This window comes from Lineus longissimus, chromosome 5, assembly GCF_910592395.1.
Source record: "Lineus longissimus chromosome 5, tnLinLong1.2, whole genome shotgun sequence".
Classification (NCBI taxonomy): domain Eukaryota; kingdom Metazoa; phylum Nemertea; class Pilidiophora; order Heteronemertea; family Lineidae; genus Lineus; species Lineus longissimus.
This window is the reverse complement of record NC_088312.1, coordinates 13,286,779-13,430,957: the sequence shown is the minus strand read 5'-3', so window position 1 is coordinate 13,430,957 and position 144,179 is coordinate 13,286,779. Positions and strand designations below refer to the sequence as shown.

Below are 144,179 nucleotides of genomic sequence, written 5' to 3'. Positions count from 1 at the left end.
AACTTGAAAATGAGATCAAACCAAAAACCTGGGTGTGCTGATACATCCTCAGCAGATACACATACCATGTGAATTTTATCAAATTCGGTCAAGTTGAATAGTCAGTTATTGCCAATTTTGTGTTTTCAGCTAAGGCCCGCTAGGGGTGAAACGGTGAATCGGATGAAGACGATTTTAGATAGCGACCTGCTCCATCTGATAAGCTTTACATCACAAGTCATGCAAGTACCACATATGAAATGAAAATCTTGAAGCAGTCTCAAGTTAGAGCGTTTGTAAACGTCGTTGGTCCAGGGACTTTTGACCTTTGACCTCTGTGACCTTGCAAAATATTATACATCCTCAGCAGATTCACATACCATGTGAATTTTATCAAATTCGGTCAAGTTGAAATAATAGGACTAGGAGTTATGGCCAATTTTGTGTTTTGAGCTGATGCCCCCTAGGGGTGAAACGGTGAATCGGATCGAGGCGGTTTTAAATAGCGACCTGCTCCTAGTCCTACTGATAAGTTTTACATGTACACTCATGGTCATTAGTTTATGGACACCAATTTTTGCACATTTTTCTCAAAAACGGCAAATCCTCTTGAAACCCAATATCATATAGTTTATTCAGACCAATTGCATAACAAAGTTATTACATAATTTTGAGAGGCATCTTTTTTTCACTTTTTTGTTGATGGATTTTTCCAAACCAAATTTACCCTACATTACCTTACACAAAGCTAAGATTTTCTGTGGAAAAAATTCGAAAAATCTCATTTTGGTTTTGAGATATATCAAATCAAAATTTTGATATTTTGATATTTTTGGTTTTTTTGCAATTGAAACATTGAGAACACATTCCCAAATAATGATTGGCACCAATTTAGCACAGCTAGTAACTAATATTGCTGAGAAAAAGGTCGATACTTGGAAGTATGAACATTTTCATATTATAATTTTGAGATGTTCCTTTAGTTGAAAACAAGAAAAAATTCACCATTCAATCAGGGGACATGATTGTGTACTACCAGGATATATAAAAAAATCAGAAAAAATTCAAAATTTTCAGAATCTCAAAATTTTGATATTTTGATATCATGAAAAGTAAATGATACTTTCAAAAAATTTCTTCACAGAAAGTCTTAACATCGTTACATTGTATAATCTCTGTGATGCAAGATTACTTCGATTTTTTAAAATCCATCAACGTCGTCTCGATGGACGGACAGACGGATGCCCCAGATGACGACAATACCCCTCGGCAATGCCACACTGGGCTACCACACTGATACAGAATTTATCCCAGATGACTTACTTACATAAGAATCCTCCAGATGCCTCCGTCTCAACTTTGCCTTTGGTTCACCTGCACCTCCTTCATCGCCATCCCCGTCGGCCAATCTTTTTGCTCTGGTACAAACTTCATGCATGTCATGACCTTCAGCCATTTCGGCCCTAGTAAAAGGAAAGGACAGCAAAAAATATTTTTTTTAAGAGCAACTTTCCGAGATAATAAGATTGGTTGTGGAGCTGACCAACCTAGTCGACTGAGTAGGATAGCTAGGACCTTTTGGCTTTTGTTTGTGGGGTACATGAAATGCTAAAATGAAAAAAAATACTTTCATCAGGTCCCTCTGTTAAGACTCAGTCATTGCAATTGAGAGATTCACTACAGGCAATCTGAATTGTTGACCCCCCTGGATTTGGCTGAAATTTGGAGAAGTTGTTGGCTATACCTCCCAGACTTTATTTCGACCAAGTCGTTTCTCAGTCAGACAAACTCGACCCGAGTCACCCCCCCCAAAAAAAATTCTGGCCCTTTTTGGGCAATTGTGGATGGTAACAACTTTGAAGCCCACAATTTTCTTACTTCAAAAGTGTCCCAAATGGAAACTTTTTTATAGTGGACGTGGTAGATGAGAATGTGTCACAACTGCGTTTTATTTAGGACACTCATAAGTGGTCAAATAGGTGGCGCTAAAGTAGCTCTGGAGAGCAATTTTCCTGAAATTGTTATGGCAGATACTGGAAACTGAAAGAGTACTCCAAATGTTCCTTTTCAGTAATTAGTTTCCTGGGAGTATCTAGATGAGATACCAATGGCAGTTATTTGGGGTACTTTCTAATTGAATATCTACAGTGATCTAGCAATAGCATATTGTCTGTAACATGTACCAATCAGTTTTCAAGTTGACTATTGAAGTAACCGGATAAGTGTCCGAACATACTGCAGTTTTGCGAAAACAGCCATTTATGAGCTCCTGTTTCTCCTTACCTAGAAAGTACCCCAAATAACTGCCTTTGGCATTGTTTGGTATCTCATCTAGTCTAGATACTCCCAGGCAACCAATTACTGAAAAGGAACATTTGGGGTACTCTTTTAGTTTTCATATTTTTGCCATACATGTAACAATTTCAAGAAAATTTCTCTCTGGAGCTACTTTATCGCCACCTATTTGACTACCTGAGTGTCCCAAATAAAAAGCAGTTGTGACACATTCTCATCCACCCATAGGTCCACTATGACTATCACAAAGCTTTTATTTGGGACACTCTTTAAGTAAGGACATTTTGGGCTTCAAACTTGTTACCATGCACAGTTGCCCAAAAAGGGCCAAAGGTGGCATAACTCCGGAACCGTCGGTCTGATTGTGGAACAATTTCAGTTTTGAGGAATGGGGGTTATAGTCAACCAACACTAAAAATTACAGCCTGATCCAGGGGTTCAACAATTCAAAGCGCCAGATATTGCCCGATTCTCTCGAGTGTCAGTCACGTTCGCAAACGGAAATCCGCGGATTTGTACTGAAGTCAGAAATGGCTTGATGTTCGGTACAAGGCAGACATGGAAATAAACACAACCTGTTTACGTGTTGGAAAATGGCTGCCACTGTTTTCTCAATGTACAGGAACTCGGAATGCCCGGATTACGGGCAAGGGTTTGTTTACAAATAGAGGGGTACAAATGCTGTACTAAATAGTCACTGATGCACACAAAACTCACTTATTCGAAAGAATAAAATAACCTAACTTTCCTTGAGCATGGCAACATACAGGGTCCCTCCACCAGGTACTGCAAAAAATTCAAGGATATCTCAAGGATATCTCAAGGTCAGAAAAAGCGAAATTCAAGTATCCCAAATTATTTTTAAACAATTCACATAAATTACGAAGAAATAACTACAAGAAAAACATAAATGAGTAATTTTGAGGATGGTGACAGTCATGGAGTTGGCAATGTGTGTGTACAGTAATCAGCTCTTCACATGTACTCGAGCCTGACCGGCAGGGAACAATCAGGATCGTAAATTAGGTTTGATGCAAAAACACACCGCCAGGGCCCAAACAAACAAGCTCAGAAAATGAATGTAAGCCATAACAGTTAATTCAAGGATAATCCCAGAATTTAGGCCTGAATGTACTGTAATTCAAGGAAATCAAGGTTTTCAAGGACAAAAGGCATAATTCAAGGATTTCAAGAAATTCAAGGATGTGGAGGGACCCTGAACATAAAGTCCCCCCCTAAACAATTCATCATAACTTCTAAAGTATCAATGAGAATGCAATGAAAATTGCAGGACATTATGATACCATACTTTGACACAATGGGTAAAAGTTACAGCGCAATACTTAATACGCATGAATGAGCCTCAATTGAATGAAAAGAGTGCCATTTCAAAAATAACAAGATTGGCCCAACAAGTTGTCCGCACTGAGTTGTTGACCAGTTCTTAACCAGAGGAACATTTTAAGAGGATGGTTTGGCCAGCAAATTCCCCGGATTTAAATCCGATTGAACACCTTTGGGACTAACTCAAGAGGTGAGTTTATCGCAGGATCACAGAACAATCCAACTTGAACGATTTGGCAGCATACCTGCAACGGGACTGGTGTGGATTTACATCCGACAGCAGGATACGGCACTTGATCCACAGAATGCGCAATAGGTACCTTCAAGTCATAAGAATACAGCAACAGTGGATACACCAGCTACTGAAAATGTTTAACAGTAGCCGAAATCGATCTGTAATTCGAAAAGAATACATTTTGAAAGATATACAAGGTTTTGTTATTTTTGAAATGGCACTCTTTTCATTCAATTGAGGCTCATTCATGCGTAACAATATGTATTGCGCTGTAACTTTTACCGATTGTGTCAAAGTATCTTATCATGATGTCCTGCAATTTTCATTGCATTCTCATTAATACTATAAAAGTTATGATCAATTGTTTAGGGGGGGGGACTTACTTTTGTTGATGTGTATATATTTGAAACATAATCCCATTAACAGTTTTGATTAAAGTATTTTTGACTTCATCTAAAAAGGAAAATAATGACAAAAAGTTGAGAATATTTGGTCACATGATGTGCCATGTGACCAAATATTCTCAGCTTTTTGTGAATGTTTTCCTCTTTATTCAGAGTCTGAAACAGATTAATGAGCTAAAGTTATTAGGAATATGATTCATTATATCATTTCATCACTCAAATGAAGTAAAGTTACTGAATTCCTCAAAATAAGTGAGTTTTGTGTGCATCAGTGACCTTTTAGTACAGCACTTGTATACCTCTGTTGGTAAACAAACCCTTGCCCGTAATCCGGGCATTGGTTCCCTGATTCAGAAGGTTTACTTAGTCAAAATTACTTCGTGGACGTGTTTATTGTGGAGTTTAGACTCTTGTGAACATAATGGATATCAAAATGTGACGGTGGGTTCTTTGTGGGAATGTCAAATGTGCGCCCCAAAAAGGTTTAATCTCACCACTGCTGCCTTCCCCTGCGAGAACATGTACTCGGCAGGATAGGAAAGGTCTCAAACGATTATCCGCCGAGTTTCATGGCATAGCCTACATGTATGTACTAATGATTATCAAGTATCTGACATGTCTGAAAAGTGCCAAGGTTGTGTTGGGAGAGGTTTTGTTTTGGTAAAATTTGATGACTTTCCAAGTTGTTACATGGCGATTGTATTATAGTCGGATTCATAAGTCAATGTCACTGCCCTTTTGGGTCGCTGTGCAAAAACTACTGGGCCAATTTCCTCAAAGTTTGGTTTTTCTTGAATCAAATTTTGGGAACCAAGAGGATTTTCATATTTCAGTAACCATGGTTACGAAATAAAATGTTTGTATGTATTCGTGTACATTGACGTAGTGCATTGATTTTGACAATTTCTCCTCTGTACTGCTTATTTCTGGATGCATTTTGCTGAAACGTTCAGGTTAATTTTTTTTCGTGTGTATCTCCAAAGGTGCTAAGTTTCATTTAAAACGATCCACAAAAAAAATCGGGGCCTGTCTGGATTACCCCAAAATGGCCGAAGGGCTCCAAAGTTGACAAATTTTTTCTTCATAATTTGCAAATCTCTAACTTGGAAATCCTCTTGGGTCCCGAAATTAGATTCAAGAAAAACCAAACTTTGAAGAAATCGGCCCAGTAGTTTTTGTACAGCGACCCAAAAGGGCAGTGACATTTACTTATGAATCCGACTATCATGACTATAGCTCTGTACTCCGGTAGACGTACATTGGACAGCGCTTGGACTTGGAGGAATGCCCGGATTACGGCAAGGGTTTGTTTACAAACAGAGGTATACAAATGCTGTACTAAAAGGTCACTGATGCACACAAAACTCACTTATTTTGAGGAATTCAGTAACTACTTCATTTGAGTGATGAAATGATATAATGAATCATATTCCTAATAACTTTAGCTCATTTTATCTGTTTCAGACTCTGAATAAAGAGGAAAACATTCACAAAAAGTTGAGAATATTTGCGCTTATTATAAACCGTGAGATGCGAAATCGCGATATCTCGAGATGGGTAATCATTTTTTTTCTACTTCACTAGACCATCACAATAACCATCATTTCCGATACCTAGGCCTACATTTATATATGTGAACTTCTTCTTTCAATGAGAGTGGGGCTAACGTCAAAACAAAGACTACGTGCAACTGTATCTTCAAACACAGGACAAGTTGAGAACTTATTCGCATCAAATATTTCTGCAATACGCATATAGCGTCATACATGTTAGTCACCACCATACAGACAGCGATTGACCGACACAGGGCATTGCACGCGGTGACCGTCTCGTCATGCCTAAAATAGCACTAGGTCATAAAGTCTGACCCGGCCACACTCCAAACAGCTATTCATCAGATCGATGTATAGTACAGAGCGAGGCATTGCATATCGGAGTATATTCAAATGGGATCATCAAAATAAGGATACCTCCCCAACGTGGCCTCGGTCTCATGAATGTTCGCCTTTTCAGGTTCCTATTTGCAATACTTCATGTGAGCGGGTGGTACTCTCACCGAGGTTGGCATCTCGCGATTTCGCACTACGCATCTCGCGGTTTATAATAAGCCGAATATTTGGTCACATGGCACATCATGTGACCAAATATTCTCAACTTTTTGTCATTATTTTCCTTTTTAGATGAAGTAAAAAATACTTAAATCAAAACTGTTAATGGAATTATGTTTCAAATATATGTTGGTGTGGTGATCTGGTAGCTCTTGGTGTGTTGGCCTTCGGCCAGATGGCGCCACCAGTCTCTTCGGAGGCTGCCGGGTGACGGGACCATGATGAGACACCGTAGGAGTGGGGAGGGTGAAGACGGCATGGTTTTAGATGAGATGTGAGGATTCTGTGTCGAAGGAATAAAGGAGTTTTATAGACATGAAGGTATGTTAGCGTGAGTTAATGCCGAGCAAGGAGAAGTACCCCCGACGAAACTTCACACTGGTGACAGCTGTACAGGAATTCTGGACCCGATCGCAGTTAATTTCCCAACTTTGCCGGCCCTATCTGACACTCGCGCTTGCGTGCGGGCTTGTTGTATATACTGCGGCAGTGTATTACGGCCTCTTGTTTTTACGCCGTTCGTTTGTGTGCTACTGTGCTATATTTAATTGAGTTTTGTGTCGGGTGAGCACTGCAGGCATTGCCTAGACACAAGCATTAGTGAGTTGTAGCGCCGTGGTTGGCTTTCATGAACTTTCTGCCTGGATTTTTAGTATAATTATATTGCCAGTCTCGCGCACTGCATGGCTGGTACTGGGCTAGTCCACAAGTGCGAATGTATGGTGGCCTGTTAGGTGTGCTAACGCTCTGTTCTGCATTACCAGTGGTACACGCTCTGTAGTGCCAATCACTATAGTATTGTTCATTAGTTAATGATATTGTGTTTCTATTGCGGTAATTCTGGTCGGCTATTTGTTGTGGTGGGAGAGTATACTTGTTTATTGCATATTCATTAAGGATTATCGAAACTCATAAATATGGCTGAATTCTTTGATGTGGTGACGGATCAGAATTGTAGAACTCCGATAGTGCAGGGGGGTGTGGTCCCGGCCATGGACACCCCACGAGGACCACCGAGGGCTGCTGGTATATGTGCACCACCAGGTCACAACCCTTACCGAAGAGTGGGATTTGAGGACTTCCAGCGTAGTGGTCCCCGTACATTGAACCTGTCCCCGGCATCACCTGGTACACCCGCTTTGAGAGCCAGTAGTACCCCGCTTCCACCAGTGACCCCTGCTGGACAGAGGACACGGGAAGATTTGGATGCTGGTGCAGACAAGGGAGAATTGATGTCATCATTTCTGGACTCGTTTACATCCTTAGTCAAGAGCAGATTGAAACAGGAGGGGACGGCCCGACATTCCTCGGCAAAAGTGCAGGCCCCCAAACCATTTATGGTTAATCAGAGCTTTCGGATATGGCTTGAGCGCTTTAACACATATGCTGACCTGACAAAAATACCTGTGTCGGAGAGGAGGCAGCAAATTCTATCGCGTCTTGACCATCAAGCATACATGGCTGTAGCAAATTTGCACTTGGCCCCTTCCTTGACGTATGAGGAGTTCTCTAGTGCACTTGAGCATAGATTCCACAATGTGACCCGTGAGGACTATAAACTACAATTAAGGGCACGCACACAAGGAAGCTCTGAATCTTACGAAACATTTGCTGACGTTTTATTGGAATTGGCCCTAAATGCTTATCCAGAAAGTGGGTTTTCCCTACAACAAGAGATGGCAAAGGACCAGTTTCTGTTGGGAGTGACTGCCACAGAACCTGTTAAGCAACAACTTCTCATGAGTTCCCCAAAATCCGTGGGAGAAGCCATAAGGAAAGTGCGTCAGCTAGAGGCTGCACAGCTCCTTCTCAAACAGGGGACCAGGCAGCGTGAGGATAGGAATGATGGTAGTGCATCATCCGGGAAAGGCAGGGTGGCAAGTGCTACCTCTGGGACCACTGCACCGAAAGCAGATTCGGACATAAGCAAGGTTCTGGACCTGCTGCAGAAGATGGAATCCAGGATAAGCAAGTTGGAATCCACCGGCACAACAAATTCTGAGAGGACGTCTGAGGACATGCGCTGTTGGCGTTGTAAGGAGTGGGGTCACCAGGCCCGTCAGTGCCCAACCATAGAGTGCTATAACTGTCATGGCACTGGACATGTGGCCAGGTCTTGCCCCCAGAATGATCAGGAAAACTCCAAGTCGGGGTCGTCACGGGGCGGACGGACCCTCAGACATCAGTAGAAGCTCCAGCTGGCATTTGGTGTGGGAATGAGTCACTGGTTCTCCGAGGTAACGTTCTGGCTACCTCCGAGAATGGCACTGCTCTAGATTTGCCACCTTCTGGCTACATTTCCCCAAATGCTGAGCATGTACGGGTATCTGTCCCTATGGATCACCTGATGACCACCAAAGAGACCATCCATAGAGTCCCAGATGACAACACCATTTCTGGAGGGCGGCATACTGGAGACACCGCTCTGGGTATCTCTAGCACAGAGTCAGTCACCGCTCTGGGTAAGACTGAAACACCATTACCATCGACAGGGACCCTAAACCCAGATGCAGTAGAATTTCAGCCATTGGGCGGTACCAACCAAAGGAGACCGCTCTCTATTGGTCAGATTACATTTAAAGACACCAGCTTGTATGTAAATGGAGAAATTGAAGGTACACCAACCACAATGCTCCTTGACACAGGTGCAGCTCTTACTCTAGTGAGTGGCGACCTCTGGAGAAGATGTCCAAGTTCTTCAGGCCGACCACTCCAGGAGGTAGATGCAAGCCTACAGTCTGCAACAGGAGAAGAATTGAAGATTCTTGGGATGGCTGATGTACCATTAGGCCTTGGATCCTCGCAGTTTAGCCACCCAGTTGTGGTCGTTGAGAACCTAGCCCACGAGTGTCTACTGGGAAGTGACTTTCTTCAAGCTCAGGGTTGCAGTATTGACTACAGAACTGCCACCCTTGAGGTGGCTGGGAATGAGGTGCCCCTACGCAACCAACAGGGTGTCCTCAAGGTATGCAGGGTGATCATGGGGAGGAATACAAGAATACCTGCAGGAACGGAGATGATCCTGGCCGGGAAACTGTCTAGGAGCAGGAAGGAAAGCCATCTCACCCCAGGTCTGATAGAAGCTCAAAAGGGCACTATAGGCTTTACAACAGGGAGGTCCCTGGTGTCATCCGACTATGGGAAAATGCCGGTGAGAGTGGCGAATTTCACTGACAAGCCAATTTTTATCAGGGCCTGCAGGACAATCGGTTGGTTCCATCCAGTGGCAGAGGTTGGGTCAGCCGAGAGGATTCTGTCCCCTGGGATGGATGGATCCCCACCGGTAGATAAGGAAGGGGTGCAAAATCTGAATATTTGTTCTGCTGGTAAAACCAAGGTTGAGACTACACCGGAACAGCCAAGTACGCTGGAAGATGAGGCCAGGTTAGGAGCCTTGCTAGAGAAGTTAGAGGTGACTGAGTTGGGCCTTTCAGGACAACAGACAGAGGCAGTGATAGATCTTGTCAGAAGGCATCAAAATGTATTCTCAATGGGTGACTTTGATCTGGGACAGACACACATAGCCGAACACACGATCGACACTGAAGGAGCACAACCCATCAAACAGCGCCCGAGGCGAGTGCCACCTCATCAGCAAGAATTTGTAGACAAGACCATCAAGGAGCTCCTGGACCGGAACTTAATTCAAGAGTCACAGAGTCCTTGGAGTGCCCCAATTGTTCTCGCTCGGAAACATGATGGGTCATTTCGCCTTTGTATAGACTACCGCCGATTGAATGCCACCTCAGTAAAGTCTGCGCAACCACTGCCAAGGATAGATGAAACTCTAAACAAGCTATCAGGCTCTCAGTTCTTCTCTTGCCTCGATTGTGCAAGCGGGTACTGGCAAGTGGGCATGGCGCCAGAAGACCGGGCCAAGACCTCGTTTGTTTCGGGGGTTAAACAGTATGAATGGCGTGTTATGCCATTTGGTCTCACTGGAGCCCCGGCCACCTTCACTAGGCTGATGAACATCGTCCTGGGGGGCTTGGAGTATTGTCTAGTATACCTTGATGACATAATCGTCCACTCTGAGACATTCGAGCAGCACCTGTCCCGTCTTGAAGAGGTTTTCACTCGTTTGGAATCGGCTAACCTCAAACTGAAGCCATCCAGGTGCAAGCTATTCCGACCACTTGTTAAGTTTCTCGGCCACAAAGTGACGAAGGATGGAATCTGCACCGAGGAAGACAAGATTGCCAAAGTAGCTGAATGGCCTACCCCAGCGAATGTGTCGGAGGTTCGTTCGTTCATGGGACTTGCCACTTATTACCAACAGTTTGTGCCAGAGTTTGCCCACATAGCGGCGCCTCTTCACAACCTGACAAGGAAGGAGGTGCCATTCGTGTGGTCCGAGAAATGTGAGATTGCTTTCAGGACGTTAAAGGAAAAGTTGATCTCTTCCCCGGTATTAGCTTACCCAGACTTCAGTCCAGAGGCAGGGGAGTTTGTCTTAGACACAGACGCCAGCGACCAGGCAATGGGTGGAGTCTTGTCACAGAAACAGCAAGACGGATCAGAGAAGGCGATTGCTTACGGAAGCAAGGTGTTTCAAGGTGGGGAAACCAATTATTGCACCACGCGTAGAGAAATGCTGGCACTAGTAACATTTGCGGAGCACTTCAGGTACTATTTGCTGGGGAAACGCTTTCGAGTGAGGACTGACAATATGGCTGTCAAATGGCTGTCAAATTTCAAGGAGCCGTCCGGTCAGGTTGCTCGCTGGTTAGAGAGGTTGGCCGAATTTGATTATGAAATAGAACACCGCTCTGGTACAAGGCATGGGAACGCAGACGCTCTGTCAAGGCGACCCAAAAGGATGCGTCGACATGGGGACTGCCCTACGTGTGGTCCCACGGAGGCCAAATCTCCAACCTTACAGGTGAGTGCAATCCAGTCGCCAAGGAAAGCCACCGGACTGAAGACACCCGAATTCATGTGGAACCGGGAAGAAATCCAGCAAGCGCAAAAGGATGACCCTGATTTGAGGTCAGTGTACCTCCACGTGTCGGAAACAACTGACAAGCCACTGGAAGAAGTAATAATGGGATGCAGTAGGACGGAGAGGGCTGTATGGGCCCAGCACCCCAATCTGGTGATCCAGGATGGCATTTTGTACTGCAGGGCTCCAGAAAATGACAGGCTTCGCCTAGTACTGCCCTCATCTTTTGTTAACCCAGTGCTGGAGGAGATCCATAGTGGTTTTGCTGGTGCCCATCTAGGAGTGGCCAAGACCCTTGGGAAGGCAAAACAGCGTTGCTGGCGCCCTGGCTTAAAAAGGAATGTGGTCGACTTTGTCAGAACTTGTGAAATCTGCCAAAAATGCAAGGGAGGTAAGCGTAACAAGGCACCCCTTAAGAGCATCCCTGCAGGCCGCCGCAACCAGCGGTTGCATATAGACATCGTTGGGCCGATCAATCCACCTTCCAGGAGAGGCCATCGCTACATCTTGGTGGCACAGGATGCATTTTCAAAATGGCCAGAAGCCTGGGCTCTGAGAAATCAGAAGGCCACCACCTGTGCTAAGGTTCTGGTGAACGACTATGTTTGTCGATTCGGCACACCAGAGAACCTCCACAGTGATCAAGGGAGGAACTTTGAGTCCACTGTGTTTGCTGAAATGTGCCAGCTGCTGAATGTCCACAAGAGCCGTACCACAGCATACCACCCCCAGTGCAACGGGCAGGTGGAAAACTTCAATGGCACACTAAAGGATATGCTGATGACCATGGTTGACCAAGAGGGATTGGACTGGGATGAACACCTTCCAGCATCGCTTATGGCTTTCCGAAGCAGCATCCAAGCATCCACTCAAGAGACTCCATACTGCATGACATTTGGGGAGGAGATGACAGTTCCGTTGGATCTGGTAATTGGTGCTCCAGAGACACCCTCCATCGAGACAACGGCTCATGTCGCGAAACTCCGTGACCGAATTGACTCTGCCCACAGGAGAGCTCGAGAGAATTTGAAGTTGGCCCAGAGAAGGCAAAGGACACACTATGACTTGAAGACTAAGATGACATCTTTTGGTGCGGGTGATATGGTGTTGCTACGTAACCATCATGTGAAGCCAGAGGAAGTGTCAAAGTTCCACAGACGCTGGGAGGGACCTTTTGAGGTACTGAAAAAAATATCTGAGGTGAATTACAGGATAAGACGAGTGAATGGACGTAACCGGCGTCCTAAGGTAGTACACCTCAATAACCTCAAGGTTTTTCACTCTCGTGCTGAGGACCCACAGGCTGAACAAGATAGCAACACCGGGACTAGCCCAAAAGCAGGGCAAACTAGAGAAACTCTTCTGCAACCAGTTTTTGACTCAGTACCAACTTCTCCTGTATCTGGTGCCTCTGGTGCAGCGCTCTGCACACCAGAGGTGGTCACTGCTCTAGGTAACCATGACAGCCATTCCGACTCCGAGAATGCCTCCGGTGCAGCGCTCTGCACACCAGAGGTGGTCACTGTTCTAGGTAACCTTGAGAGTAGCTCTGATTCTGCGCCAAGCGTGACAACTGATCCACCACCCAGCCGCAAGTTTCGTCCTAGGGACGATCTAAGAAAACCAGCTCGCTACAGATTGTCCATTGGTTGTTGCGTCAACCATCTGGCCCAGCAGGATCGCATTGCCAGAAGGAAGGCCCTGTGGTTGAAGAAAGGGCGGGAACTCCGTGGAAGTCGACCTACATAATCAAACTTTCTGCTCATTACTTTAAGATAATTTCAGGGCAGGATCTGTAGGAATCTGACTCTTTTCCTGCAGCTGTAGCTGTAAGGCACTCACCCTTGTTTCTTGATTGTATAATTACAGGCAGAGGATATTGTGAAGCTTGATGGAATGCCGGAGCCTATGAAAGCAGCAAAGAAGGAACTGACCAATGAAGTATATGCTGGTATGGTAAGGAGGCTCAGGGAGAAGGTGCACGCCAGGTTTAATCTCCGTCTGGGAACCGCTGTGGTAACCGCTTGCCAGGAGGCGATGTTTGACCCCACCATAGCATTGACGACGTCCGTCATTCAGGCGGTTAAGCGGTTTGACAACAACATGAGAACCAGTTGGGGTGTCCGAGGGGAGGAATTAATGGCCACCATCGAGGAGCTTTCGACCTTCCTCCGACTTTGGGGGACGTCCCGGAAGCAACGATCGGATGTCGAGAGGTTTACTTGTAAGCTTGTAGCCAAGGTGCGGGACTTCGAGGGGAGGCGGAGATGTCCAATACTCCTCTTGGCGGATTCAATGTTCACCTCGTTGAAACCCACCTCAAATTTGTTTCCCATCGCTTACTCTGGTCAGCGTGCTGAAGATCTACGTTGGATGCTGGAGGTCGTGCAGACCCGGGCCAGGGTAAGTGATGTGGTGTTAAACCATGGCCTAAACCATACTCGATTCTATGGGGAGCCGGAGGAAGACATGGTAGCAGTTTTCAAATGGCTAAAACATCAATACCCCACGGCTCGGCTGTACCATCTGGAGCCGCCCATGTCCCCAAAGCTGAGGCCGGATCAAAGGGAGAATTTAACAGAATTCTGTGCGATGATGAGGAGGGTGGGATTTAGGTCCATCCCTCATCCTGTTTTGACGGCCCATCCTGCCTTTGACAAGGATGGTTTACACTACAGCTGGGAGGGGATGAGGGAGGTTGGACTCTTTTTGATCGAGTACATCCGCCGGCAGGATTAAAGTGGGGACCCCTTTCCTAGCGCTCTGCAAAGGATTGGTGGTGGGATCGCTTTGACCCATATGGACCCCTGCCCAAGTGTTGTTTTATATTCTTCCTGGTGCAATTACCGTGTTTAGAAGGACGTTCTCTACTCGGATTTATTTTTGATATTTGTGTATTTATCATGTTTTGCTTATTCTGAAGTGTCACACTAGAGACATAGCTAATGGACACGTGAAAGACTTGTACAGTGAAATATTATGAGACTGGAGTTTACTGTAAAGGACTGCTGATTTTGGTAGTTTTCATACTCAGTTCTTGATTCTGACTGCTGAGGGCGTGCCGGAAGTGCATTTAATCATTTATTATTTTTGTATCGAAATTTGATAACCATGTATTTTGTTTTGTATGACAATCGTGTATTTCGTTTTGTAACTGCCTGTGTACCGTGCTATGTAGTGTTCGATCCTGAGGCTCGACCAATTTTGGTGGGGATGGTGTGGTGATCTGGTAGCTCTTGGTGTGTTGGCCTTCGGCCAGATGGCGCCACCAGTCTCTTCGGAGGCTGCCGGGTGACGGGACCATGATGAGACACCGTAGGAGTGGGGAGGGTGAAGACGGCATGGTTTTAGATGAGATGTGAGGATTCTGTGTCGAAGGAATAAAGGAGTTTTATAGACATGAAGGTATGTTAGCGTGAGTTAATGCCGAGCAAGGAGAAGTACCCCCGACGAAACTTCACATTGCCATGCTCAAGGAAAGTTAGGTTATTTTATTCTTTTGAATAAGCGAGTTTTGTGTGCATCAGTGACCTTTTAGTACAGCATTTGTACCCCTCTATTTGTAAACAAACCCTTGCCCGTAATCCGGGCATTATACTTGACGGTCGGAGTGTGATTTCATATATTTCACAATCCAGACCAAAAAATCAAAACGGTGGTTGTCTTTCCACTGTTCCTTATCATATAGGGCCTATCTATTGGCCCTTTTTCGATCAATATCCTCTATGCCAAAGGGGGCGATGAGAAAGAAATTGTCCGAAAATGGATTCCCAGCGGCCAGTACACTGTACTACAGTGCCAATCAGTGAACAGGCTTAGCATGCTCTGATGCTAGAAACAATCAGTTGCCGGATGCAATAATGGCCCAAGGAAAGCTTAGGCTCACAAATTACACAGCAAATGAATTGCTAAGTAACTTTGTTTCAATAACATTCAAATAATTGATCACAGGCCTAAAACATGAACACAATAATGTTCTTACCTTTTCACGTTGTCTCCAACAAGCTCAGAAACCAGGCATGCAGCAGGCCAAGCGCGGGATTGGACGGACCGTAGGCGTAGGTCTCACTCAAGGGTTCGGAGGGTGGTTATGGTTTACATAAAAGTAGATCGTACTTAGGTCTCACTCCACAGTTTCAAATCGGCCCAAGTTCGTATTAAAATGGTGTGTTCCATTGAATCAGCCGTGCCTTGGCTACCAATCGAGCCTGTTTATTATGGAAAACATCTTTAGTGAGCTAGAGCAACAGAGATTTGGCCTCTGTCAACCAAAATGTGTTGGTCACGATGATTTCGTGTTTAGGCTAGGGTGCGAAGTGACAAAAAGCTTGGCACTGGGTGAGATGTCCCTTCAAAACGTGACGTCATTTTGGGGTATTCCTGCTTCAACGGACGAATAGACCACTTTGCGCCGTTTTGACACCGGATTTTCTTTCTAAAATATGAAAGTACATTAAATAGCCTATCTCATGGTGGTAAGCGCATGCTCCAGATAATTCTTCTTTCTGAGTATATGCGGCATGGACTCTGCAGACCTCAAATTTTTTTTCCTCATTCTGGACCACCGAGCAGGATACGGGTGGTATCAAGTGTGGCGCCACCTGCTGTTAACGAAACGAATTAAGTACTAAAATGCCCTAAAAAGCTTCCTTAAGACTCTGCCTCCATAAACATGTGCAGGTTTGGGTATCTAGTGCCAGCAGTCTGTTCCCAGCATCCATTAGGTGATGTCTTGTGTGTCACACTAGGCACTGGCTTGACGTCGGCTTGACACACGCGTTTTGGGGTGTTCCCGGTTCAAGGGCAGAATAGACCGCTTTGCGCCGTTTTGACCCATGCCTTTCTTTCTAAAATTTAAAACTACATTAAATGGCCTATCTCCTGGTCGGCTTATGTGCCAGTAAATTTCTCCCTCCGAGTATATTAATTCAGCGTAAACTTGGCCAACTTTTCCACATTTTTTTGCTCAATTTTGACCGCTTGCTGGAACTGAGTGGTATCAAATGTGGCGCAACCTACAGGCATCGAAACTAATCAAATGCACTAAAAGTGCCCTAGCAGTTTCCTAAGGACTCTGGCTCATTAAAAATGTGCATGTTTGGGTATCCAGTGCCAGTAGTCAGTTCACAGTATCCATTTAGGGGTTGCCTTGTGTGTCCCATGAGGCGCTGTTTTGACGTCACTTCTGATGGATTTCATGAAACTGTGGAGTGAGGCCTTAAGCCTGCATATGGCATATTCTAGATATCAAAATATCTCAAATCATCCTCTCCAGATGCACTCAGGGTCCAATGCAGAGCTCAAAACCATGAGAATTATACTCCTAGGGCTAATAGAGACCTCTGAGGAGCCACCGGAACATGATAGGCACTGAACTTGAATTGGCTAGAAATCGCGCATCTGTAAGTGAAATCTCTGTCTCATGTTTTCGGAGGAGCCCCAGTGCCATCCTATACATCTGAGACCCATGTGTAGCATATCAAAAGACTCGCAGACGGCATGACCACTACTGTACTTGGCGCCTTATATAGACCACTACGGCAGTGCTCGCGATCAGTCGTGAGCAGACGGCATGAGCACTACAGTACTTGATACCTTTAGACCATCACGGCGGTGACCGAGATCAATCGTGAGTAGACGGCATGATCACTACTGTACTTGACACCTTAAAGAGTCCATCACGGGGATGATCGAGATCAATTGTGAGCAGACGGCATGACCACTACTGTACTGTACTTGACACTTTATATAGACCGCTACGGCAGTGACCGAGATCAATCGTGAGCAGACAGCATGACCACTACTGTACGTGGCCCTTTTTATAGACCACTACGGCAGTGACCGAGATCAATCGTGAGCAGACAACATGACCACTACTGTACTTGACACCTTATATATATCACTACGGCAGTGACCGAGATCAATCGTGAGCAGACAGCATGACCACTACTGTATTTGTCACCTTATATAGACCATCACGGCAGTGACCGAGATCAATCGTGAGCAGACAACATGACCACTACTGTACTTGACACCTTATATATATCACTACGGCAGTGACCGAGATCAATCGTGAGCAGACAGCATGACCACTACTGTACGTGGCACTTTATAAAGACCACTACGGCAGTGACCGAGATCAATCGTGAGCAGACGGCATGACCACTACTGTACTTGTCACCTTATATAGACCATCACGGCGGTGACCGAGATCAATCGTGAGCAGACAACATAACCACTACTGTACTGTAATTGACACTTTATATAGACCACTACCGCAGGGACCGAGATCAATCGTGAGCAGACGGCATGACCACTACTGTACGTGGCACTTTATATAGACCACTACGGCAGTGACCGAGATCAATCGTGAGCAGACAACATGACCACTACTGTACTTGACACCTTATATATATCACTACGGCAGTGACCGAGATCAATCGTGAGCAGCCCGTATGACCACAACTGTACTTGTCACCTTATATAGACCATCACGGCGGTGACCGAGATCAATCGTGAGCAGACAACATAACCACTACTGTACTGTAATTGACACTTTATATAGACCACTACCGCAGGGACCGAGATCAATCGTGAGCAGACGGCATGACCACTACTGTACGTGGCGCCTTATATAGATCACTACGGCAGTAACCGAGATCAATCGTGAGCAGACAACATGACCACTACTGTACTGTACTTGACACTTTATATAGACCACTACCGCAGGGACCGAGATCAATCGTGAGCAGACGGCATGACCACTACTGTATGTGGCGCCTTATATAGACCACTATGGCAGTGACCGAGATCAATCGTGAGCAAACGGCTAAACCACTATTGCACTTGACGCCTTATATCGACCACTACGACAGTGACCAACATCAATCATGAGCAGACTGCATGACCACCACTGTACTTGTCGCCTTATATAGACCATCACGGCGGTGGCTGAGATCAATCATGAGCAGACAACATCACCACTACTGTACTTTACACCCTATAAAGATCACTACGGCAGTGACTGAGATCAATCGTGAGCAGCCGGCATGACCACTACTGTACTTGACACTTCATATAGACCACTTCGGCAGTGACCGAGATCAATTGCGAGCAGACGGCATGACCACTACTGTACTTGTCACCTTATGGACCATCAAGGAGTTGACCGAGATAAATCGTGAGCAGACGGCATGACCACTACTGTACCTGACAATTTATATAGACCACTACGGCAGTGACCGAGATCAATTGTAAGCAGACGGCATGACCACTACTGTACTTGTCACCTTATATAGACCTTCTCGGCGGTGGCTGAGATCAATCATGAGCAGACAACATCGCCACTACTGTACTTTACACCCTATAAAGATCACTACGGCAGTGACCCAGAAGTATTAAGGTAGCAGGAAGGGTTGGGCGTTTGTGGTTTCTGAGTCTGAGGGGGTTGGTGTCTGTTGACTGTGCTTTAAGAGAGACTAGGCATGGCGCCAGTCTCTCTTAAAGCACAGTCAACAGGCATTTGGTCTCAGTATTTGGGTTTTGATTGCCATGACTGTACCCCTGTAAAAGTCCGAGGAGGAGAAGTTTGGAATGATGAAAGCATTGAAGAAGAAGAAATGTTATTATTGAGGAAAGCAAAATTTATTATGAGACTAGAAGGCAGTGTCCTGACTTGATTATTTTGAAAATGGCGGTCTGAACACATTTAAAGGTGGAACATGGCATTTTATCGACTTTGAAGTGTTCCGCAGTTAAAGGGAGACTATAGGCAGCAGCTAGGTAGGCAAGATAAAGTCATACAAATTTGCCAATAGGGGTCAGTCATATCTCTAGGCATGGCGCCAGTCTCTCTCAAAGCACAGTCAACAGGCGTTTGGTCTTAGTATTTGGGTAAGTACAGAATCAAGGCAGCTCAGAGAGCAATGATTGAACGATGCTGTGGACAAGTCCAAGGATACTGCATCAGTCACGACCAACTTCTCATCAGAAAGCGTCACCACCAGCATATTCAATGTTCAATTCCAACCAGTACCAGTCCAATGCACGCCTGTCATGGTCAGCAGTGGTCAGCTTAGCGCGATATGGAACATTCTTTCGAAACTCAAGCGAGGGAAGTCTGCTCATTAGCCTATCTCGCGCACTGCTCCTTCTTGTCAAACATCGGAGTGAAATCGTGGTACAGTGGGGCGTCCTCGAGGATTGCAGCTGGTCGGACAGACGTGAGGTGGAATGTGGGCGGCTGCACTTCTTCGTTGATGTGCGATGGCAGATAGCACAGTTGTTGCGTTGCATGACAGCTGAAAGTGAATGTGATATCATAGAACTGAGGCGTTTGCCATGAGACTATAGGTGAAGTAGAAGGAAGGAGTGAAATGGGCCATCTTCCAGTGACTAATATACAGAGTAAGGGCACTGGGTGTTGTTAGATTCAGCATTGAATGTATTCCTCGTACAAGCGTGAATAGTGTGGACATACAGTGAGAGGTGAGAGACCCCTATTGACTACTTCTTGTAACTTTATCTTGGATAGTGCCCCTTTATCAAGACTGAAACCCACTGTGCGGGGCTAAGAAATTACCTTTATAATCCTAGTTGGATAACCACTGTGTAGATGATTTGAAGAGTGCTCTGTGGATGTGTGCCTGTAATGTCAATGAAAGTATGATGAGGTGATGACGATAGTGGAATGACGAAATATTGGAAAGAGATCTATTCCTAGAAGAACATATGTCCTGTTTTGACTAGGTGGCGCATTTTAGAATCAGCAGTGAGCACTGTGTGTAACATGGTGGAGGCAGCGGAGATAATAACTGTGTCGAAAGTATTGTTATAGGGCCTTCCCTAGGCCCATGGGGTTAAATTTACAATCCACGATTGAAAAGACGTAGTTTGATCGCATTCAACTATAAATACATTGAACAGTTGTGTTCCTTTAGTCAACCGATGACCTTTTGTTGGGCCATGATCGGGGATTGTAAACTGTAAATGTATTATGGACTGGGAGACGGGGGAAACACAAGTGAAACTGAAATAGACCAAAACAAGTGATTTTGGGGCTTTGGTTTAGACGCATGCCCCACATGCGCCATGCAGGATTATACGGTTCATGTGAACTTGTTGACATCTACATGATCTAGTGCTGTTATTGGTCATGGTACATGGTAGGCCTAATCATCATGGCTATATGTTTCAGGAAAAGCTCGGAGTAAAATGAACTGCCGATGAATAATGATGTTGTTCATGTTTACCATGTTTGCTAGTACATAGCCATAGGGTATGCACTGGCCAGTGCACTTTCTGCACGTCGTCATGGTCATGTACGTGATACCTTGCATATTTTGTTTTTTGAATGCGCATGCTTTTTGGGCAAAATCACTTGTACCAACACTAATGAATAATGTCTTCTTATCCCTATGACTCCATACACAGTGAGGGCATTGTCCCATTCCCATCAAATGGTAACTTATTGTACCGTATTAGGGTGGAAGTTGGGGAGCAGATACCTACCGTTGCACGCCTGTCATAATCAGTAGTGATGAGCTTCGCGCGATATGGAACATTCTTCAGAAACTCAAGCGAGGGAAGTCTGCTCATTAGCATATCTCGCGCACTGCTCCTTCTTGTCAAACATCGTAGTGAAATCGTAATGGAAAACGTCTGGCTTTGCGCCAGACGTTGAGACTAATAAGTGAAGAACTAACAGGTAAAGAACTTCTACTTGCGCGAGACTGCTCTGATAAAATTATCATTGCAGAGACTACGGTGACGTACACATATATTTTTTACAATCAAAAATGCCCTCAAAAGACGAAATGGAATGATTATTTTATTGATATTTCCTACTATATACCTTCCAATTATCACTTTATACAAATAGATCGGCGTTAGGTCGCATGCTTTTCTTTCCTGGTGACACTATAAAGCAAAATAGTTGCAACCCCGTAAATGCGCTATAAGTCCAATAATAAGTGACGGTGACCCGTTATAAATGTTTCGCCAGCTTCGCTTTTTTGCCGCTACGCGGCGCGTTGGGCCCTTGCGTCGAGATCAATCGTTAGCAGACGGCATGACCACTTCTGTACCTGACACCTTATATACACCACTACAGCAGTGACCGAGATCAATTGTGAGCAGACGGCATGACCACCACTGTACTTGTCACCTTATATAGACCTTCACGGCGGTGGCTGAGATCAATCATGAGCAGACAACATCGCCACTACTGTACTTTACACCCTATAAAGATCACAACGGCAGTGACCGAGATCAATCGTTAGCAGAAGGCATGACCACTACTGTACTTGACACTTTATATAGACCACTACGGCAGTGACCAAGAACAATCATGAGCAGACAACATCGCCACTACTGTACTTTACACCCTATAAAGATCACAACGGCAGTGACCGAGATCAACCGTAAGCAGACGGCATGACCACTACTGTACTTGACACTTTATATAGACCACTACGGCAGTGACCAAGAACAATCATGAGCAGACAACATCGCCACTACTGTACTTTACACCCTATAAAGATCACTACGGCAGTGACCGAGATCAATCGTTAGCAGACGGCATGACCACTACTGTACTTGACACCTGATATAGACCACTACGGCAGTGAACGAGATCAATCGTTAGCAGACGGCATGACCACTACTGTACTTGACACCTAATATAGACCACTACGGCAGTGACTGAGATCAATCGTGAGCAGACGGCATGACCACTACTGCACTTGACACTTTATATAGACCACTACGGCAGTGACCGAGATCAATCTTGAGGAGACGGCATTACCACTACTGTACCTGACACCTTATATAGACCACTACGGCAGTGACCGAGATCAATTGTGAGCAGACGGCATGACCGCCACTGTACTTGTCACCTTATATAGACCATCACGGCGGTGGCTGAGATCAATCATGAGCAGACAACAAGACCACTACTGTATTTTACACCCTATAAAGATCACTACGGCAGTGACCGAGATCAATCGTTAGCAGACAGCATGACCACTACTGTACCTGAAACCTCATATACACCACTACGGCAGTGACCGAGATCAATCGTTAGCAGATGGTATGACCACTACTGTACTTGTCACCTGATGTAGACCTTCACGGCGGTGGCTGAGATCAATCATGAGCAGACAACAAGACCACTACTGTACTTTACACCCTATAAAGATCACTACGGCAGTGACCGAGATCAATCGTTAGCAGACGGCATGACCACTACTGTACTTGACACTTCATATAGACCACTTCGGCAGTGAACGAGATCAATCGTGAGCAGACGGCATGACCACTACTGTACTTGACACCTAATATAGACCACTACGGCAGTGACCGAGATCAATCGTGAGCAGACGGCATGACCACTATTGTACCTGACACCTTATATAGACCACTACGGCAGTGACCGAGATCAAACGTGAGCAGACGGCGTGACCACTACTGTACCTGACACCTTATATAGGCCACTACGGCAGTGACCGAGATCAATTGTGAGGAGACGGCATGACCACTATTGTACCTGACACCTTATATAGACCACTACGGCAGTGACCGAGATCAATCGTGAGCATTCGGCATGACCGCCACTGTACTTGACACCTTATATAGACCACTACGGCAGTGACCGAGATCAATCGTGAGCAGACTGCATGACAACTATTGTACCTGACACCTTATATAGACCACTACAGCAGTGACCGAGATCAAACGTGAGCAGACGGCATGACCACTACTGTACCTGACACCTTATATAGACCACTACGGCAGTGACCGATATCAATTGTGAGCAGACGGCATAACCGCCACTGTACTTGTCACCTTATATAGACCACTACGGCAGTGACCGAGATCAACCGTAAGCAGACGGCATGACCACTACTGTACTTGACACTTTATATAGACCACTACGGCAGTGACCAAGAACAGTCATGAGCAGACAACATCGCCACTACTGTACTTTACACCCTATAAAGATCACTACGGCAGTGACCGAGATCAATTGTGAGCAGACGGCATGACCGCCACTGTACTTGTCACCTTATATAGACCATCACGGCGGTGGCTGAGATCAATCATGAGCAGACAACATGACCACTATCGTACTTGACACCCTATAAAGATCACTACGGCAGTGACCGAGATCAATCGTTAGCAGATGGTATGACCACTACTGTACTTGTCACCTTATGTAGACCTTCACGGCGGTGGCTGAGATCAATCATGAGCAGACAACATCGCCACTACTGTACTTTACACCCTATAAAGATCACTACGGCAGTGACCGAGATCAATCGTTAGCAGACGGCATGACCACTTCTGTACTTGACACCGTATATAGACCACTACGGCAGTGACCGAGATCAATCGTGAGCAGACGGCATGACCACTCTTGTACCTGACACCTTATATAGACCACTACGGCAGTGACCGAGATCAAACGTGAGCAGACGGCATGACCACTACTGTACCTGACACCTTATATAGACCACTACGGCAGTGACCGAGATCAATTGTGAGGAGACGGCATGACACTATTGTACCTGACCACTACGGCAGTGACCGAGATCAATCATGAGCAGACGGCATGACCGCCACTGTACTTGACACCTTATATAGACCACTACGGCAGTGACCGAGATCAATCGTGAGCAGACTGCATGACCACTACTGTACTTGACACCTTATATAGACCACTACGGTAGTGACCGAGATCAATTGTGAGCAGACGGCATGACCGCCACTGTACTTGTCACCTTATATAGACCATCACGGCGGTGGCTGAGATCAATCATGAGCAGACAACAAGACCACTACTGTACTTTACACCCTATAAAGATCACTACGGCAGTGACCGAGATCAATCGTTAGCAGACAGCATGACCACTACTGTACCTGAAACCTTATATAGACCACTACGGCAGTGACCGAGATCAATTGTGAGCAGACGGCATGACCACTACTGTACTTGACACCTAATATAGACCACTACGGCAGTGACCGAGATCAACCGTAAGCAGACGGCATGACCACTACTGTACTTGACACTTTATATAGACCGCTACGGCAGTGACCGAGATCAACCGTAAGCAGACGGCATGACCACTACTGTACTTGACACTCTATATAGACCACTACGGCAGTGACCGAGATCAATTGTGAGCAGACGGCATGACCACTACTGTACTTGACACCTAATATAGACCACTACGGCAGTGACCGAGATCAACCGTAAGCAGACGGCATGACCACTACTGTACTTGACACTTTATATAGACCACTACGGCAGTGACCAAGAACAATCATGAGCAGACAACATCGCCACTACTGTACTTTACACCCTATAAAGATCACTACGGCAGTGACCGAGATCAATCGTTAGCAGACGGCATGACCACTACTGTACTTGACACCTGATATAGACCACTACGGCAGTGACTGAGATCAATCGTGAGCAGACGGCATGACCACTACTGCACTTGACACTTTATATAGACCACTACGGCAGTGACCGAGTTCAATCTTGAGGAGACGGCATTACCACTACTGTACCTGACACCTTATATAGACCACTACGGCAGTGACCGAGATCAATTGTGAGCAGACGGCATGACCGCCACTGTACTTGTCACCTTATATAGACCATCACGGCGGTGGCTGAGATCAATCATGAGCAGACAACAAGACCGCTACTGTATTTTACACCCTATAAAGATCACTACGGCAGTGACCGAGATCAATCGTTAGCAGACAGCATGACCACTACTGTACCTGAAACCTTATATAGACCACTACGGCAGTGACCGAGATCAATCGTGAGCAGACGGCATGACCGCCACTGTACTTGACACCTTATATAGACCACTACGGCAGTGACCGAGATCAATCGTGAGCAGACTGCATGACCACTATTGTACCTGACACCTTATATAGACCACTACAGCAGTGACCGAGATCAAACGTGAGCAGACGGCATGACCACTACTGTACCTGACACCTTATATAGACCACTACGGCAGTGACCGATATCAATTGTGAGCAGACGGCATAACCGCCACTGTACTTGTCACCTTATATAGACCACTACGGCAGTGACCGAGATCAACCGTAAGCAGACGGCATGACCACTACTGTACTTGACACTTTATATAGACCACTACGGCAGTGACCAAGAACAATCATGAGCAGACAACATCGCCACTACTGTACTTTACACCCTATAAAGATCACTACGGCAGTGACCGAGATCAATCGTTAGCAGACGGCATGACCACTACTGTACTTGACACCCTATAAAGATCACTACGGCAGTGACCGAGATCAATCGTTAGCAGACGGCATGACCACTACTGTACTTGACACCTTATATAGACCAATACGGCAGTGACCAAGATCAATCGTGAGCAGACGGCATGACCACTACTGTACCTGACACCTTATATAGACCACTACGGCAGTGACCGATATCAATTGTGAGCAGACGGCATGACCGCCACTGTACTTGTCACCTTATATAGACCATCACGGCGGTGGCTGAGATCAATCATGAGCAGACAACAAGACCACTATCGTACTTGACACCCTATAAAGATCACTACGGCAGTGACCGAGATCAATCGTTAGCAGATGGTATGACCACTACTGTACTTGTCACCTTATGTAGACCTTCACGGCGGTGGCTGAGATCAATCATGAGCAGACAACATCGCCACTACTGTACTTTACACCCTATAAAGATCACTACGGCAGTGACGGAGATCAATTGTTAGCAGACGGCATGACCACTTCTGTACTTGACACCTTATATAGACCACTACGGCAGTGACCGAGATCAATCGTGAGCAGACGGCATGACCACTCTTGTACCTGACACCTTATATAGACCACTACGGCAGTGACCGAGATCAAACGTGAGCAGACGGCATGACCACTACTGTACCTGACACCTTATATAGACCACTACGGCAGTGACCGAAATCAATTGTGAGGAGACGGCATGACACTATTGTACCTGACACCTTATATAGACCACTACGGCAGTGACCGAGATCAATCGTGAGCAGACGGCATGACCGCCACTGTACATGACACCTTATATAGACCACTACGGCAGTGACCGAGATCAATCGTGAGCAGACTGCATGACCACTACTGTACTTGACACCTGATATAGACCACTACGGTAGTGACCGAGATCAATTGTGAGCAGACGGCATGACTGCCACTGTACTTGTCACCTTATATAGACCATCACGGCGGTGGCTGAGATCAATCATGTGCAGACAACAAGACCACTACTGTACTTTACACCCTATAAAGATCACTACGGCAGTGACCGAGATCAATCGTTAGCAGACAGCATGACCACTACTGTACCTGAAACCTTATATAGACCACTACGGCAGTGACCGAGATCAATTGTGAGGAGACGGCATGACCACTACTGTACATGACACCTAATATAGACCACTACGGCAGTGACCGAGATCAATTGTGAGCAGACGGCATGACCACCACTGTACTTGTCACCTTATATAGACCTTCTCGGCGGTGGCTGAGATCAATCATGAGCAGACAACATCGCCACTACTGTACTTTACACCCTATAAAGATCACTACGGCAGTGACCGAGATCAATCGTTAGTAGAAGGCATGACCACTACTGTACCTGACACCTTATATAGACCACTACAGCAGTGACCGAGATCAATTGTGAGCAGACGGCATGACCACTATTGTACCTGACACCTTATATAGACCACTACGGCAGTGACCGAGATCAATCGTGAGCAGACGGCATGACCGCCACTGTACTTGACACCTTATATAGACCACTACGGCAGTGACCGAGATCAATCGTGAGCAGACTGCATGACAACTATTGTACCTGACACCTTATATAGACCACTACAGCAGTGACCGAGATCAAACGTGAGCAGACGGCATGACCACTACTGTACCTGACACCTTATATAGACCACTACGGCAGTGACTGATATCAATTGTGAGCAGACGGCATAACCGCCACTGTGCTTGTCACCTTATATAGACCACTACGGCAGTGACCGAGATCAACCGTAAGCAGACGGCATGACCACTACTGTACTTGACACTTTATATAGACCACTACGGCAGTGACCAAGAACAATCATGAGCAGACAACATCGCCACTACTGTACTTTACACCCTATAAAGATCACTACGGCAGTGACCGAGATCAATCGTTAGCAGACGGCATGACCACTACTGTACTTGACACCCTATAAAGATCACTACGGCAGTGACCGAGATCAATCGTTAGCAGACGGCATGACCACTACTGTACTTGACACCTTATATAGACCACTACGGCAGTGACCAAGATCAATCGTGAGCAGACGGCATGACCACTACTGTATCTGACACCTTATATAGACCACTACGGCAGTGACCGATATCAATTGTGAGCAGACGGCATGACCGCCACTGTACTTGTCACCTTATATAGACCATCACGGCGGTGGCTGAGATCAATCATGAGCAGACAACATGACCACTATCATACTTGACACCCTATAAAGATCACTACGGCAGTGTCCGAGATCAATCGTTAGCAGACAGCATGACCACTATTGTACCTGACACCTTTTATAGACCACTACGGCAGTGACCGAGATCAATCGTGAGTAGACGGCGTGACCGCCACTGTACTTGACACCTTATATAGACCACTACGGCAGTGACCGAGATCAATCGTGAGGAGACTGCATGACCACTACTGTACTTGATACCTTATATAGACCACTACGGTAGTGACCGAGATCAATTGTGAGCAGACGGCATGACCGCCACTGTACTTGTCACCTTATATAGACCATCACGGCGGTGGCTGAGATCAATCATGAGCAGACAACAAGACCACTACTGTACTTTACACCCTATAAAGATCACTACGGCAGTGACCGAGATCAATCGTTAGCAGACAGCATGACCACTACTGTACCTGAAACCTTATATAGACCACTACGGCAGTGACCGAGATCAATTGTGAGCAGACGGCATGACCACCACTGTACTTGTCACCTTATATAGACCTTCACGGCGGTGGCTGAGATCAATCATGAGCAGACAACATCGCCACTACTGTACTTTACACCCTATAAAGATCACTACGGCAGTGACCGAGATCAATCGTTAGCAGACGGCATGACCACTACTGTACTTGACACCTTATATAGACCACTACGGTAGTGACCGAGATCAATCGTGAGCAGACGGCATGACCACTACTGTACTTGACACTTCATATAGACCACTTCGGCAGTGAACGAGATCAATCGTGAGCAGACGGCATGACCACTACTGTACTTGACACCTAATATAGACCACTACGGCAGTGACCGAGATCAATCGTGAGCAGACGGCATGACCATTACTGTACCTGACACCTTATATAGACCACTACGGCAGTGACCGAGATCAAACGTGAGCAGACGGCATGACCACTACTGTACCTGACACCTTATATAGACCACTACGGCAGTGACCGATATCAATTGTGAGCAGACGGCATGACCGCCACTGTACTTGTCACCTTATATAGACCATCACGGCGGTGGCTGAGATCAATCATGAGCAGGGCCTCTTTGGAATTGAATATTGTCAATTATTTTCTGTATATGGTACAAAATTGCTGTCCAATGACATTTGAGACAAAATTGGCACATGCAGCAAGGATAACTTTTTTTACACATAACTTTTCATACACAGACAGCATGACCACTATCGTACTTGACACCCTATAAAGATCACTTCGGCAGTGACCGAGATCAATTGCGAGCAGACGGCATGACCACTACTGTACTTGTCACCTTATGGACCATCAAAGAGGTGACCGAGATAATCGTGAGCAGACGGCATGACCACTACTGTACCTGACACCTTATATAGACCACTACGGCAGTGACCGAGATCAATCGTGAGTAGACCATGACGACAAATGTACTTGACACTTCATATAGACCACTTCGGCAGTGACCGAGATCAATTGCAAGCAGACGGCATGACCACTACTGTACTTGTCACCTTATGGACCATCAAGGAGGTGACCGAGATAAATTTGAGCAGACGGCATGACCACTACTGTACCTGACACCTTATATAGACCACTACGGCAGTGACCGAGATCAATTTTGAGGAGACGGCTTGACACTATTGTACCTGACACCTTATATAGACCACTACGGCAGTGACCGAGATCAATCGTGAGCAGACGGCATGACCGCCACTGTACTTGACACCTTATATAGACCACTACGGTAGTGACCGAGATCAATCGTGAGCAGACTGCATGACCACTACTGTACTTGACACCTTATATAGACCACTACGGTAGTGACCGAGATCAATTGTGAGCAGACGGCATGACCGCCACTGTACTTGTCACCTTATATAGACCATCACGGCGGTGGCTGAGATCAATCATGAGCAGACAACAAGACCACTACTGTACTTTACACCCTATAAAGATCACTACGGCAGTGACCGAGATCAATCGTTAGCAGACAGCATGACCACTACTGTACCTGAAACCTTATATAGACCACTACGGCAGTGACCGAGATCAATTGTGAGCAGACGGCATGACCACTACTGTACTTGACACTTATATAGACCACTACGGCAGTGACCGAGATCAACCGTAAGCAGACGGCATGACCACTACTGTTCTTGACACTTTATATAGACCACTACGGCAGTGACCAAGAACAATCATGAGCAGACAACATCGCCACTACTGTACTTTACACCCTATAAAGATCACTACGGCAGTGACCGAGATCAATCGTTAGCAGACGGCATGACCACTACTGTACTTGACACCTGATATAGACCACTACGGCAGTGAACGAGATCAATCGTTAGCAGACGACATGACCACTACTGTACTTGACACCTAATATAGACCACTACGGCAGTGACTGAGATCAATCGTGAGCAGACGGCATGACCACTACTGCACTTGACACTTTATATAGACCACTACGGCTGTGACCGAGATCAATCTTGAGGAGACGGCATTACCACTACTTTACCTGACACCTTATATAGACCACTACGGCAGTGACCGAGATCAATTGTGAGCAGACGGCACGACCGCCACTGTACTTGTCACCTTATATAGACCATCACGGCGGTGGCTGAGATCAATCATGAGCAGACAACAAGACCACTACTGTATTTTACCCCTATAAAGATCACTACGGCAGTGACCGAGATCAATCGTTAGCAGACAGCATGACCACTACTGTACCTGAAACCTTATATAGACCACTACGGCAGTGACCGAGATCAATCGTTAGCAGATGGTATGACCACTACTGTACTTGTCACCTTATGTAGACCTTCACGGCCGTGGCTGAGATCAATCATGAGCAGACAACATCGCCACTACTGTACTTTACACCCTATAAAGATCACTACGGCAGTGACTGAGATCAATCGTTAGCAGACGGCATGACCACTACTGTACTTGACACCTTATATAGACCATTACGGCAGTGACCGAGATCAATCGTGAGCAGACGGCATGACCACTACTGTACTTGACACTTCATATAGACCACTTCGGCAGTGAACGAGATCAATCGTGAGCAGACGGCATGACCACTACTGTACTTGACACCTAATATAGACCACTACAGCAGTGACCGAGATCAATCGTGAGCAGACGGCATGACCACTATTGTACCTGACACCTGATATAGACCACTACGGCAGTGACCGAGATCAAACGTGAGCAGAAGGCGTGACCACTACTGTACCTGACACCTTATATAGGCCACTACGGCAGTGACCGAGATCAATTGTGAGGAGACGGCATGACCACTATTGTACCTGACACCTTATATAGACCACTACGGCAGTGACCGAGATCAATCGTGAGCAGACGGCATGACCGCCACTGTACTTGACACCTTATATAGACCACTACGGCAGTGACCGAGATCAATTGTGAGCAGACTGCATGACCACTATTGTACCTGACACCTTATATAGACCACTACAGCAGTGACCGAGATCAAACGTGAGCAGACGGCATGACCACTACTGTACCTGACACCTTATATAGACCACTACGGCAGTGACCGATATCAATTGTGAGCAGACGGCATAACCGCCACTGTACTTGTCACCTTATATAGACCACTACGGCAGTGACCGAGATCAACCGTAAGCAGACGGCATGACCACTACTGTACTTGACACTTTATATAGACCACTACGGCAGTGACCAAGATCAATCGTGAGCAGACGGCATGACCACTACTGTACCTGACACCTTATATAGACCACTACGGCAGTGACCGAGATCAATTGTGAGGAGACGGCATGACACTATTGTACCTGACACCTTATATAGACCACTACGGCAGTGACCGAGATCAATCGTGAGCAGACGGCATGACCGCCACTGTACTTGTCACCTTATATAGACCTTCACAGGGGTGGCTGAGATCAATCATGAGCAGACAACATCGCCACTACTGTACTTTACACCCTATAAAGATCACTACGGCAGTGACCGAGATCAATCGTTAGCAGACGGCATGACCACTACTGTATTTGACAACTTATATAGACCACTACGGGAGTGACCGAGATCAATCGTGAGCAGACGGCATGACCACTACTGTACTTGACACTTCATATAGACCACTTCGGCATAGAACAAGATCAATCGTTAGCAGACGGCATGACCACTACTGTACTCGACACCTAATATAGACCACTACGGCAGTGACCGAGATCAATCGTGAGCAGACGGCATGACCACTACTGTACTTGACACCTTATATAGACCACTACGGCAGTGACCGAGATCAATCGTGAGCAGACGGCATGACCACTACTGTACCTGACACCTTATATAGACCACTACAGCAGTGACCGAGATCAATTGTGAGCAGACGACATCACAAACACTGTACTTGTCACTTTATATAGACCTTCACGGCGGTGGCTGAGATCAATCATGAGCAGACAACATCGCCACTACTGTACTTTACACCCTATAAAGATCACATCGGCAGTGACCGAGATCAATCGTTAGCAGACGGCATGACCACTACTGTACTTGACACCTAATATAGACCACTACGGCAGTGACCGAGATCAATCGTGAGCAGACGGCATGACCACTACTGTACTTGACACCTTATATAGACCACTACGTCAGTGACCGAGATCAATCGTGAGCAGACGGCATGACCGCCACTGTACTTGACACCTTATATAGACCACTACGGCAGTGACCGAGATCAATCGTGAGCAGACGGCATGACCACTATTGTACCTGACACCTTATATAGACCACTACGGCAGTGACCGAGATCAAACGTGAGCAGACGGCATAACCACTACTGTACCTGACACCTCATATAGACCACTACGGCAGTGACCGAGATCAAACGTGAGGAGACGGCATGACCACTATTGTACCTGACACCTTATATAGACCACTACGGCAGTGACCGAGATCAATCGTGAGCAGACGGCATGACCGCCACTGTACTTGACACCTTATATAGACCACTACGGCAGTGACCGAGATCAATCGTGAGCAGACTGCATGACCACTATTGTACCTGACACCTTATATAGACCACTACGGTAGTGACCGAGATCAAACGTGAGCAGACGGCATGACCACTACTGTACCTGACACCTTATATAGACCACTACGGCAGTGACCGATATCAATTGTGAGCAGACGTCATGACCGCCACTGTACTTGTCACCTTATATAGACCATCAGGGCGGTGGCTGAGATCAATCATGAGCAGACAACATGACCACTATCGTACTTGACACCCTATAAAGATCACTTCGTCAGTGACCGAGATCAATTGCGAGCAGACGGCATGACCACTACTGTACTTGTCACCTTATGGACCATCAAAGAGGTGACCGAGATAAATCGTGAGCAGACGGCATGACCACTACTGTACTTGACACCTTATATAGACCATCACGGCGGTGGCTGAGATCAATCATGAGCAGACAACATCGCCACTACTGTACTTTACACCCTTTAAAGATCACTACGGCAGTGACCGAGATCAATCGTGAGCAGACGGCATGACCACTACTGTACTTGACACCTAATATAGACCACTACGGCAGTGACCGAGATCAATTGTGAGCAGACGGCATGACCACCACTGTACTTGTCACCTTATGGACCATCACGGCGGTGGCTGAGATCAATCATGAGCAGACAACATCGCCACTACTGTACTTTACACCCTATAAAGATCACTACGGCAGTGACCGAGATCAATCGTGAGCAGATGGCATGACCACTACTGTACTTGTCACCTTATGGACAATCACGGCGGTGGCTGAGATCAATCATGAGCAGACAACATGTTCACTATCGTACCTGACACCCTATAAAGATCACTTCGTCAGTGACCGAGATCAATTGCGAGCAGACGGCATGACCACTACTGTACTTGTCACCTTATGGACCATCAAAGAGGTAACCGAGATAAATCGTGAGGAGACGGCATGACCACTACTGTACTTGACACCTAATATAGACCACTACGGCAGTGACCGAGATCAATTGTGAGCAGACGGCATGACCACCACTGTACTTGTCACCTTAAATAGACCATCACGGCGGTGGCTGAGATCAATCATGAGCAGACAACATCGCCACTACTGTACTTTACACCCTTTAAAGATCACTACGGCAGTGACCGAGATCAATCGTGAGCAGATGGCATGACCACTACTGTACTTGTCACCTTATGGACCATCACGGCGGTGGCTGAGATCAATCATGAGCAGACAACATGTTCACTATCGTACCTGACACCCTATAAAGATCACTTCGTCAGTGACCGTGATCAATTGCGAGCAGACGGCATGACCACTACTGTACTTGTCACCTTATGGACCATCAAAGAGGTAACCGAGATAAATCGTGAGGAGACGGCATGACCACTACTGTACTTGACACCTAATATAGACCACTACGGCAGTGACCGAGATCAATTGTGAGCAGACGGCATGACCACCACTGTACTTTTCACCTTAAATAGACCATCACGGCGGTGGCTGAGATCAATCATGAGCAGACAACATCGCCACTACTGTACTTTACACCCTTTAAAGATCACTACGGCAGTGACCGAGATCAATCGTGAGCAGATGGCATGACCACTACTGTACTTGTCACCTTATGGACCATCACGGCGGTGGCTGAGATCAATCGTGAGCAGACAACATTGCCACTACTGTACTTTACACCCTATAAAGATCACTACGGCAGTGATCGAGATCAATCGTTAGCAGACGGCATGACCACTACTGCACTTGACACCTAATATAGACCACTACGGCAGTGACCAAGATCAATCGTGAGCAGACGGCATGACCACTACTGTACTTGACACCTTATATAGACCACTACGGCAGTGACCGAGATCAATCGTGAGCAGACGGCATGACCACTACTGTACTTGAGACCTTATATAGACCACTACGGCAGTGACCTAGATCAATCGTGAGCAGACGGCATGACCACTACTGTACTTGAGACCTTATATAGACCACTACGGCAGTGACCGAGATCAATCGTGAGCAGATGGCATGACCACTACTGTACTTGTCGCCTTATGGACCATCACGGCGTTGGCTGAGATCAATCATGAGCAGACAACATCGCCACTACTGTACTTTACACCCTATAAAGATCACTACGGCAGTGACCGAGATCAATCGTGAGCAGATGGCATGACCACTACTGTACTTGTCACCTTATGGACCATCACGGCGGTGGCTGAGATCAATCATGAGCAGACAACATGACCACTATCGTACTTGACACCCTATAAAGATCACTTCGTCAGTGACCGAGATCAATTGCGAGCAGACGGCATGACCACTACTGTACTTGTCACCTTATTGACCATCAAAGAGGTGACCGAGATAAATCGTGAGCAGACGGCATGACCACTACTGTACTTGACACCTAATATAGACCACTACGGCAGTGACCGAGATCAATTGTGAGCAGACGGCATGACCACCACTGTACTTGTCACCTTAAATAGACCATCACGGCGGTGGCTGAGATCAATCATGAGCAGACAACATCGCCACTACTGTACTTTACACCCTATAAAGATCACTACGGCAGTGACCGAGATCAATCGTGAGCAGATGGCATGACCACTACTGTACTTGTCACCTTATGGACCATCACGGCGGTGGCTGAGATCAATCATGAGCAGACAACATTGCCACTACTGTACTTTACACCCTATAAAGATCACTACGGCAGTGATCGAGATCAATCGTTAGCAGACGGCATGACCACTACTGTACTTGACACCTAATATAGACCACTACAGCAGTGACCAAGATCAATCGTGAGCAGACAGCATGACGACCACTGTACTTGACACCTTATATAGACCACTACGGCAGTGACCGAGATCAATCGTGAGCAGACGGCATGACCACTACTGTACTTAAGACCTTATATAGACCACTACGGCAGTGACCGAGATCAATCGTGAGCAGATGGCATGACCACTACTGTACTTGTCGCCTTATGGACCATCATGGCGTTGGCTGAGATCAATCATGAGCAGACAACATCGCCACTACTGTACTTTACACCCTATAAAGATCACTACGGCAGTGACCGAGATTAATCGTGAGCAGATGGCATGACCACTACTGTACTTGTCACCTTATGGACCATCACGGCGGTGGCTGAGATCAATCATGAGCAGACAACATCGCCACTACTGTACTTTACACCCTATAAAGATCACTACGGCAGTGATCGAGATCAATCGTTAGCAGATGGCATGACCACTACTGTACTTGACACCTAATATAGACCACTACGGCAGTGACCGAGATCAATCGTGAGCAGACGGTATGTCCACTACTGCACTTGACACTTTATATAGACCACTTCGGCAGTGACAGAGATCAATTGTGAGCAGACGGCATGACCACTACTGTACTTGTCACCTTATATAGACCATCACGGAGGTGACCAAGATGAATCGTGAGCAGACGGCATGACCACTACTGTACCTGACACCTTATATAGACCATCAAGGAGGTGACGGAGATGAATCGTGAGCAGACGGCATGACTACTACTGTACCTGACACCTTATATAGACCGCTACGGCAGTGACCGAGATCAATTGTGAGCAGACGGCATGACCACCACTGTACTTGACACCTTATATAGACCACTACGGCGGTGACCGAGATCAATCGTGAGCAGACAGCATGACCACTACTGTACTTGACACCTTATAAAGATCACTACGGCAGTGACCGAGATCAATCGTGAGTAGACGGCATGACCACTACTGTACTTGACACCTAATATAGACCACTACGGCAGTGACTGAGATCAATCGTGAGTAGACGGCATGACCACTACTGTACTTGACACCTGATATAGACCACTTTGGCAGTGACCGAGATCAATTGTGTGCAGACGGCATGACCACTACTGTACTTGACACCTGATATAGACCACTACGGCAGTGACCGAGATCAATCACGAGCAGACGGCATAACCACTACTGTACTTTACGCCTGATATAGATCACTACGGTAGTGACCGAGATCAATCGTGTGCTGAAGGCATGACCACTCCTACACTTGTCGCCTCATTATTGCCCCGGAACTTTGATTACCCGTCTTTTAAAACACCCTGTAGTTTCCCATATTTGTTGTCGAATGAATAGAGGCATTTTTTATCCATTTATCATACCGGTGTAGAGGTTAATGTCGTAGTCAGAATTCATTTTGTACAATAAGTCTAGATACTTTTTCCGGGGGGACACTTTTTACTTTTACATCGGCACATCGACCCCAATGTTTCGAGCCATGGCTTTAGAATTCTCGTCGGTCCAATGCCTAGGGTAAAAAGAGTTAATTTTCTTATCATTGCGATTTTAGTGTATACGCCTGGAGCAGCATTCCGATCTGAAAAAAGAATGGATGTTGACCCATTTAATGAAAAAAACCTCGAGTATTGCTTACAACGCGACAGGCCTACATATCTGCTGATGCATGGTGATGGTAGTAAAATGTTGGTGAGATCATGGCGGTATACATCCATGGTGAGAAAAGAAGGAGTAGGTAGGCCTAGAAGATGGGGAGGGGGGGGGGGGGGGGTGATTTTGTCACAGTTGTGGCAAGATTTGCTCTTGCGCCGTTGTTCCTTCAGATTGGTACGGGTAAGTTATATTCAGCTATAAAGCACCACCATGTTGTCTATAATAGAACGTGAAATCTTAGAGCAATTAGAAATCCTTCAAAATGAAGTGAATCCAAAATTCAATGATGGAATGCAATTCTCGTTTCTCCAGGGAACTGCATCCCACCCATGAAATTGCATGGTATCAATTTCGTTTTGAGGGAGTTCTAATTGCCCTAAGATTTCAAGCGCTAGCCAAAATAGTAGCCTGAGTGCCTACGGCCAGGTCAAGCCACGGCCAACTACTCTAAACCCTCTTGACCGGCACGATTCTGAATATTCACTCAGCACAGTAAGCCTACCAACGATAAACATTGGTCAGCGACCTACTAAGCCCCGTTACAGACCACGCATGTCAGTATATCTAAAGGATGTTTGGTACATGACAACCAAGAGAGCGTTGCTAGCGTGGGGGGCGGGGGGCAGGGGCAGATGCACCTCCCTCAGAGGTCACAAAAACATATGTTATCAACCGTGATTTTGGCCGAAAAATGTTAGAAAAGTGTCGCTTTGAACCCTCCCCCAGAGAGCCCTTTGCCCCTCCCCCCCTGAAAGCTCGCTACGACGCCCCTGAACAAGTAATCAAAACCATTATGTAGAAAGTACGCTCCTATTTGCTTCCTGGGACATTTTTCTTATCTTATGGACTAATTGTCTCCATGCTCTAGCACAATCGCTTTTAGCCTAGTTCGAGTCACCATTCATACACTGCTTGAAAGACTCCAAAACATCTCGATTTTTTTTGTGATCCATCTTTGTTCATTTCCAAATTTATCGGATTACATTGCACAAGATTCCGTTTAGAGATGGGTAAAGAAGAATTCCCAATGTAATTATTCAGATAGGCTATTCTAGTTTGGCATGTTTTCGCCTTCGATGTTAATCCCTCTAGCTTTAGTAACTTTACTGTGTTATATTGTTTGTGTAAATTTTTGCATCCATCTATATTACCTTTGTGCAGTACCATTGTGTTGAAAGCGATGTCCAAAGGCTCTGGTTATCTCTCAGTTACCATTGTCAATTGAGGCACCATAATCAGGGTTGTTTTTTGGTGTGGGCAAGAAATACCAAATGCCGTCGCTGGTTATGCAACTACTTCAGGATAAAATGGCCTGAATGTTCATGTTGCCCATCAGACAGGTGGCTGACCTCCAGTGGTCAGTAACCTGCGATGGTGCAACAAGCAACACATGCGTTTAGCTGTGTTTGGCCAGAGGAGCTGAGGTTGACACGTGGAGGGTGTAGGTGCTTAAGCATGTTAAGAGAAGGCCTGAAACCAATGCAGATGTGAAATGTTTTATTCAAGGCATAAAAACAGTTGATTAAAAAGCTTTGTTCGAAGAGTGAATCAAGCCGACCTTTGCACAGCAAGTTGAAGGCAATGGTGCTCAGTCATGCATGACCCTAGACAGATAACCAACATAATTATAACTGGAAAGCATATTGCTTCTGTAACAGAGGGACAACACCAAGTTCCTGCCGGGGATTGAACCCGGTGTAATAGAAGCAGATGCCCCCTGATATTAAATGCCCTCAACAATAGAACACGGCACCATTCAATAGGAGTCTAAAGAGGCCAAGACCCTTAATCCGAAGACGAACAATACATGCGGGCATCAGGAAAAGGAGGGCATTTGATTCTATCACACCTGGACCTCTGGTGTACAAGGCCATCACTCTACCGACTGAGCTAAAGGGAATTTCCCTCTAGCTTGGGCTAGTAGGAATGATGCCACCACCACACTTCCTCATTGTGATGCTCATTATGATTATCTTGTTTTTTTGGTAAGAAGCAAACATCCTGCCCATAGCCTATCAACCCCTTCTACCAGGATAACCTTTTTTGAGACACCCTGTGTTTGGCCAATTATGAGCTGACTCTGACCCCCTGTTAGTCAAGGTCCAGCAGTTTAGGAACATGGTTGACTCAAAATGTCAGGCAGGGTTGGGGCAGTTGCCATAATTTGGGCCTATCAGTATCATTGTCGGATAGTGTTGACATACAGTTAGTGTATGACCCTGGGGAAAAAATGAATGAGGTAACCACCTTGCTGCTCTGAAAAATGAACATGTGAAATAAGATCATGCAATTTAATGATGAAGATCTTAATACTAGACCTAAGCTAGGCCTATATAAAGACAATGAGGGCCCCGGCCTCGGCCGTGAACCGTCTGCCGAATCATAGGAATGTTGCTAGAAAATGGATTAGGAAACTATACTTCCTAAAATTTTTGACGTTTTTCACCAAAAAATTTCAACTCTCAAATATTGTAGAAAACAGGGTTTCTAATTGTCTTTAGCACGAATAAGTCATGTCGTGAAAGACATTTCCTGCAACGTCAGTGACGCCCTTGAAGTACGCAAGGGGGAGGGGGACTGAAGCTCCTTTTTTGACCCTCCATACAGGGTTCCAGGTCTGTCGAGGGGGCCTTAACCACGTTAACAAATACATGTTACAATTTACCCGCAATACTCATGATACCAATGTCGACATGATTCAACACTGGACACCGACTTCTGAAAATCCTATTGGTCCTCTTTCCTATCATACACGAATGCTAGTGTATCATTTTGAGCGTTTTCACCGTATACCGTATGTCTAGCAAAGATATAGCATTGTGTATACCCACATGCAGCAAGTTGCATGGCCATCGTTTTATTTAGGACACTTGTCTCTGGTATCAGTTACTTCTGATAACTCATTGTGCCTGCCATAAACAGTAATTACTGACACGCTTTCACATTCCTGATGTGGGCTGGCTGGAGAAACTGGATTCACGGATAAACTAGCCAAGAACTCAAAAGTTCATTACATCAGAAACATAAATAGCATCAAAGCCTATCATGTTTGGAATACGTGTGCCAAACTACAGGGTCATGGCATCACTAACGCCCAAGTTGCTAGGACTAGGGGGTAGTATTGTGGGACACCATGAGATTTTGGTGAAAAACGTGCACTGTTACGCATGAGTCTTTTGGCATATTAATGAGTCAGGAAAAAGAAGAGGTTTATGTGAATTAAAATGGTCCTTTTTTTCAGTGTACTTTTGTTGAGGTGTTTATTTGACATGGCAACGTAGACCTATAGTCGGATTCATAAGTAAATGTCACTGCCCTTTTGGGTCGCTGTGCAAAAACTACTGGGCCGATTTCTTCAAAATTTGGTTTTTCTTGAATCTAATTTCGGGACCCAAGAGGATTTTCATATTTCAGTAACCATGGTTACGAAAAAAATGTTTTTGTATGTATTCGTGTACAATGACGTAGGGCATTGATTTTTACATTTTCGCCTCTACTGCTTATTTCTGGATGCATTTTGCTGAAACGTTCAGGTTATTTTTTTTTCGTGTGTATCTGCAAAGGTGCCAAGTTTCATTTAAAACTATCCACTAAAAAAATCGGGCCCTGTCCAGATTACCCCAAAATGGCCAAAGGGCTCCAAAGTCAACAATTTTTTTCTTCTTGATTTGCAAAGCTCTAACCTGGAATGTTACAGACAAAATCAATATATATATATTACATATTTCTTATCCTTCATGCTGGCTAACTGTTTCTCTTTCTATTGATTTATGTAGGCCTATCTGAACTTTAGCCCTATCTTAGCAGTTCCCAGAGTGTCAAGCCGTAAAAGTTAATTAATACTGTCACAAAGTTCATGTTGAAGTCATTGAAGATTTTTGGGTCATCTGGAGTCAGTGAGATGTACACCGTCAAGGAAGCAAGATGATCATTTAAAGGCTACTTATATGTATTACTTTCAAGTTAAATTCCAGAGAAACTTAAGAGTCCCCAGCTTTGTAAGTTTGATTCCGGTTCCCGATTTATATCAATATATTTCTCATGTTAATATCTTTTAGGTAGTATCACTAGCATTAGGCTTATTTGAATGATTAATTTTACAGATTGAACCGCCGCCGCCACCGCCGCCATCACTATATAGATGAAGACATCATCATCATCGTAAGAATCTCCAAAGTCATGTTATGTAAAGTGAAAGATCAAAAGGGGCAAATAAAAGGCGTGTTTCTTTTTTACGGGACACAACTTCGTTCAAGTTATTCTTAAGGATATTTGGTACATCTCATTCGAAACTACATTTTCTGTTCAATAAAGGAATTCTGGATGGAATTACCTTTTTTGGTCTTTCGACTTTCGAAGGAACTCACTCCTTATCCAAGGATAGCGGCCGACCATATGGGTCACGTACCTCACGACGTAAGGTTCGATATGTTAGTGATTTGAAGCTGATCAAGCCCAAGGCTATCCGACACAGATTGTGAAAATGGCGTTTTCCATGGTGCCCCAAAGGGATCTAAAGGTGTTAAAGAAGAAACGGTCGACCGCAAAGGGACTATTGACTAGAAAAGGCAACGAAATTCAGACATTATTGGACTGTGTTGATTCTTATGGACAGTTATCAAGAATAAATGATTTAGGCGAAGAACTAGGTAGGCTGTTCACAAATTTTCTTGCATGCCATAATGCATATCATAGTCTTCTTTACAGTCCAGAAGATATTGCTGAGTCGAGGTTGTATGTCGATAGGGTTGCGCGTTTCATGGGTCAACGCTTAGAAGAGATATCTTCTTGGTCTGAGGCTTTAAAAGACAGGATCTCAGAAGGGGGGGTCAGTAGTGTCGGTTCAGATGTAAGCTCATTTGATACTAGTGTCAGCCCAGATGATTCAATTTCAACCATGGCTTCTGAGCACAGGTCTGTCAAAAGTCGTAGCAGCACCCGTAGCGGCAGCCACAGGTCCAATGTTTCCATGGCCCAGATGCGGGCAGCAGCCAATTGTGCCGTTTATGAAGTAGAGGCGTCACTACTGGCTGAGAGACAAGCTCTTGCCAAGAAGGAGCTCGAGATGGTACAACAGCGGGAAGAGCTTGAGCTGAAGGCAAAATTGGCGCATGCTCGGGCCAAGGAAAGGGCATGTTCCATGGTTCACTCAAGTAGAACGTCACCTACTAATGAGAAGGTGGGCGTTTCCGGGAATGAGTCACAGGACAAGCCAAAGCGTGACCCCGGGCAAGTAGGCCTAATTCCCGACCCTAGATTGAATCCCAGGCAACCTGCGTTTCATCCCGGCCAAGTTCATGGCAACATCTCCAATTACCAGTCGACCCCGACCCCGATGGCTCCAGAAAGTGTCACCACCAATTTCCTTAGACCTACTCCATTTCAAGGAAACAATGAAGTAAGTACATGTATCCAGGCAACGAAGGTACCAGTAAGTCACGTGAGTGCACTTCCGGATGCACTTATGGAGGTTTTGCATCAAGGGCAGCAGCAGCAAAGGTTGTTATTGAATACACTGCAGTTGCCTAAGGTTGACCTGATGACCTTCGATGGGGATCCTCTCAGGTATTGGTTGTTTATAAGAGCGTTTGAGAACTCTGTTGACCGTGACCTCATTGATGATAGTGTCAAGCTAAGTAGGCTTCTCCGTTACTGTACTGGAAAGGCAAGGCAGGTAATTGAGTGTTGTGCAGTTAAGGACCCTACAGAGGGTTACAAGCTTGCCAGGAAACTTTTAAAGGACCGGTTTGGCAGTGATTTTGTGGTGAGTCAGGCCTGGGTTAACCGGATTGTCAACAGAAAGCAAGCCAAGGGTCCAGAAGCGATAAGAGATCTAGCTGATGACCTGAAAAACTGTGTTGAAACTTTGACTGCAATGAAACAGCTGGATCGCTTAAACGATTCGTACTTGGTGCAGATCGTTGAGAGGTTGCCACAGTATCTTCAGAATAGATGGAAAAGAGTGGTCCAGAAGATACGGAAAACCAAGGATGATAGGCCTAGTCAAGGAAACCCAGGCATTAAGGACCTTCTGCAGCTTATTTCTGAAGCCGCAGAGGAAGAAAATGATCCTGTGTTTGGTAAGTGTGGTGCTAAGGAATCCAAGACAGAATCCAACCACAAGTCGAACAACAAGCAAAGACCTGGTCATGGGTCAACGTTCAGTATCCAGACGGATACAGGTTACCAAGGTTCAAGTGGTGATAAGCCCAGGGTACCCAAATGCCTGGTATGCAAAGAGGCGCATCATGTGACGGCCTGTGAAATATTCAAGAAGATGACGCAAAATGAGAGATGGGTAACTGTGAGAGACAACAAGGTCTGCAAGAATTGTTTGAAAGGACCGCATTTTGCATCAAATTGTCGTAATCCTCCTGCATGTAAAGTTTCTGGCTGTGGGAAGAAACACAACACGCTCCTTCATTTGGATGGCGCTCCTGCACCCAAGTCTCGTGCAGACGGGCACGATGTTCAGGAGAAGAAGGCCGATGTCAAGCCGCAACCTGCAAGGTCCAATGCCACAGTTTTGTCCACTGGGGCCGGTATCAACCGTATTGCCTCGCCAATCATTCCGGTAAAGGTCAAGGGTATCGGAGGGAATGAAGAAGTCATAACCTATGCGATGTTGGACAACTGTTCTACGGCAACACTATGCACGGAAAGTCTGGCGACCAAACTTGGACTAAAGGGAAAAACGGCAATTACAGAATTGACAACAATAGAGAGGAAAGACAGTCGATTTGAGACCACGATTTATGGATTGGAAGTGGCTGACCTCGATGGTAAGGAGGTTATTACTCTTCCTCATGTTTTCTCCAAGTCTAATCTCAACGTTAGGCCTAATGACATAAAACCGTCCGACTTAAATGACTGGCCTCATTTACAAGGACTTGATATTCTGACGGTAGACACTGACAAGGTAGACCTACTTATAGGACAGGACGTGCCGGAGGCTTTGGTCCCACTGGAGGTCAAGAGTCACGATGACGATCCCCGAAGAGTACCGTACGCTGTAAGGACAGCCCTGGGATGGACCCTAAATGGACCATTTGGAGAGAATGGAAGGACTGATGAGCGGCACAGCTGTCACTTTATCAACAATGACACAAGTCTACAGCAGCAGGTCGAGCGATTTTGGAAGCTCGACAATCTAGGTGATGGAACTGGTCTATCCATGGATGATAGAAAGGTGGTTGACCTTTGGGATAGGACAGCCGTGTTACAGGATGGACATTATACTTTGCCCATACCATTCAAACAAAGGCCTCCAAATTTACCGGACAATTACAGTATGGCGAAGAAAAGGTTGGAAAGCCTAGGAAGAAGGTTTCAGAAAGATGCTACCCTACATGAGAGGTACAACACTGAGTTCAAGACCCTGCTGGAAGAAGGTTATGCAGAATTGGTGCCTGATGAAGAAATAAGCAGAAAGGACGGAATGGTCTGGTACCTCCCTCACCATCCCGTACTGAACCCAAAGAAGCCAGAGAAAACCAGAATTGTGTTTGACTGTGCTGCGAAACACAGAGGAACCTCACTGAATGAAAATGTGCTCCAAGGTCCTGACTTGACCAATAAGTTGATTGGAGTACTGTTGCGGTTCCGCCAGGAGAAGGTAGGGTTCACGTCAGATGTGCGGGCAATGTTTAATCAGGTCAGGGTTGAAAAGGATCATAGGGATGTGCTCCGCTTCCTGTATTTTGACGAGGGTGATATAACGAAGGCTCCAAGGATTTATAGAATGCGAACACATATCTTTGGTGGGGTTTGGAGCCCCAGTGCTGCAAACTATGCATTGAAGAAGACTGCAGCTGACAATGCTTCAGACTTCCCTCCTGAGACAGCTGAAACCGTAAATAGGTCAATGTATGTAGATGATGTCCTTGGAAGTAAGGTAAATGACCCTGAGGCTATTGTACTGGCAACCAGTCTTCGAGAAATGCTCAAGAGAGGAGGAATGGATGTCATCAAATGGGCCAGTAACAGCCGGGTTCTCTTGAAAGCCATTCCAAATTCTGACTTGGCCATGGGGATGAAGGACCTAGATTTAGACAGCGATGGTCTACCCACTGAACGAGCTTTGGGAATGGTTTGGGATGTAGAACAGGATACCTTCAGACCGTGTCTTACCACACAAGATCGCCCCATGACAAGACGAGGAGTGCTTAGCATCCTGAGTTCTGTTTATGACCCTCTAGGATTGGTTAGTCCATTCGTGTTGAAAGCGAGGACTATATTCCAGGATCTGTGCAGAGAAAAGTTAGGGTGGGATGATGGAATGTCCCAACATCAACAGCAGCAGTGGAACAGGTGGCTTGAAGATTTACCAAAGCTTGAAAATTTCTCTGTGCCACGATGTCTGCGTTCAGAAGATCTGGACACTGTAGTACATAACCAGCTGCACCATTTTTCAGATGCATCTGAAGGAGGGTTTGGCGCGACAAGCTACCTCAGACAAGAGGACATATATGGACGTGTCCATTGCGCACTAGTAATGACCAAGGCAAAGTTAACCCCATTAAAGACCACCACCATCCCACGGCTGGAACTTACGGCTGCTGTCGAAGCAGTGAAACTAGACAAACTTCTGCGTAGCGAGCTCGAGATCCCTCTCTGCGAGTCTGTCTTTTGGACAGACAGCATGATTGTACTTTATTACATAAGGAATGAGACAAAGAGATACCAGACCTTCGTGGCAAACAGGGTGGCTAAAATCCACGAGAGCACAGTGCCTACTCAGTGGAGGCATGTACCCACAGATCAGAATCCGGCAGATGATGTATCACGGGGTATGACAGCCGATGAATTGATTGGAAGCGGAAATGATCGGTGGAGAAACGGACCAGAATTCTTGAAACAGCAGGAGACGCAATGGCCTAAAGAGCCCATTGTTATTGAGACTGAAGGAATGATTGAGGTCAAACCGGAGGTGAAGGTTTATGCAACGAACCCGACTCAGGATGGAGGACAACAGGCAATCAGCACGATGATAAATCACTATTCCTGTTGGTATAGGCTCAAGAAAGGGATTGCATGGATGCTGCGACTGAAGAAGGTGCTACACCAGAAGGTCAAGAATAAGGACATTCCCGGACAAGTTGCCATGACCCCTCCAAGACGTGGCCTCACTGTAGATGAACTTTTGGAAGTTGAGCAGGAGGTGCTGAAATTCGTGCAGAAGAAGGCATTTGGTGACATTCAGGCAAACTTCAAGACCTGCAAGCTAAAGAAGCTGAACCCAGTGCTGGACAGCGATGGGATCCTGCGTGTGGGTGGTCGATTGGAAAACTCCAACCTTCCTGATGAAACCAAGCGCCAGATCATATTGCCGAAGAAACACCATGTGGTGGACTTGATAGTTCGTTACTATCATAATTTGACGGGCCACTCGGGATCGGAAAGGGTACTGACGGAAGTCCGTCAGAAATTTTGGATAATCAAGGGAAGGCTGGCCGTAAGAAGGAACAACACAAAATGTCTGCACTGTCGCAAAAGAAATGTGAAACCAATGATTCAACAAATGGCAGACTTGCCAAGTGACCGTGTTGCTTCCCCTAGAGCCGCCTTTTGTCATGTTGGATTGGACTACTTCGGCCCATTTGAAGTTAAACGAGGCCGCAGCATGGTGAAGCGGTATGGCTGCATATTTACCTGCCTCACGACCCGGGCCATACACATTGAGGTGGCAGAGAATCTTACAACTGATTCGTTCATCAATGCCCTGCAGAGATTCGTTAGTAGGCGAGGGATGCCGATCAGGATCCGATCCGATAATGGCACAAACTTTGTGGGTGCTCAGAAAGAGTTAAAGAAAGCAATACGGGAATGGAATCTCAGCCGTATTGAGGAGTACATGCGCCAACGAGAAATCACATGGGTTTTCAATCCCCCTGCAGCATCCCATATGGGGGGTGTATGGGAGAGGCAAATCAGGTCTGTAAGGAAAGTGCTAGATGGCATAATAAAGCAGCAGAACCTGACAGACGATACTCTTCACACAATGATGTGTCTGGTCGAAGCCATAATAAATGGAAGACCCCTGACGAAGCTGTCAGATGACCCAGATGACTTACAACCCATCACACCAAACCATTTGCTGCTCCTGCGCCCCGGAACCTGTCAACCTCCTGGACTGTTTGATGAGGCCGATCTGTACAGAAGGAAATGGAAGCAAGTACAGTATCTTGCTGATTTGTTTTGGCGTAGGTGGACCAAGGAGTATCTGACTGCACTGCAAGAGCGCCAGAAGTGGTGTCACGCAAGTCAAAACCTGAAGCCAGATGACCTGGTTCTGATTGTAGATGACAATGCTCACAGGAATTCCTGGTTGTTGGGACGAGTAATTGAGACGTATCCTGGTAAGGACAACCTGGTAAGGTCAGCCAAGATCAAAACACATCACAATGAGCTGACACGACCTGTCACGAAGCTATGTTTACTCGAGTCGTCTGTTGATATCTAATGAGTTTCATCTGACCAGCATGTTTCTTTTGGGAGGCAATGTTTATGACACACGATGCGCGTGACCTTGTCACATACAACCTTTGACTGCTCATCCATGATATGTATTACGGTATGCATGTAGGCCCATGTGCGGCTGGTTGTTTGTAGATTTAGGGATTTTGTCTCTTGTAGATTTGAATATTAGGTAAATGCTAGGCTAGGACGCATTTATGGGGCCGGAATGTTACAGACAAAATCAATATATATATATTACATATTTCTTATCCTTCATGCTGGCTAACTGTTTCTCTTTCTATTGATTTATGTAGGCCTATCTGAACTTTAGCCTTATCTTAGCAGTTCCCAGAGTGTCAAGCCGTAAAAGTTAATTAATACTGTCACAAAGTTCATGTTGAAGTCATTGAAGATTTTTGGGTCATCTGGAGTCAGTGAGATGTACACCGTCAAGGAAGCAAGATGATCATTTAAAGGCTACTTATATGTATTACTTTCAAGTTAAATTCCAGAGAAACTTAAGAGTCCCCAGCTTTGTAAGTTTGATTCCGGTTCCCGATTTATATCAATATATTTCTCATGTTAATATCTTTTAGGTAGTATCACTAGCATTAGGCTTATTTGAATGATTAATTTTACAGATTGAACCGCCGCCGCCACCGCCGCCATCACTATATAGATGAAGACATCATCATCATCGTAAGAATCTCCAAAGTCATGTTATGTAAAGTGAAAGATCAAAAGGGGCAAATAAAAGGCGTGTTTCTTTTTTACGGGACACAACTTCGTTCAAGTTATTCTTAAGGATATTTGGTACATCTCATTCGAAACTACATGGAAATTGTTTTGAGTCCCGAAATTAGATTCAAGAAAAACCAAACTTTGAAGAAACCGGCCCAGTAGTTTTTGCACAGCGACCCAAAAGGGCAGTGACATTTACTTATAAATCCGACTATATGCCTAATGTGACTCACTCTTAGCCGAATACAATAAGCCTAGCTACGTCGACGGCAGCTGTTAGCTGGTGACGTGACGTACAGTAGTCCAAGAAATGAGAGCAAATGAGAAAAAGCAAGTTCCACCCCGGTTTCATTACGGTCGAATGGATTGAGCCATTGCCGCAAGACTTATCCAAGATGTTGAAGCACCTGCCCATCCAAGAATATCGGGAAAGGATGCTAATCACCTTAGGTGTCGTACCCAAAGCAGTCAACAATCACAGCTGCAGTGAACAACAATTTAAACACTGACGCTAGGTCCAACAAAAAACAGGCATTTGTCACACTTGACACTAATGGAATGTGACGCTGGTGGGTAGTAGATAAAAACCCAGCCAGAGATCTAAATCGTCATATCCCAACTCAAGATGAATCCAGCAAGTACCAGCCTCCTGACCACGAAGCGTAACGAAGCCTTCCGGAAATTTATGAAGGCGGTTGATCAGATAATCGTCTTGGAGAGACACATTCGCCGTATCCGGAACAAGTTAGCTAGAGCCACCACCAGCGGTCACCGAGGCTTGCGATATGTGATCAAGATGAGATTGACAACGGCAGAGATGATGAATCATATGTATAATCATTATGCCCGCATCCAGGCGCAAGAGGTTAAAGATCTCCAAGACCGGATCAGACTCTGAATCTTCCGCGGAAGAGACACAAGACTGATTCGCTGCTGGAATAGCAAGATCAATGGCCCTTTTAAGGGCCGCAAAATATTTAAAAAGAGACCTATCGTTGACAAGTTAGCCAGTGGGCCTACACAGGCCTATCTATAGATAGCCTACATTAGCAACTGCCACTTTCGCCCCAATACATACTGTCGGAAAGTCCTTTAGGGAAGGTGTATTGAGTTGGTGTCCAGATTTGGCAGAGAATAGCCTACCTCCCTGGCTTAAAAAAAATCCTAGGATTGATATGAAGGGTGAAAACGTTGCCGAATGTTGCTGTTTTATAACTTCCTCAAAATGCGATTGTTTTCAGCACGGTTTTCGGCATTGTGTAGGTAGAAGCATTAGGAAATTTTGTGGCACAAACCCGATAGAGAAAGACTTTCTCTATTGCTCCACCTAACCAACGAACGAAACTTTCCAAGTAACTTTGCCATCTGTTTCCCCATACTCTGATTCTTCATCTCTGTGCCTGAGCCATTCAGCTATTACAAGCGGCTTGAAAAGGGCCAAGTTTTATTTGACTGAACCAGTTTTCGTGACTATTTTGGTGAGCAGTGGAGTGATGAAAACTCTTGTTTTTTTTTGCTTTTTCATCTGTTTGGTAGGCCTGATAGGATACCGAAATAATTGATTCTTTCTGCAGCGGCATCTCATCTCGGGCCGGGAAAAGTGATGATATCGCCATAAGGTGAAGAAATCTATGGTAAAAAACCCAAATGACCGCAGTAAGATAAGGATTTTTCATGACCCGGGACTGGTTGCTTAATCAGTGTTAGAGTTAACACCAACGTTAGCACTGACGCTGGCTTTAAAATCTCACTTGTGTAACAGTTGAATATCATCGATTTTAGGCAAAAACTGTGTCACGTTACAGTAATTTGGAATGTCAATCCAAATTAAACTCTTACCAGCTCTTATAATTAAAGCCAGCGTGAGCACTAACGTTGGCGTTAACTCCAGTGCTGATTGAGCAACCGGGTCCAGTTGGATAGAAATGCGGCGTGTTGATTAATAGGATTTAACAGTACTTATGATTTATAGATTTGGCCAGTTCTAAAATTCGCGGGCAAATGGGGATAACGACGCGTGTCTTTGCGAGCAAAAAAAGTACAGATAACAAGTTGCATTTTACTCCAATTCTTCCATGCGGAGGCAACTGCTTGGGATTACAGTTTTGGCTGAACAATTCGAGTTTAAAAATGATTACGGCCAGGGATGACCGGTTCCTGCTTGTAGCAACGATTTCCAACGCATGTACAAGTACATGTGATCCTAACAATTCAGTAGCTCATAATGGACTCGCCGACCGGCGATTGGGATCATATAGTTGCACATTATAGGTTCTCCTTGCTTGTAGGCCAAATTTCCAGGAGTCGAAAAACTGATACCGATCAATAATATGCGTACATATCAAGAAGTGGTAAGGTCATCGCCCCCGCAGCAAAACCTTGTTGTCATGTTTCCTTGGGAGGCATCAACGAATGAACAAGCCATGGCTAGCGGGCGATGATAACACATTGTCCTGGTCAAAAGTCCGATTGCCGTTCATGGTCGCACACTCAGGTATTTGTCTTCGGCAAAGTCACGTCGAAGTATCTTGTCTGTGATGTCACATTTCGAGTGTTCTGTCGGTGGCCATGTGGAGATAAACTAGAATCACGACAGCATAAAGACTCTCTTGCAGGCCCGTTACAGGAGGGGGGGGGGCTATTTGCAGTAATTAAACAGGGGTGGTCGTAATTAAAAGGACCAAGGACTGCGATAAGGCACTTGTCGTTTCTGAAAAGCCTATGCTGGAGGGCAGATGGGTTAACGTGTCCGGATGATACGCTGAGTCATCACTTGAAATAAGGACGTATTTCTAGCACAAGTGCTTGCTTCCCCGAGCTAAAAAAGCTTAATGTATTTTTGATTGCCTCAATGCCCGCGCATATCTTGTTTCTTATTAGGGAGGTCAAGAACTTAAACGATAAGCGACAACGGTACGTTTATTGTAAATAAATAGCGCTGGGTTGAGAGGCATACTTCGGGAAACGTAAAATGTTCGTGAGGCTAACACTGGTCCGAGTCAGGAAAACCAGAAGAAGGCATATTAACTGACTTATATAATGCCTTAGTGTGACTTGTTACAATCGAAACGTGCGCAAACATCTCTTGGCCTACCAAAGGCCTATAATTGTACACTGCGTTTCAATGCATTACCTCATCAGCTTTGAGTAATTTAGACGTTCCCGGTGTAAAAGAATGCAAGTCCAATGGCTCACCGCAAAAAGGAATCCTTTGTTCCTGGACATTTTATCCCAGGACATTTTGAACTTCTACACCGGTCCTTCTGTTAGAGTGAATGAAGTCGTCGAGTTCCTTTGTTGCAGATTATAGTTAAGCGCAACCTAACCTGGGCCCGGTTGTTCAATCAGCCTTAGAATTAACGCCAACGTTAGCACTAAAGGCCCGTTTCCATATGAGCGTCGGCGTTGGCGCATCACGCTCATCTCCTTTGTTATTTTACGCACTATCGCATCCAGACACTTGTGTGACAGTTGAATATCATCGATTTGGAAAAAGCGCTGACGTTGGAGTTAACGATAATGCTGATTGAGCAACCGGACCCAGCTGGGTTGTTGTGTCCCACAGCTTCGTTACACATTTCATAATCAGAATAAAGGTCTGCACTACGCTCACAAAAGGCGCATAAATTGAACGTATGTTACTCCAAGATAAAAATGTAATGACCTTCTGAACCAAACGACATCTATCCATCATTGAAACGGTAGACTTCAATGCCGTTACCGTTGGTTTATCGTTTGAGTTCTTAACCTCCCTAGTATTTCGAGTCCCCTGAGAACGGTAACTGCCTCCGTTCCCAAGTTCGGCAAGTTCAGTCATTCATCAGAAGTGAGCCCGGTGTATAATGTATATCATACTTGGAGGAGGAGGAGGGGTTCAGGTCAGCAGTCTATACTAAATTTGTTCGTTTTAGCAAATTCTTGGCTGTGAACATTTTGGAGATGGTGTGTTCGCTACTTTTGGCCTAATTGTGCAAAATCTGTGCTGCTTAGGGGAAAAAAACACTTGTTATGATGCGGTGAGATACGATGATTCATTCTGCGGTCGATATGGACCACGCCGTTGAAAAAAAAACATTGTCCTCATAAAGATGAATCACTACTGTAGACTCCATTCCACATGGGCAATACTCTGTTGTCACATATTGAAGAATCTAATCTGGTATGTCCTGACAGGCCGACATGACATAATCATTCTCTCCTCGCCCGTTGCATCGGCCGTAGCCAGAATGCTTGGGTTTGCATTGGTCTGTTTTCTGTGACGTGAATGATGTATAACTATTTCTCATTTGCAGGTGTTGATGAATAAATCAATTGAATTAATTAATTGACCCCTTAGGACCAAATGTCGGGACAGCCCAGATTCTATTGTAAAGTATAAGCCTGTGCCAAGCGGGTCTGTTTTATTGTGGTCATTGGGCAAGTTTGAAAATAGGCAAATAGCAAATTGGCAATTGTTGCATGTGAGCTCCACGGCTACCGATCACCGTTGACCGGCTGGCCAGTTATACCCGCGGATCATGTCTGTGACGTCTCTTCGAGTGTTGCTGTTATGTTGGAGGAAATACAGTTGATGACTCTATGGAACGCCAAATCCGTATCTTTATTGCCCCTCTATAACTGCGACTGGTCACAGTCGTTGCATAGGTCCACGTTACGGTATATGTGATTTTGCATGGCCGGCGGGGAGCATTTTGTCGCCAGTCAAAGGGAAGTTTTGTGTGGAGCTAGGCCTACATAGATACTTTCTTCACTTGAAAGAAATGATATCGGTATGCCGTTCAAATTTAGATAACCGTTTGTAATGCTACGGAAGCAAAACTATCCACTCCCAAACAGCTATCGGCCTTGTGCAAGATTTCGAAGTTTTTGAAGTGACCTCCGAGCCTCGATTCACACACTTTGATGCAACCACATAGCTCATATACAGCTAAAAAAAGTTTTTGTATAATTGTCACAGGCCGCACATTTCCTGTTTCTTATCACCATGTCCTCGAAGAGCGGGAACTGGTAACCGTGCCAAGCGAAAAAAAAGGTGCTTTGTATGCAAATATTTTTTAGGCGCGTAAATTCCGTGACCGGGTTAAAAAGGCGCATACAGCCGACTTTGGCATCACAAGTAACGATCCTGCCGAGCTGTTCATAGCTTTTTATTCGGTGTTGCGATACGTATTGCGCGGGTAAGTATCCTCTCTTCATTTTGATACTATTCTAACTCATTCTAGGTCTTACTTGTCAAGGAATTTTCATGCATTGTTAGTAACGAATTTTTGCTTGATTGAGCTACAAGAAGACATAAAATCATTGGCATTTGGCCTCCTCCAGCTGAAATCATTTCCCATAAACTTCACTTAACAAGTTTCCCGGTCCAAGTCGGTGGTTGCTCCGGCCCATCCCGGTCGTATTTTTGAGAATATTTAGGTCGTCGTGAAATTATTGGGAATGATATGAGACATTATTAATTTTGAAATGATTCATTGTGAAATATGCAAGGAATCAAGCGATCTCGGATCGACAGGAGCATTAATTTGTGAGGTACATGTATAAGAAATCAAGGAGGCTTTTTCCGAATCATTGGGTTGATTATATTCAGGAAACGGGCGAGTCTGTGCATGAGTAAAGGGGGGGGGGCTGCCGGGGCAGCGAACAACCCCGTTAGCGCGAGATTCCAAGAGAAAGAATTGCCTCTTCTAAATCTATTTATTTTGCGAAAACGAACCCCCCTTCGGAATTACCGGAAATACCCATTCGGGGGGCAGGGTGAACCCCTCCTTCATACAGATGTGTCGCTGGTATGCTTTTGGTTGGGGAGTCTAACCATTTTTGTAGGCATTCCGTTTTTTTACTCATTGGTGTTGAGGCTAGGCGATGTCGCTCATCCACGACAAACAGCCCGAATTCCACGTTCCGTTGAGACAGTCCGCATGATGTAGAATTATATCATAACCATGTATTGCATTGTTGCAGATAATGATGAGAAGATCTAGCAGACGGATCAAAAGTGCTTCTTCTGATAGTCCATCATATGAGGAGTACTTGGTGAAAGGCACTGATCCACCGGGATTTGAGAGGCGTTACATTGACAAATCTATCGGTAAGTTCCGTCACTATTTGTCAGATAACAACGTTTTGCTGTAATACTGTAGTACACGTATCACCTTTTAAAGTGTGCATGCCTGAATCAACGGTGAAAATGTAATGCCTGTGTGACAGCTAAATATCTTATAGGCCTTAAATAGGATCAATTAGCCTAGATTATTCACTCATGTCCCTCGCGCCTTTGATGGTTCAACTGATTACGGGAGGTAATTTGATCAAATGGGCAAACTGCAAGATGCATGGCCGGCGATCACATGGGGTTGTTTCATCAAAACGAATGCTTGATTGTCCCAGATAAGAGGGGTGGGTTGGGTATTATCACCAACATTGTTATTAGGGCACCATTGTCCAAGTGCTTGATGGTTTATAACTTGTGACATATGACTGGGCGCAATAGCGGCATTTGAGCAAAATGACTAATTTCCCTCCGTTATTCCTCTTCATTGTGAAATTGCCAGTATTTCTGTGCTGTTGTTTATCTTCATTAGCTCAGATTCAATACTTATCCCTTATCTAGCCCTTCCCATTGTGTGTGATCAAACTAGCTGATTATGTGTAAGATTAAACCCTCTAGTCCATATCATTTTGGTGAATCGATTTCTGGGCAAGACGTAAATTTATTTTTATTCCGTTGCATTTGCCATTTAATGCGATGACAGCGGGGGGGGGGGACATGTTTGTGTAGCATTGGTCAGAGGGAGACATAAACCTGGCGTTTTATACTGGTCCACCTAAGATCATGTACATGTAGCTCAAGGAAGGCAGGCGCCTTTTTGTGTGGCATTGGTCAGAGGGAGACATAAACCTGGCATGTTATACGGGTCCACCTAAGATCATGTACATGTAGCTCAAGGAAGGCAGGCGCCTGTTTGTGTGGCATTGGTCAGAGGGAGACATACACCTGGCATGTTATACTGGTTCACCTAAGATCATGTACATGTAGCTTAAGGTAGGCAGGCGCCTGGTCAGAGGGAGACATAAACCTGGCATGTTATACTGGTCCACCTAAGATCATGTACATGTAGCTCAAGGAAGGCAGGGGCCTGTTTGTGTGGCATTGGTCAGAGGGAGACATACACCTGGCATGTTATACTGGTTCACCTAAGATCATGTACATGTAGCTTAAGGTAGGCAGGCGCCTGGTCAGAGGGAGACATAAACCTGGCATGTTATACTGGTCCACCTAAGATCATGTACATGTAGCTCAAGGAAGGCAGGGGCCTGTTTGTGTGGCATTGGTCAGAGGGAGACATAAACCTGGCATGTTATACTGGTCCACCTAAGATCATGTACATGTAGCTCAAGGAAGGCAGGGGCCTGTTTGTGTGGCATTGGTCAGAGGGAGACATAAACCTGGCATGTTATACTGGTCCACCTAAGATCATGTACATGTAGCTCAAGGAAGGCAGGCGCCTGTTTTGTGTGCCATCGGTCAGAGGGAGACATAAACCTGGCATGTTATACTGGTCCACCTATAACATGCCTAACTCACATGTATTGATCAAAGCAAAACAGAAACTTCCGTGCCCTCTCTTTGTCAAACAACTCAATCGAATGAAAATGTAATCATACTTGCGAATCACAAGTTACCCTGAAGCAAAATGAGCAATATGTTTTATTTTGTCTGCACATACGTCGTATGTCGGAGGGGAAGGCAGGCATACCAATGCTATACAGATATATTGCTTTCCTCCTCTAGCCCGGCCTATCTAATGACCGGCATTTCACAAGTAAATGTCCCATCGTTATCCTGAATTGAGGTTTTTGTCTTTCATGAGGAGATTCCTGAAGGTGCACATAGGATGTCTAGGAATAATGTACGAGTCTAGTTCGGCGGTTGGTAAAATGGTATGGCTTTAATTCCTCCAAGATTGAATGAATCACCAAGAATGATTCCGACTTCCTAATTACGGTCTACACTGTCATCCACTTACCAGCCTTGTCTGAGCCATTTCCTTACGATTTTAACTTTCTGCTTCATAAGTACACTCATGGTCAGAAGTTTATGGACACCAGTTATTGCACATTTTCTCCGAAATGGCTGATACTCTTGAACCCAAATTTTCACCACTTGTGGAGAATTTTCTTGGCTATCGAATTATATCATAGTTGTTATACGGACCAATTGCATAACGAAGTTATTACATAATTTTGATAGGCATCTATTTTTCACTTTTTTGTGAATTGATTTTTCAAACACAAATTTACCCTACATTATACCTTACACATTGTTAAGACTATCTGTGAAACAAATGAAAAATCTCATTTCAGTTTTGAGATGTATTAAAAAATAAAAATTCTGATATTTTGATATTTTTGGGGTTTTTGCAACTGTATCATTGAGAAGTCATACCCAATTAAGGATTGGCACCAATTTAGCCCAGCTAGCAACTCATATTGCTGAGAAAAGGTCGATACTGGGAAGTATCAAAATTTTCAAATCATAGTTCTGAGATGTTCCTTTAGTTGAAAATAAGAAAAATTCACCAATCATTCAGGGGACATGTGTACTACCAGGATATATCGAAAAATCAGAAAAATCTCAAAATTTTCAGAATCTCAACACTTTGATATTTTGATACATCATGAAAAGTAAATGATATTTTCAAAAAATTTCTTCACAGAAAGTCTAAGCATTGTTATCTGTATGATGCCAGATTACTTTGATTTTGAAAAATCCTTCAACAAAAAAGTAAAAAATACACGCCTCTCAAAATTATGTAATAACTTTGATATGAACTATGATATCATTCGATAGCCAAGGAGTTTTTTCACCAGTGGTAACAATTTGGGTTCAAGAGGATCAGCCGTTTCTGAGAAAATGTGCAATAACTGGTGTCCATAAACTTTTGACCATGAGTGTACATGACTGAAACGTTGATAAGTTTTTTTCCACGCTACCAAAAACAATTGGGCCCTACTCTCATGAATGCTAATGCTTGTCCCCAACTCTTCCTTTATTGGAGATTGGTCTGCTCTGCGGCGAATCCATAGTGGTATAGCCAACATCACCCTGCGTCCTTATGGGTGGCGCCTAGCCAAGTAAATGTCAAAAGTGCAGTGGGTTAATAGCCTTAGTGAAACAGCTCAGTAATTCATTTCATATAATCAAGATGTTAAATGCCGGTAATAATGATAACTTCATCTATTTTCACAGCTCGTCCCAGCGCTTTGGATTATTATTATTTCAGAATCCAGAGAAATCAATGAGGGGTTTCACTAGGAGCCCCTCAGCGGCCGTACGTCTTGAACTTAACCAGTAGGAGAAACATAGTAACGACTCGTCGGTCGGGTATCGAGCCAACGACCTTCCGATCACAAAACCGACGCGCTACCACTGGGCCACCGGTGTGACAACTGCTTGTTATCCATTTGCCAGCCTTTACATTTTTATTGTTCTATTCAATAATAATCTACTTCTAGGTTGGGGCGTATTCGCCTGCAGGAAGCATTTCAAAGGCTCCTTCTTGCTCGACTATCACGGCGTTTTAATCAAAGAAGATGAGGCACGGCGTCGAGAGAAAACCTACGACAAGAAAAAGAAAGGCTCCTTCATGTTTCATTTCAAACACAACACTAGCACCCTATGGTAAATATCATGTGCAGCACCTGATCGACTGACTTGTAGTCTAGGAAGATATCTCAAGTTTGATCTCACTACACTCCCTATATGGCTATACTGAATATTTGCAAATGTCATTCTCGGCAGTCACAGATGTTCTTACCCGATCAATATAATTCACCCCCCCCCCCCCCTCCCCAGTCGCCAGTATTAAGTGTGGCCTGTCTATGTATTACCACTTTATTACACATTTATTTCTTTATAGTGTTGATGCCACCAAAGACACTGGCACACTAGGGAGGCTGGCAAACGACGCGTGGAATGGTGCAGACAACTGCCTAATGAAAAAGGTTTTAGCAGCAGACGGGAGTCCAGCCCTCTGTCTTTTTGCCAAACGTGATATAAACATTGGCGAAGAACTACGCTATGACTATGGAGTAGATGATCTACCTTGGCGATCTCAAAAGGTAAGCTTACGTAGGCCTAGTAATCAATAATTGCAGGAAACTCCTTCCGCATGGCTTAATGGTCAGACTTTGGGTTAAAAGGCTTACTGAAGGACTGCACAACAGAATATAGGTATCCTCAGCTACCAGGGAAACATTTCGGTCACTTGGGTAGGCCTACTTTTAATATGTCAAAGAAAATCTCAATTTCGCCAAAAAGTGAAGATACTGCAGTCTCACGTAAGGGGGGGGGGGGCAGTTTTGTTGTATTAAAGCTTAAATATTGGACTTTTATTAAAAAGATTTAATATTACACCATGATGGATTTCAGTGTGCTGTAAGTCCATGAGCACGTGACTATGCATGCAATTCGAGTGAAATAAATGTAGTATCAAACGTCTCCTGAGAGCGTTTTTAATTGACTGACAGAGGGAGAGACTGAATGACTGGAATGTGTGACATGTTCGTTTTTTTGCTAATCTTTCAGAATGATACATCTCGTACAGGTATTCAAACACCATCTGACTGCCCTGACCAACATATGAAACAAAAGAATGATAAATCGGAGGGTAAGAATGTTTGTTGTTTAAGCAAAGGATAGATTGTAGTTGAATGAGCAACTAAAATCGCTGATCATTGTTTTCTTTCGGTCCTATGTGATCTAATGGCATTTAACAATATAATTGTAGATAGACCTAGCAGAGATAACGCCCTATTCGGCGAGGACCCCCTTATGACAACCGATGACATAACCAGAATCATCAGGGGTCGGAATTTGTGCAAAAGTCATTCGTGTTCTGATGGTGATCAGGTCAAACTGAATGTGGTGAACAACATTGTGATACCATTAATATACACGGGTTGCTTTATATTAGATGTCAAATAAAATGATCCACTCACCATTTCTACAGCCAAGGAAGTATTGGGTTGTTTGAGAAGGAATTCGGTCTGCCACTGAACTCAGCCACTCAGATGAGACATATTTCATCTAAGTAACCACAGAATCTGGGCTACAAGAGGAATCAGCATAGTTGTCTAACATATTCAATATAAAAGGTCCTTCTTGTGCTATTTTGAGCGGTCCATAAATCAACCAACCAGTAGTCAATATCCCACTCGTCACAGATTATCACTGTCTAGACCAAAACAAATGATTTGTAAATACAAAACATAATGCTTATTGCTTGATGCATCTAATTAACTTATTTTCAGGTAGGAACATAGAAGCAACAACAACCGAGGACAAAACGGCGTCCAAGAATCAAGCGACGACCGAAAACGGCTACAGGCCAGCCCTGATGAAGTCGACAAGCGACCAAGTAGCCTCCAAAATGGAGAAACAATACCACATTCAAGTACCAGAGAGTTCACGTTGATCTGCTCTCACACAGGGACATTGCCAAGTCATAAAGAAAAAGGAACGTGAATCGAAGACTACGACGGCGCAAGACTGCATTGCTCAAACTACCCTGGTCCCCATGGTGCCGAAAAGTGCAGTTGTTGTGCAACCTAGGAAAGGTGAGCTGACTTTCCTGACTTGAAAAAAAAATGTTGCGAAGTTTTAGATCTGCTGATGTGCTACTGAAGGCCACTAATTGCCCCTGGTGTATTACATAAGACCACTGTGAGTGTCCCGCTATCAGTGGAAGACATCGATCAGTGGAGGACATCTATGAGAAAATGACCAATGGGCAACTCAGCCCTGGTCTCATTTAATAATTGGTTGCACAAGGCGTCCTCCTACATACACGAAACTGCAAATTATCATATATTTCTTTTTCTTGGTACAGCACTGAGTTTAAACGGTCAGAGAATGAAAGTAATGCTTAATGTTTATGTGCATTTCATTTTAGGTAGTAAAATGAAACCACGACCAACGCATGAATATAGGGCTTCGAAGAGGCAGAGAAGATCAAGCTCAGGCCATGACGGGGCTTCATTGCCAGAAACCCACAATTGCCCTGCTCAGGTGCAGAGACACGTTACCCCAGTCTGCAAGAACAAGAAGGAGCCATCAGAAACAACGAATGATCAGGTCCGCACTTCAAAGGTCACAATTGCTGTAGAGAGTACAACAGCCATGCAGCCAAAAATATGTAAGTACTGAATGTGTTGATAACCAATCTGACTCTCTGGGGATGAGCATAATAAGTTGGTATTTTGTGTCTTCACGTCGCATTTGAGTGATCTCGATGCTTTATGCAGAGTGGCATTTAACAATCATTTTACATATACAAATTACATTTCACCTCAGTATGAGTTGATTAATGGCAGTATCATGTTGTGCGTGTCGATCCAATATTTCTGGTTTGCAGCCTAAGTGTTTAACGTAAAGGAAACGTTCATAGATCCAGTTCAGCTCAAAGCAGATGATAATGCGGTCTTATAATTGATTGAGTCCACACTACTCTGCATACCCTGTCTTCAGAGTGCTTTGAAATTCGAAGGAATGAATTCAACCTTGATTTCGTTAATGACTTATTTCATGTGAGTTTTCGTGTACGCCAAAGCATAGCCAATCACAGAAATATCATTCTTACCTCACCTTGTTAATGTCACCTCTAACAGCAACATCGTATTGTGATCAACATGCAGTTTCGGTCGTTTCCTGGTATTCATAGGCACATGTAAATTCATTACAGGTAAAAAGGTCAGGCCACAAACCAACCGGAACATTATGGCTATCGAAAGGCAAAGGACAGCTATCGGAGCCAGCTCAGCATAGGGCACGGTTCCATTGGGAGAAACCCAAAGTATGCCTCCCACGGCACAGAGCCAAGTTACCCCGTTTGTTACAATGCCTACAGGTCACAGTGAAACTACTCAGGTCCCCGTGGCGCCTCACACACCAGCTGTTGTGCAAATTAAGAAACGTGAGTAGAGCAATATTGTGCTAAATGTCATTGACTTGTTTTGATAAATCATCTTACTAACTGATATCACCAGCCCTTTCAATCAATAACACAATCACATCAAATTGACAGATGTACTGCCACCCAGCCCATGCGAAACAGTTAACTGCTTCCTACACTTTAAAAAAAATGAAAGTGGGTCACCAGAGAATGAGGTCCCAATTGCTCGGGTCCACACTACTCAGCATCCCCTGGCATCAGAGTATATAGAAGTTAATTGACCAGCCTAAGAAATATGAATAGCGGCTCACTACTTGTTTTTCCTTATCACTATGCAGCACATATGGAAATTACTGTGTCAGACAAATTAAATCCTACATCAACAACCTCTTGTTGTCTAAACGGAGAAATAATGAGCACTTCACTTAGTTGGTTAAAATTTACTTAAAAAATCGAAGATATGAATTCGATTACGTTAATGACTGTTTTCGTATGAGTTTTTATGTACGTTAAAGCATAGACAATCACAGAATTATCACTCTCGCCTCACCTTGTCAATATCACCTTAATCAGCAACATCGTTGTGATTACATGCAGTATTGGTCGTTTCCTGGTATTCACAAGCCATGTAAGCACATGTTTATTCATTACAGGTAAGAAAATCAGACCACCACCCAACCAGACCAGTATGGCTATCGAAAGGCAAAATACCTATATCGGAGCCAGCTCAGCACAAGGCACGGCTCCATTGGGAGAAAACCAAAGAATGCCTTCAGCGCAGAGCCAAGTTACCCCATTTGTTACAATGCACAGGGATCAAAGTGAAATTACTCAGGTCCCCGTGGCGTCACACAAACCTGCTCTTGCGCAAGCTACGAAACGTGAGTAGAGCAATCATTTGCTAATCGCCATTGACTTGTTTTTGTAAGTCATCTCACCGACTGATATCATCAGTCCTTTCAATAAATTACACAATCACATCCAATTGACAGATGTACTGTCGCCCAGCCCATGTTCAAATCATTGAAGCAATCAATTATTTCCGATTGGCCTTTTTTTGCCTGGCACACCACTAACCCAAGAACACACACGACCACACCCCAAGCCTGACTGGGGGGCTGGTGAGCGTACCGTCTCTGAAGCCCAGGAATGCAAAATCTATTAGTAATGACTTTTTGCTGATAAATGAAAACATTGTGTGGTAAATATTGTAAACGAACTAAACTGGGCTCCCAGTCTGTTAGACATTAGAGGTCACCGCTGAGGACTTTTTGCTGATAAATGAAAACATTGTGTGGTAAATAATGTAAACGAACTAAACTGGGCTCCCAGTCTGTTAGACATTGGAGGTCACCGCTGAGGAGTCGAGTTCGATCAGTGTATCAAGTTGTATATGTGCCTAATGCATTCCTCCTAGATCTAGTCACCTGCAATCTTAGGCTAACAATATTACTACAACTTTATTTTAGGAACGAATGTCAAAGTACCACCATCCAAGAATAATGCAACTTTAAAAGAACAGCAGACCGATGTTAGATCCAGTTCAGCCCAAGGCGTGGCTCAATTGCCTGAATCGCCCAGTTTGTATGACCAGGCACAAATACGCGTTCCTTTGATTCTCAAGAAAAGGGAAACTATATCGAAGTTCGCAGAGGCTACGGTCCCCATGTCATCAGAGGGATCGGCAGTTGTGCAGACTCAGAAAGGTAAGTAGCAGTTTAATTTTGCTAATATTCAGCATTGTTGTCAAACATATTCAATTTGAAAGATTTTCCTTAATATGCTCTTTTTTTTAGCGTTCCATTAATCAACTAATCAGTAGTCAATATTCCCACTTGTCACCGATTATCATTTTTTAGACCAGGAGAAATAGTTTGTAAGTAAAGAACATAATGCTTTATGCTTGATGCATCTAATTAAATTTTAGGTAGGAAAATAGAAGCAACAACAACCCAGGACAAAACGGCGTCCGAAAATCAAGCGATGACCGAAATCGACTACAGGCCAGCCCTGATGAAGTCGACAAGCGACCAAGTAGCCTCCAAGTTGGAGAAACAACATCTCATTAAAGTACCAGAGAGTTCATTTTCATCTGCTCTCGCACATGGACATTGCCAAGTCTTAAAGAAAAAGGAACGTGTACCGAAGACTTCCAGGACGCATGACTATAATTCTCAGACTACCCTGGTCCCCATGGTGCCGAAAAGTGCAGTAGAGGTGCAACCAAAGAAAAGAAAGCTGTCTTTCCAGACTTGAAAAAAAAATGTTGCAAATTTAGATATGCTGGTGTGCTACTGAAGGCCACTCCTTGCCCCTGGTGTGCTGCGTAAGACCACTGTGAGTGCCCCTCTTTCAGTGGAGGACATCTATGAGAAAACAACTCTGACCAATGGGCAACTCAGACCTGGTCTCCTTAAATGGTAACAAAGGCTTCCTACTGCATGCACAAAACTGCATATTAACATATATTTCTTGTTCAGGGAACAGCACTGAAGTGCAGCGGTCAGAGAATGAAAAGTAATGCTTAATGCTTAATGTTTATGTGCATTTTATTTTAGGTAGTGAAGTGAAGCCACCACCAACGCATGACTATAGGGCTTCAAAGAGGCAGAGAAGATCAAGCTCAGACCATGGCAGGGCTCCATTGCCAGAAACCCCCAGTGGCCCTGCTCAGTCGCAGCGACACGTTACCCCAGTCTGCAAGAAAAAGAAGGATCCATCTGAAACGACAAATGATCAGGTTCGCAATTCAAAGGTCACCATGGCTATGGAGAGTTCAACAGCCATACAGCCCAAAAAATGTAAGTAGCAGTGGTCTTGATTTTTTTGTGTCGTCACGTCGCATTTGAGTGATCTCAGTGATGAGTTGATTAATGGCAATCTCATGTTGTCGGTCCTTCCGGCTTGCGAATAATGGCAGTCTCATGTTGTCGGTCCTTCCGGCTTGCAGTCTAAGTATATAACGTAAAGGAAACATTTATAGATCCAGTTCGGCTCAAAGCAGAACAAACACAGAGTCACATTCTTTAAAGCTTTAAGTAAAATAAAAGAGGTACCTAAAGAATGAGGTCTTCAGTGCTCGGGTCCGCACTGACTGCTCAGCATCCCTTTGCTCGGGTCCACTCTACTCAACATCCTATGGTTCGAGTCCACACTACTCAGCATCCCATGGTTCGAGTCCTTACTACTCAGCATTTCCTGGCGTCAGAGTGTTGAATTTACTTTGTAGTTCGAAAGCATGAATTTAATCCCGATTTTATTGATGACTATTTTCATGTAAGCATTCATGTATAAGTAATTAATAACAAAGAATCATATCATTCTCACCTCACCCTGTCAATATCACCTCGATCAGCAACATCGTTGTGATAACATGCAGTTGCAGTCGTTTCATTGTATTCATAAAAACATGCAAATTCATTACAGGTAAAAAGGTCAGACCACCACCCAACCAGACCAGTATGGCTATCGAAAGGCAAAAGACCCATATCGGAGCCAGCTCAGCACAAGGCATGGCTCAATTGCAAGAATCCCAAAGTATGCCTCCCACGGCACAGAGCCAAGTAACCCCGTTCGTTACAATGCCTACAGGTCACAGTGAAACTACTCAGGTCCCCGTTGCGTCTCACACACCAGCTGTTGTGCAAGCTAGGAAACGTGAGTAGAGCAATATTTTGCTAAATGTCATTGACTTGTTTGATAAATCATCTTACTTAATGATATATTCAGCCCTTTCAATCAATCACACACTCACATTCAATTGACGGAAGAACTGCAACCCAGCCTATGCAAAACAGTGGACTGCTTCCTACACATTTCCAAAAGTTTGAAGAAAAAAGAGAAAGTGGGTCACCAGTGAATGATGTTTTAATTGCTCGGGTCCACTCTACTCAGCATCCCCTGGCTGTAAAATTACATCATCGAGCGTATAGATGTTTTAGACAAATACAAGACAAGTCGTTGATCAACAACCTCTTGTTGTCTAAATGGAGAAATAATGAGCTACTTGTTTGGTATAATTTGCTGCAAAATGCGAGGGAATGAATTCAACCCCGATTACGGTCATGACCTTTTTCTTGTCAGTCCTCATGAACGATGATGCAAAGACAATATTACTCTCACCTTACCTTGTCAATAGAACATCACCTCTATCAACCACTTCGTTGTGATAACATACAGTATCGGTCGTTTCCTGGTTGTCATAAGTAGATGTATATTTATTACAGGTAAAAAAGTCAGACAACCGCTCAGCCAGCACTGTATGGCTATCGAAAGGCAAAAGACCAATATCGAAGCCAGCTCAGCACAAGGCATGGCTCAATTGCAAGAACCCCAAAGCATGCGTTCCCTGGCACAGAGCCAAGTTACCCCATTTGTTACAATGCACACGGGTCACAGTGAAACTACTCAGGTCCCCGTGGCGTCTCACACACCAGCTGTTGTGCAAGCTAAGAAACGTGAGTAAAGCAATCCTTTGCTAATCGTCATTGACTTGTTTAACTGCTTCCCGCACATTTCCAAAAGTTTGAAGAAAAGAGAAAGTGGGTCACCAGAATGCTCGGGTCCACTCAACTCAGCATCCCCTGGCATCAGAGTGTATAGACCTTGCGCAACCTAAGAAATTCAAATAGTGGTTCGACCATGTTTATCCTTATCGCTTTGCAGCAAATATAGAAATCACTATTTTAGACGAATGAAGTCGTCGATCAACAACCTGTTGTTGTCTGAACGGAGAAATAATGAGCACCTAGTTGGTCAAAAATCAAAGAAAGTGATTTGATCCCAATTACATTTATGACTGTTTTCATGTAAGTTTTCAAGTTCCTAAAGGCATAGACAATCACAGAAATATTACTCTCACCTCACCTTGTCAATAGCACATCACCTCTAACAGCCACATCGTTCTGATTACATGCAGTATCGGTCGTTTCCTGGTATTCATAGGCACGTGTTAATTCATTACAGGGAAAAAGGTCAGACCCAACCAGACCAGTATGGCTATCGAAAGGCAAAAGACCTATATCGGAGCCAGCTCATCAAAAGGCACGGTTCCATTGCAAGAATCCCAGAGTATGCCACCCATGGCAGAGAGCCAAGTTACCCATTCTGTTACAATGCACACGGGTCACAGTGAAACTACTCAGGTATCTGTGGCGTCTTACACACCAGCTGTTCTGCAAGCTAAGAAACGTGAGTAGAGCAATCATTTGCTAATCTTCATTGACTTGTTTTTATAAGTCATCTTACTTGTCTAACTGATATCATCAGTCCTTTCAATCAATAGCACAATCACATCCAATGGACAGATGTCACCCAGCCCATATTCAAATCAGAGAAGCAATCAATTATTTCCGAGAGGCCTTTTTTGCCTGGCACACCACTTTTGGATTTGAAGCCAGGGAACCCAAGAACACACACGACCAAACCCTGACCCTTACTTGGGGCTGGTGAGCGTACCGCCTTTAAAGCACAGCAATTCAACATCTATATGCCCTTTTACTGATAATTGAAAACATTGTGTGCTAAATATCGTAAAGGCACTCAACTTGGCTCCCAGTTTGTTATTGGATATTGGAGGTCACCTCTGAAGGGTCGACTTAGATCAGTGTATTAAATTGTATATGTGCCCAATGCATTCCTCCTAGATCTAGTCACCTACTTTTGTTACAATCGTAGGCTTACATTTCTATTACAACTTCATTTTAGGAACGAATGTCAAAGTACCACCATCCCAGAATAATGCAACTTTAAAAGAACAACCGATCAATGTTAGATCCAGTTCAGCCCAAGGCATGGCTCAATTGCCTGAATCGCCCAGTTCGTATGAGCAGGCACAGATATACGTTCCTCCAATTCCCCCAAAAAAGGAAGCTATGTCGAAATGGGCAGAGGCTAAGGTTGGCATGCCGTCGGAGGGATTGGCAGTTCTGCAGCCGAAGAAATGTAAGTAACAGTTCTGTTTTGCTATTGGTCATCAGTTTCTGAACCGTCTTTCCACAGGCTGCATGGATGCAAATTTTATAGGTTGACTTGCAATCGACCGTAACACTCATTTCAACAAAAACAACCCTCAAAGCGCACAAAATGTAATTGACACTATCTCACATTTGCAGACTCCAATATGGATGATGACTTCATTGTTGATTAATGATGGAAATAGACATGAAGGAAATTCAAATGATATTTTTTTCGATTTTCAGACCGACTGCACGGTTTGATAAATTTCTACCTGGATGAAATAGAAACAAATGGACGATTGTGTAGCTTTACTAGGGATGCCAAGCAGTCTTCAAAAGCTGGACATCAACGTTTGCTGTATGAGGATGATGAAATGCAGCAGAAAACAAAGAACCAAATTAAATATGCAGATCTATATGATGTTGATTACTTCACATTGCAACTTCTTCTGCGGGTTAGGAACGATCTTCAAAACATTAATGACAGTGGCCATGTGTTCACTCTTCTTGCAGATATTGTTTTGGAGGACTTTCACCGCCGAGTGTCTGTTAAAGGTAGGCAAAGGATAGATATAAGCAAATGATAGATTGTAGTTGAGCAACTAAAATCCCTGATCATTTCTTTCTTTCGGTCCTATAAATGTGATCGATCTAATGGCAAATATCAATGTTAGATAGACCTCGCAGAGAAAACATCCCATCATTCGATGATGAAGTATCAGTGCGCGCTATGGCTAGGACTCCCTAGACTACATTTGCGAGCATTATGAATGATGATGCACATGAATAACCAGAATCATCAACTGGGGAAGGGTTAAAGTTAGTGCATAAGTCATTCGTGTTCCGAAAAACTCTGAAAATGCACACTCTGGTAGCATTGGTGTATATGTTAAATAAACTGACTCAAGCGTAATCAGCATAGTTGTCTGACATATTCAATTTGAAAGATCTTTCTCATGGCCATGTGTTCACTCCCGCTTGTCACCGATTATCACCTTTTTGACCCAAATAAATGGTTTGTTAGTATGAAACATAATGCTTATTGCTTATCATCATGTTGATGCATCTAATTTATTTTTAGGTAGAAAAATAGAAGAAACAACAACCCAGGACAAAACAGCTTCCAAAAATCAAATGATGACCGCAATTGGCTACAAGCCAGCCCTGATGAGGTCAACAAGCGACCAAATAGCCTCCAAGTTGGAGAAACAACATCGCATAAAGTACTAGAGAGTCCACGTTCATCTGCTCTAGCACATGGACATTGCCAAGTCATAAGGAAAAAGGAGCGTGTACCGAAGACTACGACGATGCAGGACTATGTTGCTCAAAATACCCTGGTCCCCACGGTGCCGAAAAGTACAGTAGAGGTGCAGCTTAAGAAAAGTAAGCTCTCTTTCCAGACAAAAAAATGTTGCAAATTTAGATCTGCTGGTGTGCTACTGAAGGCCACTCCTTGCCCCTGGTGTGCTGCGTAAGACCACTGTGAGTGCCCCTCTATCAGTGGAGGACATCTACAAAACAACTCTGACCAATGGGCAACTCAGACCTGGTCTCCTTAAATGGTAACAAAGGCTTCCTACTGCATGCACAAAACTGCATATTAACATATATTTCTTGTTCAGGGAACAGCACTGAAGTGCAGCGGTCAGAGAATGAAAAGTAATGCTTAATGCTTAATGTTTATGTGCATTTTATTTTAGGTAGTGAAGTGAAGCCACCACCAACGCATGACTATAGGGCTTCGAAGAGGCAGAGAAGATCAAGCTCAGGCCATGGCAGGGCTCCATTGCCAGAAACCCCCAGTGGCCCTGCTCAGTCGCAGCGACACGTTACCCCAGTCTGCAAGAAAAAGAAGGATCCATCTGAAACGACAAATGATCAGGTTCGCAATTCAAAGGTCACCATGGCTATGGAGAGTTCAACAGCCATACAGCCCAAAAAATGTAAGTAGCAGTGGTCTTGATTTTTTGTGTCGCCACGTCGCATTTGAGTGATCTCAGTGATTAGTTGATTAATGGCAGTCTCATGTTGTCGGTCCTTCCGGCTTGCGAGTAATGGCAGTCTAATGCTGTCGGTCCTTCCGGCTTGCGGTCTAAGTATAAAACGTAAAGGAAACATTTATAGATCCAGATCAGCTCAAAGCAGAACAAACACAGAGTCACATTCTTTAAAGCTTTAAGTAAAACAAAAGAGGTACCTAGAGAATGAGGTCTTCATTGCTCGGGTCTGCACTGCTCAGCATCCCTTTGCTCGGGTCCACTCTACTAAGCATCCTACGGTTCGGGTCAAACACTACTTAGCATCCCATGGTTCGAGTCTACACTACTCAGCATTCCCTGGGGTCCACTTTACTCAGTATCCTATGGTTCGGGTCCACACTACTTAGCATCCCATGGTTCGAGTCTACACTACTCAGCATTCCCTGGGGTCAACTTTACTCAGTATCCTATGGTTCGGCTCCAACACTACTTAGCATCCTATGGTTTGAGTCCACACTACTCAGCATCCCATGGTTCGAGTCCTTACTACTCAGCATTCCCTGGCGTCAGAGTGTTGAATTTACTTTGTAGTTCGAAAGCATGAATTAAATCCCGATTTTATTGATGACTATATCATGTAAGCTTTCATGTATAAGTAATTAATAACAAATAATCATATCATTCTCACCTCGTCCTGTCATTATCACCTCGATCAGCAACATCGTTGTGATAGCATGCAGTTGCAGTCGTTTCATTGTATTCATAAAAACATGCAAATTCATTACAGGTAAAAAGGTCAGACCACCACCCAACCAGACCAGTATGGCTATCGAAAGGCAAAAGACCCATATCGGAGCCAGCTCAGCACAAGGCATGGCTCAATTGCAAGAATCCCAAAGTATGCCTCCCACGGCACAGAGCCAAGTAACCCCGTTTGTTACAATGCCTACAGGTCACAGTGAAACTACTCAGGTCCCCGTGGCGTTTCGCACACCAGCTGTTGTGCAAGCTAGGAAACGTGAGTAGAGCAATATTTTGCTAAATGTCATTGACTTGTTTGATAAATCATCTTACTTAATGATATAATCAGCCCTTTCAATCAATCACACACTCACATTCAATTGACGGAAGAACTGCAACCCAGCCTATGCAAAACAGTGGACTGCTTCCTACACATTTCCAAAAGTTTTAAGAAAAGAGAAAGTATGTCATCATAGAATGAGGTCCCGATTGCTCGGATCCACACTCCTCAGCATTCTCTGGCATCAGGGTGTACAGAAGTTGCGCAACCTAAGAAATATACATTGCGGTTCACTCTTTGTTTATTCTAATCACTTTGCCGTGAATATGGAAACCACTGTTTTAGACAAATGAATTCTCCGATCATAATTCGGCATAAACAAGTGATACCGAAAGATAAACAACCTCTTTTTTTCTAAACGGAGAAATAATGAACACCTATGTAGTTGATGATATTAGCTTTGAAATTCGAGGGAATGAATTTAACCCCAATTACATTTTCGACTATTCTCATATCAGTCTTCATGCGCGTTAAAGCATATACACGATAGACCATCGAATTGAAATATCACTCTCACCTCACCTCATCAATATCATCTCTCAGCAGCATCGTTGCGATTACATGCAGTATCGGTCGTTCCCTGGTATTCATAAACACATGAAAATTCATTACAGGTAAAAAGGTCAGACCACCACCCAAACAGACCAGTAATGCTATCGAAAGGAAAAATACCTATATTGGAGCCAGCTCAGCACAAGGCACGGTTCCATTGGGAGAAACCCAAAGTATGCCTCCCACGGTACAGAGCCAAGTATCCCCGTTTGTTCACAAAAACCAAGGAGATGGGCTACATGAGGCTGATAAGTACAGAGATGAAAAAAGGCCTGAAGCTAAAGAAGGCAAAAAGTCGGACGGAATAATTTGCAGTGATGAGTTACAGCCGGTTGAGGAGTTGGTTGAAGACAGCGATGCAGATGCCAGGGAGGTAACTCATTATTATGGAGATGTAAACGACGAAGTCAGTGGTAATGTAATTCATGCAAATGAGGTCATGGAATATCACTACAGTTGTGAAAGTGATGCTGACATGGAAAAATATATCGAATATGCCACGTCTGATGATGAGAAGGATGAGCTACATCGGACAGGGGAAGTGGTTGAGGAACAAAGCAATGTCTGCCCTGCGGGAGAAAGCGAGGAGACTGGAGAGTATGGTATTGGGGAAGACGAAGCCTCGGACACGATGATTATCAAAGATGATGACATTGAAACATCTCTTGACGAGGAAGGTGTTTTTTATTCAGTGAAACATCTCTTGATGAGAAAGATGTGGTTATAATCAGTGATGATTCCTTGCTGGCTGATGGGATGAGTGCAACAGGAAACGAAAGTTTTGGAAGAGGTCAAAACCTGGACGTAGATCATAATGAAGAAGTAGACCAAGGAACAACAATAGCAGGAGATGAACGATCAGGAATACCTGGAAACACGAAACCTGGGGTTGGCCAAAATGGAATGTGCAGAGGAGACAAGGAAACCGAAGGCGAAGATACCAAAGGTACAGTTATTGTCTTGCCTAATACTTCTTATCTAATGCATTTCCAACCAGAGTCGTTATGGTGACTTTATTGCTAGGTACTGATGACTTTCATAGGTTGCATGAATAGTCAGTAGCCCTTCGACAGGTATTCTTGGGAAATTTTGCTGAACTGCTGCAAAGTAATCACAGATCTACATAAGGAATTCATAGTGAATGTCATGGGCGGGGGTAAAAACGATTTAGAACACCACTATGCTTTTGCGAACAAACTAAATATGCTTTTGCAAATATTTCTTCCAGATAACGCCCTCCTGCATTCCATGCTGCTTCCCCTCACCCCTGAGAGTCTGGTTCTTCCTCTTAGCCCAGATAGCCTATTTGATTTTGAGGTGAGTATCCAAAATAGGAACCTTTCTATAAGTGTACGATAAAGCAAACCACAAACAATGGCCCTTGGGTCCAACAACTCCCTCAGTACGTTCAGATCACTGTCCCCAACTTCTGTCAACACTAGCTTCGGAAAAGAAAGCAAGGTGTTACAAAAGGAGGCAAGTGACCCAAGTTCCATTACCATAACTCTTGTCATTTTGACCAGGATTAGCATCAAATCATGCTTTTCCATCTTCACTTTAACAGGATGATCATCAAGTCATGCAAGTTGTCACATCTACCCCGTCAACTCATCCAGGCAATCACATGGAACCAAGCAGTCTTAACTTTTCAGAGGAGGCGCACCAACCACAAAATGAAGGTGGCCATATCACAGAGTTGATAGGAAATGGTACCAGTTCAATCATCATGGAAAATGATGCGGATACATCATCCTCGTTTACGGAGGGATATGGCTGTGCCGATGACGAAATGAGCAGAGATGTGAAATCAAGTCAAGGGTTGTTAGAAGATATCGTCAACTCATTCATGGCAGAGGAAAAGGATAAAACTATGCAGGTTAGCCCCTCCTCTTCCCATGTCGTTTTTGGAGTGAACATTTCACTGGTTAACCAACCTAATACTTAATTGCTGGCCTCGTTGTTGATCAATCAAGAGTTCTCAGGGGATTATGATAATGCTGGCGCTTAAAAAGTAGTGACAATGCCACACTCACAATGTGTCTGCATGATGGTTTGGTCTTGTTATGCTAGCATTTCATTGACAAAGTCGTGATCTGATTTTAATGAAGGGGTGAAGGGTAGGACCAGATTGGCGATTATTTCCTACTGTATCAACTTTTATATTCATTTTTCATGTTTTGCAGGCTGAGCGAACTCCTATACCAGCTGTCATTGAACAACAACTTGATTGTAATCGCCAAGTAATAAGTGAAAGTTCAGCCGCGGAGGACTATGTTCATCGATCTCCAGATAATGAAGGTTGCATATATGCAATGATGGAATGTTCGGTTGATGATGGTAGTAATTCAACCTCAATGGAAGTGGTAGATGAAGACGATAGCGAGCCCGGGTCCAGAGGGGAAAACACCCAAGATTCCTGTGATGATACGACCAGGGGAGAAATAGATCGAGATGAATCAAGTGATGATGAGTTAAGTGATGATGTATTTGAAGAGGAATGCAGCAACCCACCCAGGAAAGATGGATACATTAACACCGACTTGGTGAGTCCAGATGAGTTTGACCCATTTGACTGTAAGTGTAACGTGTAACTATGGACATTCGTTCATCTCTCAAAGGCATTTTAGTGGGTCGGGGTGCTAACTAACCCCCCCCCCCCCCACATGAGCAGTCAGTGCTTCGGGTTGGTAGTAGTGAATCTCCCCAATGTCTTTCCAAAACTTGTCACCAATTCAATTATTTTGCTACCTTTTCTCGGAGCTTTCATGAAATATTTACATAGAAAATCCATCTAATCATCTTTAATGACATTTTGCAGAACAAATGCAATGCGTCTGAGGCACCATGCTATGATGATATGTCTGAAGATGATGTCAGCACCATATCCAAGGGAGAGGATGGTATTAGTATTAGCACCACAACCAAGGAAGAAAGGAAAAAAAGCACAAACAAAGTAAATTCAAACATTTTTCATTGCATGTTCGAGTTGGATAACAGTAGTGGGATGGGCAACAGTGACGTGAAGGAAGTTGTGGCCGAGGGGCCGCAGGGGGGGGGAGAAAACCTAAATGAAACTACCACAATGTGAAGACCTGGACTTTTCATTTAGCTATGCAGACCCGACACAAGAGAACGTCCTCAGTACACATGCACATGAGTCTACATGACTGGTCCTATCATTGATAATTGAGGTGTACTTCACCGATGTTATACTGTGGCATTCGATCTACTCAAAATGAAAACATTGAGTCCACACAGTGATATGCGGTAACCGGAAAAACGCCGACCGACCGACCGACCGACCGACTGACCTGCCAACCTACCGTCATAGTGCAGTATCCCTTTCGCTTCTCTATAGCACATGTATCTGTGTAGTGCCCAGCGCAATGGACGTGATGGAGTCCGACGTGTCTGACAGCAGCATCTCCAGTCAATTATACCGGGAAAACGAGTTCACGCGGTAAGGAACTGATAACGATACTCTAAAGATATGCTTTGTCTACATGGTCGGTGGATATAAAAAAATGATTTGGGCCTAATCTATGCACTGTAGTTTTTCTACTCGAGTGTCTCGACCGATGCAATGCATGAACTGCAACGCGCAACATGCATTTGTTGTCATTTGACCAGCGCACGTGCGCTTGTTTACTATTTCATTTCACGTGACCTGCTATCGTGGATTGGATATATCACATTGACTTATGAGACCTGTGACTCAACTACGAAACTCCTTGGGTTGGTAGGTCGGAAGGTCGGTCGGTCAGTCGGTCGGTCGGTCGGCGTTTTTCCGGTTACCGTGATATGCGGACATTTTCTTGTTTTTCGGTAGTTACTGAATCATGCATTGTAGGCCTATTTCTTTCAAGGATGATGACAAACAACCATGCCTGGCCCCGGAACTATTTGTCAATGTCAGCCATTTAGACCATTTGAGGGCGGAAGCCTGTTCGGAAGGCAGTTTTGATACTAATGGTATACGCCATTCATCTGTGGAAGAGAAGGGTGCCATAACATCTGGAAAACTCGAAATGGACAAATCACCAAAGCAACTGCCTTCGAAGTTTCCATCAGGTTGGTACACAATTTGTACAGACCGATTTCAAATTATATTTCAGACAACATATTTCACGTATAGTAGCAGCAGCAGCGCCACCACAAATTTGTCAACGAGTGAAATTAAATGGTACGTTCATCGTTCAACGCAACTGCACCATAGTAGGCAGTGAACAAGATGTGACCGTTCATGTTCCAACATCATCTTAGTACTGACTAACTTCCATCACTAGAACAATATGCATATTCTGATGCATCACCTGCACTACGAATTAAGGAACCACGTGACTCCACCTTAAATATTCTAAGTACTCCATATTGAAATTGTTCCATTTTCTTTCAGTGACTGTTCCAACATACCAGAAAAAGGACGGTGGAAATCGGCCCTATGACAGACGGCAGGCGTGTTTCTACTGTGGTGAATTGAAGGCAAAGTTCCCGAGGCATTTAGAAAAATGCCATGTTGATGAGGTTGAGGTCGCTCGAATTTTCAATTTGACTGACAAGCAAACTAAACTGAAGGAAGTGGAACGTATAAGGTTAAAGGGAAACTTCAACCATAATGTAAAGATTTTACAAAAGGGTGAAGGCGAACTCATCGTAGCAAGACGTCCAATACAGCATCGAGATGCCAATGAATATATTCCTTGCATCCATTGTCTTGCATTTCTTCACGAAGATGAAGCATGGAGACATGCAAGGGTTTGCCAATTCAACACCAAATCAAGTGGTAAGGATGATGACAGTCGAGATGACGATGGTGACGATGGTGATGACGAGGATGAGGATGACGACAATGACAAAAACGCCAACGGATACAAGGGACACTCGATTAAAATTCAAAGTCGTATCTTTCTTGATGCTGCAACAACAGGAAGAGACCCTAACTCGGCTGACTTTGCCGATCTACACAGTGTTATAATCAGTCCGATGAGAAGTAATGTGGTGAAAACGATCATAAAAAAGGACACATTAATACTGAAGCTGGGGGCAATTTTGTTGAACAAAATTGGTGTGAAGAGACAAAAAGTCATAACACAACGTTTGCGCCTTCTTGGGAGATTCTTGCAGGAGTTTCGTCAACTTAGGAACAATCCATTCATCGGTCTATCTGAAATAATTTGCGGAGAACACTTTGATTCTGCTGTCAAGGCTACCCGAAATCTTTGTTGTGTTAGCAAAGAAACAACAATGGCGGGGGTGAGCCTTCTGAACACTCCATCAATCGGACTACAACTGGGCCACTCGCTTAAAAAATGTGCGCTCATCAAACATGGCATCGGATTGAGAACCATGGACAAGGACAAATCGGATGAAGCACACGTATTTCTCCAACTTTTCAATGCTGAATGGACAGAACTGGTTTCGTCACACGCGCTCCAAAGCCTCAAAGAAAAGAAATACAATAAAGTAGAGTTAATTCCAGTGACAGCGGACTTGCTTAAGCTTCGAACATTTCTTGACAGAAGTATTGTTGTTTTGGAAGATGAGCTGAGGAAATCCCCTTCTGAGAATTCGTGGAGAAGACTGTCGGAAGGTATCTTCTCCATCGTTACCTTGTTCAACAAAAGGCGAGGAGGGGAAGTGGCAAAAATGGTCGTTGGTTGTTTCACGAACAGACCAAACTGGAAGGAAAATAGAAATGAAGATATACTTCTCTCCCTCTCCCAGTTGGAGCAAAGACTCTTGGAAAGGTGAGTGGGTCTTAATTTATTTTATACACAATAACAATTAGACGGCTATTGAGGAAACGTTTTGTGGACTTTAAACGAGTGATTGAAAGCTAAGTCTGAAAATCCCATTCCACAAGGGTGTGGTATGTCATCTTCGTCCCATTTAAGGTGGTTGAAATATCGGTACTTATTCATATTTCAGCCTGGACATGGTGCAGTTACCAGGCAAGAGATACAGAAAGGTCCATTTGCTTCTCAAACCAGAATGGGTTAGACCGATGGAATTGTTGGTGGAGAAACGATCTCAATGCAACGTGGCAGGCCAATATTTCTTTGCCGTGCCTGGGTCTAATTCATATCTATCCCCCTGGAAGGTAGGTTGCATCAGTTCGAGAAGATGTTAAAGGGGAACAGTATTCTGATCGAAGACATTGTTCCATTTTAACGTTCCCTGATCAATTAAAAATCCTGACAAAAACTTATGAGACAAGTGAGGTAAAACTGGAAGTGGAAGCTATATGCGCATTCCGTTGATGCCATCATTGTAACACCCATGACTGAGCACCACCAAGGCCCTGAAAAAAGACTTGCAGATTTTTTCTTCTTCCAAGTCTCTTCACATTAGCCCTTTTGCAGGGAGAACCTTTTTTTCGTGCCTCCACTACTCTCATGAACCGTACGTCACGTTCTACGGGCTCCGTTTTGACCCCTGAAACTAGACGTGGGACCCCCTTCTCTTTGCCTGCTTAGTCAAGAGGTAACTTCTTCACGGTTGAGGTCGGGATATAAAACCCTCCTACCTATTTACAGGTTCTCAATCGATTTGCCAAGGACGCAGAGTGTACAAGACCGGATCTCATTTCGACAACTCGACTAAGAAAATACACCGCGACAGTAACCCAGGTAAGGAAGATTTAAAATAGGAGGTCACTGGAATAACGTGTGTAATGGACAATTGAGAAAATACTTGTCATAAATCGTAAATAATCATAAATCATGGATTTCACTTGAACAGACATTCCAATAACAGAAGAGAAAAGTTAGAATGGACGAACATTTTGGTGGAGTTCTTGGTTAGCATGTGATTATCTGCAATTGAGTTGAAGGGGATTTGAACCTCTGACATTGAGATTTAAGTGGTTGCATCAAAATACTGGGGATTTAAATGCTTGCAGCATCAAAATACTGGGGTTTATTTTATCAGTGTTTAACGATATAATGCCTACCGTTAAAATCGTATTGCCCCCCCCCCCCCATGCACATCACACTGCTTTTGTATTATGGTTCATTTGCGGACCACGCATATTGCTGTTTCGTTAGTCAACTCTCCCAAAATATAGCATACTACGAACACTTTCCCATTTCTTAACCATCTTAGCATGCTAATGCAAATGATTATCCCATCTGTTTTTTCAGATACTTGGTTTGAAGCCTGGTGAACTTGAGTGGTTGGGGAATCACCTGGGCCACACTGTAGAGGTGCACAAGGATTCGTATAGGCTACATGAATCAACGATTGAGATGGCAAAGGTGTCGAAGGTGCTGTTAGCAATTGAAAACGGGACAGCGGGAAATTTCCAGGGGAAGTCCCTAAATGATATTCACATTGATGGTGAGTTCAGACCGGATTTTTCTTCAGTTACTTAATGACTGATGTAATGATCAAGTTATTTTCCCCTTACAACAACAGCAACAACAACACGACTTTGAACAGACCAATGTATCGTTCAACATGTAAATATGTAAAACGTTTTATAAATTCTACAGCTGCAACAACGCAAATGTCGATGATGCTACCACATCCACTCAAATGTCGATAATTCTGATCTAGCCATCTCTACAAAATAATATTTGTTACATTTCAGATATTAATATGCCAGCTCAACATGAGAGTGACGACGACCAAGCTGGACCCAAAGGTGACGGAGAGGGGAAAAAGACACGAAAGCAAAAACCATTAAAGCCAAATAAGAAAGTTGTAAAGAGAGGTGCAGAAACTCATGAATCACCAGATACTTCGATTAACAGCAGCGACTCGAAGGCTGAGGGTGGCAAAGAGTGGCGTCACCCAAAACGTAAGAGTATAAAGACACCAACTTATAATCTAAGCGATGATGATACGCGTGATGACTCGACGATTGATGAAGATTGTAAAGAAGAATCGTCTGAAACAAGCACTGACTCTGGGAATGACAGCTTAGTAGTGCCAAAACTGCCTAAAAAGGTCCTCCCAAAGCCACAGGCTCAGAAAAAGATTCCCAGTAAAAAGGTCTGGGTAAAATGGTCGAATACTGACATAGGCATAATACAAAATGCTTTTAAGCGCTGCATTCTAAATGAAAGGGTGCCACGAAAGGCTGATATTGAGAAAGTTGTTGAAAACTACCATACCTTAAATCAACGATCGTGGATGCAAATCAAAAGTAAGGTACAACACCTGATTAAAAATAAGATGAAGGTTACTAGCACCATTATGGAAAAGGCCAAGCAAAGATTGTGAGGGATATACTTTCAATTATGCCAAAATATTGTCTGTGGTGGTAATCCGCCTAACATGTGCTGTATCATGATTTTCACTTAAGTTCAATCCCCTTCCAAATGTTTGCTACTTTGAATGCATAAAACTAGATCGATTCCCAGTTGGTCTATAGTCGGATGCATAAGTAAATGTCACTGCCATTTTGGGTCACTGTGCAAAACTACTGGGCCGATTTCTTCAAAGTTTGGTTTTGAATCTAATTTCGAGACCCAAGAGGATTTTCATATTTCAGTAACCATGGTTACGAAATAATTCTTTTGTATGTATTGGTGTACATTGACGTAGTGCATTGATTTTTACATTTTCGCCTCTGTACTGCTTGTTTCTGGATGCATTTTCCAGACACATTCAGGTTAATTTTTTTTTCGTGTGTATCTTCAAAGGTGCCAAGTTTCATTTGGAACTATCCATTAAAAAAAAAATCGGGCCCGTCCAGGCCTACCCCAAAATGGCCAAGGGCTCCAAAGTTGACAATTTTTTTCTTCGTGATTTGCAAATCTCTAACCTGAAAATTGTGTTGGGTCCCGAAATTATTTTCAAGAAAAAACAAACTTTGAAGAAATCGGCCCAGTAGGTTTTGCACAGTGACCCGAAAGGGCAGTGACATTTACTTATGAATCCGACTACTGTTGGTATTTTGCCATCTTTCAGTCATGCCAAAGAAAGTTGCATTGTTCGTGACGGCAATCCGTCCAAACATAGTTTCTTTAAAGGCATGAAACCGTGATAGAATTCGAGTTCTCTCGAGTGTATTGTCGACACCTTGCTCACGAGCTAGGTGGACATCCCTGAGATAGTCTAGAGTATGAACATTTTCACTGGGGTTTAATCGTTTAGTCATGCCAAAAAAAGTTGCATTGTTCGTGACGGCAATCCGTCCAAACATAGTTTCTTTAAAGGCATGAAACCGTGATAGAATTCGAGTTCTCTCGAGTATATTGTCGACACCCTGCTCACGAGCTAGGTGGACATCCCTGAGATAGTCTAGAGTATGAACATTTTCACTGGGGTTTAATCGTTTAGTCATGCCAAAGAAAGTTGTATTGTTCGTGACGGAAATCCGTCCAAACATAGTTTCTTTAAAGGCATGAAACCGTGATAGAATTCGAGTTCTCTCGAGTATATTGTCGACACCTTGCTCATTAAACCGTGATCGAATTCGACTCATGAGCTAGGTGGACATCTCTGACGTGTATGTCTTTTCTGTAGTTATTTTCATTATTTCTGTATGCACAGTGAACTGCATTGGTTATTGTCAGCACAAGCATATTTTCCTGGCTCTGGGGGCGGGAATGCGGGATAATTGAGAAATTTAGAGAAATCAAACAGGTTCCAGACATGGAAAATATGCTTGTGTTCAGCTTTGGTGACAATGGTGCTATTACCATTGAGCCCCCCACCATAGCTCACAATGTTTTAGTCACATCTGATAATGCAGTTCGAATGTTATTGAAAAGGAAATGTTCTCATTTTAATTTCGAAGCTTTCTTGTTGGGACTTGGCAGATGAACATTAAATGTTAATACCCTAGCTGTGGAATGAAATTTTGTGCTTGGCTCTATTCTCTGCATAGGCTGAAGTCACCATTTTTAGACATCCATTATTGGCTTCGATTTCATAGGGTCAGAATGGATGTGACCGTGCCTAACTTGATTCAAACCAGCTGAATGAATGATCAAAAGTGATGATTTCAAGATAAATTGTATATTGATGGACTGTAACTTAGGCCATTTTTTACTGGCTTTACGGGATCGCCAATGCTAAAATTTGCCATTCTAGTAAAATATATCTGAAAATGGGTAGTTTTCCTCATTTTGTGATAAGTGCACACCTCCAAAAAATCTAATTTCCTGGTTATTCTTCATTGAAAAGATGAAGTTTATCTTGATTCATGGGATGTTTCATTGGCCCACCCTAATGTTGTAGAAGACTGTAGCAGATGTATGAAGGTGGATTTTTTGCCTCCGACACTTGTTTTTTGCAAAAATCTCCTTTAAACCAAGTTAGAAAAAAAGGCCTTCGGTTTAAACAGGGTAGATTGGAGTTTTATATGTACATATTTGAACTGTCATTTTTTGTAGTTGTATTGTGTTGGTAAAGGTGGTTTTGTAGTTTTAAAACCTGTGATTGGTTGAACACCAGTATTCCTGTTGTATATAGTGAATGTTTACTTCATTGTTGTTAATATGCATTGAAATAAAAAAATGGCCAGTGCACTCCTATCAATTGGCTGTCATCTTGAAGCTGAGTGTATAATTGACAGAGGCAAGCATGCCATATACATGTAAACAGTGACCGATCTAGGTGCATACGTCTGTAAGCAGAGATGGGCTTGTATGTTCCGTACAAGGTGCGTGCGAGGATGTAACAATGACCTAATGAAATCACAAAATTCCTACACGGACACATTTTGAGTAAAATTCTTATAGAAATTAATAACAAAAAAGTTAAGTAATGCTACCATGAATCAGGGTTTCCACCAGAGGGAACTTGGGGTACAAGACTAGTACGCTGAAAAAAGTCTACCAGTCCTTACCCTAAAAGATTCAAGAATTTCTTTTTTACATGAGAAACTTTATTGTTGTGATTTCTTGCTATGTACAGTGAAATATTTGCTCTCTCAGATAACCGGAAATCACTTCTCCGCTCTTCTAAAATCAAAATTTTCAAAAGTTTTGATCTGTAAAGTGTAATGTAAATCTTATTATGTCCGGTGATGAAGACAGCCTCCCCCTGTACACTCGCCATACGCATGGCAGACCCCCCCCCCCGTGCGCGCGCTTCAAATGTAATACTTGAACGATCTCTTTTCAAAGAACTTATTGCATTGCAAGATTTATTGGCTTTATACAGGGTATTTTTCATTTAGAGTTATTTTATTCCATAAATCCTTTCAAAGGGTGGCAGCTATAAAAGGCTGGGATAGCAAAACTCTAAGTAGGGCTGTAAAAGATTTTTTTTTCAGCCTGTATGAAAACAAATATGTGGCCAAGTCGTATTGCTCTTAAGTAGGTCTGTAAAAAAAAATTTTTTTCAGCCTGTGTAAATGTGGCCGAGTTGTTAGGGTACATGTACTTACACATGAATTTGCAAATTTTTGTACCCCCCTTGTACAAAATTGTTTTGATTTTGTGTTTTTGATTTTTTTTCAAAGGCCTAGCATCTATTGTATTCCTACTTCTATTTAATTTGCATGACTGATTGTTGTTTGTACACAATATGTATTGATACCTGATTATAACACTGTCGGTGCCAGGGTTGTTTGAGTTAAAGCTGACATGCATGCATAAAGACCCTAGCGGTCAAGTAAGAAAAGACTTAACGCCCGTCCGCCATGTTCTGAACCACCATCAGCCATGTTTTGAATGCCTTCCAGACTTCAAATCTGGTGTTATATATAAACACCGGAAGAAAATACTGTTTACAGAAAAAAGTTTTAAGTTTGATTTGAATTTCCCGCTCTTGTATGGCTCCGAAGGTTGTGGGTTCCAACCCCACTTCGGGTCAAATGTTTTTATTCTTTTAAATTGTTACTTTTTTCACTTGTATATTTCATTTTCTTTACTTTTTTATGAAATGGTGGGCGGCCATCTTGAAAATATATCTTTTTGTCATTTTAAAGCCTTTGCATGCTGTATCCAGAGTGACTTAAATTTTGGCGAACAGTAAGTCTCAATTACATAATATCACCTAGGTTTTCGATTTGACCTACTTTTCAAGGTCGGCCTGGCTCAGGCTCTTTGATTTGACTAATAAGTGGCATTTCGGTGACCATTGAAAAGTCTTTTTACTTTGGTGTAATGTTTGCCTGATATATAGACATTACGGTCAACCAAAACTGAGGTTGAAAGAGATCTATCGGATTTGCATATATTTCAGCTGAGCGCCAGGCCCATGGGCCTCTTGTTAATTTTTAGCTCACCTGCGTGAGCTTATGTCGTCACGTCTTGTCCGGCGTCCGTCAACGATGGTGGCACGTTTGCTCACCATTGAGTCTGGGAGGTTGAAACTTGGTGTGTGGATGTCTTATGACAGCATGACCTGACGTACCGAAAATCATTTTAATTTGACCTACTTTCTGGGCTCCAGGCAGCCATCTTTGAAAACCTTACTTTGTCAATATCTCATGAATGCTGATAGCTCCTCTCTATTTGTAGACTATAGCTAAATTGGGCAATATTTCAACAGTAATCCCTAACCCTAGCCTTCATCCACGCCTTTTAATTCATGTCAACTACCAAAGTACAAATCTGTCACAATATCTAGGAATAAATCAACACCAGTCAGCGCAATGTCCCAAGGACGTTTCATTTTTTTTTTCACCGGATCGCCTCTGTGACCTGTCTCGTCAATAAACTTGTTGTTTGTGCAGTCAAGCGGGACCTGTCACTGGGTGTTTGTCATGTTTCATTTTCAAGTGGAGTTGGACGTTTGGTGGTAAGGCGTTTGTGTTTTCTAACCTGGCTGCTTGGCGTTTTAATGCATGCATGTCAGCTTTAAAGGGAAAACATAGGCAGTAGCTATGCAGGTGAGATAAAGTTACTCAAAGTCGCCAATAGGGGTCTCTCACATATCACAGTACGTTGAAATGAGTCATGTTTGTAAGAAGAATGTATACCGGGTATATATAGTGCTGAATTGGACATGACACAGGGCCCTCACTACTATGTTAGTCACCTGGCAAAGCTTGCCAAATTAACACCTCTACTCCTGCCTATAGTCCCCCCTTAAGTAACTAGCCTGTGCCATGGAGGTATTATAAATTATAATTATAATACCTCCATGCCTGTGCCAGGGTTTCCCCGAAATTCACAAACTTTCAAAAATTTGCGGAAAAAAGGTTTATGAGTTAGGTATTTGCAAGCTGCAAGTTGCCAAAGCTTAAAAAAAACCCACTGATCTATGCAAAGAAAACAAGCAAAGACAAATTAATTTTTGATTTCCTTTTCATTGGGTGGCGCTTCGGAGCCTATACTCAGTACTATATTTGGTATCGCTTCGAAGGCTTGGGCTGGTGATTCGCCGTTTGATTTACAATCTATGTGAAAATTTGTCTCAGAGTTTCGTAAAAATTTGAAAAGTTAATATGCTGGTGTTAACTGAGCAATTAGTACGGAATCTGGGTAATTTCAGTTTTGACGTACATTTGTTATGTGTATACATTATGTCGTGTAATGTTCTGACCTGATTCATTGAAATATACTGGAATTACTAAACGACATATTGTTACTGGTCATTTATCAGAAAAATCAAAGTGTAGCGGCCATTAAATGATGAACTGCAGTTGAAATAATCTGATGACAGCACGCGCTACATGTAAAAAAACATATCAAATATAAACATTTTGAGATATTTCTCCAATAACTACAGTTGTATCTTAGTATAGTCGTACCCTTGTCCTCTGAATTGAATGAATTGGATGGTAAAGAGTTTCTGATTTTAAACCAAATGAATGTGAAGCTGTAATTTTTTCATAAATTTCCTATAATTCTGTGTTTCCTATTCTCTTCTGGTTGTTGCGTGCATGGGAATCATAAAATAATATTGCTTTTTTCATACTATTGAGAAGAAATTGAAACATAGGTACTTCAAGCTACTTCAAGTCTATTGGCAATAGCTTTTGAAGGTCACAGAGGTCAAAAGTTCACTGCCGGCTGTCATGTGTTCGATTCTGAAACCTGCTCAGAATCTCCCGCATTCCTTATCAAATAAGCTATCGTAAAATTTTATAACAAACCTGGTTGATTTTGAGGTCTTTGAGTCTAGATTGCCCTTTTGGTAATGAGGAGGTCACCGGGTTACCCTGGTCATGACTGTATCACAATCATTGGCTCGTCTCATGTGGCCTCTTAGAATGAATTGATAGAACATTTGTACTACAATATTGTAGACCACATTAATCATTCGCAAACTCTTAGACCTTCCGGAACATTTACTGTGACTTCATATTTTTTGATGGAAAATGCATTAAAGAATATAATTTTGCTTATAAACCCTTAAAGGGGGACTATTACCATACGTAATCCAGATCTTAAAAGCAATGTTTAAGAGTTAGAGGCCCTTATACTGCCACTCAACTTTGGCCCTGTTGCATGGATGCTGATCTTTTGTCAAAATTACTCCCCATTTTAAACAGTTCTGCATGGTATGTCCCAAGATTGACCGAATGCTTGGCCTTGTTTTGCCGGTTGTGCCGAAGTGCATTCATAAGGATAGTCCCCCTTCATGTAAGCCCTCGATACATTGCAATAATTTTGAGGTCTACAGTATTCTTCACCTATATTTTCTGTGCCTTGCATCATAAGAGTAGTTAGCTTCGATGTACCAGCATCATCAACTTTTCTTGTGTCTGCACAACGTTTACCATTGTTATAAGCATGCTCTATATCTGTTGTAGATATTTCCCTTCGTAATAAATATATGTATGAGGTAAAATGTATTCTGTTGTCAGTCTATCAAACCGTTGTTCGTTGATCATCTTGACCACATGTTTATTGCATCTTTATAAAGATTTAAACCCGGCTGTGTTTATAGGAGTATAGGTCATGAGGTTCAAGATGTTCGGTGATAGGCGATCATCAACTGTGGAATCAACTGCAACCTCTGCAAGCACCCCCGCCTCACCGAGAAATGGCCTACATCCTCTCTGAGTAACTCTAGCCTCAGACAGTAAACAAAGTCCAACTTGCAGCTCCCTCGCTGTAGCGGGGCTATGCCAGGACAACCAAGGAGTCGTCACAAGGTTCTCAATATACCTGACTTGCCAAACTTGGCTCGACGCCGAAGCGGGGTGTCGCAGCTACAATCTGACGTCATCGATGACAGATTGTAGATTTCAAACCCTGCGCAGCGCATCACAGTGCATTGATATGCAGGAAAATTATCTTGCAGGGAGCAAGGAGCAGGGAGGCTTCACTCGGAAATGAAATCGGAGAAACGTGAGAATTTCGTCAGTTTATGAAATTTTCCATTTTTTTGTGCAATTTGATGATGGAAACTGTTGTGCCGAATAGGAGGTGACTAGGCAGCCGAGGGCGTGGTAATATTGCCCTTAGTTACTTTACTGGTCTTTTAAGTAAGACTTTACAATTCGCGTAAAATTACGCAGGCTGGGTAGAGTGAATAGCGCGAAAAAATGCTATTGGCAGACTTAGGCGAGGCGCAAAGTGTCCTTTGTGAATCATGCCCTTTGTTTGCGAAGGATTTTGGTCTATCAGTCAGTCGGACGACGTTTTTTTAATTGACACATTGTCCGCCTGGCCAGGTAAATCACACGCCCAAATTGTCCCTTTAAGGGGAATGGTCCGCCTGGTAGATAGTACAAGTATCTTCCACAGTAGTGCCGCCATCTGGTATACAACCCGTATACGCATTTCTGCCTAAGTACGCGGACACCTTCGGTATCAGATTATAAGGGGACGAGTCCGTCTAGAACTTAGTATAAATATCTTATACGTATTTAATGATTTTAAGCGGAACATAAACTTACGGTGACATGAGCTAATTAGGTCATGACGCTAGGGGTCGCTGCAGTACGGTCACTGTATTTTCTGAAAATTACGCGGTCGGCTATGGGGCCATTTTGCAAGGCTCCGGTTCTCCATCGATCAGGCCATTTTGAGGCTTTTTAGGCTGACTGTCTTGTGTGGACTGCCCCTTTGACGCACAATCCGGCGGGTAGTCCGCATTGCGAGGTAAAAAATATGTGAAATCCCTCCTAACACGGTGGAGAGAAAAGTACGCAGTGCTATTCGGGAAAGTTTCGACATTATGCGTTCAAAAGTTAGGACATTTTGCGTTGGAGAAGAGGTTTGGACATGAGAGACAAGCTTGGACAAGCAAGCGGATAATCACCGAATTCAAGGAGGAATTCAATGGACAACGCAACTTCAGTGACAGAAAAAAGGCGATCACATTGTAAACCCAAAAAAGGCAAGTCCGCACTCATGGAAGTAATACTTAAATCAATGACGAAATTCAAAGAACACGTCGAAATTGTAGTAATTCACATTGAAGTATTTTAGCATCTTGCCAGCAGGCTTCCTGGTGGCCGTCTTTCATTACACTTTGGCTGCCAACAACAACTCATATTTTACCAAAGTCGTGGGATTCAAAGATAAACCACAAAATACGAGCCACACGCCATTAAATTTTCTGTTAAGTGGATTTTTACGGTGTGCACTAAAGTTTAAAGCCGACGTATTGTCTATTAACATTGCACAATAGGCATTACCATGGAAACCAATCACTGTTTTTTTCTGGGCAAATATGATGATACGTATTCATATTAAAGATATATACTCTAGTTTCGCCTTTTTATGGTGGGTTCCATATATTCAGGCCATACCCCTTCCTGTACTAACTAGATCATGGTAATTTATAGCTATGTGCATATAGCAAGTCAGAGGTCCGGAGCGCCGTGCGGACATGGGCATTAAACATTACATGACTACTTGTAGATTTCCACCTAGGATGTAAACTTGCTTCAAATGATTTCTGGGAAAAACTGACGCCAATTACTGGATTTCAACGGGTGTTTCTGAAAAAAATGAATGAAAGGACATTTGGAAAGTGTGAATGAGGTTTTATTTTCAGTGGGCAATTCAATCAATCTAATGAATTGATAACCTTGTTTGTACTTGTGTGACTCCAAAAAGGCAACATAAAATTATGCATGGAATAGAAGTGTCAGATACATCGATTTCATCTTTTGAATTAAGTAGGCCTATGTTTCATAACCCGGTGAGTTTATAAACCAGTCTTGGCCTCTTTTTCTGCCATATACCGACATCATGGACAACGCAGATGAACCTCTTCCGAAGCGAAGAAGGAGTTATTCCGTCACATGGAAAATTCGGTACCTAGAGGACTTTCAGACAGCCCTTTTGAATGGGACGGTGGCCAGCATGACGGAATACGCGAACCACTACAAAATATCGATCCACACGTTCAGTAAATGGGACTTACCAAGCTTGGAACGAGGACAACAAGGGAATGAAGGAAGAAGTAGAAGGGTGAAACCGAAAGATATCGGTTGCTGGCCTCAAGTTGAAAATGAGCTTCATGAATGGTTTCTCCAGCAACGTGAAATACGCCAAACCGTCGCCGTACAGTACTTGCAAGAAAAGGCTTTGGAATTCTTCCATGCCTGGTGGGGTGGTCTGACAGATGCCCGGCGAAATGAAATCGTTGAAACAAGACCAATCTTACATGATTTTCAAGCCTCGGCTGGATGGGTTGAACTTTTTATGAAGAGAAAACAGATTACCCTGCGTAAAGTGCACAAAAACACTACAACCCTGCCAGCCGATGCTGCAATACAAATTGAGGTATTCCGCAATGAAGTCACTGGGACTATTGATCAATTCAACATCGCAATGCGATTTATTTTTAACATGGACGAAACTTTCATTCTTTTTTACTTTAGACCCATGCACTCGTGTAACCGAAAAGGTGCTGCTTCCATTGACGTACGTACGTCACGATCGAATGTTAAACTAGGGTGCACTGTGACACTCTGCGTTGCGGTAGTTGATAAAGTATGGAATTAGTGAAACCTTGGAAACACTGATAAACCTTGTAATATTCAGTGTAAACCATGGAATCACTGTGCAAATAGCGCGGGAAATCGGGTGCGTTCCTTCCACGATTTATACCCTCCCAACTGACAGTCTCGTCCCAGCTGACTTTATTGATAGCAATTTGCCAGTTAGTTCAGAAGCCAACATTTTTAATGTGGAGGATGACGTCATCAATTGGCAATGCGCTGTGGTCGTTAAAATATTTTATTTCTCTTCAATGGAAGCAAAAATTAGTTTTTATGATTGTTTTGTATTCCATAGACGATAAAGTATTATGCTCGGTACTAGATGCACGAGATCATAGGACAAACACACACGTGAATAAAAAACCGCTTAGAACTGGTGACGTCACAAAGATCTCTACATCCCTCGATGCGTACTGGAAGATGTAAGAAATCGCTCACGGCGAAGGAAATTTTCATCCGCAAACTTCGGTAATAAACATACATGACTAGGCTTCTTTTATTCATCGTTTGTTATAAAATATCAGTCAATCATAGACAATTAGGCCTAGACATAGTCGTCAACCTTATCCATGCATAATGCATGACAGGCCCCCAATTTTCTCTGTATCACCCTGTATGAACAGACCGATCCGTAGTTCAAATAGGCCCTGCGTGGTGGTGGCGTATTTATAAGCGGAGCGCTATTGGTCCATATTATGGGTGTGTGGTGGGCGTGTCTTCCCATATTTGGGAGATCAGTACTGTACACTGGAGGCGAGGTACAACTGGGTTGTTCTAAAATATAGACTATTGAATCGGATATGCGACAGATTTCTAAATTACCATAAAATTCCGATCTGATCATGTAAGAATAAGCTCCAAATGTTGATTCGTAACCACGTTAGGTTCGAATGGCATTATTTCATGTTTTTATGCATTTTAAGGAGTGTTTCCAAGGTTTATCAGTGTTTCCAAGGTTTCGCTAATTCCATACTTTATCACCTACCCTGCGTTGCGGCCAGTGGTGATAAGATGCTAGCCCACATAACGTTTCCGCGTCGTGGGTTTGTACGACAGCTAGCAGGCCTTCAAGCACAAGATTTGCCAGCTAATGTGGTTGTTACATCATCTGCCACAGGATGGGTAAGACAAGAGACAGCCGAACACTGGATCGAGGAAGTCTATCAACCGTACCTAGAGAGGCAGCAAGCAGAGCAGGTTATCTTGATACTGGATCGTTATAGTGTCCATCGGTCTGAAGACTTCGGTATGCGAGTAACGGAGCTAGGTGGAATCATGCACTTTGTACCAGCAGGGTGTACATCATTGGTCCAGCCCCTAGACGTTGCAGTTATGAAATCGTTTAAGTCCAACGCACTTAAGGAGTGGAAGTCGTGGAAAACGCAGCATACCAACGCAGCAGGACAATGCAACCGTATTGAACTAAATGATGTTGTCACCATTGTCAGTAACGCCTGGGACGCAATAACCCCCCAAGTGATCGAAAGCGGGTTTGAAGCATCCCTCCGCATGGGCGAAATTGAAGGAGGACCACTTCCTCAACTGGACGAAGAAGAGGAAGATGGCATGGCATTCATCGATTTGCTTGACTATGAAGATGTGGGCCTACAGGAATAAGAAACTGTACTTAGAAGTTACTAAAGATTGGATTAAATTTGCCAGTGACAACTCGCAAAAGAATGAAAAGGTTCGCTCAGTCCAAAGTTGGTGTCCTTTTCACTTGTTCTAAAGTGTGAGTTAAAATACGTATTGAATTTCAAACAGACCTGCATCCTCTAACTGAACGCCATTTTCACTTTTTGAGTGGTCTCTGGCAGACCGAGAGTGTAGCGGGGAATCCACGGTCACTTCGCTTGCGACGGCGTTGTGACGCGCTTGCGGTAGTTAAAATAAGCTGGCGTCAGCAGCGTTGAGCCGTTCATTTCGATCATTTTGTTCCATCGCAAGCAAGCGCGACGCCGACGCAAGTCAAAATCGCGACGGTGGATCCCGCTTAAATTGCACTCTTCACTTTTTTGGAAACACCCTGTAGAAAGTCAGAATAAATTGCCTTCAGCCATGCACGGGCATGACTGGGTTCAATTCACCTCTCCTTAAAAAGTCGAATCTATTTCACAATACCCGAAACCCCAAGCAATGGGTTCATGGCAGACCGACAATTCATCCAATCATGTGAAGAGGGCGGACTTAAATTTAGTATGGGCCGTTCGTCGTAATCCATGTAGGTAGTCCCTGAAGTTAATGAACCCACCATAAAAAGGCGAAACTAGAGTATATTAGATTATTAGAGATTTATGTATTAGCACATTTTGTATTACCAATAAAACTAACACCTTAGGCATTAACACCGAGTGGATTTCAAAGTTGGTGTTGGTGTTAAGAAGGGAAAAAAATCATGTTGTTCGTACCATTTCAAGAAGTAGTTGCCGGTATTTTGAACGCTTATGGGAATGATGATGGACGTGAAAGAAGACGACCACAATTATATCGATCGGAAGCGGTTAAAATAGGGAAACAACAGTAGCAACGACAACAGCATGCATGTTTGGTTTTTCCAAGGTTTTATCTCTGTTCATCTTGGTGTTAGTTTTACCTGCAGAATAAAACCTCTTTTTTGTTTTAGCCCAGGTTTTAGGTGTTTAGATAAAACCAGGTGTTGGTGTTAAAGTAAAACCTCGAATTGGTCTTATCCAGACATAGGCTTTTAGGGGGAGAAATTAAGAATAAAACTGACACGATAGCACCCAACACTAAAACCTAAACCAACTTTGAAATCATCCATTGTGTATACATTATGGTATTAGGGTTCTATGATTAATTGTTCATGCCATCTTATATACTCTATCCGCTAATTTAATTAAGAGGTCAGAATTTCATTTATAAACTCGGCATTTTCTACCCTCTCATAAAATGTATGAATTCCCTTGAGGTTGTCTATATAGCAATGTCTATGACTGGTAAACTTCTCATTTCGGCAAGCCGATGAAGAAAAAAGGTTCAATAAATTATTAACAGTCTATCGTTTTATACAGTCACACTGAATAAAGTCTCATACTTCCCTCCACCCCTTCATTCACGCGTTCTCTTCTCCTCAGTAACGATATCCGTCACATGTTTTAATCATGACATCATATATACTTGAGATAGATATAGGCCAAACGTATTTATTAATGATCCGACAAATATATTGTTTGAATCGACTAGCTCAATTTTGACAATGTTTTAGTTGGTAGACAAAATCATTCATCAAGACGCTATCTCTTACACCCCCTGGCTTATCAAATTCCTGAAGTCCGAGCCTCAAGTGCTTAATCCGTATTCCTGAATTCCTAGTCCCTCGATGGTTTCCTCGCAATCATTGCTCTCCATATGGTAGTATTTAACTCAATTTTAATTCATTTCAAGCACCACATCTGATGTGCTTCGAGGCAACAACAGCTTTTTTCTCTCACTTTTTGCAGCATATCGGAAGAAACCTTTAATGCGAAACTTTAACTTTCGTGTTTACCCACGTTTTTCAGATCCGAATGCACACACTTAATTGGAATTTTATCGCGTTTTTGAATCAAGGAAGGGCTGTTTTCTAGACGCACGTAGGCCAACTCGGGACACGCGATTCAGGAATACGTAGTGGCTTGGATCCTTGATTTGTGATGTAATGCTCTGGTTTAAGGGTATTGATTTTCCAAGGTGTTACAGCCGACGGACATAAATTGACGAGGTGCTTACTTTGATAATTATAAACGGCGAAGTAGCAGTAGTCTTCCAGCACTTCACATCATCTCCAAGGCTGCTGCATTGCAAATGGTAACTATTTTCCACTCTGTCTTGCACTTTGGTACGAAGACCACTTCCCGTCTATTGTAATGTTTCAATGATTATATCTTTAGCCTGAGTCGATTCAAACAATATATTTGTCGGATCATTAATAAATACGCTTGGCCTATATCTATCTCAAGTATATATGATGTCATGATTAATACATGTGACGGAACTTCCTCATCCGTATCTCGATAAGAGAGACAAACCATGACGATCAAATCGCATTAACTAACCAAACTAACGAACTTCAAATATGATTCATCGAATTACACAGATCCTAGCATATACCAAGAAAATTCGCTCGTAGTTATAGGCACGCCAATTTCCCCCCTTTTGGTACGCAAAAAGTCCAAAGCTCGGAAATCTTTCAATGGTAAAATATAGATAAACACTGTCATTGTGATCCAATACGGGAGGGAAATTTTTGTTTGCCCTTGCTACATTCATTCCCTTGCGCAGACGACAAAGAAGAGCACGCACAAGCGTCTAAGGAGGCTTTTTGTTCCTATGAGATTGTGGGTCCGCCCGAGGTTGCTAAGAAATGACCAGCAGGTATACAGAAATATACTTGTAAAGATAACCTGTTGGCGGAACTTGCAAAATAGGATGGTGATTGTTTTAAGAACTTTGCAAGATTGTTTCCGCCGATTTTCACTCCAAGGCTCAGAATCAAAGACCGGCTTCACGTTCATCTGTCCAAAGGTCTGGCATGATTATTGCAATTATGTGGCGTAAAGAAACGCCTTGATTGGCTATCATCATAGTTGAATCGCGTCGTTACCCTGAACCCTGAATGAATCGAGTCGCGGCGCAAGGAGTGTTCGCACAACATGACCAGCTTCGACTCAGCCTCATATATTACATAAGACTGGACCAATTCAGTTTTGTAAGACTGGGTCCTGCAACCGCTGAAGACTGCCTACGACAGGTGGAAGACTTGTCCACATCACCCGACCCGATGTTTAGTAGTCGCGTCGGACTCGAGTCGTATAATGTGGCAAGGCCTCTGTTAATCAAGAGACTGACAAGATTTCCAGTAGGGAATGAAAGCTTTCTCGCCAACGATGCTTTATAATCCAAGATTTCATGAAATTTTGAAACTCTCTAGTATTCCGATTACTACAACTTTCAAAAAGGATGAAGCTCCTTCAAGTGACATTTTGCTTGTTATTTTTGTCCTGTTTATCAAAGATGGCACTGTTGAACTCACTTTGCGAACTCAGATTACATGTATGAACAGCACCAGCTACCGAACTTCCCTAGAGTCAAAGCAAAGACATTACAGTCTCAAGTTGGACGCAAAAGCTGGCTAAGAGAATTTCAAAAAAATAACGAGTTGATTACCTTTTCGATAGGCGCATAAAACGGCAAAGTAGCAGCTGTCTTCCAGCGATTGGCATCAATTCACAGGCTGCGGCACTGCAAATAATGTGCCTGTGCCACCCTAGCATGTCGTTCACTTTAATATGTAAAACACTATCTGTCGTCGTTCACTTTTCAATGATTGTGATAATTTGTAGTATGTTAAAACAAAGTCTCAGATCACAAATAGAAAGTATTGCAAGTAGGCCTTCATGTATCTGCTGACTTAATTGGGAAATACGACGGAACATCCCTGTCCGGTGTTGTACAGCAGTATTCAAAATGTACGAATGCATAGTATAAGACACTGATTATTGTTCAACTTAGAGGTTCAAGCATTTCATTATCTTGCTAGAGAAATGAAAGTACGAAACCCGGTCAATGAAACTACGAAAATGACTAAATGAGCCGTGTCAGCAAATTATTTGCTTCGGGTTTCATGGTCAAGTTAAAAGCCATTACTCCAGGTATTTTGCCATTTCCTGCTGATATACGATTTCAAAAGTGCACCTTACAATTTATACAACACAGAAAACCCCATGCAATTTGCCCCATCCATTTTGAAGATACATGTATAGCCATTTATGTGTTTGACAACTACATTACCTATTTATCTTAGAAGCCAAATCTCACATCTAGAAAGTGTTATTTGAGCTAATGCATGATGTGGAAAAACAAAATCAATGCCAAAAACAACCTAGTCCCCCTCAATTTTGGTCCAATTTAGGTTTTATAGAAAATTTAGGCAAATTTATAGAACTTAATTAATTTTTCAAATTCAATTCTTTTTTTCAGAAAATTGCATCAAATGCATCAATTTGTACAAGAAAGCAAACATCAGCCTGATCTATGTCAGTAAACCTGGCCCCTGACTTCACTTAGAAACCAAACCAAGGCTGTTACATAACATGTAAACATAACAGTGACTTTGCTATATCTCTGGACTGGGTGCTTCAATGTTGATCAAACTTGATTGCAATCATAAAAGCGGGAGTCATGGCCTTTAAGTCACGCCATTGGCATCCCGCAAGGCGGCGCTGGTTGTCACTAGGTAAGATTGGTTTCTCGACAGTGCTCCAAGATGCTGAGGAATGTTACATAGCGCTGTTATTTAACAGTTTCTAAGGAAAATAATCAAACCCATCTGAATGAATCTTGAATCTGTTCGACTGCTGCACCTTTCCATTGCCTATAAACTCTTATGTCGAAGTTTGAAAAACAAATAATTGGGAAAATTTGAAAATTTATGTTTGTTTGTACAATGTATGTACACCATACGTTCATTCAAAGTGATATGTGCTCGCATCATACTCTCTGAACAAAATGTTTTTGTTAGAGGTGACACTGTTCGCAGCACCGTTATATGACACTCACGTGATTTTTTGAAGAGGGAAGCTGCTAGTCATCCTAATGTCGTCTCAAAAGTCTTGCATGTTCTGTAGCAAAACGACAGAACATGCAAGACACGCGATTATTGTCCATTCTAAATGTTCATTCATTTTAACATTTAAAACATGTCCTAAGAATGTCTTCTATCGTGAAAACATGAAAAGTTTTACGACATAGCTATGTTTTGGGCTAATTTGGGCAAAAACAGATCTAATTTTCAGAGAAAATCATCGATTTTTTTACAAAGAGGCGACGCGTACACATTAACCAGTTATTTAGCTGTTTTAACCAGCGGGTACTAGCAAAGGAGTCGGGGTTACCGATGCGTAACAAATCTCACACAAGTCGAATACAAAATAACGATCAGGACCTCCTATTGCATTGTTAGGGGTTGAAAGGTACATACGAAGCTGCATGCTTGATAGTGTGCTCCTCAAATGTAAAATGATAAATATTTGCCTTGTTGTTTCGTTGCGTTAAAGTGTCACCACTTCCGCCCGTGGTAATTTATATACCATCATCCACAGCGCCTCACCGTGGTCGCGGTCAACTAATTGGATAGATGAAGCGCGATGTCACAACCGATCATGTCGAAGCCAGTGCATAATGTCGAAACACTTTCGCTACATGTATAATGTCCAAACGTTTATCATCTTTGTGTTCAAAACAACCGATAGTTTGTCGATAATACTAATAGTAATAATAATGATGTTAATGATAATAATGAATGAAAATGATAAAAATTGATAATAATAAACAGTGTGATGCAGCTACGCTAGTCAAGTGAGATCCCGCAACCGCATCAAGTCCTTTACGTTTGTCCTCGGCCGTACTTTATCAAGAGCACCCTGGCGCAGGCAATGGAGTTGTTTCTCCCTTTTGGTCAAATAAATCAGTCAAAATTATTTTTGAAAATCACACAATTTTCAACCCCCCCTATGGTAACAAATTTTTCTTTCCAATAAAGCTGAAATCTTTGGAATAGAATGCCAGGAGTACTATCAACCAGGTCTGAAGTCGGGAATTCATATCAAATTGAGTAGTTTCAGGGCTTGCGCAGCTAGGAAAGCCCAAAAATCCCGATTTATCAGGAATTTACACTACAGGCTATGAGCTAATCGTTACAAATCTACCAACATTTTCAACCTATAGATGGCAACATCAAATTTCCATCAAAATCGCTCCATTTTTTGTCTGTAAATACATTGACATATATAGAATTGTGTCAGAATTCGGGAGCCGGGATTATTTACACCCTGCCCGAAAAGCCAACTTTAGTGATATTTCCTATGCATTTTCCATTAGGCTGCCAGGACCAATAAAGAATGTGTGCTCAGTGGCTTAATTGGCCAGGCCCGCAGTAGCTGGTACTGCTCAGAAGGTTTGGGCCGTGCCGTCCTTGTCCGGGTGTGTTGGCTGGCGAACTCGTAACGGTGAAGTCTAGTGCCCTCGGTCGGAGTCTATACGTAGGAGATGATCCAAGATTGACCATCTTTGTTTCAAGGCTGTTAGACAACGATGCCCCATTACAATTCATTTGATCACATGATTCATGAGGAGGCTACAATCTGATTGGTTGATCTGCGACATGACGATATATGCAGTAATTTCCTTGATAAACTTTGAACGCCTTATTTACGATTATTCATGAGAGTCACCCAAAAGGAAAGTGAATAATAATTAGGTCATGCTCCAAGAATTACAACGTTGTCAATTTATGGATACTTTGTCCCCTGAAAGAGAAATTCGGAAAAATCCGTGCAATTTCTGAAGAGATTTATACGATAGTTCACCAGAATTTCATTTTTAAAGTATGTAAGATCGGTTCGATGGCAGATAATTCTCCCGTTGTTATGAAGAACCCATATCGAGGGACTCTTAAGAACCAAAAATACCACCAAACAATGTTCTACTTACGTAAATTGAAGGTTTTAAAGTGAAAAATCGCGACACCGGGTCTCCTGGTAGTTCGCTTTCCACATATATTACCGTACAGTTTGTTTTATATTCAACCCGTCGTTAGCGGTGATCGGCAAGCTATTTATAGTAACAGTGAAACGGGGTTTCCCTAAAAGTAAAAGTCGCCGAGCTTACGACTTTTGAGAGGGGTTTTTCCTTGCACAGTTCGTAAAGTGCCTTACTGCTAATGAGGCTCTTGCGGTCATTATGTCCTTACTGACGCACAATGTAAGAACATTTGCTAACGCATAAGGTTCAAATGTTTGACGTATTCGAAATGTCCAACAATTTTCCAAACGCATAAATGTCCAAAGGGGATTTTTTCATTCGAAAATTCAGAGACAAGTGACTCTTGGGGCTATTTTTACACTCCAGCGTCAACACTTCAATCCCTATTTGGTATGCACATACATTATGCGTTGATGAAAATGTTCTGACGTCATGTTAGAGTGACTCAACCATTCTGTTGAATCACATTACAGAGAGTTGCCCGTAACTGGCCAATAGTGGTTACACACTGGCCACCTATCGGGAGCTTATACGTACATGTAAGGACAACGTACAGAGGTTGGTCGTCGATTTTCAGATATGGAATATTTTATTGAATTAAATCTGCTGGTCCATAACAATCCAATTTGTGTAATTTATGACTGAAACAGAAAACTTATACGAAAGACCAACTGTTGGCAATTGTTTAACGTCGTTAAAACACTAAAACCTTTTCCTAGCCGAACATCGTGCCTTGCCCAAATTTTGGTGAAAGATAACAAAAACAAAATCGTTTAAAATTAGGCCCACGGCGGTGGCTGCTTCAGCGCCACCAAGTGGGGCCTAATGGTATTAGGCTAACGTTGTGCGTCGGTTTCGACGTTATCCATGTTATCAATTGTATCATGTATTTTGGCTTTAAGATCACAACCAGGTATTTCAGGTAAAAATACGCCAGACAACATTGGAAAACGTCTTTCTATTTTTGGTTGACTTAGAGAACTTTATATTCAAGACTGAATACATTCACATAATATACACACAAGTACATTAAAAAAGATTTTAGATCAAAAAATAGTACACCACATATCCACTAAGTATACTAGTTATGTGTTTAAGGGAAGGTTGTGGGTATACGATATATTAAAAGGGAGTTTTTGAAAGCCCCCGTAACGTCAACGTGAATGCCTATCCCAGTGTTCGAAATCGTTATCATGAGGTCGAACGATGAGATAGGGCTTCATGTTGGCGTTTTGGGGGACTTGCGAAAACTTGCGAAAACTCCCTATTACACAAGCAGGTTTGGTAAATTTTTTCTAACTTCGGAAGCAGTACAATTCCAAATCTAATTAAATTCTCAAATAAGAACTTAATATATGTTTACATCTAATGATTATAACTAACTAACTGATTTAAGAGCGACTTGACATGATATATAATCAGAGTGATATGCATCAAAACCTAGCAAATACTTGGGGAATTGAAATTTGTAGTATTTAGTGCCATTTGTTACTTGTCAAGAATGGATCATCAAACCATGCTTGATATGACGCGATATGTTGAAGGAAATACATTTGCTTGAAAGTATTTACTAGATGTACCTCTACTTGTAGTAATGGTATCAAGCAAAACGTTTGCCTTGGCAAAACAGAGTTGTTTTTTGTACTTTTTGAGGAAAAACAGTAACCTACGGTCCTTGTTATAGCATGATCAGCAAGCAATGTCATGTGTTCATTTGATTAGGCCAAAAGGATAGTAATGCATCAATGCATTATAAATTTGTCCAAGTTGCACGGATGTGCCTTTAACATGTTTAAGGGCAAAATTAGGTTCGTTTTGTTCGTCTTGGTAATGTACGTTCAATGAATTAATGAATAATTACCATCTGAGTTCTGGAAAATAAGGGTCTGCTGTTCGAAAGAAGACCAAATTGGCGAATATCTACTTCAAAATCTTAGTGTCTTGTCTACGTGTTATTCTTCATTTTTGCTGAAATGAAGTACCACGACGTTTCCCGTGTTTCAAGTGGAAAAAGTGGAGACTACAAACATTTGTTTTTTATGTCCAAATTATAGATCTATCCATATACCTAATGTATAATCACAATTTAGTCTAATCAAGATCACGTTTTAGTTGTTGTTTCTAATAGAAGCATCAGAATTTCTAATTCACAGCGTAATCTCTGTTGAGTCCTGGTTACCTTCTCATGATCTGAATGCCTGAATGTCGTTCCAAGTGTATTGATCATTTGTTAGGTCTGCCCCTCACTTTATGATGTCGGGTGAATATTTTAGAGTTTTGTCTAGTTCTTCACGTGCTGATTGATGTCCATTCATGCGTTTACCTACTGCACTCACAGCTGGTTTTGTATAAGTGTTGTTACATTGACACGTCAGATGGTAGACTGTCCCTTGGGTGTTAAGCCCAGCCCCATTCCTTGTTCTTGTTGCTCCCAGACGGCTTTAATGTTGCTCCATTCCTGAACATAAAATCTACACTGCCAATAATTTGCAAATAAACACGTTTTGAGCATATAACTGATACTCCCGAGAAAATGGTAACGGTATGAGAGATGGTGCGTCACTATGGCCCAGTTCGGCTGCGATCTGAAGTTGGACACGAGCTGAATGGTACGAAAGTCCAGAAGGTTCATTTGCATTCAGATTTCAATGTTTTCTTACTTTAGTTGACTGACTTTAATACTGAAGCTAACGGTTCAATATTGAAGTCGAGATATAAACACTAAAAACACTAGACGTAAATTTTGAGTGTTCTGAATCTTTGGGCGATCGCATACCCGGTTTGCCTCTCGAGATCAAGGACCATATGATAATAGGTGGGAGCACGTGACAAGATGCACAAAGACCAAGAGAAATATGACATTATTTCGTCACATTACGAAACATTTCTGTCATGTTTCGGTTAAAATTTTTTGACCAATACCACGTACAGTTTATTACGATATGATCATTTTTGACAAGACGTGACACTCCTGCTCAACCCTTGGGTTCCAGACGAACTCGACCATGTTGTTCCTTCTGCACTTCCTCCACTGTTCTTAAATCATGGAAAATATATATATACCGGATATACAAAAACAACAACGGCTCGCGCGCTTCCAAGCAGAGCCGGGTTGTCAAAACGCAAGTTGGTCCCTATCTTGGCGTTATCGTCAACCTAGCTTGTCCTGTTCCAGTTAGATCATTTGATAAAACGCCAAGTTAAGGTTAAGCTCGAGTAACTAACTAGATTTGAACAAACTGGCCCTGTTGATGAGCCCTGGACCTATAAGAATGTCTTTCTTGTAATGGCACAGTTACAACTGGTAGGCACCTGGATCCAGTTCCAATCCCACGACTTGCTAAATTCTCGTCTCACCAAGGCCATGATGAACGTTTTCTTTGTCATACAACGAGACGTATAACTGCAAAGAGATGATACACGATTAATGAATGTAAGCCTACTCTAGAATGACTTTTATAAAGTCAGTTGCAAATATTCGTTTCTTGCATTTATCATGTTTTGGAAACCATACGAACGACAAAGTACGAACTTCGAAGGTCTACTTGGTCATTTAAATCTAGCGCTAATTCATCTACGCGAGACTCGTAAATCATAATTTTCAAAAATATCCTCGATAGACTACATTTGCACACTTCGTACTTCGTCGTTTGTAACTCTTCGTAAAGCTTGCAGCACACTGGACGCCAACTCCGGCGGCAAGGCGCGTTTTTTGCCGCAGGAGTCCTGAACGCCTGAAAAATCCGTAGTGTGCTACGGACGGCGTCAGGCAAACGCCACTTGCCGCCACTTGCCGCCACTTGCCGCCAGATATCTAGCATGTTTGATTTTTGACGCCTGTAGCGGCGTCTGATCGCCAGTGAACGCAAGAAGAATCCAGGTGTGCTACGGATCGCCGCCAGAGTTGGCGTCAACCAGCGTCAACGGCGAGGCTTTGGCCAATCAGCTTGTGTCTTGATGTCACATGATATCAAAATGGCAGCCCCATGAATTACGAATAGACTCGGGATAAAGAGGACGAATTTAAAGAAATATGGGCAGCAAACCCCATTCTATTTGATATGAGCTTGGCAGAGAACAGTAACCGTGTAGCCAAGGCAATGAAAATCAAGGAAATAGCTGAAGCGCTTGTAATTACAGGTAAAAATCCACTCCTGTTGGCAGTACACATGCCACACACATGACATGGACATGTAACATCGTACACACATCAGTCATCAGCATGGCCATATCGGCAGGGCATGGCTTCTGGCGCCCATGTGATGTGCACACCGTACTGTCTTCATGACTTGGGCTACTCACACATTCTGACTGTCATTGTTGTTGCCCTTACAATACATGCATAATATACATGCTATAGGCCTACTGGCATGGACGCCATGGTGCCATGGTGCTGTACCCTGGTGGTTTATACTGGCTTGTTCATTGGTAGACTCGTTGGCGTGGCTACGGGTGCCCATTCATGGCCATGGGGCTAGCTATGTGGTGAAGGTTTAGTGTAGGCATTGTCATTGCCATTTATTTGAGCTGTTTAACAATAGGGTGCTAGCTGTACAAATTAAATGTGTTCATCTTAGCCCTGCCATCATTTTGCTTGCCCCATGTATTGTACCCAACATTACAAAAATTCATACTAGTCTTTATAACCTGATAAGTTGACAGAAAACTATATACATGTATATGTCATTATTTCTATGTGAATTTACCTATGTTTCAGAGAAAGAAATCAAAAAGAAAATGAAGAGCTTGCGAAATCAATACAGCAAGGCAAAGAAGCCCAGCCAAGTGGGAGTGCTGTAAGAAGCTCCACTCCTCGGGTGAAATGGATTTTAGAGAAACTCAAATTCCTCGAAAGATTCATCGGGGTGAAAGTGACAACAACAAATTTGGATACGGTTTGTGTATTTTATTATCTAGAATTCCGAAAAAACAATTGATTTTATTTAGACACTACTAAGTGGTGACTTTCGCGCAAAATCAATGCATCTGCTATCATAACTTTTCTGTGATGTATTCTAGGGCTAGGAGCATTGGGAGAACCAATACCCCAGTGTAGGAAAAAGAATGTGCTCAGATAACCATTTGCTAAGTGAAACTTAAGTCATCATGTACTAGTGCTTAGTGAATGTGGTTTTCTTGCCAAGCTGCTTTCCCCGTCTCTGAATTAAAGAACTCTTTCAAGAACGATCTTTGCTCCTTTGCTGTGGCTGTTGCATTTCTTGCTTGGGTGGGCTCTAAGTCAGTTAGTTCATGATCATCCCTCCATTTTCCTTTGATGAAGTTGTGTTCGGAATCTTCACTATCAAGTAGCTGTTGACCTATGTAATGGGGTGACTGGTTTTCAATAAGGAAATTATGCAGACAACAGGTTGCAAGTATTATGCATTCCACAAATTCTGGTTCAAGTCCAATGGTGGTATGAAAGACACGAAACTTATTGGCCATTATACCAAATGCATTTTCGACAGTTCTGCGCGCCCTGCTGAATCGATAATTGAATACCTGTGTGTCATGGTCAAGGTTTCTGAAGGGATATGGTTTCATCAAGTCCTTGCGCAGTGGGAAGGCGTCATCTCCTATGATATGATAATGAAACTCTTGATTACAAGTTGGAACGAACTCAGGGGAGGGAAAGGACATAGTATTGCTATCCATGCCCTCTTTCAGGTCGGAGTGCAGAAAGATTCCAGCATCACCACTTCTTCCAGTGGCCCCTACATTTACGTAAAGAAATCTGTAGTTTGCATCCACCAGTGCCATGAGAACAACACTGAAAAAGCCCTTATAGTTGAAATAGGTGGATCCACTGCATGTAGGCCGAATTATAGCAATATGCTTGCCATCTAAGGCCCCTAAGCATAAGGGGTAGTTCCACTTTGCTTCATAATCCTTGGCCACAGCTTGCCACTCTTCGCTTGTTTTTGGAACCTGTAAAAACATGAAAATCAAGCTTATTTAATAAGCGTGTCGTATTCAATTTCAGGTGTCAAAAGCCAGTGCCGGAGATAGCGGAACAGATGAAGACCAACCAAACACGAGTGGTGAAATGCTTCAGAAGAATAAAGATGATGATGCTGATGATGATTTCCCCCATGATTATGATTATGACTCCACTTTGGATGCAGAGGATGACGTACTAGTAGCTAAATCGAAGTCAACAAAGTGTCCAACCAAAATAAAACCCAGTCGGAGGGCAAAGAAAATAAAACGTGATGAGCAAGAATTTGAGATCCTAAAAGGTTTGGCTCAGTCACTATCAGAACCTGATCCAAAGCCAGAAAATACTGAGAACAAGGCTGATGAAATCACAGAATTTTGTAGCTATGTTGACCAAAGCTTGCGAAGCATGAGCAACAGAACACAAAATATTGTGAAGAATAATATCCAGAATACTATGTTTCAGGCTCAAATGGGCATGTTGTCAGGCCAACAAGTCCAGCAAGTCCAACAACAGAGTTTTACATCAATGCTCAATTCTGAACCAGGACCAAGCTACACAGAAATGCTTAGGCAGACAATGCCGAACCAGTCTATTTGGGATGCATAGGTTACCTTAAGATAGACATCTTTAAGGTCCTCATAGATGGCCTGGCAGGTTTCTCTGACTATCCCTGAAATTGTCCTCTCTCCCACACGATATGCGAACATCAGGCTTCTGAAAGTTTCTCCTGTAAAAGTATAAAATAAGTGAATAGGTTCAGCTAAAAGCAATACAAATTCAAATTCTTCTGAGGCTACTAGAAGTTTATTTTATGTTCAGAGTTTTTAAAATTTTGGTTTATTGTTATTGTTATTGTTTAATAAAAACATTTGATATGTTTTTAACTGAAATATAGTTTGTCTGACATTCTTCATTCTTCTGGATTTGCAAAACATGCCCATGACTCGTCAGAATTACATGTACATGTAAAATTATAATTTATTCGCTTCAATTTCAAAGCGTTTTATTCAGAATGCACCACTGCGCCATCTTGCGTGGAAAGGTAAAGTGAATGTATTGTGGGCTGACCACACCCATCACCACCACATCCCTGGTCCTCCTCGTACCTACCTGTCGCCAAAAACCGCAACGTAATGGCCAACCTCTCGGCTGGCGATATAGCATTTCTCAAACGTGTATTTTCTTTGATTATATCGGCCGTTACGAACTCCACTAGGGTCTTGAATAATGGTGGAGTCATCCTAAAGTACTGTTTGTAACACACATGATCTTCCATTTCTAGTTCCTTCACTAGGTTATTAAAAACACCCAGCCGGGATCTCCGGAGAATCCATCTTTTAGCCCACAATTTACGGAAGGAGGCCTTATATTTAGCTGCACGTCTCCGCCGCAATTTCAGATAAACTGCCAAAATAAGGCGTATTTTCTGTCTTCTGTTTATCGCTGCCATTGTTGCCGCCAAGACATCGATTGACTACCGCAAGATGGCAGCACTAGTTAGATGCAACCCCTAGGCTCGGTGGCCCCGGGGGTGTAACGGGAGTGTCGCCCAGGATGGGTTAAATGTAACGGGAGAGTCGCGCCGCATGGCCCAGGATGGGGTTAAGCTTGCAGCACACTGGACGCCAACTTCGGCGGCAAGGCGCGTCAGACTGAACGCGACTGAACGCCGCTCGACGCCAGAGTTGGCGGCAGTGGATCGCGTTCATAGCACACCTACTCAGAATTGGCGTCTAGTAGCGTCTTTTCCGCCACTTCCAAGAATCGTGGGGGCTGCAATTTTGATATCATGTGACGTCAAGACGCAAGCTGATTGGCCAAAGCCTCGCCGTTGACGCTGGTTGACGCCAACTCTGGCGGCGATCCGTAGCACACCTGGATTCTTCTTGCGTTCACTGGCGATCAGACGCCGCTACAGGCGTCAAAAATCAAACATGCTAGATATCTGGCGGCAAGTGGCGGCAAGTGGCGGCAAGTGGCGTTTGCCTGACGCCGTCCGTAGCACACTACGGATTTTTCAGGCGTTCAGGACTCTTGCGGCAAAAAACGCGCCTTGCCGCCGGAGTTGGCGTCCAGTGTGCTGCATGCTTTAAAGTGGCGGAAAAGACGCTACTTGACGCCGATTTTGGAGTAGGTGTGCTCTGTGCGCGATCCACTGGCCGCCAACTCTGGCGTCGAGAGGCGTTCAGTCGCGTTCAGTCTGACGCGCCTTGCCGCCGGAGTTGGCGTCCAGTGTGCTGCAAGCTTAAAGGTCTTGGAACTTCGCTACTCTATCCCTTCATGAATATATTGTGCCATTAAATAGCAGGTACATTTTTAAAATTAAGGAGCTGGCTAATGACGAATGAATCAATCGAATCGTGGTAGTTTTGCCCTTTTGTCGTACATAATTGTGCAAAGTGTGTTGTCAAGTAATAGATCCAAGGGTCATTGTGCACACCGTATAGATATTTGGTAGACAATTCATGCTGCTTAAGAAACATGCTAGTACATAGCCAAATGGACATTTTATGCACAGTAGCTCAAGACAAAAGCCCATGTGGCATATAATACCGTATGGTGGTTAGATGTACCCATGATATCAGATTGGCGGCAATCGGTAAGTTTTTAAACAATAATCGCATTTAAGGTTTTCAGATTTGGCCCCCTGGTGGCCAAGCTGTGAATTAGATCGAACCGAACTTTGGTCCCTAGTACTGTACATTTTTACCAATGTGAGAATAATTGTCACTGCAGTTAAGAAACGTGCACAAGTTAAAGCCTAACCAATTTGTGCCATTTGATCGACCTCTGTGACCTTCAAAGGCACGTCAAATCAAAGTCAGTACAAGATGTGATGTATCCTTGCTTGGACTTTCTACCATAACATATTATCGATAATAAGTCATTAATAAGCGATGTATTGCACTTTTTACTTGTTCTGTTTTGGTGGCCAAGTCGAGAATAGGGTCCGTCCGATGTTCAGTGTCAGAGGTTATCTGACATAGGGAGTCATGTGCAAAAAGTTTCAAGTTCACAGCCCTAGCGGTTAAGAAACGTGCCACTGTTTTTGAAACAGCATACCGACGACGACCACGGACGCCGGACACTGCAGTATTATGTAGACTCCCCAACGGTGAGCCAAAAACTATACGTTTACACTGTGAAACGTATAGTAAATAAATTTGAGTTGTGAAAAGGGGAAAACGTGAGGGATTCCGGCCTACAAGCCAGCTGATATGCGAAATGGTTTTGAGTGCCTAAAAGCCTAAAAGCTTAACCTGGTGTAACATCTGTGGTTGTTCTCCCATATATCTGTGTATCCATACAACTGACAGCTATCAGTGTTACACAACGAGCTTTCAACAGTTGGAAACACGACGACTGTGTACAAGGTATATACACGGTTCCGCTTTAGGAGGCTTGCAGACGACAGAAGACAAATTAATAAAATAACGATTTTTGGCCATGCTGAGCTTGCTAACGGGCAAGTTTTACTGTCTAATGAAGGATTATGCATTATATTTGCGTTATGCAATGTTTGCCTTTCATTTGCGATTTTTGCTGAAATATACAACTGACTTTTAAAGATGTACAAAGTGATACAAAGTGATATGATAAAAGCCAGAGTCGTTGTGTACGAACATATAATGAATTCACTAAGAAGTTATACATTTGCGTAAGTCATGAAAATGATACTTATGATAACGACATGCAGTGCCATTTACATTCTTCTTTATATTTAATCAACAACAATATCGCATAATCTTTCATACCTGCGTCGTAGAGGATTCGCTTGAGAGGTAGGTAGCGAAGTTATCGCTCATTTTTTACGTGTAATCTTTTTCATCTTTTAAAGTTGCATACCATTTATCAAAGGACAAGGATTGCTTGCACAAGTTTTATTTGTTCCAAACCATGACCCACAAAAAAGACGTGGTGTCACGTTTGTACTTTAAGCTGCATTGCATCCCCTTATGCAAAGTTGTGAATTGTGCAAGTTTTATAACTTTGTCGTCAGGATGACTCATCGTTTAACCTTTTCGTATTTTTGTTGACAATTTTTGCAAAATGCCTCCTATGTGACCAACAACTGACATTTCCTGAGCGGACATATTCAGTAGCAGGTTATCGACGTCAGATGCACGTTTGAATTCGAAATGCGACGCCATTACTTTCATATTGAAATTCGTTTTCGTCACGATTTCCGTTGGCGCAAATGCTAACTGTTTATGACATTGGTTTAGGAAACAGATGGCAAATTTGTTAATAATAGAACTGTAAAAGGGACACTGGATACGGCACACCTTCATTTTCTTTACAGCTTTATAGTGCAAATTGGTAGTTTTAGTACCGGAATCTTTCCGCAGTTCTGCAAGACGGTGTAATCTGATAAACGAGACATGCGAAAGAAGATCGTATGGGAATATCGAAGGTCAAAGGTGGATGATTGTCTTACGTGGGTATGGTGTCGATAAGTTCTTTAAATGTCCAATGTTTCTCCCCATCATGGTTTTACTGTTCACTAAGGGATCATATCAAAATAAACTGAAGCAAGAAAGAACAGCATGTTTTTAGTTTCTCTGTGGACTTTCTCTAAAAAACTACTTTAAAATGAATATTTCCGGCTTAAAAAAACAAAAATCATCATTGAGCTTCAATTTTGCCCGTCTTATAAGAAGGTATTCGATGCGTTCTGCAATGCACGTAGCTAGATGTGTCACAAGACAAATTCACCAAACGATACTTATCCGTGACGCCTACATTTACTAACAGAGTGACAATCGACTCTTCCTACAAATGATGATCTGCAACTATCACCTTTTCCGAGTAACTCCAAATATAAAAAAAACAATCATGGTGTACACGGGAAGTAATTGTGAGACAATAAAAAGTGTAAAACAAAAACAGTAAAACCAGAAGCTCTAAAACACACGTAATTCTAACAACGAATATCAAACCCCTCAGCCAAACGGAAAAAAGGTTCCTTTGCGTTCTTCATTTTGAGATGATCCCTAAAGGTAAAACGTCAGTGTAACTAACACACATTCAATACGTTTTCTTGAGTGGCACATACTTGGTTATGATATTAAACGCAGTATGGTTCCACTATCTACAACCCCTATACATATTATATTCATTGACAGGTAAAACCAAACAACGCCATGTTATTAAAATAGCGTATTCTAAAACCGCTATGGTTACAATGTTGCATTTTTATGATGGATTACGTATTAGCCTCGTTCTGATGACATAGGTTTTGATGAGACTACCACAAGCTGGTTCCCGACATGCAATACCGTCGAAGTCTACCACAGTCTTATGACGCCCATATTACATGTATTACGCCATACACCCACTTTGTTAGGTGCCCTCATGTAGCGCCAAGTTAATTTATACACAGAACAGCCCATCACATTGTATGCATAATATAGTTGTCCTTGTTAACAGGGTTGTCCAGTGCCAAATCGTCGGAGTCAATCAGATTGCTGGGTTATGGGTTAGGATTAAGGTTAAGGTTAAGGTTAGGTTTAGGGTTAGGGTTAGGGTTAGGGTTAGGTTAGGGCTAGACATATATTAGTGTATAGCATGCATGCAATACCCGTCCGACGATTTGGCACGCGACGGACCTCTTACCGACGAATAACCGCCAACTCGCGCGGGGCACGGCGGGAACCGACTTGGGACACCCATAACCTTTTTGGATAAACATAAAATGTGTACAATGCAGATTATCGGTGTATTATGCCTTCATTTAATGTATTAAGTTTTAGGCGTGTTTTTACTATAGAAATTAATCATTGTCAGTATAGGTTGTCTCTTCAAACACCACTCGGTTGGAGCTGCTACACACCGCTCAAAGACTTCACTTGCCGCCTCGGTTTTGGTGATCAATGGGTTGTTTTTGAAGACATGAGGTTTTGGTCCTTCGGCATGCAGTTTCGTATTCTTGTCATTTTACATATTTGATACAACATGGGGTGTGACTTTCATTTTTTATCGAAATGTCTGACCTCTGAACATCTTTTTCTGTTGCAGAACATATAGTTGTTGTTCATCTGGAAATACACCATATCTATTTCACTTGTCACTACATCCATTCTATTTGTCACCAAATCTATTCCATTTGTAAAAGAAGAAAAAAGGGGAAAACAAGTAATATCATTCCACCTACGCTCAAAGAAAAGAATCCTTCGATTAAGTGCGCCAAACATTAAATTTTAATGTCTCCCGCAGTATGAATGAACGTCATCATAACCTTCATTCATATTCATAGCTTGTTTCATCAGCCCTGCGAGAATCCATCTCCTTACCAATTTAAATTCAGGTGTAAATAGCGTGCAAAGCATGTTGACTAAAACATTTTTGAGGAGGAGTTTTTAAGGATAAAGGATCCAAGATTAAAATGATAATTTCGCACTTGGTGACTCCTTCGGGTTTTCTAAACATGTCTTCGGTGTACTGGGTGATTCTTTGGACTTTGGCCTTGGAAGGCACTAGGAAATCCCACTCATGACAAAATTTTCAGCTCCCCATTATCAATATGATGAAACCAGAAGTTTTATACGTGATCAGGTTCAATCAAAAAGAAATTCCATTTCAACATAACCTTTTCTTTGTCTGGCAAGACACTTTAATCCCGGGCTAGTGCACCTTACAGTAAATATATTGTATTATGCCCTGTAAAGTAAGATGGTACAATTACAGCCTCTGTCGTGTCTGTGCGAATTTGTGTGAACTACAAACTGTTTTTACCCTAATTGTGCTTAAGCTATAATTGTACCTCGTACACCCTACTTCGTTGGGTGGAATCCATCCACTCGATCAGCATGTTTTAAAAGTATCACCGTTTTAATAAATATGTCTGACTACTTACACTGTTATGGTAGCACAAATTGATTAAGACAATCTGAGACAAAAGACATACGTGTAATTCCAGAAGATTCCATTTCCAAACGCTTAGAAAAATTACTGTATCGTTTTACCATGTCCATTCAATTTCGTTTTATTTTTTACTCATTCTCGTTTTCAGAGAGTGTGGTAAGTACTTACAGGCCGTGATCAATACCACTGCAGCATCCTGGACAGACTTGTCGCTGAAGGCGCTCTTCATTACACTCTACAGTATAGAACCATTGCTGTCCGTCCGTCCCTCGCCGAGGCTGCCAAACCTCGACATTTGTATCGTTGATGTCTTTCGCTGCAAAAAGGCGACGCCACTCTGTTTTGGATGGACAAATGGTGTGAGGAATACCATACTCTATGCTTTTCTTTGAAGTTTTGATCGACTGTGGAGAAAAAAGCTTTCCTTAGAATATTCATAATCCCAGCAGTAAGTGTAAGGCCAGGTAGAGTTCAAAACCGATTCTCGTCCCGCCAGCCACGATTTTGGGCGCCACACGGAAATAGCTTTATTCCTATTTCATATTCTCCCACCACTTTATTACGGTTTACAACTGACCACACTTGGGAAACCCATGTTTACAACTCATTAATCCATTTTAATGTTTGATTCCTGATTATATGAATCCTTATTTAGTTGATATCTCTCATTAAAGTGTGTGATGAGGGAGGGGGGGGGGGGGGCTATCTACCCTATCGATAAAAAAGACAAAACGTGCCACGCCCGGAATTTAAGAAAAAGTTTGGAAGGTATTCAATTATCAGATTTACCGGTCCTAAGAAAAAAAGTAGATGCTGTGAACTTTCGTAAAGTAGAGTAAATCATTAAATGTGATCATTTCAGAAAAGGGCCATTTACTCGCGTAGGCAAAAACCCGATTATATCCGATCGAAGCCGAATGCGGTTCAAATTTTTTCCCGTGTAAACGCAAAGTAATGGGGACTAGTCGAGTGCCATCTGATGTAGACCATCATTTCAGTAGACCATTATTTTAGCTTGTTTCATCGAGGCTCATCGGGTCCAGTCCTCATCGATCCTGATCAAAATGGGTCGTGTATAAGCACGACATGATTTACATAATTCTGACTGGACATATGAATGATTAATCATTGATTGTTACTTGGCCATCCAATTACAAAAAGCTGATTATCGTGTAAACAATGTTTGCGTGCCAACTACTTTTAAACCTCCCTTGAGTATTCATACCCCCAAAAACACACAAGCATCCAACCCTTCTTGTGCTATAACAGAACAATAGCCCACACGTAAAACTATTAAACGCTCTATCTATCTTATAATGGCCATAACATACATGTTAAAAAGCAGTGCCAGGTCAAAAATACAGATAGGATATTTAGTCAAGATTGCATTCAGATCGTGTGCATGTGCATGTACATTCGTTTCAAGATTTTTAGGTTAAATCTTAAATGAGAATCTTGCTAGAATTTCGTAACAGATGTACATGCAGATGTACACGAAACTTAATTAAATTGGAAACTAAGAATCTCATCAGGATTTTCGACCTGGGGCAATTTTAACTAATTATTTGCCTACCTCCTCTCCCGTAGAATCTACGTCTAAAGAGCCCATGCTTTGTTTTTTATCCATATATACACCAGGTGCCCGAGATCCAACATATAGCCGTCGCTCCATCAAGGCTGGGTGTTCTTTCAAATGTTTATATAAACCTCGCAGTCTATCCCTTATCATTTTTGCTCTTGCATCAGTTATAGCTATCGTTTTATCCTTTACTAATTCATTTATTATTCTATCTGTGTATGCTGAAAAACAAGATGCATACCGTATTAGCAAGGGTCAAAATGTTTTAAACACCTCAACAAAAGGAAGCTTTCCCGAAACAATTTTTCGACAAAGTATTCATGAAAACTCAGTGATAATAGGAGGATGTCATAACTTTGTTCGAAACTTAGGCTTGATGGGTGAAAATGACAGGACATATTATTATACGCAAAGCTGAACATCAATAAAATGCAATTGGCATATTTAAACAACAACAAATATTAGTCATCTTTCTATATTCCTGGCAATTGTTGAGAACTTTCGGCTGCTCTCAAACCAATTGGACATACTTAAACGGGCAGTGTATCGTCGAGTGACTGACCTCAATATCTTGGAGGAGAGAAATGCCATCCCACAGTTCTATATGGCCGACGCCCGATCAACAACATGCGCAACAGGAGCCATGAAGTCATGCATAAGAAGAAACGAACGATTCACAAATACCGAAAACAGATTGGCAAAAATGTATATGTAATCACCAGGAATAAGTTGATCCTTGTATTAAGGCGAAAATTTGTTTTATTTTTGAAAACAGCCCTTTTATTAATATAATTGTGGGTCGTGTGTAATAATAAGTGCAACTCTATCATTTTTTATCAATAACCGACGCCTAAAACATAGTAATGGTATCCTGCAATTACAACATCATGGACACTTTAGAAAATAGTTTTTCTGTTGAACTTAATTTTTATTGAGGTTTATATGCAACAAATAAGTAAATCACGATCAGTCTGCTCTGACAAATCATGCTGCTAATTAGAGTAAACCGCCCAATCTTCGCACCTCATTTATTCTCTAATGCGCAAAATAACATTGATAAAATTGATACAATTTTCATTTTCTTTAGATTGAGAAATATCTTTTGGCGGTTTAATTATACTGTGGTGAAAAAAACCCTTTTTAATTTTAATTTTTCTCCGAACTTTAATTTTAATTTTTCTCCGAACTGTAGCAGACCAGATTTCAATGATTTCGCCTTGAATGTCCGAATGCAAAGAATAACTCAATACTGTTGATTATGTTGGTCCGAAGTTATCTGATGAGTACAAGTTGCCACGACGCTGTTGGAATCAACTTGATCCATCAGCAAGCGAAAGCACGCCCATGTAAAAAGAAACCGCGTCTCGTATAAGTTCAAAATGGCAGTCGTCAAAAGAGCATTTAGCATCCTATATTTTACCTTTAAGGGGCATATAGGCAGGATTGGAGTTAGGAGGGCAAATTGGTGGTCTTTCTGTGACGAATGAGCACTTTTATAGGAGACTGTGTCGTGCTTGATTTAGCGATGAATATATTCCTCCCAGAAGCACTAATAGTTTCGATAGATTCTGAGGTAGGACAGGCCCCTGTTAACAACTTCGTGTTACCTGGCTTCCATCTATAACGATATATATTAGAAACTTGCAAAAGAAAAATCACCACCAGTCTTTCCGTATGAAATGCCGATTTAATTATTAGAATTTGACCTTTGGCTCTTACTGGATGCCCTAACCCGCTACCATAGACAAAATTAGACTAATAATAGACTCTTATCCCCTGAACTGACCGCCAACAAGAAGCCATAGTAGTTGTTGTACTCCCGTGTGATTACCAAGAGCCACAGTCGTTAATATCCTGATTGTGGTCCCTGCTGAACGACTTGATGTGTCAATTGACCACGTTCGTCATAGCTTAGTTAATATACGTGAGAGTGTGGGTGGGATTGATATTACCGAGTTAGGCCAATATGAAAATATAAATTTTTAAACAAGCTATGACCAAGTGTTTTTTCTTCGACTGGTAAAACCACGGACACGAGACCTTTCTGTTTACAATTATTGGGTTCACATGATTTAAATAGTAACCAGTTTGTAATATTAGTGTCGGTCATGCATAATCTCTCGCTATACTACTTCCTTCAAATTGATAATCTTTTGGTGATGATTGAGCTCGATTTTGTCACATTCCATCACATTCCCTTCATTCCTTCATTATTCCCTCTATTCCATTCTTTCCATTCATTCCGTCAATTTGATGAGACAACTTTAAAAGCTATACACTTGATTTTGAATAACTCCAAAAATATAGATTTGATGACAGCAAATATCGGCCACAGGCATGTCATATCAATACCTTTTGTTTCGAGTTTCTTCGATCTCATTTCACCCATTAGTTATTCTGTAATAGTCATTCACATGTTTTGACACTTCTTTTCCCAAAATTAGTTCAATTGGATATACATGAACATGAACCTGTCCTAAGTCACCAATCAAACCTTCAGCTAGAGTATTAGTCCAACCACAATTGTTTTGATGTTGTGAGTTGTAGTGTAACATGGAAGTTACTCTTTTTTGTCAGTTCAACCCAGGCCTCCATGATATTCCACCAGAACATGAAGACAAAAATGGACGCATTATAATTAACTGTGGGCTGAGATTTTGACCAACTGGTGACCAGTGGTCGATGACACCCAATGAAAGTCATTAATCTGTTTGGGTGAATCAGTGACAAAAATTGCCTGCGTTACTAATGCAGGCATAGAGATCCAACAAAATAACATTTATCTTAGCTATATATGACCGAAAATAACATCGAAATACTTGGGAAATAATTCAAAATCAAAACTAAATAATCTTTTTTTGTCACCTGATAGGTCTGATTTCTATGCGCAAGGTATTTGTGGAGCTATTCGAGTGTTCCTCGGCGGAAATAGCCAACACTGAGGCTTTCCTGGATCGCGGCTGTTATGACGTCAGCACACTGGTCTATCATTCCTCATTTACTAGGCACACTGGGACGTGAGGTTGTACTTTTAGGTCAACGATTGGAATTCCAGAACAATTGAATTATTGCCGTTTCGATCGCCTAACTAATACTCCAGAGTCAGGTTGTAAGCTTGGATACTAAAACAAACAACACATCGACAGCATCCTGGATGTCAGACAGTGGTATCTATTTTGAAACAAACAGTGAAAGCCTGAGGAAAATATTTGGACTTATCTGACTGGCTGCAAAAAAAGTCATTTGAACTTAGCAGAATTATCGACGCTCAGTTTATCCGAAATTGCTACAAATCCAACTTAAGCTGCTTATAACAGCACTAATTATTGAATAAAACTTTCCAAGTGTTTTGGCGATTCACGATCTGAACATTTTTTTCTACATTCTCACGAAATAAGTGTTATTTTGAGCATAATCACGTCATTACTACGAGAGCAATCAGATGCATACAATGATTTTGCATGACAATTCTTTTCTGATAGGTAAGAATATGAACGTCTCTTCTGATTAAAAACTGATCATTAAGCTCAGTTTGACAATAAAATGTCCGGCAGAATTAACTTGAACCCAGTAATACCGTGGATTACCTGGAATCGGAATTTTACAAATTATTTTTGCTCTCATGGATGGAATATTTCAGTGACGACAATGCAATTTGCACATTCAACAGACAACACCCATGTCATGTTTTGTCTTATAGGTATTTCAAAACACCCAAGGACTTTCTTTTAGAAATAGCTGGATTATTAGTTGAAGTACCTTATGATGGATTTTTTGGCCTCCCGGTCTATTAATTTGATTCAGTGTCAAGAAGAGCTGCTTGCTACGATATTAACCATCTGCGCAATAAATAAAAAACTGGGATATATAAAATGCCAGAAAATATAAACCAAATGTGATAAACACTAGACACAGAGCACTAACTTACTTTGTATAAGGGGGAACAGTCCGTTCCTTTTGAAATGGTTCAAATGTGGATAGGGGATGGTGTCTCTGGCATATGCATTGAATCCTGTAAAAAACAATCATTTTGCAGGCATCAGGGAAAAAGGTGCTAGGCATTCGAAATATTTCGGTACCGGTGTAGAAGTAGAGAATGTCTCATTTGAAAAGTTGTCCGGTCCTATTGTGTTCAGACGGTTTGTAGTACATGTAGTTCTAGAGGCTATGGGGGAGGGGGGTCAATAGCTCGGAGATTAAAGCGCATACCGTAATAGAATCATTTGTGCCCCGGACATTCATTCCTATAGGACATTGTTAACTTCGACACCGGTGAGAAAGTTCAATAGGCCATCTTTGCGGTGAGATTCCAACCCGATTCGTGAAGACAACAACGGTATAAATATACACATGAGGTTAGGAGAAAGCTGATGTTGATACAAACATGTAATGGGCAATTTTCACCGATCATTTGAGAAGAATAATATGTCGACTTCATCCTGCCGCTCGTGCATTTTGACAAAAGAAAAGTTCAGGTTGGTACCAAAACGTTATCCAGTCGCTCAGAATAAGGATCAGGATAGATAGCCATGCGAATTCTAAACATCGTGATCACTAAGAAATTAAAAGCCAAGTGGTAGTGTCTACCTAAATCACTACCGTCATTTCAAGTTAGTTTGCAAATGACATTACTTTAGACGTAAATGCAGATTTAGAAAAATGAAAAATATCTAGACCACCAGGGGAACTAGACCTTAACTGAATCGACTTAAAGGGTAACTCGTGTCAAATTTCACCATATAATGTTTTAGCTGTTTTTGACAAATGACTAAGTCACTTTCTCATGAATCGGTAAGGTTTTCGAATCGAAATGCATATTTTCTAGATATTGATGGTTTTAATCCCGCCCGGACGACTCGCTTCGATGCCGTTGAAATCGCGCTACGCCGACGACGTTTTCATTGATGACCTCACAACATGAACATTTTCGCGGTCGCGGTGATTTACATTCCCGCGAAAAAAAAAATCTCATTCGTTTATTTACAACTGCCATTGACCATTGACATTCCATCCTGTCCTTACACAATATATACACGATAAGAACTGAAGATTATGGAGAAGAAGAAGAAAAGGGTTGTCGGGCGGCGTTGTGCTGCGATGTTTTGCGGCAACACCAGCAAAACTGAAGGTGTTGGGGTTTTCCGCTGGCCTGACCCTATCAAGGAACTGGGCCGCCACCATGAAGTTCGAGTCAAGAGGTCACCAGCCGGTGGTTCATCTTCTCCTCCTGATGCTCCGCCGGAACACAACTTCGAGAACCAACTCCAAATTCGTCTGCCGTTGGGGGTCTTCCAGCACATTTGGAAAAAATCTCGAAGTAACGAAGTAAGGGAAGGGACGGCCCCTCCCCCCAAATCCACAGTCCTAGTCATTTCATCATAAATTTCCTTAGTCCAACCAGGAAATTCCATCGCTGACGTCATAATAATGGTATTCCTAAAACTATTTTTAGACCTCATTTAATATTCATTAGATTTTCCTGAGCGTACGCGAACTACTGCGGATATAGCATCTTCCTAGAGCGAATAGGAAAATATTCGACGGTCTGACTTGTTCATGTTGTCACGTCATGAGGTCACGTGACTTAGTGCGGGTTTTTCAAAACGTCTTCTGCAGTTGGCCAGTCTGACGCGTTTAAAACAGCGATTTTATAATAAATCTAATCAAAAATGGAAAATTTTAGCTTTACATTTGTGATCAACAATTAAAAACGGACGTATTTCCGCAAAGTTGTAAATCACACCATAGTATCACTTTAAGAAATACATTCGACAACGTCGGGCACGAAGGCCTATGGAAAGTCATAAGCAATTACAACATCGATGAACCCCGGCCAGAATCACCAATGCACTCTACAACTCTCGACGACAAGCGCATCGTCCAGACTAAGTCTGCAAGTTCGTCGGAACAAATGTCGGAGTCCGACAAGGACGTCTTCTCTCCCCTGCACTCTTCAACGAACTCCTTGATAACATCATGCAAGAGGCCCTAGTACCGCGCCCGATATGGGGATATGCGCCAGCACAGCGAGGGAATCTCCCATATGGATCGTGTCCAAATATGGATGTTGTGATCTGTCAATAATTTGATTAATACATCAAATCAATGCAACACAAACACGTTTGCATTTGCTTGATAATTGTTGAAAGGGACAAGGGACAAATGCGACGCTCAAGCAAACGCTCAGAGGTCCATGTACAGAAAAACTCATTTGATATGCTTTAGAGGTACTTGAACAGTTGATTATTGTTATTGCAATTTTGTGATATGGTTCAAACAATAAATGATACTTCATGTACATGTTCATGTAGATTTACATGTATCATGGATTTGATCAATGACAAACGACACCCGGTTAAACCAGCTCGACTGGAGAAGTGTCGTGAATGTAAATGCCATTTTCGCAATTACTAACGCGGGTAAATGGGCTCGAACAAACTGGAAACTTAGTGGTATTAGTCACTTGCGAATTGAAGCCAAAGATTAGCAAATCTGTGATTTATCCATGATAAATATCAAGGGAGATATTTAAAATCAAATATATATCTCTGTGTCACCAAATATGCCTGGTAACTTGTGCAAAATATATAGTTTTTTTCCTATTTCCAGTTTCTGTGCTAATTGGTGATGTAAACTAATGATGTAGTGTAAGCGATAACTGCTTAGCCGCCGTCGTAATAATGCCGCTAAGCTTCCGAAGTGGTCCTTTGATATTGCGACTAATTGCGTGGGAGTATTCGTGGAACATTCGAGTGCTGCCAAGTATTTCTCATGCTAACTGAACATTTTGTTCCAAGCGTTTTATATTAGGAAGTGACTATTTGGCAAGCCCGGCTTACCAAACAGCGACTTTTTCTTGTCCTGAATGGAGAGCCCTCCGATCGGCAAATGTGTTGTAAAGTCTCCAGCTCGCCAAGCAGGGTAGATTTTTTACCTGTTTGGCAAGCCCAGCTGGCCGAACAGGGTGGCTTTTTAGTGCTGTTTGGCAAGCGGCTCTCCAAACAGGACAAAAAAAGATGCCTGTTCGGCGAGCGGCTTGCCAAATAGACCCGGCCTTTATATTATTGTCACCTTACAACCTGGAAACAAAAAGAAACTCTCAATATAGTGGAGAGTAGGGAGATTAACTTTGACGGCTACCTTATGGCATACCGTCTCTATAAAAACAAGGAATTGGACATCAGTTTTGGAGGACGTTGGGTCAAAAGCTGCTTACTCTTGATCTGAAGACGTTTCTCTAAAGTTCTTTCTGGCAATGATCGTTTTACGTGTTTGGACGTGTTGACTGTCAATTGGGATGCGATTACATCATGTTAGTGTAACACCTCTTATCCTTCATCTTATAATTAGCGTCAACAGCTACAAAGAGAACAGAACGACACCTCATAATCCTACGGTCATGTTCCATGTGTGGAGTAAAAATGGCATCGGTTTTGACCCTCTAAGCTTTCGAATAGCTTGGGAGTATACAGATGCAATATAAGAGAAATTTCTTTTTCAAATGCTGCCATAATAATTTTCAAATAGTCTTAATAAAAAGAAGTAAATTAGACTAACATATGGAAGTTGTTGTTTCCAGCAGCTCACTCTGATCTCCGCATCTGACGACGTCTCTCTAAAGTCCTTTGGTAATTCTCTGGTAATGTTGGTATTAAGTTTCAAGACGTGTTGACTCTCATTAAGGATGCGCTCACATTATGTTAGTGTTACACTTCTTGTCTTACCCTTTATCTTAAATTAGCATCAACAGCTACAAACTAAGAGAACAAAACGAAATATCATAATCCTACGGTCATGTTTCTGGCGTGGTGTAAAATGGGAGCTGTTTTGATCCTCTCAGCTGTCTCGTGGCAGGAGGCGGCTGTATTTAGGGCATTTCTCTGTTGATATATTTACCTTCTCAAACCATTTGGCATTTCGAAATAGACATGGGTTAGCATTGAGATAACACGCATCGCTCTAATTACCCTATTTTTCCTCTTTAAGCTGGACACATGGCCCTCCAGACATTCTTTATATAATCGCGTCTTTAGAATTGTCCACTATTCTTATGATGGTCGCATTGGTTGGGGGGGGGGGGGGGGGGGGGTCCACAGATCGCATCCGACTAAGATATTTTCAATTTATATTACATTTTTTACTTACATATAAAGGGCAGGAAGTTGAGGCATATTATTAAAAAGATACGTTTGTCCTACGTCCGCTCACCAAAAGGTAATGTACGCGAGTCTAGCGTTATCGGTCGTCAGTAAATTAGAACCTACTCTTGATTCACTGGGGTGTTTGCATTTAGGTACATACAATAAATATAACTTATCTGGTGGAAAAAAAGGGGTACATATTGAGTCAATTTGACGTGCGGGACATTCTGTTGTAATTTTGCAAAGGCAGGGGTCGATAGACAAAGATCTATTGCCAAACTGCATCTGCCAGGAGTAAATAGAAATTTCACAACAAAATTGAATTGAACGGGTAATATTTGTTCACGCCACCGCTACTCAATTAAAATGCAAAGTGCCTATTCTTACGGTACCGTAACAATAAAAATTAAGTCGACTTTAGGTTCTTCAACTGCTTAATATTATTAGTAGTGCACCTGGACAACATGTTGGTCAACATGTTTCCCAAAATGTTGTCAGTGTGTACAGAGCTTTAGGGAAGGGTTAGGGTTAATTAAGGTTAGTGGTATGGATTAGGACTAGGCCTAGGTTTGGATTAGGATTTATAGAATTGAGGCTCAAAAGGGAAAATGACTGTCGTAACAATAGCCAGTTGTTTGTATGTAAAATACACCAGGGACTGCCGTAAAGATAACCGATTCTTTAAAAGAATATTGAAAGTGACGCTATAATATAAAGGGGCAAATTGATCATTATGAGTACCACATGCCAACTACCAGGTTTTATGTCGATACCTGGAAAAAATAGGCAATAAAACAACATAAGACTTTTGATCGGGTTGCATAAATGTTACGTCATATAACTACATGTATTCCCTGATTACTGTGTTTTCAAGACACGATTAGATTCTCCCAGTTTCGGTTTTTGGCGACTAATGTACTTTGATGTCAGGATTCGGGACATTATTTCTCGTGATTGCTAGTACTAGTTTAAACCGGAAAGGGACACTTTAAACGGAACAGCGCGGTCGTTCAAAACATTTGTCACAATATGCTATTTTGGTGTGAGTAAAACCATTGCCGATCATTACCGTTAACCCCTTTCTTTGAGGTATTTGAGGCGGTATCATCGATGACAATTTGTTTGCCCCGTTCCTCTGTAACATTGTACGCTCCAATTCAACACCAGCCGTACATTCGGCTGTGTCTTTCATTCCCGTGGAATGAGATTGAAAAATAAAGGCGGTGCAGTCCAATGACTTAAAATTAAGAATGAAGCAAAATCCAGTGTCCATCATCTGGTAAATTCGAACACCAGCCAAATTGTACGAGGATAATTAAGTCGTTATGCGATATTTCTTTTTGCATTATCATTTTACTTCAGATATGAATGACAGTGATGCTGACGAAAGACCTAAATTTAAGATTGAATGAATGGGGGAGTACAGCGCAATGCCACCTGGTCAGGATGCCTTCACTCGTTCATTTAGAGTCAAAAATAGAAATTATGACACCCTTCTCCATTCATTTTTCTCCAAATGGACACACAGTTGACAGACCTGCTTAAATCATCATTACTATAACATTGCTTAATAGCCACGGGCGCTACTGGCTGTTATAAATAGTTGTTGAACTCATTTAGTGTGAAATAGCCAGAGGCGTCAAGTCAGACTGTTACGGAAAATCTAACTGACGTGTAATCTAAGAATGTCCAATATACTCAAGTTTGGGGAATCCTGAGTCCAGATCCGACTCATGTTGCGATGTGATAACGGTGAGTTATCGCTACTGTTAGATGATAAATTTTATTTTTTCAACGTACCTTTTTTAGGAAAGGTCACCGCGCAAAAATTAATGTTATAGAAGATGCTGCAAGTTCGGACTGCTGCTGTACAGTTGGGCCCCAGACCTCTGTCACACTGACTCTCGCATTATGCATCAGACACATAATAAGATGGTAGTAAAAAAATCAGCATTCAGTTGTCCAAAAAAGCATTAATTAAGTTCTTCAGTTCTTAAATAAGAAGCTTATAGGAATCTTGTAAAGGATAGATGTATAGAAAATAGAAGTAGACATAACTTAGTAAGATCACTAAAGATCTTAGAAGAATTACATGGGAAATCTCGCCCTAGATTTGGGTGTTAACAATAGAACACAACGCCCAGGGTCGGCCGCCAGCTCAACCAGGTCACGAAGGGCCACGAGCAACCGCGCGCACCAGCATGTTCCCAGGCACGTCACACAGTCGGTAAATGCCATATTGTCAGCTCTGTGTCCCCTAGCCTCTGTTCCGAAAACCAAAGGTTACGCAAATCTCTGTGTGATTGCCTCGCTTCATGGCAACGTCAACATAAATCATAGCCAATCAATAAACCTCCCCCGCGTGTTATACCTGTTTGCTCTTTCCCAGCTGGGTACAGACGAGTTACGATTGGATCGGTCATTTCCAATTACACAAGATCAGTGGTTGCGGAGACTGGCCTTTTGACTGGGGGCCTATACAGGGTGGGACAACAAATAACATGTCATTTCAGGCTAAATAGTGGACGTTGGCGCGTAGCGTCGGCGTTTTGCATTGTTTTGTTCCGTTCTGGAGCGTACAAACGCAGTGCGGCAAAATCACAATACAAACGCGACGCGACGCGACACGCTAAACTGTCACCGCCCTTTGATCAACTGGAAAATGCCTATCATAAGATCATCGGCGTCGTGTTACCTGCCGCCACTATGTTGAGTGTGTTCAAAATCATACAGTTAGGGTATAAAGCTAAGTTTGGGTCTAAAGTATATAAGGTATCAACTGCGGTAGAGGTGTCGTTCGACTTCACTATTCGGGCCGAGTGGCCGGGCCACCAGCCCACAGTTGGATGGGTTCCATTGCCTGCGAATGCGACAAATGTTTTGCGATGCCTTTCCAAGCGAAATCATGTTCAGTTGAAACCGATAATCGCTGGCTTCGATATTCATCGCAGGTCGTTGTATAGTATGGATGTGCTATTAACATGATGAATAAAAGAGAATATAATACTTTTAGTACTCCGTGAAAGGCAGTAATATAGTCCGGGAGCCAAATGCCTATTTTTACCTTGCAATGTTGTATCAAGTTTTTTTTTCTGTTGATTTTGGTAGCCCAGGACCTATATTTTCAGAAACTGCTTGGTGACCTGTTGTCACCCTTGAGCAATTTGAGATATTCAAGATGGCGTCCAAGATGGCCGCCATTATATATGAATGACCATAGCTCGCAAACTATTCATCCTAGGAAGATTATTTTTGTGTCTATATCTAGGTTTTAGGGGTCAACCTATCCATTAGAACCATCGGAGCTGTTAAAGTATTTGACACCAATCTGATTTACTCAAGGGTGATTGGCCTACAGGCTAGTGGGCGGGACATTGACATTAAAGATGTGCTTGATCATCAACTTGCCCCATTTCCAACGTCCATGTTCGATGATTTTGGAGAATTGAGGATTGCCAAATCAAAATCAACCTTGAAGAAACATCTAATGGTTGAGATGTCTGATAGGGTGGCTGGTGGTGCAAATATTAGCGTGCTCGATGGCTCCGCGATACTCTGGGTAGTTCCTTGGCCTGCTGATGGGACTGTTAAGGACTATATCACGAACTTCAGATGTGCCATAGGAAAAAGGTTAAAAGTTGAGGACGTACACCTGATATTTGACAGATACTATGAGTACAGTACAAAGAGTGTCACCCGAGGATCTAGGGCAACTGGTGTTAGTAGGGTTCACCACTTGCAAGTCAACAGCAAGCTTCCAGCGCAAAAAGTCATACTAGCCTGTTCCAAAAACAAGCAGCAACTCATGCAACTGATAGTTGATGATTTAGTCCAGGATAAAACGTTTCATGAGGAAAACACACGAAGTCACAAGTTGGTGGTGACGGGAGCCGATCCTATGCCAATAGAAATCAGCCAGGGCGTCATTGTCATCTCACGGGCAGATTTATCAAACTCGCATGAAGAAGCGGATAACATTATTGTCCCAACAGGTCTTGAGTTGTGCTGAGGAAAATGCAGACAGTAAGATCACTGTGGTTGCTGATGACACTGATGTCTTTGTACTGTTAGTGCATTATTATCACAGGGCGAATCTCAAGAATGTTGTATTGATGGAATCCCCTATCAAAGGAAGGACGGTGATTGACATTGGAAAAACTGTGCAAAAGCATTCTGAGATAGTAGAAGGTATATTGCCGGCACATTCACTTTCTGGATGTGATACAGTTGCCTCTTATTTTGGAATTGGAAAGGCAACTGTTATCAAAACGCTTCGATCAGGGCACTCACTCTCATTGTTGGGTACACCGGGCAATTCTATGGCCGCATCTGTTATTCAACAGGCTACTTCTTTCATTTCCGCATGCTAAGGACAAACAAATTCTAGTTCAATGTCTGATACAAGGCTTAAGGTTTGGCTGTCGAAAACGGGCAGAGGGTCATCAACACCGAAGTTTTGTACATTGCCACCAACAACTGAGGCATTCAAGGAAAATGTTAAAAGGGCGCATCATCAGGCCTTGGTGTGGCAGTCACTTGAAGCAGAGGATTCACCTCAGCTGGAACCAACGGAATTTGGTTGGGTGCAGGATGACCAAAATAAGTCTCTTCAACCAGTCACCCTCCCAGATAAAGTAGAACTTGCACCAGAGATGGTACTACGTCTGATAAAGTGTGGATGCCACAGTGCTACTCCATGCAGTACACGTGCTTGTAGTTGCACCTCCGCAAACATGAAATGCACAATATTTTGCGCCTGTTATAATCAAGGTTGCTGTAACCCGACATCATAGTTGATGGATGAATCAGGTAACTGAATGTACTGATACTAACTGATAATGTACTTTAACAACTACATTGTAGTTAATGATAGAAGATACGTCAACTGGCGGCTATCTTGGCTTTCCAGATTGCATGATCAGTATATGAACTTTTATTTAGTAAAACCAGATTTGTTGCCCCCAAATACCCAGGGGTAGACACTTTCATATCTGTCCTAGGGTAAATATTATAAGAGATAGGCCAGTTTTTGTGTTACGGCGGCCATTTTGGCAGCCATCTTGGAATTGACAATGATGTAATACATTTTCAGTTTAATAATTTGTTCTAATGGATAGGTTGACCCCTAAAACCTAGGTATAGACACAAAAATAATCTTCCTAGGATGAATAGTTTGCGAGCTATGGTCATTCAAATATAATGGCGGCCATCTTGGACGCCATCTTGAATATCTCAAATTGCTCAAGGGTGACAACAGGTCATCAAGCAGTTTCTGAAAATATAGGTCCTGGGCTACCAAAATCAACAGAAAAAAAACTTAATACAACATTGCAAGGTTAACCCACTCTGCTCCCGGACTAATAGACAAACCGGGCGAAATGAATAGCAGAGGTAGAAGTGAAGTTTCATAAGGAATGATTGTTTTTTAGTCATAGATGGATAAATTTGTTCACAAAGACTGCGCCTGCATATTCGTATCTCAACAAAGGGGATGGCGTGACGAAACAATATCAACGTCCACGATCGTCGTTGGTTTCACTTGGACACGAGGAGTTTTTCTCGCCTATCTCGTGACTTGCATGATATTTTAGAATAAAGTTTGGATACGATTTTGTCACGACAACAGCCATTCATCATCGGTTATGCATCATTATGTTATCGAGAGAAATCTCAACAGGACGATGGTTTGTAGCAACTTTTCTTCATGAAAACCATGTTGAAGAGATACGAGAGTGCGCGCATGATATTTACCAATTCACCAATTAGCCGTGACGTCAGCAGATATCCACCTTGAGCAGAAGATACCATTGTCTATTCGATCGGGAGCAATGTTTCCCGAACTCAATGTTCCCCGGGTCTTTTGGGCTCTATGGTTCCCGGGTCTGATGATTCCGGTGTGTTTTGGTCAGGTAAATCGTTTTCATCGAAGCTGCTAGGCATCTTACTATTCGGGGGCAAAGGTTGGTGAAAAAACCTTGTCCCTGTCAATACTCGTATTTCTAATCCTAACCATCTCTCATATTCTGGCTTCTGACCCTGACCGGTCCTAACTCTGACCTTTATCCTTATTACTTAACTTTGATATTTGTAAGCCACCCTGCTGTGTGAAACCAAGCCCAACATCACCCACGTCATTTTCCATAGCACATATCTTTTCAAAAGCATACAATTGATTATTTATAGTATTGGGAGATCTTAGAACCAGGGAAACATAGGACCCGGAGAACATAGGACAGAGAACAAGATAGGTATGTCCGTTGACATTCATCTGTTTCGCTAGGAAATAAAAAAACCGCAAAATTAACATGATTTTTATTGACAATTATCTATACATATATCTAAGGTCACAAGAAAACACCATAGAAGTATAATTTCATATGTGCACTGGGGCCCTTCCAGTCAGGGGGTCTGTACTGCATGAAGATCATGCACACTTGGCTAAAATGAATTAAAGACAATTATTGTAGAAACCATAGTAGTGGTGAAATAATTAGGCCTTGATATTTAGTGGTAAGTTTTCTCTGTCTCTTTGATCGAGATTGATGACATTTCCCTATTCCCCTTAGGTTTCCCTTGGGTTGCTGATAATCAAGCTACAAAACACAATTCTTAGTTTGTCTGTTTGGAAAAGTGTACCGGGTGTACCAATTCAAATGATCACTTTCTCAGTTTAGGAACACAAGTATTAACTGGTACTATGTCGGATTAAACAGGTACCAACGGAGCTTGCGTTTTTTTGTAAAGCTAAGCTTCTCAAACTTCTCTTCAAATTAGGCAATTAACAGTGAAATTTCTTTTAGGAGAATCTGTCTTGGTAAGCTTGCATCAACTATGCTTTTTCACAGGTTGTTTGTCCATGTCGGTCGATGTTATCAAGATTTGCTCTGATGATCCTTTGATGAGACAATAGAATTACATGTATTTGAATTCAGGCCGAGGTGCGAGCTAGCTTTGTTTATTGACATGAGACAGTGTATTGGGCGAGTCAAGTATTCTCCTAACTGTGAGGAAAGGAGCATATGCAAAGATGGAAGAAAGGTAGGCCTGCACTAGGGTCCTGCACAGTCATCCAAACATGATCTCACGCACGAATCCTAACATTAGGCACGACCGATTCTGTTAGATGCACCCGGTCATCATCGTACACCTTTGTGACACATCAGTGTTACTTGCGCTTAATAGTACATCTTATAGTTCTGTTTGGTGTACCGAGGGATTGTAAAGTATTTACTAGGAATTTTCAAGTATTTACTTCTTTTTTTAATAGCGAATGAAGCATTCACCGTTCTATCTAAGTTAGATGGCACTTGAGCCAATGACCTTGACCCCGACTCCGATCCAGCTTGATACCGAATTTCTGTCCGATCATCTTGTGGCATCATTCGACATCCCTGCATTTTCGAACCAACGAGGCATATTTGTGCACAGGAATATTTGAAATTCTAATCCGGGCCTGGTTGGAGTCTCACAGGGCCGGAGGAGCCTTAGTGGTTAATACTGCCACTATGCAATAGGACCTTTAAATGTACGTTCGACTCCGAGTAGAACCGTAAATTAGATTGGATCATCTTAAATAGCCAATACTTTTACTTACTGTTGATATACATCAACCGCATATGAAAAGAATAAATATTCAAAAAGCCTAAAATTAGAGCTTTTCCTTCGTGGGTCTGTGGACCAATCATAGACCTCTGTGACCTTGACATTTAGGTCAAACCAAGATCGTGTCGGCTATTTTATGTATCCACGATCAGTAGATACAGTGCCTATTACATGAAATTCATCAAATACAGTCTATACAACATTTCATGTTTCCAGAATCTAAGCGTAGGTCAACTGGGGTAGTTGTAAAACAAGAGACACAGAAAAGAAACAGAAACGCAGGAACGAAACAGAGAAACGCAGGAACCGCCACTCTGTGACGAATTCTGGTCTGCAGACACCATCCTCTTGCCATGGTTGTTGCCACGAAAGCCGGTGTAACAAAAACAGTAACTCGATCAGTCGGAATGGAAGAAGGAATGCTCATTTCCAAATATCCATTTCAGCCTCCTCAAGGCCTCAAGATAGCGATAGCGGAGCTCCTTGGTTCCGAAGTTCATACATTATGCAAATGTGTAAACCTCCCTCAAAGCACCACAATCTCAAGGACAGGAATCGAACCCATTACCGAAACACGACACCACCGTCTCTAGGCTAAACTTCGACCCTAATTTGCATATGATAATGAAGACAAATTTACCTTGAACCTCATTAACATAAAGCAGATCTCTAAATACAGATTTTAAAAATTGAACCCATGAACGAACACTACACTACCAAGACATTGCACTGCACCACCACTAAAAACAATAGGCTGTAGGGGTCGAACCTACCAAAGCACTACACCACCATCTCAAAAAGAGTGCACTCCCTTAGTGCCCCTGATGAATTCATCCTCAGAGTTTACTTTAACGACGATAACAACGACTTGGTCATGGAACGTATCGAGGTAGGTGCCATCTATGCCTGCGCCTCGATTCCAACTTTTATGAAAACCCGTTTCTTTTCGTTTCTGTGTTTCGTTCCTGCGTTTCTGCGTTTCTGATTCGTTTCTGATTCGTTTCTGATTCGTTTCTGTGTTTCTTGTCTTACAACTACTTTGTAAACTTTACATTTGTATACACCGGCATCCTATCTCGCTGTAAAGAGACACACTATGCCCCTGGGAAACATAGTTTAGTGGCAATATTGCAGTTTTTGTGTTTTCTGCCAAAGCCCCCTCCTGGTCACACCGTTAACCAATGTAGGCAGTCATGTGAAAGACCATCGAAATGGAAAGGCAGGAACAAGACGTGACATGCGATAACATTTGACGCACAAGGCACAAGGTGTTGGCTGGCCGATCGAGATGACTCGTGGAAGCTTTATTCTCTTCATATACAGCTATGGATTTACGATGTTTATGACGACGACGACGACGACGACGATGACGATTCGAAACGTAATGACTGGGGAAACCGAAAACCTCGAAAAAATACTACTAAAATTCTTAATTTTGCTAGTCGCGAAAAATCATTGATTCACGATAATAATTTGGCAGATACGAAATTTCTTTCTGCTTTTCTAATTACGTAGGTAATTATTTTAGATTTTTATGGGTTTGCGAATCGCGGTATCAAAATTCATAAAATTCACGAAAATAAAAAACCAGTTAATTTTAAATTGAAGACGTCCAGACGACTGTAACGAGCCTTGAAGGAAAGTTGGAGTCGGATTACAAATATCATTTTATATTCATACAGGTAATAAATAAACGTCGCAATAATTTATAAAATATGAATGTTTGGTAGCTTCTCATGGCAGAGTGACATGATTCTTGACGACAGCTCAACCTGTCGCGGATATTTCGCCGGCTTCATTGATGCTAGGTGGAGAATAAATCTTGCTGAGCCATGATTAGATACAGATGTTGCAGATAAGGACGACGTGGATGCAATTTTACGAATGACACACGACTTTCATGGAAGCGTGGGAGGAAACGAACCTCTGACAGACATGCTCGGTTACTTCCATGTTAGTGGTCATTCAAATTTCCCCATTGTGAGCTTACGAAATGTAATAACGCCTTTTAAAGGGTAATTCTTGATCTAGAATCACCTAATTCTGGCCCGTCACAGAAAACCAGGGAAATATCTCACATATTGGGGATAATGGGGGAAAAACGCGGACAACTAAGGCAGACAACAGTGAAAGAATCAACCAGTCAATGCCAGTCCCTCTCAATCTGCCAAACTCAGAGCAACATGTGCCGGATTTTGCTGTCGCGATGGGTCACATTTCTTACCCCCGTTATTCGTCATTCGTTCATTTTTTATTCATTAATTGTTATCACTCGAAGAATCAGTGATTTTTTTTACTTTATGGACAGTTTCTTGATGGAAAATACTAGAGTGGAAGGTAACTAGGCAGCCAAGCTTGGTAATTATGCCCATAATACAAATGTAACTCCGTTAGTCCTTTAAGATAAACGAAGAAACCAAAGCTTGAGTTCGATGCTCAAATAACTGCTCTTTAATCTACGCCGTACGATAAATCATTCTTTTAATGCAGTCGTTTAATAGAATATTAGCAAGACAAGAACAAATTGGCGAGTTACAGAAATAGAAGCTGATGAGCTTAGCATAAACTTTGACGCAGGCAATATTGGACGACCACATGTATTTTAGTAGTGTAGGGGGAAACCTGATACCCCGGTTGTAACAAAACATCTGAACGTCTACATTAGTCTGCCACGCGCTTATAGAAAACGACGCTGAGCTGCAAGCATCGTTTTTGACGCAGGCAATATTTGGCTATTGGTAACGTAATGGAAAGTAGGGGGAAACCGGACAACCCGGATAAAAACGGGAGACTAACAGGAGAGTTTGCATAAGTCTGGCAAGAGCTTACATAAATGCTGAGCAAAAAGCATCAACTTGGCAGCAAGCTATATTGGGCTATTAGTAACGTAATAGAAAGTAGGGGGAAACCGGACAGACCCGGATAAAAACGGGACGCTCTCAGGTGAGTCTTGTCTGACACGTGTATACAGATCTATCCTGAGGAAATCAGGGGTAAATGTTCGCTTCTCCGGCCTGCACACAAACCCCTGAGACATTAGCTCTTGGCGATGTCAATTTTGATACATGAATTTACAAATTTGATTTAAATCGGCAAGTGAACATCAATAACGATCGCTTTGTGTACATAAATTTATGAATGAAACAGGCAAGACATATTTTAAAAAGATGACAGCTTAAATATTTCTCTCTGGCAGAAACTACCATAAATCATGGTGTTTGCTACTAACACTAGTAGGAGGCTTTTTTCGACTTCTTTTAAACGATTTCTCAAAATTGAGGAATAAAGTTCAAAGGCATATGTCGAATGGAGTTAATGAGGTGTAAGCCAAACACTCAATAGTGACCCTAAAGTGTGAATACCAATTAGCTCACTCAATAAAGTCACTCTGAGTGTATGGCTCACATTAACCTCTTTAAACATAGGTCTTTAATATTTAATGCCCTATTTTGGGAACCCCAAGTAATTTGCAGAGGTTTTCTAGAATAATCCGACCTTTCAGGAAAATGTCGGACAGCGTCATACTTTTGTCGGATATATCAGGAAAAAGTTTGAGAAATCGTTAAGAAGCCGAAAAAGCCTCCTACTGGTGCAAACAGGTATAGCCAATGCCTGTATCTATAAAGTAAGGGGGGGGATCTTTGATAGATCCACCCATACCATTGTACATTTATTTGACATATTTGATATCTGATTGTAGGTAATTGTATTTATCAAGAAGGGCTTTTTGCGTCGCCTTTAATGTCAGTCTGGCTCTATCAAAAGGTTGATTTGCGTCTCACCATTAGATTCTAGCTCTTAAGTCTATTAGGGCTGAGTTTACGAAACAATCTGGAGTCCTTATAAAAATAATTTCACGAATATGATCCAATTACCCTTGCTTTGGTTCAATCGACCCTATGCTATAAACATCATATTACGACAAAGGTATACCCAGAGGGGAAACCACGGCCTGACTGAAGTGACCACAACTCTATCCCGAATGAGGTTGTTCCGTCCGTGCTTTCATTGGCCGCCATTCCCTCCGAATGGCCAGGTCGACATGTAGACCATACCATTATCATGAGCTTTTTAGGTCCTCTGGTTATGCGAAAGTATTTGACATGGTTGATATTAAAACAGTTTATTTTAAGCGATATTAGTTTTGGAAATTTCATCACCAAAGTGAGTGCAAACCCGAGGTCATTCATAGTTCAATTACCCTGCGCGGTCGCAATGTACAGTCCTACCAGAAAGTAAATGCAATTTTAAAAATGTCCAAAAAGTAACTTTTTTATTTTTAGTTATTTATTTCTTGTTCACGATGTATTGGTGAACTATGGTGCAACGAATGTTTTATTTTGCTTTTGTTACTAGAAAAATCCTGCTAAATTCTTCATTTTGAAGAATAGTTTTAGCCCACTACAGGTGAATGGTTTTTTCAGACAGCTGGTGAACTTTGAGAACACCCCTCATGGTCAGCAATGCAGTCAGTCAGGGTATTTATGGCCAACTCGGCTTATACATAAAGGATTGGGGGTCTCTATCTAAGGTAATGGAAGAGATTTAGAAAATAACGTAAAAATCCTTGGCAAAAATATGCATTTGTCATGACTATCGAACACTTTCTATGGAATTGCGAGTGCCGAAAAATGATGGTCATAAACCACAGTTCATTGGCTTATTTGAATTTTTGAAAAGGCACATGAAAGTTAAGTGATTTTTTGTATCTTTTTGAAATGTTTGTAACATAATGAAGGGATGGATAAGGTACATCCAAATACAACAGATATATGACCTACTAAATATACCATACTCTGCTGAAAACCGAATTGAAATATCTTATTTCATCTCTGTGATATTTAAAAAAACGGTTAACATTTACTTTCTGGTAGGACTGTACATGTATAATGTACAGTGACTAAAAACAAAATGGAAGCGATATTGTTAGAGGGAATATGATTTAATAATAATGTGTCTGCTTTGGAGAATAACCTCCCCAAACAACCATTTCCCACCAACACAAGTCCTGACACCTGACTTTTTGTGTTGGGTCGTTGTTTTTATTATTTTCCCTTCTGTATCAAAAGACCTCGGCCAAAACGTTTTTGGCATATTCAAAGGGTCCCATGTTCCCCAAGTTCTTTTTACTCCATTTTGATAGAATGATATCGAATTAAAGGTTTTTAAAAAGATATCCTATTAAACATGACATAAATGGTATAGGGCCTTGGTTACAGACAGGCTTATCAATTTCAAGTTTGTGTTAGGGTAAGGGTCAGACACAGGGACGGTCAGGATTAGAAGCAGTAATAAGAGAGTTGGTCAGGGTAAGGATTGGAGATTATTTTTCTCCTAGATAGTCAATGCATCAACATTGTATTAGAAAATGCAGACCAAACAACATTTGGATGGGGGAGGGGGAGGGGCGGCAAACGGACCCCGGGAAAATAGAACCATTTTATATCGGAGGATTAATATAGAAACCAGGATACTGACCACTGGTTGTTAAAATTACAAGATACGGGGTTACTAACTCAAAGTTACTCTTTAATCGGTAATTCAGTTCGTACAATAAGGAGCATTCACAGAAAGGTCATTGTCTGCGCAGTTCTAAAACATCTAAGTTGATAATGAACCTCAGTTTACAGTGTAAATGCACTGTGCCCCTATTGTGCCTCGTTTCGAATGCAGCGGTAATGGTTAGGCAACCATAACCGCTCGGGTTGGTACAAAGTATTATTCGTTGTCTAATATGTGATGTTTTAGAATAGAAATTGATACCTTACTGTCGGTATTGATTGTCTCACCAAAACCGCTAGGATGGAGCTAAAATGTTGGCCAAAACCTCGGCTACCTTCGGTTTTAGTCTACATTAAAGCCTCTCCCCTAGCGGTTTTGGTAGGACAGCCAACACCTCCAGTTCGGTATCAACTCTTTAAGCCAACCCTGAAAGTCATCTACGCAGTTGTCGGTTAACATTAGCCGGTTGACTGTCGCCGTCACAGTCAATAACATGAAGATATAAATAATCAAAGATAATGCAAGAGATAAATATACACTGCTCCTACGTATTCAACCCTTTTGGTCACACCCCTGTGTTCAATTTGGTTACTCGTACGTTTTACTATTTCGTTATCATTTCCCAATCATGGCTATTGAATTTATTGTCTCGATGTTCAAAGTCACAACCTAACACTCCGGTCATCGATCAGGTTGGTGACATCACGGCCACTGTAAACAATGGTAATTATACAAAGAATAGGAATAATGAGAGTTATGAAGGAGATATAAAGGGATCGACTTTAATTGAACAATACAATTGATGATAAAATATTTCTTCTGCCAATTTGAAACAAATTCACATGAAGATAACTTAAATTCGAATTAATATAAAATACAAAGCAAATATAGAATAAAACTAAACAAAATGAGCATGTACCAAAAACGGAGAAGTATTGTTTAGTAGACTACATTTATATATAAAAAGACCAGTCAAAAGCAAGGACCTTTTCTATTTTAACCTCTATCCGTATAATAACGTATGAATAAAGACTAAGAATTTGGAACCAATACTACAGCATCTTAACTAGCACTAGGTTACAAATTTTGACAATAGGAGGCTTTTTCAAGATAAATCGTCTCCTATTCAATGGCTACTATTACCTTTGGGTGGTTATTGCTTGATTTTTGTCACAAAATACGTGCCTTGAATAGTATCACTCAGTTAGTAGCGAGTATTAGGCTAACAAGGAAATGGTATTTAAACGAGGTTTTAAAACCCCTCTAAGCCAAAAAATGTCCACTAACACGCCATAGCACGGGCAATAAAGTAATATGTTTTGTCTCTTAGACAGCATGCTCTGTATCTCCTTTATGTTCAGGAGTTCAGAGCTGAAAAATGTAAAATCTTTACAATGATTTAATAACATTTAGTATTCGAGTTGAGGTAACTTTTACCCACCCTTTTGAGAAAAACTCGAGTTTTTGTAATTTCTGAAGTTCCAAATTCTTAGTCTTTATGACCTCTTGTTATATAATGTAGATCCATTCATACGTAATATGACGATAGGATAGAGAGAGTAAAATAAAATTACAGAAAGACATAGAAATAATGAACTGCCGACGAAAACCTTTGCATTTCTACTTGTTTCCTAGATTCTTGGTCACCTATATATATGGCCAGTATGTCTTTTTTTACAGCGGTATCCGTACAATACTGCGTACAGTCGTATACAACATTGTCGGAAATAACGTTATATCATTGTATTTGGAACCATTAGCCAAATGATCATTAAATAAAACATGTTAATTTCATTCGATTATTACAGAATTCGCTACATTAACGTGTTATCGAATTAAAAGGAGGCCCAAGAGGTTATCAGAAAAGCATGCTCATCACATAATAGTTTGTAATTTATGAGAAGAATGGATAACCTGTGAGTGATAGTTTTTATGAGTGCGAATACATATTTCATGCGCGCACATCGTCAAAGGCTGTATTTTGCCTCCCGTTCTCGACTGTTCGCGAATATGTCGCTTTTATTTACAACTTTTTAAGGGTTGACCATAGGCACCACCATTGGCTAGAACTTGAAATCCTCAAAGCAATTAGAACTCCTTAAAAATGAAGTGAATGCCAATTTCAATGGTAAGGGTCTGTTTTCTGGAAAACTAGGAACTAAGAACTGACTCCCACATATGAAATAGGCATTCATCTCGTTTTGAAAGAGTTCTATGATTTAGGATTTCAAGTTCTAGCCAATGGTGGTGCCTATGGTAGAACCTTAATTTGTTGACAAACCACTCCTTATGGGAAAGGGTTTTATTCAAAATTACATGCTGACGTTGTTTGAAATCATGATCATCATGATCATTTGGAAATGACGAGGTAACGACAATTTTGAGAGCCCAAACTTTTATCGAGATTTGTCCGCCATGTTTGTTCCCGGAATTTTTTTATTAATGGTAACGGTGTAACATCTGTGGTTGTTCCCCATGTTTCAGTGTTTCCAAACAATAGGCAGCTAGAGAGACCATGACTTTTCAATAGGGGGGATACACAGAAATACTCGTCAATCTATTTTTGAGCGTTCCCAAACAATGAGGGGAAACACTCAAAAACAGAAACACTCAAAAACATTACACCGGCACAAACTGAGGTGGTGTTAGACTTGGGGACAAGTACAGCCTCGCGTGTGCATTCGCAGGTGTTCGTCATCTCATCCTTCGCCCAGGGAGTCGAATTCAACCATACATACGTTCGGAAAAAAATATTTCGGACCGAACACGAATCATCCGGCTCCGAATTTTACGATAAGTGCCAAAAACCGACAGCAATGAATTGTTTGGAAATAAGCAGAGATTTTACGAAATAATAGATTGAAATAGATTAAGCGTTAATCATGATAATTGCCGAATAGTGGTATTTGACCACAAACGACACGATGATAGGCGCAAGTTGTAACGCATTTTCCCGACGAGTGTGTACTATAATTGACACAATGTCAATGTTTTCAGACCGGGTTTCAAATGCCCAGTGAATAACCCGTCATTAGTGGCGTCCTGTGTTAATAATGATATATTGTGGCCTTGTGCGGTGCATCAACAATAAAAACAATCCAATTTCATCTTCCAGGATTACGTTGTATTAATACTATCCACTCCCACGCGATGGCGAATGCCTGGAATTGCATGGCTATCTAGCAGCAAGTCAGATCACAAAGGTTGACACTATATGCGCTTGACAGTAGCCACAAGTAATAGCTACAAAAAAATGTAGGGTGTAGAACCAAAAGAAAGGGGGGTGTAGAACAAAAAATTACTTTCGGCAACCGCGACATTTTTATCACCGGTTCATGTCATAAGATTCTCTGCAGTGCCTTGTACATGTTTTATGTATATGACAACCTCTTATTTGTAAACCTCTGAAATAAGGAACTACGTTATCTTACCCCTTACCTTCACCCTGGAGAATGAGTTCTCCAAATTGCCGAGCATCTTATCATGCCTTCCAACTTACCGAGCAGCTAGATTGCCCTGGAAAGTGCTTCTTCAGACCTGTAAGAATGTCTGTCTCACAAGAAAATCATCCAAAATGTGCGCTCGTTGGTAAATTTTCTAAAATAAACTGTGTCCATCTGGTAACATGTACAATATGTCATCATATGCACTAAATTTCTAGTTAAATTAACCAGCGGGGTACTCTGTGGTGCACGCACAAAAACAATCCATGCACACATGTATTTCACGATTTGTTCGCTTTCCATAGGACAAACCAGCAGTGCATTTTTCTCTATGTTTGATGCAAACCATGCTTGAAGAACATCATTACCAGATGAACACAATAATATTTCGTTGAAAGACCCAACAACACAGTTTTTCTAACTGTATCAAACACAACTTCCTTTTCTCAGGACAGGCAAGCTCGGCAAACTGGAAGGCCTGATAAGATGCTCGGCAATGTTGGGAATTGAGTCTCCAGGGTGACCTTGGCGTTGAAAGAAATCAGGCCCATCCAATCACACGATATAATGTTTTTAAAGCAAAGTCCGTTCGCTCCTGGGCCTAAATTTTGGCATTTTGGCATTTACTTTATTTTGAAGGAGTTCTAATTGCTTTAGGTTTTCAAGCTCTGGCCAAAATGCTAGTGCCTATGGTCAACCCTTTACAGCATCCTCCGGTACAACGTACATGTACTGCCATGACTGGGTAATTTCCATCGGACATCGTCAGTGTGATTGGTATCGTTACCCTTCTTTTGCAAACATACAATGTACGAAAGAGGTAAATCATCACTTTACATCGCCTGATCACAGAATATTAGATGGCAGGTTTTACAACCCTTTCGAAGACCTACGAACAACAAACGACGATCAGGTGCGAAGTACAGTGTACAAACTATGAAGAAGTATTTCATCGACGATGGTTTTGAAGAGTGTCCCTCAAAAGCCGATATTTACAGGTGTTGAGAAAATGAATTTGCACAGGACCGGATGACAGCACAGTCCTTCATACTTTTGTACTTTGTCTTTCGTGAAGGTTGCGAAACCTATCAATGCCTTGGCCAGCCATTCTAAACAAATTTGGTTGATAATGAAACGCAGTTTACAGTGTGAATGCACTGTGTGCCGGTGATGAAGCCTCGTTTTGAATTCAACAGTTCTGGTTAGGCGAACAAAACGGCTTGGGTGGGGGCCAAATATGGATAAGCAGTCAATAAGAATTTAAAATCACCGAATTCATTATTTAAATCGAGGTGTTTAAGAATAGAAATTGACGTATCACAGTCGGTATTGATTGTATCACCCACACCGCTCGGTCAGAGCTCCACCCTTGCGGTTTAAGTGAGACAACCAATATATGCCTCCAGTTCGATGTCAATTCTCTAAACTCAGACGGCAAGGAATGGAAATTGGTGAAAAAAGAAGAAGATGCTTTAAAGAACGACATCCCCTGTATCATGTCAGGTCATATAATTATGATCGTTTTTCTCATCCTAATTCATACTTGGTAAATGATGGTAAAATAACATGAAGACTTCGCGCAGATTGGTCGAGAAATAAACCGTACTCGACGGAAAATGTCAAATCCAATGCATTACGTAAATGTACGCACAGTAATTTTTTTGGTCATTGTTACTAAAAGCAATATCAATAAAATCCATGCTTTTAAAGAAATATGGCCAGTAGTTCAGAGCCCAAAACGATGCGGAAAAAATATTTACGAATAGACAGAGTTCAATCATCTTATTCTGGAACCTTTGAAAAAGTAGAAACAAAATTTCCCCTTGAAAAGGTGTCCAGCCCATTTGTATTCAGATGGATTATGATACTAGTAGTATATGACTCTATAGAGATCATGACCGCCAGTGGCTCAGAAATTAAAGTGTTCCCGAGACATTCTATCCTAAGATATTTCGAACTTCTACACCGGATTCTAGTACAAATGTAATAAAATGATGCAGCTATAATGATGCAACAATTATGTACATTAGGTCTACTATAGTTGCATCACTCGTTGTTAATTTTGCGTGGCAGGTCCTTCCGTAAGATGGATTTCTTTGCGTGATCAATTGCCACTTTGGCAGCTTTGAAGTCACCATATGGCATAATGCAACGAATTACCAATACAAGTTGTCAGCTTAGAGCGCATTTGATCATTCGCCCCCGCAATGTTACTGGTGCCGTTATACAGTCAAGACTGCGATAGTGGAGACTAGGGTATTTTTAGTTAAGAGCGAGTTATAAAAAAGAAAAAGACCCGGTGTGAAGGAATCTTGTGCAGTAGCGAGAACGTTTTTACAATATATGGTTATGAAGCGGTCAAAGCAAAAATTTAACCCTCTTTTACCGGTAAGGACTTACAACAAATTAAGTGTCGAATTCTGAACTTTTCATTTTCTACCTAATTTCTATTACCTGCTTCTCGAAATTCAATCAAGATTCAATAGAGTTGAAAACCTGTCGACCGCTTGACCAATTTTTTTTAACTTAAAAATACTTAAAAACAGCTTCTGACTATTTCATTTCAAGTCCGGATCCTGTTTGAAGAAATGAAAATCGGAAAGAAAGCGATATGAGAAATTTCTCATCATCTTGGAGCAAACTAACCCCCCCCCCCCCCCCCCCCCCCCCGAGAGACCAGCTCCACTATGTATTTATAACCTGACCGGCTTGGGTCGGGGTGGAATGTGTGTCTGTTTGTGGGGATTACAGGGTTTGCATTGACTACTACATAGTTTTGTCTCAATCAAAACATTTTGCTAATAATCTGTCTATGAACAATAAGACAGGACATCCTCCACTAGCGGGGGGAGCTAAATTCACGTCATCGCCTCTGCGAAACGTGCATACTTTTTCTCACCCTATTTGAACCTCGTGTCCTATTGTAAATAAATATCAAAGCAACAAAACAGGATATACAAGCCGTTTGAGACACATTTGAAATCATATCGTGATGGTGTCACTTTAGTAGCAGCTGCAAACTAAACTCGTATGCCTCTATTATTTAGCTATCATGGCAATCGTTGCAATAGAAACATCGACATGATCGAGGAGATAATCACGGTCAAATTATGTTTTCTAAAGTGCAAGGTGTGAGGAAATTACTTAGTAGTAACCTTCAGTATGATCAAGGAGACGTTTAGGGTCACATTACACTCTCTGAATTGGAACAATTGAAGAAATTACATTTTAACGAGGCCTTAACTATTGATTTTACAAAAATCTTGTAACAAATGTACATGCACATGCACACGAAATTGAATACGATCTTAACTAGGAGTCTTACCTGAACTTCTGACCTACATACCTATAGGATGTCGAATTTTGCTTTGAATTTCATGATTGATTGTTTGAGTAACATTGAGACTTTTTTTGTCGTATACAGTGGAACCTCTCTATTAAGGACACCCACGGGACTGACAAGTGTTGTCCTTAATATAGAGGTTTCCTGATAAGAGAGGTATAATTGAATAGAAACAACAAATTTGGGACCAATCCTAGTGTCACAGTGTGTAATTGAGAGGTTGTCCTTAATAGAGAGGTGTCCGCTAAGGTAGGTTCTACTTTTGTTTGAAAATGCAAATTGCTTTGTGATCATGACGTAACCTTTGAAAACGCGTTTGACCTTGTGAAGTGGTACATTTTCTGCTCATTAACCCTGAAGAGCCTAGTACTATTCCGATCACCCTCTAAAACCTAATATCAGGGGTCTTAAAAGTCGAAATGTCCTCATACGCACTTCCCTTACAACCTGTATGCCAACATATGGCATTGGAATAGTTTCTTCAGTTGTTGCAAATAACTTAAAAAAGAGTCCCATTTATGACAATCGTAAACTAAATGCCAAAATGGAAAATGTCAACCGAATTTCAACATTCAGATTCAGATTAAACTTTAAATGTGTTTTTCTTTCTAAACAAGATAAAGTGCACTTAGCCCCTTTCTACAAATGACCTTTGATATTTGGCCAAGTATGGTCGCATCACTCGTAATACGTTTTGAGTGGCCCTTTTACGTTAAGTGGGATTTTATGCGCTGTCGCACGCATCTTAGCAGAACTGAAGACCGCATTACATGATAACGCACTAAATTGCCAATTCAAGTTGTCATCTGCTTTAGAGTCCGCCCCCGCTTGTGTGAAGGCCATGGCGATTTCACGGAACTTGGAGAAACTGCGGAATCTGAATGGAAATAGCGCAAAATAAGTATGCCGAGAGTATCATTATTTACTCGTAATATTGCCTAAGTATCAATATGTTTAAACCTCGATTTATCAAGCATTCAGGAAAACACCAACATACATGAAAAAACGTGACTGTGTTTTTTTTTCTCGAGCCACTTCCCAACAGCCGTGGCGGGGAGAAGAATAAACGCGGCGAATATTGCAAATATTTCTAACAATAAGTATCTAACATCAATATTCTCACACTGTTTGTATGCTGTTTCCGCCAGGTTTTCGCAGATTCCGCTTAATTGCCATGGCCCTGTGTGAACGGCAGCGACGGTATTGAGAGCGTCAACTGAAGACAAGGAGAGTAATCTGATCTGCAAGATGTCTGATCATTCTCCCGTGACCTTAAGGCGCTATATTTTCCGGAGAGTGAGCTAGGTAAGGCCAGCATGGCCACCGTATCGATTGCCATTTTTGACTCACCAATACTAAACTCTAGGATGATGTGTACGCTCTCGACATCCATTACTAAAATTAACTATTTCATAGTTATAGTTAATAGTAAACTCAGATAGCCTAGTCCCCATTCACCGGCTGCAAAATCAGCTGTTTTAACTACGGGTATCGAAAAAGTAATAATTAACCATGTTGATGGTTTATCACATCTGTAGCTTGTAACTTATTAATGACAAGTTTCATTATTTTCTTTTACGAACTTCACAGTTGGTACAATAGAACCTTCCAAATCAGCCATTCTTACCGATAAACTTTAAGAGTATAATGTGTTTCCATTATTAACAGTCGTAATGGAAACATATCACAAGGCATCCTCAGAATGACTGTGTTGTACGGATAGAGACTGCGTAGTGTTTGATTATAATTCTCATTTCCATACATCACAAATCGGTCTCATGAGGACACAATTCGGGTTATACAGCAGGAAAGTTACAAAAAAGATGATACAATGGGACGTGTGTGAAATTGGAATGGAACGAGACGAAGGATGATGCACATGTCAAGCACTATCCATCGCCTCATAGTCAGACAGAGTTGCAAAAGATAATGTAATTTGGCTTGTACAACAATTGTTGGACTAGGAGGTCGTTGGTTCGACTTTCGAAGGATCGACGATGTTTTGTTTAAGACGCCTATGTTGGATTGAAGAGCGATGTTATCACCTTGAAGGTACCAAAACGTTGTCGTATTTAGATTGGGAAGGGTGCCAAAAGCTGTGTGGACTAGGAGAAACAGTACTACATTGTACATTGTTATATCGAGTATAGATTAGTTCATTCTTGGTTATAAGCTGTATATTTTTAGGAGTGATAAAACAATGTGGTAACTGGAGGGAGCAACTGCATCTCTTAGACGTAGTGTGACAGGTTGACACTTTTAGCATCGGGACAAACCATTGCAATTACAGGCATTGCAATGCACAAGGAATATCATTACCCTGGAGAACTATTCTGTTGGATGACAAAGCACGCTAACTCTTAAATTCGTCGAGTGAGAGGATGCAAACAACTGGTAACATCTAATTATTGCAAGGAGAGACACCATTTTACTGCTTGAATAGCAAAGCGACAGAAGGCAGAGTTCTCTCCACATTGCAATCGAGAAAAACCGAGGTGCAATGAATTGTATAAAACAGACGACACGCAGTTCTCTACAATTGCGAGTCAGAAAACAATAGGTGCAATAAAATTCACCGACAGAGTGAAAAACATGTTGTAGATAAGGTACCGCGACAACAATTTTGTAAAATCTGGTTTTGACCGAAAACTGTGAACTTTCATTCGAAGATGGATAAGCGATTTGCTTCATCCCGAACAATTCAACGTAACAACACAGAAAAAAATGCTTACCTTTGACAAACTGAGCAACGAAAACCATTGCAATTATCCCTCCAGATTGCACAATCACGCTCATGTCTGGTCTCATCAGGTCAGAGGCATTGGAAAAAAATTAACGGAATTATGCACTGGTCACTTATTCAAATCTTTACAGCTTGAATGACACTTGTAGCAAGGGATGCAATACCGCACCGGCATGTTTCGTATCAGATTTTGATAACAGGATCATAAGCACACAAGGTACATGTCACTTTCAGGCCATTACACATCGAATATAATGGGTTAGCAAGAACCAATGAATGGGTGAGTGAGTTGTGTGCGGGGGTGAGGTAGACAATTGGCGGCACGTGGTACCGAGCGGGCGGTAGCTAGCCGCGACTCGCCGGTTCCTTGGGAGATACCAATGACGTCAGATACAACGTGACTCAATTAGTTAATCACTAATTCTATAACGGTGTGGCGACTCGCTGCCAGCAGGAAATGCCGTGTACATCCTATTTATCATTTGCTTGGTAATTAGTCCTTTAACTAGAATAAACTGGCCTGTTATGTCGGATAAAAGACATTGGAATGACTGGCGTCTGAATCATTGGTCAGCACATATTGCATGCCGGATTAATCATTGGGATTGAAATAAATGATGTTAACGCTGATAAAAAGGTTTGTTGACATTGTAGGTAATTTAGAGCATGGTTCATCTCGTATAATCGATAGCTGGTGAGGATAACCAACACGTGTGTCATTTATCCCAATGACTAAGTACATGTAGTGGTCATCCTCGTAGACCGGTGGTTTTCAGTTCAACCCCTGGTGAAAAGGGCACCCTTTAGATGTATCCTGGTGGTCGAAATTGCAGCACCTGATCAGAGTGTCCCTAGCATCTATCATCAATGTTGTAGCAGCAATTTCCGAACACATATTTCCATTGGTCATGCTGGTCGTTATCCTGCCGACGGAAGGGAAAGCATATGCGTTCATGTGTCAGGGCCGTACGTACATTCTGAAAGTTAATAGGGCCGAGCGCCTGCGATGGATGAGGTTTGAAAGGGTGGGGGTCCGGTGGGGGTTCTCTCGAAAAAAGCTTTTTCCTGGCACCTTACAACAAAAAGATCTACTGAAAGCAGAGTAGTTTGAGGTTTGGTGAGGAATCGAAAAGTAAGAGGGACCCACCCTGCACCTGGCTGTGCATATAGAGCAAGATGATAAGAGTAAGCAAACTACAAGCGTCTTACAACCGAAAGCTATAATAGTCCTAACAGCACCTGCAATGCATCTGCTGATGTCGGTAATGACTAATATTCTCTTGTAATATGTTACGGTGATCTTTGAAACCAATGTCAAGCGCTAGTTTGTGGTAGAGGACCACAACAGTTTCCAATATAGAGAAAGATTGTGCTTCATACCCAATGCCTCCAACAGAAAATGTTTGGTTGTCGAGAGGAGGGGGCATGACCCCCGCCCCCGGAACCGCCCCTGATGTCAAATGATATACAACAGCACTGCGAGGTTCCACCAAAATATAAAAGTGGTGACTCACTCGCGCT

The 144,179-nt window shown here is 42.5% G+C and overlaps 6 protein-coding genes and 1 long non-coding RNA gene across 8 annotated transcripts; 6 read left to right on the top strand and 1 right to left on the bottom strand.

Moving 5' to 3' along the window:
- Positions 1–41,235: 41,235 nt before the first annotated feature.
- On the top strand, positions 41,236–48,702 carry LOC135487886 (uncharacterized). Its single transcript, XM_064772073.1, has 3 exons — positions 41,236–41,418; positions 41,524–48,414; positions 48,520–48,702. Exon 2 carries the CDS (start codon positions 41,904–41,906, stop codon positions 47,880–47,882), a length of 5,979 nt encoding a protein of 1,992 aa, XP_064628143.1. The 5' UTR covers positions 41,236–41,418; positions 41,524–41,903; the 3' UTR covers positions 47,883–48,414; positions 48,520–48,702.
- Positions 48,703–59,234: 10,532 nt separating this feature from the next.
- LOC135488337 (uncharacterized) lies at positions 59,235–61,445 on the top strand. Its single transcript, XR_010446955.1, has 4 exons — positions 59,235–59,292; positions 59,936–60,241; positions 60,577–60,819; positions 61,366–61,445. It is a non-coding gene; the product is annotated as an uncharacterized LOC135488337 (long non-coding RNA).
- Positions 61,446–61,466: 21 nt separating this feature from the next.
- On the top strand, positions 61,467–63,857 carry LOC135488336 (uncharacterized). The gene is made up of 4 exons (XM_064772910.1): positions 61,467–61,596; positions 62,229–62,456; positions 63,045–63,281; positions 63,503–63,857. The coding sequence occupies exons 1-4, from the start codon at positions 61,479–61,481 to the stop codon at positions 63,829–63,831; spliced, it is 912 nt and encodes a 303-aa protein (XP_064628980.1). The 5' UTR covers positions 61,467–61,478; the 3' UTR covers positions 63,832–63,857.
- Positions 63,851–68,762, top strand: LOC135487884 (uncharacterized). Its single transcript, XM_064772071.1, has 8 exons — positions 63,851–63,912; positions 64,134–64,376; positions 65,002–65,232; positions 65,802–66,032; positions 66,541–66,765; positions 67,282–67,518; positions 67,776–68,087; positions 68,614–68,762. Exons 2-8 carry the CDS (start codon positions 64,337–64,339, stop codon positions 68,760–68,762), a joined length of 1,425 nt encoding a protein of 474 aa, XP_064628141.1. The 5' UTR covers positions 63,851–63,912; positions 64,134–64,336.
- A 12-nt stretch (positions 68,763–68,774) lies between these two features.
- LOC135488439 (uncharacterized) lies at positions 68,775–72,767 on the top strand. Its single transcript, XM_064773048.1, has 6 exons — positions 68,775–68,918; positions 69,236–69,478; positions 70,302–70,532; positions 71,210–72,093; positions 72,376–72,464; positions 72,712–72,767. Exons 1-4 carry the CDS (start codon positions 68,843–68,845, stop codon positions 71,872–71,874), a joined length of 1,215 nt encoding a protein of 404 aa, XP_064629118.1. The 5' UTR covers positions 68,775–68,842; the 3' UTR covers positions 71,875–72,093; positions 72,376–72,464; positions 72,712–72,767.
- LOC135487883 (uncharacterized) lies at positions 71,904–79,373 on the top strand. Its single transcript, XM_064772070.1, has 11 exons — positions 71,904–72,093; positions 72,376–72,464; positions 72,712–73,023; positions 73,331–73,690; positions 73,966–74,100; positions 75,014–75,218; positions 75,544–76,894; positions 77,076–77,247; positions 77,684–77,776; positions 78,290–78,485; positions 78,739–79,373. The coding sequence occupies exons 1-11, from the start codon at positions 71,904–71,906 to the stop codon at positions 79,371–79,373; spliced, it is 3,738 nt and encodes a 1,245-aa protein (XP_064628140.1).
- An 18,772-nt stretch (positions 79,374–98,145) lies between these two features.
- LOC135488248 (neurotrophin-3-like) lies at positions 98,146–142,886 on the bottom strand. 2 transcript variants are annotated; one of them, XM_064772777.1, is made up of 6 exons: positions 142,648–142,886; positions 115,813–115,896; positions 111,879–112,105; positions 110,474–110,709; positions 109,435–109,479; positions 100,868–100,903 (listed from the first exon to the last, which is right to left on the bottom strand). In XM_064772777.1, the coding sequence occupies exons 1-5, from the start codon at positions 142,721–142,723 to the stop codon at positions 109,476–109,478; spliced, it is 627 nt and encodes a 208-aa protein (XP_064628847.1). In that variant the 5' UTR covers positions 142,724–142,886; the 3' UTR covers positions 100,868–100,903; positions 109,435–109,475. The 2 variants fall into 2 exon arrangements, with proteins under 2 accessions (XP_064628846.1, XP_064628847.1); XM_064772776.1 differs by lacking the exon at positions 109,435–109,479 and having other exon boundaries at positions 98,146–100,903.
- Between the last annotated feature and the right edge of the window lie 1,293 nt (positions 142,887–144,179).

Bases quoted from the DNA above. Each gene is read 5' to 3' on its own strand.
- LOC135487886 (XM_064772073.1), top strand. From the start codon at position 41,904: ATGGCGTTTTCCATGGTGCCCCAAAGGGATCTAAAGGTGTTAAAGAAG.
- LOC135488336 (XM_064772910.1), top strand. From the start codon at position 61,479: ATGCCTCCCACGGCACAGAGCCAAGTTACCCCGTTTGTTACAATGCCT. The intron at 61,597-62,228 runs GTGAGTAGAGCA...TATTCATTACAG, and splicing joins TGTTGTGCAAATTAAGAAAC to GTAAGAAAATCAGACCACCA. The intron at 63,282-63,502 runs GTAAGTAGCAGT...ATTAAATTTTAG, and splicing joins AGTTGTGCAGACTCAGAAAG to GTAGGAAAATAGAAGCAACA.
- LOC135487884 (XM_064772071.1), top strand. From the start codon at position 64,337: ATGGCTATGGAGAGTTCAACAGCCATACAGCCCAAAAAAT. The intron at 65,233-65,801 runs GTGAGTAGAGCA...TATTTATTACAG, and splicing joins TGTTGTGCAAGCTAGGAAAC to GTAAAAAAGTCAGACAACCG. The intron at 66,766-67,281 runs GTGAGTAGAGCA...ACTTCATTTTAG, and splicing joins TGTTCTGCAAGCTAAGAAAC to GAACGAATGTCAAAGTACCA.
- LOC135488439 (XM_064773048.1), top strand. From the start codon at position 68,843: ATGCAGGACTATGTTGCTCAAAATACCCTGGTCCCCACGGTGCCGAAA. The intron at 68,919-69,235 runs GTAAGCTCTCTT...ATTTTATTTTAG, and splicing joins AGAGGTGCAGCTTAAGAAAA to GTAGTGAAGTGAAGCCACCA. The intron at 69,479-70,301 runs GTAAGTAGCAGT...AATTCATTACAG, and splicing joins AGCCATACAGCCCAAAAAAT to GTAAAAAGGTCAGACCACCA.
- LOC135487883 (XM_064772070.1), top strand. From the start codon at position 71,904: ATGAGTGCAACAGGAAACGAAAGTTTTGGAAGAGGTCAAAACCTGGAC. The intron at 73,691-73,965 runs GTGAGTCCAGAT...GACATTTTGCAG, and splicing joins GATACATTAACACCGACTTG to AACAAATGCAATGCGTCTGA. The intron at 76,895-77,075 runs GTGAGTGGGTCT...TTCATATTTCAG, and splicing joins GAGCAAAGACTCTTGGAAAG to CCTGGACATGGTGCAGTTAC.
- LOC135488248 (XM_064772776.1), bottom strand. From the start codon at position 142,723: ATGAGACCAGACATGAGCGTGATTGTGCAATCTGGAGGGATAATTGCA. The intron at 115,897-142,647 runs GTAAGCATTTTT...TGTTTTTTACAG, and splicing joins CGTTGCTCAGTTTGTCAAAG to GATTCAATGCATATGCCAGA. The intron at 100,904-110,473 runs GTAAGTACTTAC...ATCTCTTTGCAG, and splicing joins AGTGGTATTGATCACGGCCT to TTATACGTCTCGTTGTATGA.